This window comes from Scyliorhinus canicula, chromosome 25 (genome assembly GCF_902713615.1).
Source record: "Scyliorhinus canicula chromosome 25, sScyCan1.1, whole genome shotgun sequence".
Lineage (NCBI taxonomy): Eukaryota > Metazoa > Chordata > Chondrichthyes > Carcharhiniformes > Scyliorhinidae > Scyliorhinus > Scyliorhinus canicula.
The window spans coordinates 13,430,142-13,574,320 of NC_052170.1; the positions used below are offsets into that span (position 1 = coordinate 13,430,142).

A 144,179-nucleotide genomic window follows, 5' to 3' on the forward strand; every position below is an offset into this window, starting at 1 on the left:
TTGAGAGAAGAATTAAGTCAGCACTGCAGAATGCAAAAGCCTCTGGTTTAAAATCCAGGAATAAAATACCAAAACAACATTTGATTTATTCTGTCACTGTATACCACCTGTCCTGCCAAGAATAGCCCTTTAAGTAAAAATAAAAATAACAAGGCTTCTGGGGCTGACATTCTTCAGGTAGATTTTCTACAACCAATTAAATACAAGACTATAAAGGAATATGTCACCTGCTATCATGCAGTTTAAAAAAAAAAGAGAAAGACTTGTGAAAGATAATTAAGTATGTTGGTGATATAGTTTAACAACATTAACAGAAATTAAACTAATAACTCATGTTTTGTTTTTCTAAAATTGCTTGTGGGCAGTAATAAAATTGGGTGTGTTTATTATTGGATTGAAAGCGGCTCAAAAAATTAGCTTTTCGAGTTGTTTTCCTGAAGGGTCCTTTTAAGAAAAGGCAGACCAATAAAATTTGATGCAAAACTATATTTATATGAGCCACCTTAACTCTGCCAGACCTAACATAACAAATTCATCTTCATAGAATTAGTCATGTATTTACTGCTTCAGAATTTTGTGCTTGATTGACCAAGCTGACAATCGCAGCACTGTACGATCTAGAAGCGTAAATGAATCACTGTGAATGATTTCAGAATTAGCAGATGTGTTGCTTCTACTGCAAGACCACTGCTGAAGTTCCGACTCAAATCAGGCATGGGTATTTAGCACAGTATCAACTGGGTCATTTCACAAAGCTTTGGCTCAGATTAATAACAATCCTGCAGAACTGGCAAGAACTAATTGCAGGGGCTTCCAATTTCAAAGCTGCACATATTTTAGATTTAACTGAAAATTTCCAATGCTGTTTTGTATTACGGGGCTGGAAATAACACAGTACTTCATAATTATGAGCAGGGTCAATAAGATTGATTTTGAAGAGAGACTTTGAGCATAATGTTAACTTTTGGCACTATTCGATGGAAGAGTGTGTAATGGATGGACAATTTACATTTTTATTAAAGCCAATGAAAACTATATCAGGTGGGGTGTCTAACCGGGTGGCCAATCCAATTGTGCTATGTTCACCATTGCTGAAAGTTAGAGGTAGCCCCTTCATTTCAAGGTTGAGTTATCCTGCGAAACTACCACTCCTGTTGGCAGGTTCCAGCCATCTACTGCAAACTGTGCGAAGATAAATTCAATATATAGTGTTATTTTGTTATGAATGACTCCACTGCAACACAAGTTATTAACTTTGAGTACAGAAAATAGATGACAGCAGAGTATAATGATAGTCGCATTAATTAGATGTGGGGATAAAAGCGTGGCCCAGGGAAATAGATCTTATGGTACAGGTAGCAAGCTTACAGGTTGGAACGTCATAGTTCTTATCCTGTTAAATCGCTAAGCTCAAAGGGGAACCCGCCTTATAAGGGGCATTTTGCTCAAAGTACTCTTTCTTTTAATAGGCGAAAATGATCAACACCTCAAATTTGATTTCTTTCAACATTTTTTTCTCCCTAGTGTAGAGTTCCACGTCAATGACAGAGAATTACTCCAAGCATCCAGTAATGTTTACATTAGATACAGCATGGGAAGGCCAGCCCAGCACAGCCCTGCTAAAGCAGTGACTCACACTGGACTTAAATAGTGCCTCTGATGTCTTTAATGGAGTCCCTCAGGTATCCATGGGTGGATCCCTTCTACTGACATCACTAGACAGTAGCACAGCATTAAGGGAGATTGTGTATACCTGGAGGTGAATGGATGTCTAAGTGGAATCAAGTACGTTTGAGATAGGTTTGTTTCCTTCTATAGAAAGTGGAGATCCTTTGGATAAAAGGTAACGCTCTTGAGAACACGAGCCACTTTTTTGCAAATGCTCTAATTATTTAATCTTAACTATGAAAAGGTGAAAAGACAAGAAAATAGTCAGGTCACTTAATGCTTGCCCTCCACAACTATTAGTAACGATAACTGCCAGAGGATTAGGAAAAAAAGAAAGCATTGATGCCAGTGGTTGGACCTCCTCGGGCCAGACATATTGCAGGGACTAATTCATCGGAATACAATTAAAGCACAGCATTGCATCTTACCTCAGAAAACAAAAACGGCTTAGTTTAGAGAGTCAACTGCCCACACCATTAGTTGGTAAATACTTTAACGTCCTCGATCATTTTGTGTAGATTTTGGTTAAAAATAAATCCTCAACACAACTTGTAATAAACCGTGCTGGTCACAGCTGATCAAGGCACATGTCACAGCCTCCTTGATTCTCTTGACATTTCCTGTTGGTTGAAGCATCACTATTATGGATAATAATTTGCACCTCAATGGACTGATCTAGACACACTGGACAATGAGGGCATCGGAACTACTGGGAAACAACTGCACAATTGAACCTGGGACCAAGGTCATACTGTGCGCGAGTGGCTTAGTGTTATCTTCTCCCCTAATCGGCCTATTTTGTTGTATGGCCTATTCTGCATCCTTACCTTGCCCTGCAAACATATCACATCACTTCCTTTCTTTCCTGACTTGCAGCCAACTTTGATTTACTGTTGTTTCAGAATTAATCTTCACAGTTCTACTTCGGACCAGGTGAAAAACCAACTTTGGTGAGATAAAAAGCAAGCAACTTCGTTTAATGGTTGGAAAAGCTACTAAGACTTCTGAAACAAATTATTGGATAGCTCTTTGGGAACCATTGCACTCTTTTTGCATCCAAATATAAAAAAATATAAAGTGATTCAAAGAACTGCAGATTATTCTATTCAGCAGTTTTTGCTCCTTACAGATTACACGACGAGTTGGATAGAGCTTGGTCTTAGCTAAGGGATACCAATCTTTCTCAAAGACGAGGGGTGGGATTTTCCGATCCCGCTGAAAGTCAATGGACTTTTGACTGGGCCGCCGAATTTCCCACGGTGGGTCCCACCATGATGGGTTCAAAAATGAACGCATGGAAGCCAGAACAATAAGAAACTCAAATACAGTTTCTCTTGTTAACAGCGTTTCCTAGACCACTGGGGTGTTCGTAATTTTGGTAATTACAGGAGGCTGCGATACCTGATGAATCAGCATATCGCGCTTTTACAATTCATCCACAACAAGAAAACTGATACTGGCCTGGCACAGATGAACTGTGAAAAATCAACGCAAGCTTTGATTTGTGGTGCGGAATTATGGTTCTCCCTTGTTTTATGATTTTGTTTTGTTAAGATGGAGCTAAAAAATTCAGCAGGTAGATTGAAAAGCTTAAAGTTTTGCTTAATAAATGAAGAGAGTACTGCTGGCCTGATCCAGCGATCTTTAACAATTTAAATGCAATATGTAGCCTGAGGAAATAAGTGTTGGATCGGGCTTTCACAATGATTGTCTACAATCTCATAATTCATTAACTTGCAAAACTTGGCAGGTCCAGTAGAGCAAAGATTATCAGGACTGTGGCAGAGAAGGTTATAGGATATCCAAAGTTCTGTCCCTTTTACTGTAACATTTTAGTGGGACATCCGTGTAGAACAGAACAAGGGTAATTAATCCAAACTTCAATCAGAAGCAGAAACTCAAAAATTCCATTAAATATTGCATAACACCATCAATAATTAGATGTAACAGTTGCTGAATCTTGCGTCAACAGACCGGCAAAATAGAATTAGTTGAATTATCCTTTTCACCAACCAAATCATATCACTGATGAAGGTACAATAGGTTTGCATCCTAATATGATTGTTCCTGTTGTCTAGCAATCCTGTTTTCATTCCTATCAGGTTTTATAGTGGATAAAAAATTCCTATAAAAGCTTACTTTGCAATCTGCATAACTAACACGCTCAGTGAGCTCACCCACTATTTTCTAACTCTATCAGAGATTCCAGGTTCATCTCCTAGAGATTGCAAATTTACTATACAATAAGGAAAAGCTTTTGATTTTCTGAACTCATAATTCTCGCATATTCTTGACCTGCAATAATCTCTGCCAGTCCTGATAATGCACGTCGTACTGTATTTAATAACACCCCTGCTTTTATAGTTTGGTAAAAAGAGAGCAGTTGCTTACTAGTTGAGGTATTTCAGGAAAGTAACCGCTCGAGTGATTTGGCATGAAAGACTAAGAATAGAAAATGAGTGTACATCTTTCAATCAGAATTTCCTATATTGCAAGATAGTGCCTTATTATGCTCTGTTTAACCGGCCAATTCTTCAAGCCCATGGACAGTTACTAGGGTAACCCTAAGAGGAACATAGAGTCAAAGGAGAAAGCAGTAACATGAAAAAAATCATATTTGTTGGCTTTGACTTGAAATAAAAGTTCCTTCCATGAGCAGTAGAGGTATATCCACCATCCAAATGGTTAGTAATTTAGCTCAGCTGAAAATCAAATAGAAATAACCCACAATGGGAGGTCCGTCGTTCTTTTACACACACCACAAAATACTGCATGACTTTTCAAAATGCATCTAATAAATATGCTTAACTTTTAAAAACAAACTACCATATTAAAAACAAAAGCCCATACAATAAACACAGAAACTCCTCCAAGATCGGCTTACAAGAGGTTTATTAGTGTGAAAGTACTGTCATATTTGTTAATCTAGGATGAGTTACCTTTGATTCAATTCATCTCTACATCCCAAGTTCAACCTGTACGTTCCTGGCAGTAGGTTAACTGCTGCTGAAGCTGTTTGTGTGATCAGTCAGCTGTATTTCTTTAAAATTGGAATATTTAAAATAACATGTCTAATCTGACCCCATAGTCTAATAGGTCCACAGTTTAGTTTGCCTAAAGTGTGCATCGGAGGTGCAGTTACCAAACACACTTGTTCCTATACCTATATAGTATTTAGTAGTGCACCTATAAACTGACCTCATTTAATTTGAAAGGATTCCAGTATTTTGTCAGAAATCCTATTGGGAATTTTAATTTCTCCTTTCATTTTATTCCAGTGGCAGAAAACAATACTCACTGACATATTGTTCTTGTTCGTGAAAATAAAAGTAAATGTAGCTCAATGAAATGAGATGGTGGTGTTTGGGCAAAAGGTTACAGTTCTATTTGGCTCGACGGTTTTCAAAGAAAGAACGTAAGCAGCAAGTTGCAAAAGATGCAGCATGATACTAAACTGGGTACAGCTTCAGTTTCTATATATTCTGTGAGCGGAGTGCCTTTAAACTTTGTAGCTGTGGAAAGAGATTCGTTTGCCAATGTGCTCTCCTCTTATGCCCAATTTTATGAAATAAATTTCTTCTTTTATTTCTTAATACAACTCATATAAATAAATGTTGAACTAAAATAATTTTGGTAGATGTTTTGAGATTCGTGATAACTATAGACAGTGTCTTTTCGATGCAATGGCATTAAATGCCGTGGGTGGTGAGTGAGCTGTGTTAAATTCAAGTGAAAGCTTTTCTTTTTTTGTCCTACATTTTCTTCTCAGTTGGTTGGTGGTGCTTGTACGAACACTCCCCTCGAATCAGTCCGTGGCAGTTTGGCTGGTGGCTCCATGGGATCTGTCACTAATGTGGGCTCATTGTCCATTGGAATTTCTTGTTGACTGTCATCATCACTTTCTTCCTCCTCCTCCTCCTCATCTGATTTAAACGTGGTTTAAAAGGAAAAATAATGCAAATTCAGGCTCACCACACTCAAATAAATAATTTGACCCTTCCTCCATTAAATTGATTTCCTTCATTCAAGACATTTGACTGCCAATCTTCCTGATCGCTTGGCTCACACATTGATAACCTGACCAGAATAATGCTGACCAGAAAAGCTTCATTGGAATCATCTATTACAACCTACTATTTGGAAACCTCAAGAGGCCTCAGGGCAAAGTGGACAGGCATTAGATTCTCTATTTGCTTATGCAAAGTGAAGAGAATTGGTACAAGGAATATTAAAAAAATGTTGCATTGGATTACAAAGAGGAGAATGAAACAACATGATTAACAAGGCTAAGCAAGCCTCAAATTAAATACTATTTAAGGAATATTTACTTTGCATACAGTTGTTAGCTTAAGAGATGGGCCCAATGGTATAAACATAAACTTGGTTGAAGAAATTTAAATATTATATTCAAGAATGAATAACAAGTATTTCTGGAGGAGGAATCTTGTAAGGGGCCTAGTTTGAGGGCTATGGTGACGGCAGCATTGCCAATGGCTCCGAGTAGGTATTCCGGGAGCCCAGTAGTGCAGTCCACGGTGAAGATCTGGAATCAGCTGAGGAGGCATTTTAGGGTGGAAGGGATGTCGGTGCTAACGCCGCTGTGCGAGAATCATGGGTTTGAGCCCGGGAGGGGGGGATGGATAGTGTGTACAGGAGGTGGAGGGAAATGGGGCTGGTCAAGGTGAGGGATTTGTATTTGGAGGAAGGGTTCGCCAGTCTGGAGGAGCTAAGGGAGAGGGTAGAGCTGCCGAGGGGTAGTGAGTTCAGGTATCTACAGGTTAGGGACTTTGCACGAAAGGTCTGGAAGGGGTTCCCTAGGTTGCTGGGATACCATGCTGGAGCGACTGCTGCTTCCGGATGTGGAAGGGGAGGGAAGAATTGGGGATATATACAAGTGCTGGGGGAGCAGCGAGGCGAGCGGGTGGTGAAGATCAAGGAGAAATAGGAAGCGGAGTTGGGAATGGAGATCAATTGGGGAGTATGGAGTGAGGCACTGCGAAGGGTAAACAGGACCTCCTCTTGTGCAAGGATGAGCCTGATACAGTTTAAGGTGGTGCACAGGGTGCATATGATTCGGGTTCTTTCAGGGGGTAGCAGATGAGTGTGAGAGGTGTGGGCGGGGGCCAGCGAATCATGCGCACATGTTTTGGGGTTGAGAAAAATTGGGAAGATTCTGGGCGGGTGTGTTCGCGGTCTTAGCCAGGCTAGTGGAGGAAGGAGTGGACCCAGACGTTTTGGTGGAAATATTTGGGGTTTCAGAGCCAAAGCTCATGGAGAGGAGGAAGGCCGATGTCTTGGCCTTCGCCTCTCTGATTGCACGGCGACGAATGTTGCTGGAGTGGCGTCGGCATCGCCACTGGGGTAGCAGCTTGGTTGGGCGACCTATATGACTTCCTGCGGTTAGAGAAGATAAAATATGAGTTAAGGGGCTCAGCAGGGGAGTTTGAGAAAAGGTGGGGGATGTTTGTGACCGTGTTTGAGGAGCTGTTCGTCACAGGGCGTTGGGTGATTGGGGGGGGGGGGGTGAAAAAGGAGAAAAATCTTTACAAACTGTATAGTTGATTGTTGGGAAGAATGTTTCCCGGGGTGTTTATTTGCTGTAACCTACTTTGATACAAGTTTGAATAAAATGCGTTTAAAAAAAAAAAGAATAACAAGTATTTCATGATCGAGTGCTTTTACCATTGAAAATGTCCCAAGCAAAAGAGGAAAAATCAGGAAAGGTGACAAGAAGCAAGGCTCAGCAAAACAGGCGGGATTTGAAGAGGAAAAGAGATGAGGTAATTTACAAAAGCAATTTTTGGATTTAATAATACTCTTTATTATTGTCACAAGTAGGCTTACATTAACACTGCAATGAAGTTACTGTGAAAATCCCCTAGTCACTACATTCCGGCGCCTGTTCAGGTACACAGAGGGAGAATTCAGAATGTCCAAATTACCTAACAGCACGGAACTTGTGGGAGGAAACCGGAGCGCCCGGAAGAAACCCACGCAGACACGGGGAGAACGTGCAGACTCCGCACAGACAGTGACCCAAGCAGGAATCGAACCTGGGACCCTAGTGCTGTGACAACATGTTGAAGGTCTTTAGACAGTAAAGGGTGGTTGGAAATTAGGACAATATACTTAAAAATGCAGGTTCAGAGTTAATTACATCTGAATAGAAATGACCAAACAGAAATAGGTAATTTAGTCCAACCAGTCTGTGTTGGCATTTATTCTTCACATGACCAATATTTCAATCCCATAGCCAATATTGGGATGACAATTATCTGACCTGGTCCCATACACTGCCAAACAACAGGGTTAATACAATGTGAATCTGTGGAACTCGTTGCCGCAGAAGGCTGTGGAGGCCAAATCATTGAGTGTCTTTATGACAGAGATAGATAGGTTTTTGATCAATCAGGGGTTATGGGGAGAAGGCAGGAGAACGAGGATGAAAAATATCAGCCATGATTAAATGGCGGAGCAGTCTCGATGGGCTGAGTGGCCTAATTCTGCTCCTATGTCGTATGGTCTAATGTGGGGACAGGCCCTCATTCCTCCCGACTCATGTTTTGGGGTATTTTCATAATTATCTTCCATATGGACCCATGTGGTTCCAAAAAACGTACTTGCATAAATTACTATAAGTAGCTTGAAGGATGTGGTGGACATTATGGATAAATGACTGGCACTGAGCAGCAATGACCAGTAATACCATGCAGTACCAATACATGTGGGAAAAGGGCAATCCACCATTCCCAGTCAGGTGGCTGCGGTTGTTGAGCCAACATAAATGTCCAAGAGTAAGCAGGCAATATAGTCTGTGGATGAAGATATGAGGCCTGCAGTCCAAATGAGGAAATTTTATGTATTTCTGGTGCGCAATACTTATCATCCTTCAGATTTGCATAAATAAATAATCTGAACCAAAGTATTGGTTTAGAAACCTTCCAATGCTACAAAGTCAGTTATAAAACAAACAGGTGTGTTAATTATTTAGTGTTGAAGTACAGTACACCTACCTTTGTCAGGGTCCAGAGGATTTAAAGCCCGTCCAAGATCAGCAAACTACAATATAAAGAAGAAAAATGATTTATTTTGCCTTTAATTCATTGCATTACAAAACTGGAAGAGAATGGGAGAGCAGCTCAAGAAGTTGTGTTTGACTAACAGGCTGATGTTTAAGACTGTCCTCTTGCAATTAACTATTTAATGCCATAATGAATACATTTATTACATGTTTCATAAAAATCAAGATTTGAATAAAAACACTCTGTTGAATGCACTTGTCATTCCTTATGGCTGGCTACATGCACTGATATTTTTTCACAAATTTACAAATGCATTTACTCAGTTTTAAAATGTTATTCTTCAGTATTTTTATGTTTTAAGAAACAAGTTTAGAGTAACCAATTCTTTTTTTTCCCAATTAAGGGGCAATTTAATGTGGCCAATCCACCTACGCTGCACATCTTTGGGTTGTGGGAGTGAGACCCACGCAGACACAGGGAGACTGTGCAAACTCCACACGGACAGTGACCCGGGGCCAGAATCGAACCCGGGTCCTCGCCACCGTGAAGCAGTACTGCTGACCACTGCACCACCATGCTGCCCTATTCTTCATTATTTTTACACAAACTAATAATAGTTTATTATTTTTTACATTTGAAAAAGTGAGCAATATTTCAACGATGGCAGCTACAAAGGATTTAACACACAACATTTACATTAGCCAGTGTTGAGCAGCACATAGATAAAAATGAACAAGTTCCCAATTAACAAATTAAAACATATACAGTAATGAGAACCTGACGGGAGACAAGATGCGACTTACCTCACCCATGACAGCAATGGGTGTTTCTCCCTTTGCCTGAGCCACACGGTGCTCTATCAAATAGTACATGTATTCATCATATAGAAGGCGAATGAGATGAAAGGACCCAAAACTTGCCGCGCTCCTCAAAGTTAAATCCCGAATCACCATTGAACTGAAATACAAAGGACAATTCGTTCTGAAGTGCCTTTAAATGTGTTATCAAGAAGACTTTCTCGCTGTACACTTTCTAGCGGTATATGTTCATCCTTGAAATCTCCAAGTAGCCCACATCACTTTTTGATTTGGAAAGACAATAGGCTATAAAAGTGCTTTTGGGCAGCACGGTGGCCTAGTGGTTAGCACAACCGCCTAACGGCGCTGAGGTCCCAGGTTCGATCCCGGCTCTGGGTCACTGTCCGTGTGGAGTTTCCACATTCTCCCCGTGTCTGCGTGGGTTTCACCCCCACAACCCAAAAATGTGCAGAGTAGGTGGATTGGCCACGCTAAATTGCCCCTTAATTGGAAAAATAATTGGGTAATCTAAATTTATTTTAAAAAATAAAAATAAAAGTGTTTTTATCGCCGATTTCGACTTGCCAACTACTCCTTAATTATCTGACCATGATAGAAAATTTTCGAGGTAGAGATTGTGATAGAATCCTAGAATTCGTATAGCACAAGAGGGGGCCATTCAGCCTGTCATGTCTGTCCGTCCCCATGAGCAACTTGACTAGTCCCACACGCTTTTCCCAAAGCCCTGTAATTTTTTATTCTGTTTAGATCAGGGGTGGGCAAACTTTTCCGTGCAAGGGCCACATTCAGAAATTCACAATTTTAAAGGGCCGCATAGTATATTAAGTAAAATAATTAATATTTAAAATAGCCAAAATAAAAGGTTTTTAAAGAAAAAAGAGCAATTAATTTTTATTAATTAATATTTTAAAGTAGAAACTTTACAGGAAACACATTTATTTGAAAAACAAAGTAACTCAGTTTAAAGAAAAAAAAGCAATTAATTTTTATTAATTAATATTTTAAAGTAGAAACTTCACATGAAACACATGTTGTGCTGAGCAATGATCACCCTACTCAAGTCAACGTATCCACCCTATACCAGTAACCCAACAGCCCCCCCCATTAACCTTATTAAAAAAATAAAAATAAAAAAAATAAAAAAATGTTTTTAATTTAAAAAAAAAAATTTTTTTATGACTTGATCTTGGTGGGCCGCATAAAGACCTTTGGCGGGCCGCATGCGGCCCGCGGGCCGTAGTTTGCCCACCCCTGGTTTAGATGCTTATCCAAGTCACTTTTCAAAGCCACGATTAAATCAGCGGCCACCACACTCTCAGGCTGTGCATTCCAAATGTAACCACTCACTCCGTTTAAAAAAAAATCTTCCTTCTCATCTTGTATTTTTGCCATTTACCTTAAATTGGTTTCCTCTGGTTCTCAAATGCTGGTCTGCCAATGGGAGTAGTTTCTCTCTACCCATCCTATCCCGGTCCCTATCAAATCTGTTCTCTGAAGAGAACAACCGTAGCATCTCCAATTTATCCTCGTTACAGAAGCTCCTTATCCCTAGAAGCATGTCCAAAGTATTTTCTGAACATCCACTAAAGGCTTCACTTCTTTCTTAAAATGTAGTTCAGAACTGGACAAAATTCATCAGTGGAGGCCAAATCTGCAGTTTATAAAAATTCAGTATAACTTCCTTGCTTTTGAAAAAAATGAAAATCGCTTATTCTCACAATTTGGCTTCAAATGAAGTTACTGTGAAAAGCTCCTAGTCGCCACATTCCGGCACCTGTTCGGGGAGGATGGTACGGAAATTGAACCTGCACTGCTGGCTTTGTTCTGCTTTACAAGTCAGCTGTTTAGCCCACTGTGCTAAACCAGCCCCTTGTAGTCTATGCCTATTTATGAAGCCCAGGATCCCGTAAGCCTTCTTTAAAAATAAATATTTTTATCAAAGTTTGCATTTTTACACTGTACAAAAGGTGGATGAAACGGTTTACAATTTACACACTGTTCCTTTTCAGCAACTCCTCTTCACCCTCCCATTGTTCCTCACCCCCCCCCCCCCACTCTTCCCCCCCCCCCCCCCCCCCTTTCTATTGTCCGGGTCATATCCACGACCCTTCCCTTCCCCGTACATGGTTTGTTCCATTTGCCTATTTAAACACTTTCTCAACTTAATGAATAACTAAATAATTGCTTATTGTCACAAGTAGGCTTCAGTGAAGTTACTGTGAAAAGCCCTAGTCGCCACATTCCGGTGCCTGTTCGGGGAGGCAGGTACGGGAATTGAACCCGCGCTGCTGCCTTGTTCTGCATTACAAGCCGCTGCCCTACCACCTGCAGCAATTTGTGCACATAGACCCCCAGGTCCTGCCTCCTTTTTAGAATTTTATTTTATAATACTTCTCTTTGTTGTTCTTACCAAAATATATCATTTCAGAGTTTGCAGTCATGTGTCTGCCCATTCCACCAGCCTGCCTATGTCCTCTTGAAGACTCCACTATAATAGTTCACGATACTTCTAACTTTGCAACATCTGCAAATTTTGAAATTGTGTCCTAAACACCTAAGTCTCGGACATTAATATAGATCAAGCAATCACATACTGTGCCCAAATATCATGGCAGATACATCTGTGGAAGAAACTGAGTTCAAAGTGAAGTAACATATTTACTGCTCTGTAAGATACGAATAGAGAGGTAGTCCCCTCATAAACAACTCAAGAGCATGCTAATGGAACAAACAATGATGCTACAGCACAAACCTTTCACTCCAACAGACATGTATAAATATAAAGGATAGATCCTGGTTAATATTGTGCAAAATCTTTGACATTTACTCAGCAATATTTCCCATATGGAGATGAGGCTGAATTGAATGTCTAAATATAAGAAATAAAATTCCACAGTATAAATGAACAGTTTTCTTCAAGTGAGAGAAATACATTGATACCATACCTTAATTCAAATATCATTGAATCTCCTTTGCATCAATTAGTAACACACTTCCAGCTCTGGAGGACAATACTATAAGACCTACCTATAGAAGGACCACTTGAGCAGGAACTGTTTGGCAGCCTTGGGGAAACTGGGACTCCCATGATATGGCTTGAGGACCTGGGTTACCACACTGTCTAACCACGATGCCCATTGCTCCAGAGAGTTCTGCTGCTGTAAAGTCATCTTAAAATCCTGCTCCAGCCTTTGCACTACACCATCTTCACAACGACACACCCATGAGGCTTGCTCCTGAGAAAAATCAATGAGCCATTGTTACATGTAAACCCGCACATCAAATGTTAACAGATTGTCAAAAGGCTAGATATGTAGCCAGGGGCCCCTCTCATGGCCATAATGCCTCCAGAGGCTGATTTAGCTCTGCTGATTAGTTTCAACCACATAAACTCATAATCAGTATAATAGCAACTCCTGACCGAACCTATGAATGTTAATTTGACAGAAGTCACAAGTGATTGTTTGGTTTGATTGATAATATCCTCTCTTTGGCTCAGAAGTTTGTACGTTCAAGCTGTGCTCCAGGACTGTGAGTAAATTTGACACTTCAGTACAGTATTAAGTGAAAGCTGTATTGGCCAGATAGGACATTACAACTAGCCATGATCTTATCGAATGGCAGAGCAGGCTTGAAGGGTGTGATCCAAACTGGGACACTGGGCGGGATTTTCTGTCCTGCCGCACCAGATTCAGCACGCCGGCGGGATTCTCCATTTCACCAGCTGTCAATGGGGTTTGCCATTGTGGGGCAGCCCCATGCCCTCGGGAAACCCCCAGGCTGCCGGCAAAACGGAGAATCCCGACGGCGGAAAATCCAGCCCACTAAGTCCACACAATGGACTGCTTTTTCAGTCAGCTGTGAAGTAAAGGTGGTCAATGCTGATACTGAAGAAAACTTCTCATAAAATCCAGTGATCGCTGTAGTGCCGAGTTATTTTATTAATAGTAGTTTGTTTCTGGCACTAAGACAAGAGGATCCTCAAGCATACAGCAGCAGTGGTGACATCAAGCAAGATAATAAGCCAGTTACATGGAAGTATTCTCACAGACAGAAAACTGGGAAGTAAAACTTTTCATTGCTTTTCATTTTTTTTTTTACAGTGGGCAAAATAAATGCTTGGGATGGACACAGGGGATTAAGGTAGAAGGTACTTTGGGGGGAAAATTTTTATTTTAAAAGCAAGTGAAATTTCCTTTTACAATAGAGAAATTTTACAATTAAACAAATATAAATTTACTCTTTCAATGCCAGTGAGGCTGTTCAGACTCATGAACTTAGTCCATCCAGCCATTCATTAATTTAGCATGCTGTTAAAAACCCAGTTAAACCGCATTCAACAAATTTTCCAAGGGTTTTGACCAAGAGATTTCAGAGTGGAAAGTTCTTGCCATTTCATAGAATTCCAATTGACTGCGGCTATGCGGACATCCAGCCTGCACCATCCTCCAGCTCTCTGCACTTAACTGCGCGTATGTGGGCTCCAGAGGTTGCTGTGAGTTTCAGAGGAGTAATAACGACAACCAGGCCAATAATGCCTTAACACTGCTTGCTTGAGATCAGCTAACTCAAATGGCCATGGTCGGATCCAGAACTTTCCTCTGGTGTAGTGCTAGTTACCTGAACATTTGCAAAATCTACTCGGTTTAAATCACTCAGCATCTGGTTAATCTGTGCAGTATTCTGAAGTACAGCACGGGCTGCCTGAGCAAGATGGTTTAAGGATGTGTAACGTCTCAAAGTCTGCGCAAAGGCACTTGCTGCTGCCACCTGCAAGAGTTAGAAATGAACAGCAATGAATACTTAAGGCACGTTTTAGAAATTATTAACAATGGGCCAATGGTTTGTGAAAAAAAAACGATCAAGACAAATTTGTTTTCTGGTTTAGAGGTTTAAAATAAGTTACAGTTGCCTCATTTAAAGAAAAGTAATGAATAAAATGAATTTAAGTGTTACAATTCTAAGAGAACCACACTTTGAATAATACATTCCCTGCAGACCGTGAAGCAATGTACGATACAGCAAAATGGAAGTGAAGTTCAGGATCAGTATCAAATTTGACACAAATAAACTGACCTCTAGGTCAAAAGGGACCATTTGAGATGATGGAGTGAATGCATGCTAATCTCTGAAATATAAACACGTAAAATTGTGTTAAAGCTGTATTTGTAATAACATATTTTTCTGGATTATAACCACATCCTTCAACTGGTCTGGTTTTGTAGGTCAATTACAAAGCTTTTCCATAATGTCCTGATGGAATTTTAAATGTTCCTGGTACTATTCCAGCTTTCCTTTTAGTTACAGGGGCCAGATGAAGAAACTTTATGGTGAATTTGATTCTCTCCGCCCACCCGACAGAGTTTTGAGTTTCGAAATTTAACCAATCTGACTGACTCCTCAGGCTTTCCATAATCAAGTGACCATGCCTCTGAAGGCGACATCTTAAGGTCAATTCAATAAAAGCCGCTCACAGAAACACACCACAGAAGTACCGCCGTGCTAATAGTTGTAACATGGTGCCGAAGAATGGCAAAAAAATTGATTTTTGTGCCCTGCAAAAGGAGCACAGAAAACAATGAGAACACAAGAACACTGAAAGATTCAAAATCTGAAATAAAGCTGCTGAAAAGGACAAAGGAAAACTGCAAGGTTGCAAGTGGGACAGCTCAGAAATGCATGCATTAAAGTGCAAATTTTCAAAATACTGCTCGAAAACAAGGGTAAAAGAAAAGCACACAGAGGCTGCAAGTTAATACGAGCTGATAGAAAAAGATCAAAAGAAAGGCACACCACAGGTGTAGTTACTGTCCACAGAGAAAAAGGAAACATAAATAAAGACTGCAAGTAAATTACCGAGTGAATAAAATGGCTGGAGTATATTTTCCAATCCCATCTCCATTCTGGATGCTGATGCGCGGCAAACCTGGCAGTTTTTCCATTTACAATGGCAAAACTATGAGACTGTAACAGACGTAATTAATAAGGCTGAGCCAATAAGAGTCATCACTCTGTTGATGCTACCGGGCATTATAGCCGAGCTAGTGCCAGAAGAATTGCTGGTGGACTGACGCCTCCAGACCTGCCTGAGTTTTGATGAAATGAAGCAGGGCCTCCAGAAGAGGTACCATGATCACCAAAGGTGTGACAAAGATTTTAAACCAGGGGATGCTGTTCATGTTTGAAATTTCGGGGATGGCGCCCAATGGTCCCAGGGACTATAGTGGAGAAAACGGGGCCAGTTTCCTACATTATTAGGGTTAGAGAGCTGACTGTGTGAAAGCACATGGACTACCTCATGGACAGGGAACCTGCCCCAGAGGAAGCTAAGCTGAATGAATCAGTGCTTCGACCATCCTGTCTGCCATCCTTTAGTCAGGAAGCAATTCCCACCAGGGACCAATGTCCTGGCCAGCCCAGGACCTATGCCTGAGCCTGAGACCTATGACTTGGCCTCGGATATGGACACAGAATCCTCAGTACTCTCAGAGGACGTTGTAATCAGAGATTACCCCCAACAGTGCCCCTTTGGCGTTCCACACGAAAAAGGCACCCCCCAACCCAGCCCCACAGATTGTGGAAACACAGTCATGGGCAAAACGGCGAAGGAGACCCCCTCAACAATCCATAGCTTGGCACCCTTCAGACATGAGGCGTTGGGATTAGGGAGAGGGATATGACAACCTTCATGAGACCCACGGAGACACCTCAATTTATCTCCATTTGGGACTTGTGAAATTTGTACTCCCCTGCTAGTAGGCGGAGGCTCGCCCAGCTGGGGCTAATAAATTTGCCCTATAAAAGCCGGCCTGGACTGGGACCGGCACTTACAGTAGTCCCAACTGGGACCTTTGAGCTGTAAGCCACGGTGTGCCTATACTTTATGTTGACTTATCAGACGCTGTTTAATCTACCTTCTCTGGCTTCCTGAGCTTTCATACTTCCCTAACATTTTTGTTTTAAGACCCTCCTGAAAACACACCTCTTTGACAAAGCTTCTCGTTACTCCTCCTAATATTTCCTATTTTGACTTAACACCCATCTTTGCCTGAAGACACCTTTGTAAAGTGCCCTGGGATGCTTTTCTCGGATAAAAACACGATATAAATGCCAGCTATTGGTGTAGTTTAAATATTCATATTCTCAGACAGAGTAATATTTGCCTCATGTCAACCTTTCTTCCCCTGACATTTCAGGCTGTGCTTCTGATTTCAAGTTTGCCAGTTAGGTGCAAGTGATGTGACTCCATCCTGCATGACAGTATTGATTTGATAAGGCCAACCAAATGACTTTGGTTATCCTTCTATTTGTCTCCCTTCAGGTTACCCTTAGAACTTAGAAACCCATCTTACCTTCACACGAACCATTTCTTCAGGAACGTTCATCATAGCATTGGTTAGCCAGCTTTCCAAACTTTTTGCAAAATTCCGAATTGCTTGAGTCAAGGCACCTGGAAGGGGATTAACTGCAGTCAATAGCTGTGGATAATAATCATTAACAGTGCACTCAGGCTAGCAAACATACATGTACAAAGTTGTTCTCATCATAATTCGAAATAACCGATTAACTATTTAACTTTCCTGGGAATACTCACTTGGGATAGGCCGCAAGACATCTGGGATAAGGATCTCCACCAGGCCTTGGTAAAGCATGTTATCACAGTATTTCGTCCACTTCAGAGAAGGCTCATACTTACAGAGAAGAACCAGGCATGACTTAGGGAGGCGTTTCTCAGCTTCATCATGACTGCAAAAAATAAACAACATTGAGTTTGACAACACTTTGGGACAGTGTCAGTAATTACACATTTTTTTAGTTTTCCTATTCATTCCTGGAGAAGGTCCTGACAAAATACCAAACAGGTTTCCAAAACTCTAACCTCAGGTGCCGTTCCGTTGGAATTAGAGCTCTGGTTCATCTTATTCCTCGAGGCCAATGCAACGCCCACACCCCACCTTATCTGCATCTCACTTCAGTCTCTTTCCTACACTCACTTTTGGAATTCCTTTCTTCCTAAAAGATGTTTTGTTAGTCACTCACACTGATAATCCTGAGCCATCACTGGACTGGGAAGTGTTGTATCGCCAAAATGTCTTCCACAATGTTTCGACCAGAGTAAACTGAAGATTCACCATCACATCCAGGATTGCCTTTCAAGACAGAATGAAGACATTTGAAGAGGTTATTGCTATTTTAATGGTAATTCAGGTTACAATGCCATTAATAAATATAAAAGAAATACGAATTAAAAATGAATTAATTCCAGGAAATCCACTGATCAATTTCAATATAAATGAAACTTTATCAGTTCCGCAGAAAGTAAGACTTGAAAAGGAAGAATGTGCAGAGTTATAGGGAGAAAGCAGGATTATGGTGAATTGTTTATTTGGAGAGCTGGTGCAGACATGATGGGTCAAATGGCCTCCTGCTATGGTGTAACAATCCTGTGATTCCTTGAATGCTTAATTTGGCATACATTATGGGCGGCACGGTAGCACAGTGGTTAGCACCGTTGCTTCACAGCTCCGGGGTCCCAGGTTCGATTCCTGGCTTGGGTCACTGTCTGTGCAGAGTCTGCACATCCTCCCAGTGTCTGCACGTTCTCCCCGGATGCCCCGGTTTCCTCCCACCGTCCAAATGATGCGCAGGTTAGGTGGATTGGCCATGCTAAATTACCCTTAGAGTCCAAAAAAGGATAGGTGGGGTTACTGGGATAGGGTGGAGGTGTGGGCTTGGGTGGCGCACTCTTTCCAAGGGCCGGAGCAGATTCGATGGGCTGAACGGCCTCCTTCTGCACTGTGGATTCTATGATGCTCATCACACAGACTGCATTTTCCTGAATGGTATTGGGATTTTCATGTATTGTTGAAACTGCACTTATCCAGGCAAGTGGAAAATGTTGCGTCACACTTGGGAGGTTTACTTGGCAGTGGAAAGTTTCTGGGATGTCAGGAGGTGAGCCACACCACAGAATATCAAACCGGCTCTCACAGCAGTCTTTATGTGGCTGGTTTAGAATCTCTACTGAAAGATGAAATAGAAAATCATTTCATAGAGTATAATTGTTTCAAAAAGGAAGGTCATCCTTGACCAATCTTATTGAATTATTTGAAGTAGCAGAAAGGAGAGATAAAGTTTTTTCCAGTCAATGGTGACCCCATGATATTGATGGTGGGGGCAATCAATGATGGTAATACCATTGAATTCTGACTCTCTCTTATTGGAAACAGTCATTTTCTGGCACTTAGGTTGTTAGGAACATTTTTCCCCCATATCAGTCAGAGCCTGAATGTTGTCTCGCCTTGCTGCTGGCAGCCACAAACTAATTCATTATCTGCAGTGGACAGGGTGGGCAGCCCTGTCTAGTGCCTCATTTCAAGGGAAAGTAACCGGGGTACAGAGCGATCGTAAGAACACTGGGCGTAGGGGAATTGTATAACAAATAAATCTGAGAAGCAAATTTATGGCCAAATCCAAATCTCCCGAGATATTCCCATTCCACTCTATCAAATGTCTTTTCAGCATCAAGAGATACTATCACCTAAGGTTCAGATACTGGGAAGTGGAAATGGGTGACATTTAGGAACTGTTCCATTTTCTGTCCGTTCAATTATGATACTCTACATAATAAAAGGTTACTTGTGTTTTAAAGTTACAAACCTGGTGACTGTAGTTTATCGGGCTCGACAAAGGACTTTGGGTATTTCTAAATAAAATCCAATTTCACCTGTGTCGCGACCTCGGGTCAAGTGGGGCTGGAATTGACCGTGCACTAGCCCAGGGTGTCATGACATATTGAAAAAAACCTCGCCATAAGTATAGAAAGGCAGATTAGAGAGACCAATGGTTTACCCCTGTCCAAAATACAATGTTATTAAATGAAAGTTTAACTTTTATGCATGGTTTTTAAAACGTGAGATTTTATTTTGATGTGTCAGGAATTATAATACCTCACAGTGCTCCCGATAGAGTAGTTGGAAAGCCTTGACGTGTTCCATAGTCATACCATCTGGCAACGTTTTTCCCTGTAAGTCTATTTCAACAAATTCTGGTAGAGCCCGAGAGGCATCTGTAATATATTGTACAATATAGAATGCAATCACAAGTTAGTATTCTTAAGGTCATTCTTTTTTTTTATAAATGTTTTTTATTCAGTTTTCATGTTTTATATTGAACAAATTACAAATTGTTAGAGAGAAAAAAAAAAAGAACACACAAAAATTAACATATATATTTACAGGTGAGCATTCTTAATAAAGGTATCAAGCACTGAAAAGTGAATCTGCCGCAGTCTTGGTCAATGGTCAGGTCGTTTGTGTTGGTGAGGGCACTTGAGATATCAGGTTTGAGTTTGAAAGTTACTCAACGATGGAATCCGTAAACTTAAAATGAACAAACTTTGCAGTTGTTCTCAGACCATCATTATCAAATAACTAGACAACACCAACACCAGACCCATTTGCATACTGCCCTCTGTAATTGTTTCTCCGGCACCCAAATGTATATCTACCTCTCCAGTCTACCCCCACACACACACACAAACAGATGCCTACTTATGTGTTGTAAATAATATTGCCAATTGTACAGAGTTGCTGTTGCAACTCTAGTGCATAATACCGTACCAAATATTTTATTTTATTTTTTATTTCTTTTTTATTATTATTATTCTCTTTTTTGTAGTATGTTTGTGTGTGCCCTTCTCTATATACACACCTCTTATTCTGTGTACATAACGGTAAATATACTTTGTTCAAAAACCCAATAAAAACATTTATATTAAAAAATTATCAAATAACTAGGAGACAGGGAGAATTGCTACTAATTGTCAATCTGCTATGTTTGTTTGGTCAGTTAGAGAAAGCCCATGGTGATGGGCCTGGAAGTGAAAACCACTACATTCCTGACAGGCAGTCTTTTAGGCTGGACAAGGTGTAAGATTGGCATATTTTTAAAAAACGATTAAAGTTCCATCAAAAACACAAATTTGTGCTTTGTAATAGTGTCCATAATATTTACACCTGGATAATTGATACTTTGCTTACCAGATGGGCAAAGCTGTTAAGAAAACACAAGATTTCATTCAGAATAAAAATAACAATCAAGGCATCTTAAAGTAATCACTCAGTCGATTATCCTTGATGTTTCAACACAAAATATGGCAGTCTGCATTTTCTCCAGATCATTAGCCCAGCAACACAGTTTTCTGTATTGCTTGCTCATCTAGATTTTTGACCTCAAACTGTTTCTCCCACTGGGAGTACAAATGATGCCCATCATTAATTCATAGGCAATAAGAGATGATTTTCAATGATGTATGTATTTTACAAAAGTTTAGCATGGTCATAACAGCCACTCCACCCAGATTTTCCTCAGTAATTTATTCATGTACAGGGTCATTAGGATGAAATGTATGTTTAATAATGAAATAAATGATCGGCTGCAACAGTGGCAAAATATCTGGAGGAGCCAGTGAAAGTAAAATAATGTTTGTTTTGTTCATTTTACTAACGAAATGAAGAGGGATTCAATAGTCAATATATGTTATCTGCATTTGCTACGGAGGAATTATCAGGTTAGTGAAACCGTTTTGGTAACTTACCCAAGAATTGCTGGTACTGCTGGACCTGCGCGCTGATATCTGACAGGCCACCACCCTGCTGTTGCCCAACTCCCATACCATTTGTCATCCCCTCCACCTTCTGGATTGGCTTGAGTCTGTAGCATGAAGGAGAAAACGGACTGAAATACAGTCCATTCCTTAATGGTCAAAGTAGCATTTTCCAAAAGCAAAAAGGAAATAAAGAATAAAACTTACTTTTTCATTGTTGCCATTTGATTCGAGAATTGCTATACGAGAATAATTAATGCTCTGAAAGGGACATTCCATCATACGTGCTCTCCTGAACACTGGCATTGATGCAACAGTAATTTGGAAGACAGTTGACAAACATAACCTCATAGTACCACCTGGGAAATTTACAACAAAACTCTCTGCTTATATTAGCAGGTTCACAGTTTTTGACTACAATAACAGTGGGAAGCAAATTGCAGGATACCATGATGCTCAACATGCTACTGACATGGCAAGTTAATCAAGAAATTAGAATTCTCGGTTCAGGATCGACAAAATGTGACCAGAGATGTTCCCCAAGGAACCTCATCTTTCCACCATAATTAGATTTGATTGACTTGGATGAAGGAATAAAGAGTTGTATATCCAAGTTAGGAGGCATAGTAATTTGTATGAGGGGGAGTAGGAAGTTACAAAAGGGACTCAGACGAAGTGAGTGAGTGCATGAAACTATAACAGTTGGTGTGCAATGTGGTCAAATATGAGGACATCCACTTTTGATTTTAGAAAGGCAAATCAGAATATTTTCTTAATGGTGAGAAACTACTAGCTGCGAAAGTCTAGCGGGAGTCCATGTACAGAAAATCGGCAACCATTGCAGATTGGTAAAACAAAGTAATCAAAAAGGAAAGCCAAATGGAATGTTAGCCTTGAACTCAAGCTGGCTATAATTCACAGCTATACAGAGCTTGGGTCAGATCCCGGTTCACATTGCCTTTGGAAGAGGTATAGCAAAGACGCACCAGAATCTATCAAATCATACGACGAATTATGAGGATAAGTTGTATAAACTTAGCTTGCATTCCTTTGCTTTTAGAGGGTTGAGGTGTGATCCAAACAAGATTTTTTGAATGATAAAGGGGTTTGTTGTGGAAGGCAAAAAAATAAGCTTTTTCTCTGCTTGCAGAATCCAGAAAATGGGAGCATAATATTAAATTCAGAGCTGGTGGGAAACCAGAAAGCAACTCTTCACACCAAAGATAGTAGAAACCTGGAATTCATTCTCTAAAAAGGCTGTGAAAGCTCGAACCTGATTGACAGAGTTTTGTTAGTTAAACATATCAAGACACACCAAGCACAGGTAGGTAAATGGAGTGAGGTATCAGTCAGTTAGCATCTGTTTAAACAGATTCAAGGTTCTGAATGGTTCCTACGCAGGATTCGTCAAATAGCCTGGTGAGTAGGAAATATCATGCAGCATTTATCAAGAAAAACGGTTCCTTGAGGAGGAAAATTGAGGTTAAGCAATTTGCTTTTAACTGAGTAACTTCCAGTCTTGCTTAATGTCCTTTTTGCTGTATTTAAAAACAATCGCCTGAAGCAAATACAAAGTGCAGCTAGTGGAAGCTGATGGGTTAGTTGACTCTGGAATAAGGCATTTGGACAGTCCCATGAGTGTTTCCTTTCAATGACAGAGAGTTACTAAAAATCATTTTAGCGAATCAGGGGCTGGATTCTCCGTTCCTGCATCTAAGTGCTGACGCCAAAGGCGGATCCGCACTGTGAAAAACCTGCAGAACCTGCGAAAAACAGTGGGGGAAATCGCCGGGTCCCTGACGGACGCACACAAAGCTGACAAGCTGCAGCCGCCCGTATGCCTACACCTCCCCACACACGCACCGATCGGGCCCGAAAAGATGGCGCTGATTGTGCTGGACCGGGTACCTGTCGACCCCGACCCCACATCCCACCTCCTGGCTACCCCCCACTACTCCCCCCAGCCCTGGCAAAAGCCCTCCGGCCAGCGCATTGCTCTCAGTGGAGTATGGCGGTACTGGACACTGTGTGCACACCCTCTCTCTCTCTCTGCAGCCACTAAGCCAGGCTCACGACCGTTGAGACCACGCGTGACCTGCGCCATCGGGAACTCGGCCCATCGGAAGCGGAGCATCGCGGGCTGGCCCGATGATGATATTCAAACGGGGTTGCAACTGCAGGTGCCGCGCATCTCGATGATGCCGATTTGGAGGGGGCGGAGCATCAAGACCTGGTGTCAAACCGGCACCTGCCGCGGTTTTGGCGTCGGGAGCCATTCTCCGCCCGATTGCCGTTCCCGATTTCAGATAACGGAGAATCCTACCCCAGGTGTTTGTAAAGTTTGGACGCTCTAATGGATATCACCATGAAAGTAGAAGACACAGCTTTGATTTGGAAATGAAAGCATTATCTCAAAGGTATATACTTCCCTAATCTGAATCTGTTACTGATTCAGAATCATCTGCGTCAGCATAAATGGAACCCCTCTCTCGTTCACTCACCTCTGTTTCTGTGTGAATGGCTGTTGCCTTATGGCCAGATGCTGCTGATCCTCTATCAGTCGGATTAGTGGTGAGTTTGCTTTAATGCGAAGCCCATAATAGTGGTACTTTGAGTTTCCCCTATAAATGAAGGAAAATGGTTTCTGAAGAGTAAGCTTGGGGTAACCTCTTAGAAAATGCATTTCTGGTATCTGAACTTGCATTCAGGGTACACTCACATTCTGGTTATGTTATTGGACCAGTGTTCCAGAGGTTTGGATTAATAATCTGGAGACATGAATTAAAATCCTACCATGGCAGGTGGTGAATTTAAATGTAATTAATTAAATAACTCTGGAATAAAGAGCTAGTATCAGTATTGGTGACATGTAACTACCAGATTGTTAGAAAAACCCACCTGATCACTAATGCCCGTTAGTGAAGGAAACCTGCCACCAATACCCAATTTAGTCTATTTATGATGTGTTGACTTAAGTACCATCTGAAATGCCCTAGAATGCTAAGCAGTTGCATTTTGAAGGAATGGACAATAAATGCTGGTCTTGTAGTGACGCCAACATCCCCTGAACGAATAAAAAAACATTCTTTGAAGTAATAAACAAATCCTTCCTATTGATGTTAACTTTAAACACTCCGAGCCATAAACTGACTAATCCCAGTGGTTAACATTCGTATTGGCAGCATCAGGAGTTGCTTAAAATCAGCATAAAAGGTGCTGCTGGTCTGCAGCTCTGAGGTGAACTCCGTATATCGCTCAGAAGTCAATCCAGAAGGGCGGCGGGGAGACGCAGTGGTTAGCACAGCTGCCTCACAGCGCCGAGGACCCAGGTTCAATCCTGGCCTCGGGTCACTGTCCGTGTGGAGTTTACACATTCTCCCCGTGTCTGCGTGGGTCTCACCCCCACAAACCAAAAAGATGTGCAGGGTAGGTGGATTGGCCACGTTAAATTGCCCCTTAATTGGAAAAAAAGTAATTGGGTACTCCAATAATTAAAATAAAAGTCAATTCAGAACCCATCTGCCAATTCCAAATGAAAACAAGAAATAAAAGGAAAAATGGCTGCAAATAATTCATAATTATATTCAACACCTCCTAGTTCCAGTTGTGCAGTCTTTTAATTTTCTCTTACATGCATTTCTTTTGTAACTTTTAATAAATAGCCTTTTATATACATTTGCTCTTGCAATAAAATAGCTCTATTCCTACTTACTTATTGCAAAGACTATGCTTAATGCGGCAACCAGTTTAATACCGTACATTTGTTCAAACCTAACAGAAAAGAAGCAACTGATTATGCTAAGATTTCATCTCATCCTTTTTTGGTTTCTTTAGAATTTCTTTTCCACTTATTCTAGACTTTTTTGTGGACATTCCAATCTGTACACGCAGTACCTATTCTGGCCACACAGTGGTGCTAACATACAATGCCAACTTAAAGGGAAGAGTGAATACTGTACTGAATCGTTTGTTTCAGCTCTATTATCATGTGTTCTATTATCCTTAGAGTAAAAAGTTATTTTCTACATGCCAGTTCAATAAGTCCTTTAGCTGTTGGTTCCAGGCCTCCTTCTCTCAACAGCTAGCTCACTGTGAAAATTTTCTAGGTGATAATGCACTTCCAGTTTACTGCATAAAGAAATATAAATATTGCTGGGGTCATCTGGTAAAAATTGCCAACTTGGCAGGCCAAACAACTGCGTCAGAGAGCTGCTAGCAGCGGGGGCTGCTTTAATTCTCTACCCTACTCCCATCTCTTTTTTTTTCACTGCCTCCTATACTGTTCCAATGCAGCTCAATATAAATTCAAGGAACATCTCCTGCGGGATTCTCCGTCAGCGGGATCGTCCACTCCGCTGGCAGCTCACCCGCACCCGGGGGGGTTTCCCGACGGCGTAGGGTGGCCTCCATTGGCTGGCTGCGGGAATGGAGAATCCCACTGCCAGCAGGGTTGCGCGGCGCCGGAAAACATGGCTGGCAGACCGGAGAATCCTGCCCATGATCTTTCGATAAGGCACTTTATAGCCATCCAGACTCAAAGCTGAGTTTAACCATGTCTGATCATAGCTTCCACTCCCACTTTTTTTTGGTTGGCAGCTGTTAGTGAAGATTTATTTAGATGTCTATCCGTATTTTGCACCCTCTTCGAGATCCATTTTTTGTTTCTTTACTTGTCCAACAACTATCTCCCTTTACCTTGCCCTAGTGTTCCTTTTGTCGTTTAATCTGTCCTGCTTTCCACCCTATCACATAGCTACTCCTCCCATCCTCTCAGTCTCTCTGCACTTGCACCTGCTTTAAATCTGTTAAATCACAGTATTTTCCAGTAGGTAATCAAACTGAAATACTAACTGTTTCTCTCATTCATGGCTGCTGGATTTCCAACATTTGCTGTTTTTATTCCAGATTTTCAGCATCTGTCGAATGATGCGCCACCCGTGTTGCAAAGTTAGAAATCGCAAATTTATGTTAAATCATTACAAATGTCACGTCATGAAAATGTGTTTTTGCTGAAAGTTGCATGGTCAAGTTCTCAAAATGTTGAATGTGGAACAGGAGCAGAGATGAAGATAACTTACATTTGAGCACTGGAATGTTTTCAATGTTAGTCCATACACTTCAATTTTAATGAATGATTTCTGAAATGCCCTTTGACTGTGGAGTCTGAATTACACTGAAGGCCCTGCAAGAAGGATAGAGAAAGCTAACCGTGTGCCAAGTCTCCGGGTCCGGAGTCCCATGAATACCGATCGTATTAGTTTGCCAAATGAAGCAGCATTTACAGGCTCCAGTTTCTGCTCCTGACAGTGTAGCAGGTAGTGACAGTATAGAGTGCTTCGAGGCAAACTCACTCCTTCTGCTGTTTCATAGTTATCTAATAACCACTGAACCTGTGTGAGAACAAGAAGAATGATTTATTCGTCAGCTTCATCCATCATTTTCCGTGCAACACTATTTTATTGGGAATTTCAAGTTAAGAAAATGTTCAGTTTGTCAGACTTTACGTTTGTTTAATGCAACTGAAAAAGAACTACATCAACAGTAAAGTAACTTTACAATGTAAGAGACTGAAAATCCACAGGAGCGAAACTAAAGACAATTGTTCATGCCTGAGAATATTTCTTGGAGATTCACTCAGAGAGCGTGTGGCATTTCACAGGTAAATTAAATAACTAATTGGTCTGCCGATGCATCACTCACAGAAAATAATAAAATAAAGTCAGGTAGATTTTCAACTAGCTGCCTGGGCATAAAGTGGTGTCGGAGGTCAGCTGCTATTACAGAAACCGGTCCTTTTTAATTGTCTTGGTGGGAATGAAATTGGGTAGTTTCTATATTTGGGAAGCCAAATCGCAACATCTTTCTTATGTGCAAGAGGGTAAAATTGAAAATCTGATCCTGGTGTTCATGCTTCACAATTCTGTCTCCTTCTGTTTGATTTTCAATCATTCCCTCTGCACCCCTCTACTTTTCTCACTCATTTTGTCTCTTCTCTCTCCCTCTTTCCGTAAATCTTTCCACTCATTGCCTTTCTTCTGTATATGTCCCTCTGACTGCTCTTTCTGAAGGCATAAGATGCACACACACACACACACTAACGACCTGTCACTGTCTCTGATGACATTAGCTTCACAGGCACAGAGGTGATTCCTTTGCGTTTCATGAGAATAAAACAAAAGTAAAACAATTGTTACAAAGCTTTCTGTTTCTTCCAATAACTAAAATAGTCTGGTAGGTATACAAGGCACTCCAGTTGATTTTGAATCAAATGCAAGGCTTTGCACAGAAAAATATCAGTGCCTTGCGCACTGTATTTTGTGTTACACAGTTCGATGAAGTATTTCCTAAGAATGTCCAATTCAGTACCTGTTACAAAACCTTGCACAAGGTAATATTCTATTATTTAAGGGTGGCTCGGTGGTTAGCACTGCTGTCTCATGGCGCTGAGAACCAGGGTTCGCTCTCAGCCCCGGGTCACAATCCGTGTGGAGTTTGTACATTCTCCCCGTGTTGTGTGGGTCTCACCCCCACAACCCAAAGACGAGCAGGGTGGGTGGATTGGCCACGTTAAATTGCCCCTTAATTGGAAACAAAAATTATAATATTCTATTATTTCTACAAGGTGGTCCAATTCAATAAATGGGTCCTAGATGACACGGTGTTAATTTAATACAGTCACAATTAATTAACATTAGTACAATATACCCACTGTGCCTGTGAATAAATGCTTTTACATTTTTCAGAGCGTCTTGTAACACTCCGAAAGAACTTCCTCTGGCCCCTCCACTCACATTTTCCTGAGAAGATTCACCAAAATTCATCTACATTTTATCAGGATATTTGATTTGATGGTCAATATGAAAGATAGACAGCAAACCATTAATCAACAATATATTTTTTGCTTTTATCTATATTGAATGGAAGTATCTTTGTGGCTATAGCACTGAGTGTTCAAATGATTACATAAAACATTGAGGTGTCAACTCTTGCAAGTCATAATATCATGAGAACTCTCAATCAGGATACAGCCACATAATGTTCAAAGCGGTTATTATCTTACATATTAAATGCACAACAAACACGAATAACAAAACGCTTACTGGAAAATATATCTATGTTGTTTACATTATATTTATTCCCAATTTTATCCAAGGTGCTGCTCGCCCACAGATAGCATCCTTCAGCCTGGAGACTAGGATGGTCTGGTGTGCAGTTTTTCTCTACCACAGCTGTCAATGCTGTTCCATGAAATAACAGCCAGAAAATACACTTGCAGTGCTGCAAGTTCATTGTCTCAGCATTTTTTTCCAAAAGAGCATCGCAAATTGGAAATACATCACATCTAGCAGAAAACTGATTAAATTTGGTCTCAAAAGTGGCATGCAATTTAGAGCGACAGGCAATCCTGTGACCCAGACCTTTGACCATCTGGTTGGGAGGCAGGTGTTTCTAACGTTTGTGCTACAGGACCACCCTTATCGAACAATACAAAACAGAAAACCCAGGGGAGTCAGCACTTGGAAGAGGTTGACCAGTGACTCACTGTGGCTGGAGAGGCACGCATGGTGTGACTGTAAGACTGACTGGAGCTCCCCAGCATGTAACCTCCCTGGATGACATAGGTCCCTCCTCCTGGGTTGGCCACAATCTGCCCTCCCGTGACATACATTGGCACCGTTCCACTACTGACCACGTTCTGCGAAGTCACCGGCGTGGCAACCTGGTTTGGTGTCCCCTGAGATTCATAGTAACTCCCGCTTGTGTTCTGGCTGTACAGTTGAGTATCTGAATAAGGGTAGGTGTTTGAACGTCTGAAATGAGAAAGTATGGCAGCGGTTCCACAAAGATGACTTTAGTGACAGTTTGCCTACTTATATTTAGGTGCGTAGCATTACAAAACTATTGTGAAATAAAGATAAACAAATCATATTAGAGGCTCTACGTTAAATGTCTTATTCTGGTTGCCCAGGAGAGGCATACAGTTCTTCAAACTAATTTGTTCTACAGATCTTCACTTTCCTCTAAAACATAGTAAGCACTTTTAGGGCAAAAATATAAAATGCACGTACCAAGCACATGAAATTAATTTGGAGTTTCAAAATATGCTTGCTCCGACAATTTATTATAACATTGCATATAATTTATGAATATGAAGTTTTGAATGCCCTGAGTGACATGATAATGTACTACATAAATGCAAGTTCTTTCATAAACAAGGTTTAAAAAATGGGGGGGAAAAGGAAAGTATCTTTTTAAAACAATTACAAATTGAGAGCATCACAGGTTTAAGTACGGTACAGCCCAGTAACAGTTCCTCTACACGTCCTATAATAATTTGAAATAAATTGTTAAAATAAAGCCTTTTTTGGTGACTACAATCAGAAGGAGGTTTGTCAGCAGGAGTTATAATGCAAATCTATTGTATCGCACTTGCACAGATGTTCGTGCAGCAAATATTAACATTACACTAGGAGCCTGCAACAGCAAAAATCGGTCTTCCAAACAGGGATTTGGATTAAATATTTAGAAGTGCATCAGCAGCTCACAACAACCTTCATCCAAATAGGACCCTTAAGTACAAAACATCCTGAAGTGCCTTACAAAAGCATACAAATAAAGGTATTTTTGACATCAAGCCAGGAGGAGATAGTAGGCCAGATGATCCAAGCTTGGTCAAAAAGGTAAATTGTAAGGAGCATCTTACAGGAGGAGGGGAAGGTAGAGAGGAGGACAGGTTTGAGGAGAGAATTTTAGAGTTTATGCCTAAGCAGCTGAAAGCCCAGTGGCCAATGGCGGAGCAACTAAAATTGGGAATGTGCAAGAGGTCAGGAATAGATCATCGCAAAGTGGCCAACATTAAATTTGTCTGGTTTGTCAGTGGTGGGTGATCTCCAACTGAAAGTTACCCATTCTGTTTTCTTTACAATGCAACCATAGTTACTGAAATCAACATTCAGCATCTCAATTGTGGTTTTGCTTGTTGTCCTCGCTCATAATTATGCACTGTATGACCGCAGAAACCAGATTATTTGTTGACTTTGTTCAAATCCTGAAACTTTCACCTTTATTATGTAGAGACCAGTTTACTGTGCGATTATTGGTTTTTAAAAGTTGTTATCTTGGGTGGCATTTTTTTTTAACATCACTTCTACTGTGATGTTTCCTTCCCTTCAAGAAATTTGACCACTTCGTGATGATGCCACTGCTCTCTTGGTGCAGTTCATGTGCTATGATAGGATAATGACCCACATTAAATTCATTCACATGGATCAACAGTTACCTATTAGTGGTCCTCAGGGTTTAGGATGTTCCTTTTAATTCCATCACATAGTTTACACAAATTATACCCTTAAAAATAACACAAATTTCATGAACATGCACATTCCTTGGCCAGTTCTTGAAGTATTCTGACAGGCATTCTTTCTACTCACATTGTGCTTCCTGTATAGCTGGCATCACCCCCTTCTACATACTGCACTTGGTTCGAATAGACATGCTGAACTGGCTGCACTGGGACCTGTTGTAACTGCTGAACCTAAATACGGAGGTCATCAGGAATAAAAAGCTATTAGGGTGTACCATTTTGCTAATTAATAAACCAAAACATCAAAACATTTGCGTTGAAGCAAATTGCTAGATCACTGTTTTTAATAATGGCCTTCCCATTTAAAGGAGATAACTTAGCCTCTATGTATAATGGTGCTGGTGGGAGGAACCACTTTGTACCATTTCTGGTACAAATATTTGAAGACTGCAAGGCATCCAATATCATATGGCAACAGTGTTTTTTTTTAAATTCATTCATGGGATGTGGACGTCGCTCCATCCCCAACTGGCCTTGAGAAAATAGCGGTGAACTGCCTTCTTGAACTGCTAAAGTTCACCTGGTGCACGTACGCCCACAGTAACATGAGGGAGGAGGGTTTTGATGTAGCAGTAGCAAAGAAAAGGCAATATATTTCCAAGCCAGGATAGTGAGTGGCTTGGAGGGGAACTTACAGGTGGTGGTGTTCCCATGTGTCCGCTGCACTTGTCCTTCCAGATGTTAGCAGTCGTGGGTTTGGATAGTGGAAGGCTAAGGAGCCTTGGTGAGTTCCTGCAGTGCATCTTGTAGATGGTTCACACTACTGCCACTGTGCGACGGTGGTGGGAGTGAATGTTTGTGGATGGAGTGCCAATCAAGCAGGATGCTTTGTCCTGAATGGTCTTGAGTTTCTTGAGTGTTGTTGGAGCTACATTCATCCAGGCAAATGGAGAGTATTTCACCACTCCTGATTTGTGCCTTGTAGATGGTGGACAGGTTTTAGAGTGTCAGGAGGCAAGTCACTCCTTGCAGAATTCTCAGCCTCTGATCTATCTTGTAGCCACAGTCTTCAGTTGGCTAGTCCTGTTCAGTTTCGAATCAATGGTAACCCCCAGGATGTTGATAGTGGGGGATTCAGTGATGGTAATGCCACTGAATGTCAAGGGACGATGGTCAGATTCTCTGATGTTTTAGCTGGTCATTGCCCGGCACTTGTGTGGAGCAAATGTTACTTGCCACTTGTCAGCCCAAGCCTGGATATTGTCCCGGTCTTGCAGCATTTGGGCTTAGAATAAATAGTTGCTATCTTAAATATATAAAAAATTAGGATAATGCTACTACTATGCTGAGTTGTCAGTCATGAGCCTCATCCAATGACAATGTACGTGAGAAATTGAGCCACAATTTTCCAACCTTTTAACATATTAGCACTTCCAATATGAGATGCTTTCCTTAGTTCAGATGAGACAAATGCAATAAATTGATCCAGATGAAGTGTCATCAGGTTTTACTACTTTAATCCATATTTTCAGCGGGAGGCATGGTGGCGCAGTGGTAAGCACTGCTGCTCACGGAGCCAAGGACCCGGGCTCGATCCCAGCCCCGGGTCACTGTCTGTGTGGAGTTTGCATATCCTCCCAGTGTCTGCGTGGGTCTCACCCCCACACAACCCAAAAGATGTGCCGGGTCGGCAGTTTGGCCACGCGAAATTTCTCCCCAATTGCAAACAATTAAAAATACTTTTTAAATTTCAAAATATGCCGCAAATTTTCAGGAACTCACTTTATGAATGAACACCCTTGAAGAGTGAATATTGATAAATTGAGTACCAGATCATTTCAAATGGGAGCCAATGAATCCTAAGGTTTCCAGCATGTCATTAGACTTTCTTCTGTTTCTGGTCAGACATAAAGTGCAACTTAGCACATAGTTAGGAATTTGTTGATCTATATTATTCTACTTTTTGTTGGTTAACACTCCTGTTTCTATTTCCTGAAGAAAATGCTTAGGGCAACAGGGGATGTTTTTCTTTGGGTTGGCGACACAGTTTTGAAAAATCTGTGGGCAGGGGTCCCAGACAATGCGAGAGCATTTTCAGGGAGCCTCATAATAGAGTCAAATTTGAATATTGCTGTTCCTAAAATATACATAATGTAGTTTAGGAAAATTAGTTATTCCCTTAACAGAAATAAATTGTGCTCATTACTAAAATACAATACTTGAAAGACAAAGAAAATCAGCACAACTTTCAAACAGTAAATATCTTTAAGGAACTTGAATAACACAGGCTTTTGCTTATCCTTATGATCATTTCTTACTTGACCTACTTTAAGAGCAGTTGGTCCTGTTCCAAAAACTAGTGCCTGAGGTACTCGCTGGACCTTGACTCGTTGCTCAGGGCTGGCTGGTAACATGGAGAAAAATGGAACCTGCTCAATAATCACTTTCTGCTCTGTGCTGGGAAGATGCTGGGGAGTAAATCGAATCACTTCGACCCTTGGTGCTGAGGTAGAAGGCATCATGTGCAAGACGTGCACTTTATGTTCTGGACTCAGTGCTTGGGAGTTTCCTAACTGATGTTCTTCATGAATACTGTTCTTTGAGCTGGGAGAATCGGCAACTACCTGCAGCTTCTGATTTTTCTCTATCAAACTGGAAATCTCATTCTCCGTGCTCTAGTGTACAATATAAGCAAATTATTTTTTTTACTAAATCAATTTACTCTACCAGAATACAGTCACAAGAGCAGAAGATGGATGAACATGCCAGCATTGAATGAAACTGGACCAATGAAGACCAATATAGGATGACCTTTCTAATGGATCCTAAAGGCCCCAAGTATTAACTTTGAAATATCTCAAACCGACTCCTAAGGTACTCAGGTATAAGGTATAAAATTACTCATAATTTAAACTGTAAAATCTAATTCAGTAGTGTAGCTAATTTGGAAAATAGAAAATACACAGGTTGGTGTAGGGAGGCTGATAGGCAAAAGAGTCACAGTGTTTAATCTTGCTATATGTAAACTGATAATATTAGATACAAAAATAATTCTATTTCCCAGCATGGTCATCCCTCATCTTTGACATAAAATTCACTATATACTTTAACAGAATTTTTGAAACTACTGATATACACTTTATAATACTATCATATCTACATAGGTTATAGGGAGAATTATCTGTATAGTTGGCACAAAGTGAAACATTAAAAAAAAATTGAACAGTTGCCCAATATAGGCACTCAACTCTACAAATATCCTGCTTCTCTCAAATTAAGTTATTTCATTCCTATGGGAATAATTCAATGATCTTGGGTGTCAAGACACACCAAAAATACTGAACTACTACAGAACAAAAGTTAAGGAGCTATTATTTAAATAATTGTCAATACGGTTTTACAGGTTCCGGTGGAAAGGAAAATGACTACGAAGAGTCGAGTGTATGCCAAATAGTACGTTAATTTATAGATATTTTTGTCTACATGCACAGTTTAAGTATAGTAGCTGTTTGCGTTTAGTTTTGAGAGATTCCAGTGCAGACCACTCTGTATGTCATTTTAAACTCCGAAAGTCTGTTCATTTCAAACCAAGACAATCCGGAGACCATCAAACCAAGAGCTAGAATTGGCCTATTAGAATAAATGTCAGAAAGCTACTCAAGTGAAAACACGTCCTAGCTCCAATAGGTTTGGCTTCTTTTTGTTCATTTCAGACTCAACTATCATACAAAACCTATGCTTGCAATGAAATGATGAATTTTCCAATTTTGCAGGAAATGTAGTCCCGTCTGGATGAATTCAGATAAACTTGGATTTGAGTCCTGGATTAACGCTGAGGTGTTGAGTTACCTACCATGGCCTAACTCATCGTCTGGAAGTAATTGATTGAAATTAATAGATAATCGTTCAACAAGTAAAACTACTGAACACATTGTCTCTTTAAAAGGCCATTAATTACTGCAATGTGGCATTTTCTTCCAAGAAGTGGATATTAGTTTATTCCTGAACTATATCTAATTTTATTTGAAAGAATAGTACCAAATCATAGTCATAGATGTTTGTAGCATGGAAACAGGCCCTTCGGCCCAGCTTGTTTATGTCGCCCAGTTTCTATCACTAAGCTAGTCCCACTTGCCTGCATTTGGCCCATATCCCTCTATACCCACCCTGCCCTTGTAACTGTCTAATTGCTTTTTAAAGGAAAAAATTGTACCCACCTCTACCACTGCCTCTGGCAGCCCGTTCCAGATGCTCACCACCCTGTGTGAAGGAATTTCCCCATTGCTCTCTTTTGTATCTCTCCCCTCTCAGCTTAAACCTATGTCCTCTCATTCTAGATTCCTCTACCTTTGGGAAAAGAGATTGACTATTTACCTTATCTATGCTCCTCATTATTTTATAGATCTCTATAAGATCACCATTAAGCTTTCTACGCTCAAGGGGAAAAGGTCCCAGCCTGTCCCGCCTCTCCTTATAACTCAGACCATCAAGTCAGGGTGCAGGCTTCTTTAACATGACATGTTATTTAGTCAATATACATATTAAGTCACAAAACAATATTAAAGCCAACTCAAAGTATTAAAAAATGTGCCAAGTGGGCAGCGTGTGACGCAGTGGGTAGCACTGGGTCTGCGGCACTGAGGACCCGGGTTCGAATCCCGGCCCTGGGTCGCTGTCCGTGTGGAGTTTGCACATTCTCCCTGCGTATGCGTGGGTTTCACCCCCACAACCCAAAGATGTGCTGTTTAGGTGCATTGGCCATGCTAAATTGCCCCTGAATTGGAAAAGAAAAATAATTGGCTACTCTAAATTTATAGAAAAAAAAATGTACCAAAGGCTCAATAGCAACTTGCATTTACATGGGCCCTTTAACATAATTGAATGTCCCACGGCACTTCACAGCAACAGTATCAATCAAAATTTTACACCAAACCACATGAGGAAATATTAGGATATGCGACTGAAAGATTGGTCAATGGAATAGGATTAAAATGGTGCGATGGAAACCTTTAGGCAGAGAAACTCCAGCAAATGAAGGAACGGCCACTAAAGGTGAGGTAAGGAAAATTGGGGGAAGCTCAAAAGGCCAAATTTGTGCAAGGCTGTTGTTAAATGTAAAAGTTGTGTGGTACTGCACTATATCCTCAGTGTACCCGAACAGACGCCGGAGTATGGCGACTAGGGGATTTTCATAGTAACTCCATTGCCGTGTTAATGTAAGCCTACTTGTGACACTAATAAAGATTATTATTATATTAATAAACAGTTGCATATTTGCTTCCTGGTGTGTATTGAGTTAACTAAATCATCGGAGGACAAAGCCAGGAGAACAGCAATGGGTGGTTTCCAAGCTAGAACCGGAGAAGAAAATCTGAAGTTTTTTCCCTTGATGCAGAAACTTCAGCTCATGCCTGATGCTTAAAGCTCAATTGTGATGTCGCCAGCTCTTAATCCCTCTGTTTGAACAGTAACTTGGCAATGCAAAAACAATGGCATTTTTGTTTATGATAAAGAGAACGGTACTTTGGCATTAGTTACTGCCTTTTCAGCAGAGGGGAAGAAAAATGGGATGAAGTTTATAAAGTGAGAGAAATGAGTGAAGTCTTGTCCCTATCGGATCAGGATGAAACTCTTTGCTTGCCTTATGATGAAGAAAATATTCAATATGTATAATCTCACTGAAATGTTCTGTTCTAGGTTAGTCATCTATTAGCTAAAATAGGATGTAAGTGAATTGCCACATCATTCAGCAACCACAGAATTATTTTGCCAAATGGGTAAGATTTTGTGTATCACGTGAGACTGTGCCTGTTCTTCACCTCATAATTTATGGTAGCCAGAATTCTGTCATCCAGATGTAATACTCCACATTCCATATTTCTTGAAATGGAATCATAACAGTGAACAAAATTAGTAGTGTCCATAATTTGTTCTATGAATTAATTTGAGCAGAGAAATTGTGAAAATGGAGATGAGAAATTAAATAATACCACATACCTCCTGAGTAACATGAACTTGCTGCAGCGCTTGTACTGATAGCTGTTGAACTTGGCTGGTTTTAGCAGCCTGCGGTGTTGTTTGGACAACAGATCTCTGCAAAAGCAAGAGAAAAATTGTTAACTCTGCATTGAGCGAGACCGTCAGCTATCAAAGGATCACCTCACTTTCTTAGTTTATTTTCCGCAATGTCAAATATTTAATATTTCGAGAGCTGCTTTGCCATGTGGTGAGCCAAATAATTGCTGAACAAAGTGTTTTCAAAACTGCTGCATTTAGTTCCTCCTCCCTTAGCACAGCAGAGATAAAACTGAGAACATGATAAACCTAGATCTTCTGGTGTGAACTCTAGGAGCATCAGTAATTGTTCCTTCGGGATTTCAGAGATTGTCACCTCAATTATGCCTGAGCTGGGAGAAGCCAGGATCAGCTGAAAAGCTGAATTTCAGAAATTCTTCTGGTGCCATTCTCCAATGCTCCTCTGACTGACATCAGGGAGCAGTTCTCTGCAGAGAGGAGATATGGAATGGTAGGTCCAAGCGGAACTGAAAAACAGAATTTGGAGGAAGCACATCCTAAGCAGATGATTTGCAAAGTGTTTTTTGAGAGGGGATGGAAGATTTCCTCCCTTACACTTTGCTTTTCTTTTAACTTTATCAAACACATTCAAACTATCAAGATAACAAATAGTAATACAAGAACAGACTAAATGGTCTATGGATAGGTATGCTGATTCTTCTCATTTTCTTTGCTGTTTGCAACTTTTGTTTTGGCAACTTTGTTCGTCAAAGGCCTGGTCACAAATACTGTTGTACCAGGGATTCAAGAACAATGATTAGGAGTGTGGTGAGGGGTAAATCTTTCCCCAAGATTATTATTATGTACTGCATCACATTAGGTAAACAAAAATATTTCCAATATTCTGCATTATGTAGCTTTAGCAAAACACTTTTCAAACAGATGGCATGTCTGTTTATGAAACTGAACTAGAAGTGTTTTAATAAAAATTATGGACAAGAATCATCCAAATCCAAATCAGAAGGCTCAAAATAAATCTAAGCAGTTAGCAAGTACATGTGATAAGCTCTATAAGGATCTATAGCAAGATCCATAGATTTTCAGATTTCCCATTCGTTGAAAAAAAACCTTTAAACTTCTTGATAACAAACATACAAAATTCAACATTACTAGGGTTGTTAACTAATCATGGCAATTAGTTGTTAACAATAGTCTAGGACAGACTCAAATGCAAGGTGAGAAAAGCACCAGTGGTGGAAGCTTTCTGAAACTTGGGTCAGGGTTGTATAGCCCTGCTGTGGCGTGTCTCCTCATGGTTGATGTAGCAAGCCATTTGAAACTCCATTAAATTCGGGAGCGCCGCAATATCCCTCCGGTGGGAAGGGCTGTAAAATCCTGGCCTTGGTCTTTAAATCCGGACTCTAAATGGCTTACTCAGCCCCCAATATTTTAGGAAGCAAACAGGTGTTCATATTTCTAAGACAAAAAATTGCAATGAAGTGCCAACACCTGAAACACCTTTGCAAATGTAAATAAGAGGCCTACAGATGTCTGAGAACCCCAATGCAAGATTGGTTTGCCCAGTTTCACTCAGGAGAACCAGACTGTGAGACCACCAGAAACCTACAAGCAAAGTTTTTGGAACAGACCTATCCTAAATGTAGAGCTGGGAGGAGCAGGAAGATATCAAACAAAATATATCCCAAACAGACTACTCTGGGACCCGATTGATAACACGAATGACAATCCTTGTTCCAACCTATTACAGTCAACCTATTACATATTCACTGCAAAATGTATCCACTGATTCCAGCTTTCTTTATTTTCAGTACCAACCGTTCCAATCGAAGAGACTTAAATTGTATCAGCGACCTTATTCAAATCTAAGTGCACCACATCTATTGCCTTAACCTTTGCCACATCCTCAAAGAAAACCAATAAATTAGGTTGGCAAGACCTCTCTTTCCTGAATACATATCGGTTATCTTTTTTGATTTTATTTCTATCAAAATATTTCATGACATCTTTCGTATGAGTTTTTAATGATACTTGCAATGAACATCAAACTCATTCATCTGTTGTTTCCGAAGTCATTTTTTCTGCCTGTTTGAAAAACAGGATAACATCTGCGGTTCTCAACTTCAAGTGCCTCTCCAATATTCAGCGGCTTTTGAAAGATTTGTGCCATTTTCGTTCACGCATTCTTTCTTTATGTGTTGCTTAGTAGTTTCTTTCAACCAGGGAGAAGTGCCTTTAAGCTTGGTGATTTCACTTTACATAGGCATGCATTGATCCACTACATTCAGAATCATCTCCATGAAGGAACTGGGTAGCCCTTATACTTTCAGTCGTATTCCATCATCCCCTGCACCATGATTTCAAATTGCTTAATTTACAGTGCACAAGTTTTAAATTAAAATAAACTATGAATTAATGTACGTGGACTATGACAGCAAGAAGACGGGCATCATAAATGGCAAACAAAATGTAAAGCAGAGGGGTGAAACAATACATTCTGAGATGAAGAATGAGAAATTACAATATAACAATCTTGAAGTGAGTGCAGAGAAAGGGAGATACAAGGGTTCAAATGAACATATTATTGTAGGTGGGAGGGCAAGTTAAAAATTGTTTAAAAGTTTATGGGAGCACTTTGTAATAGAGGCTTAGAGGGCATGATTCAGATCCTGGGAGAGGCCTCACCCAGGGTTCCCGACGGTCTTTGCGCCTCGCAAGATCTAACGAGATCTTGTGAGACATCGTGACCTGGGCCACATAGCTAAAAGAGCTGAAAAGCTCACTCAGGGCGGCACTGGTTAGCACAGTTGCTTCACAGCTGCGGGGTCACAGGTTCGATTCCCAGCTTGGGTCACTGTGCGGAGTCTGCACGTTCTCCCTGTGTCTGCATGGGTTTCCTCCGGGTGCTCTGGTTTCCTGGCACAGTCCAAAGATGTGCAGGTTAGGTGGATTGGCAATGCTAAATTGCCCTTAGTGACCAAAAAGGTTAGGTGGGTTATTGGGTTGCAGGGATAGGGTGGAGGTGTGGGCTTGGGTAGGGTGCTCTTTCCAAGGGCCGGTGCAGACTTGATGGGTCGAATGGCCTCCTGTACTGTAAATTCTATGATTAGCTATGCTGATGCCAGATCGACCGACCACCTGGCATCTATTGGCCTCGCCAAGACCCGCCACTCACCCCCAAGCAAGCGGTGTTTGGCACTTATCCCTGTTCGGGCAAAATGTGGGGAGTGGGTGGTCTCCCAAATGATCAGAGGCCCCAGGCTGGCATCCTGTCACTGCTGGGTGCCCAGGTGGCACTGTCAGGGTGCAGGCTGGCAGTGCCAAAGTGCCAAGCTGGCTTTTTGCTCATGCCAGGGATCGAGCCTGGGAGTGCCCTGCTGGCATGTGGTGGTGGTGGTGGGGGATGGGTTAAAGCAGCATCCCCCAGCAGTGAGTTGGAGAGTTAGACGGGGAAGTCCGTAGGTCGCGCTTGGGAGAATCTCCTCAACGCAGGATATGCGGCTCAGTGAGCCCTAGGCGGGATGTTCCACCGCGGCCATAAAACACCCAGAATGCCATTAGATAGAGGGCATTTCCGGTGTATTTTCTTTTGTTAAATCACGCCCAGGAGTTCAAAAGCAAAGAGATTTTGTGAATGCATTTATAAATGACTAATTATACCTAAGCTGCAGTATATATCCATTCTATCACCATACTTTAAAGGGATGGCAAGTCCTTGGAGACAGCGCAGGGAAGAATTGCCAGAAATACACCAGGATTACAGATCTCAATTACCTTGTACATGCTAATTGTATGCTAATATTAATACCGTTAGATATAATTTTAGGTATGCACTTAAATAATTCAACAAGTGAGGCATAAAATATTATGCACAGAAAATTTAATCTACTGAATTAATGTTTGGCAGATAAAAAACATAAAAGTTTGACATTGATCCAATGAGTTTAGTTACATTTTAAGAAGGAATCAAATCTGAAAATCCTCGCGAGTTCAAAGCTGGGCCCATAAATTACTTCTAATCAATTCACTAGTTTCCCGATGAAGTCACTTATTTTCTGGGAAAACAGGGAAAAAATAACTGTTTTCCATGCAAAATTACACATGTTTCACCAACAGGTCAAGAAAAAAATGTAATGAATAGTTAATTACTTGTTTTGTAAATCCTGCAATGTTGTTCTGGCACTACACTCAACGGACTCCTTATGGAGCTCATAAATTACACTAATCAAAGGGGGAATTTTAATATGAACTTACCAGTTATCATGAGATACAAAATATGCAGAGTATCTGTACTAGTGACTATTTCTCAATTCTTCTTCTCAACAGCAACCACAAAGATTAGCATGCTAATAACGCATAGTTGTTCTTTCATAAACACATCAATGTGATGATAGAAAAAATATTCCCAACAAAACTCTGGGAATTCCCAAGAAAACTCTGGGAAATCCAGTGCCCAAAAACCAGGAAAAAAAACATTAAAAAAATTATATTTGTTCCCCCTCGTGTAATAATTATCAAAATAAATATCACCAAACAATACAGGGGATTGGAAGGTAAACTTTTACATTAAATATGTCTGTAGTATAAAAGTTAAGCAAATCCACAATTAAAATAGAACAGTCAAGAATTCAAGACGTAGCATAAAATGTAACAAATGTTGCAAGGAAGTATAATTTATTCTGAAGATCATCTCTCAAAGACTGACATGGAATCACATTAAATGTCTTGTTCTGCTGTAGTGTACAAATTCCAGAATGTGAAGAATACAGTTTCCTTGATAACAATCAAAACAAGAAAGCATCCCAAGAGGACATTGGCATAATGTTTCTCACTGGCTACTTTGAACTAAAATGTGAACAGAACTGTTAGAAATCACGCTCAACACAATTTTTATAAAATTCTTCCACTGAATGAACATAGGAAATGTAGCGGCCAATTCCGCACAGCAGGTTCATAGAATCATTACAGTGCAGGAGGAAGCCATTCGCCCAGCGAGTCTACACTGACCCTTTGAAAGAGTCCCCATGCCCCCACCCTATCCCCATAGCCCAATTACCCCACTTAACCGTTTAGACATTAGAGGCAATTTAGGCATAGCCAATAACCTAACCTGTGCTTCTTTGGGCTGTGGGAGGAAACTGGAGCAGCTGGAGGAAACCCATGCAGACACGGGGAGAATGTGCAAACTCCACCCAGACAGTCCACCGAGGTCAGAATTGAACCCAGGTCACTGACGCTGTGATGTGGCAGAGCTAACTGTGCCAACAGTGCCACCCCCTATTAAAAGGGGAAGATATTTCATAATTTGACTATACTGCATTACATTCCGTTTTACTCAAAACCGATTGATATTCATGAATCCACATCCATAAATAGATTTACCTTAAACTGGCAATGTTCAAGGCTTTAATTAAGTAAAGTAAAACAAAGAAGTGAGCTATTTACAATATTGCAGATTGTCAAATTTTAAATCTACAAAATGGGATCAATAGGATACCTTAATTCCCCACTCTAGGAATAACATCAAGTACAAAGAGGGGTGGTTAAAGAACCTCGCTAAAATTATACCAGGAATGACAGGTTTAGTTAGGAGAGGTGAATCTTATCAAAACAAAAAGGTTTAGAGGAAAGTTGATGTGTTTTTGTCAAAATTATGAAGGGCTTTGATAACTAAATGAGAAAATTAATTTGCATTGCTCAAAAAACCAGCGATTAGTGAAATAAATTTAAGATTATCACCAAAGAAATAAAGGGGAGATTAGACATTTAAAAAATAAGCATTCTTCCACATGGAATGCCTGACCAGAAACAGCGATAGAAACGGAATTCATAGCAATAGCTTACAAACCGGAAGGGGTTTTTCAGATTTGAAAAATATAGGGAAAGGGCAGGACAATGGGACGGAATGGGTAAATCTTTCAGAGAGTTAGCACGGGCACAATAAGCTGAATGGACTCTTCCTGTGCTGTGAAATTATATGATCTATTAGGTGACCATAAGTAAATAATTAGAATTTCAAATGGGGAACGTAATTTTCCAGAGATTAAAGAATATTTGGAACAAACACCAAGCAAAATGAAAACATGTTAATGAAATGAAAACAAAGTATTTTCAACAGGAATTAAACTCATAAACCTATTAATGGCATAGGAAACTTAGTTAGTCACACACCTATAAACGACAAACAATAGTTTTGAAAATCCCTAACCTGAACAGTACTGAAACAAGATAGCATGCAAAATTGTGCAAAATCAGTACCTGTTGATCCAAGCTAATGGTTACACCATTTTTCCACTGCATTTTGTTTGTATAGAGCAAATTACATTGGCTAAACATAGAGGGACACCAACATTCGTTGAAAGTTAATCACATCACTACAATCCAACAAGAAAGTCATTACGCAACCTTAGGCAGTGCAGCGCTGGAGAAATCTAGGGTATTCAGTATAAACTGGCCTCACAAGTTTAATTTATCTTATGAAACAGATAAAGCAGACTTAGCACTATTCAGTATTCATGATAATATTGTGCAATGGAAGTATATTGAGTCTGCAAAATTCCTGCTGGAAATTAACATGAGTGCTTTAACAGATGGCCTACACAGTTTATACTGTTGCGTTTATCATTGTGGTATGTAGATTTAGCACTATAAATTGAGCCTGACGTCTTCACTGTCTATTGTCTTTTGCTTCTCATTGTACGCATTATCCATAACTTTCAAATTCCTCACAGCGCCTAGCTATTAGTAAAAACACCACAATGTTGCTCACTACTCCGTTAAAGCTATTGTTCTAAAATATTTAACTATTGTTTAAACACCTCTTCTCGTGTTAATCTAATATTAATTTATTGTTCTATGTTTTTTTCCAATGGTGTGGAATGCCACTTGCCATCCTAACCCAATAAATCGTTTGCCTTTTTACTGGAAATTAGATGCAAGATTTTCTTGATGTTAAATTTGCCCTACAGGTGAAAAAGTTTCTACTTGCCTGATAATTAAATCAAAGCCAGTGAGCCTTTTTTTCCGTTAAAATTATGTAAGGCATATATTTCAGTGGTGACATCACAAAGCCACCACCAAGTTAACAACGACTGTGAGTTCAAACATTTTCTGTGATTTGACTTCTATACTGGGGCAGGCATCTATATACTTCTGAGATAATTCCTGAGGATAGCATGCTCATGTAATAGCTTGGCAAACTAAAAGGTTGGGCAAGTATATGTCACTGAAATTTCACTTAAGTGGACACTCATCCTCTGAGAAAATAAATAATCGAGTGATTCCAGGACGTGAAAATGCAAATACTCTGGTATACTTAAAACTGAGCAGAATTCCATTGCATTGGTCCAACATGGAGCAGGCCACCAATCAACGAGGTGAAGGCGAGGATATCACCCTTGACCCCCATTTTCAGCCCCAGAGAGTCTGACACCACAAAAATGGCCACCAGAGAATAAGGCTCCAGATCAATATTCAGCATCACTGACATGGTGCCAAAAAAAAAGAGACCCAAAAGCTTACCAATTTGGGACAAGTCCAGAACGTGTGTGTAGTTGGCCAGCCCCCCGGAACACTGCTCGCACCTGCCCTCTACCTCCGGAAAGAAGCCACTCGTCTTAGCTTTGGTCAGGTACGCCCTGTGTACCACCTTAAGCTGGATCAGGCCAAGCCGTGTGCATGAAGATGTGGAGTTCACCCTACGAAAGGCCTCACCATCCACTATCGATCCTAACTCCCTCTCCCACTTTGCCTTGTGGGTCTGAATCCTCCTACAGAATCTGCCCATAAATGCTGGACATGCTACCTTCCTCCTACCCAGTTAGCGAAAGGACCCTCTCCATCAGAGACGTCAGTGATCACGTCCACCTTTTCAAGACCATTCAGGAACTTGTATTCTTCAATCTAATCACCTTTCAGCCTTCTAACCTCCAATGGAAAAAAGCCCAGCCTGTCCAACCTATCCTCATAAGACAACAAATACGAAAGTCAATGGGTGGGATCCCCGGTCCATCAGCCGCGTTTTCCGGCACGGCATGCCCCGCCGGCAGTGGGATTTTCCATTCCTGCAGCCGGCCAAAAGGGTTTCCCCTTTCGGGAAACCCGCGGGCGTGGCTCCTCTGCCAGTGGGCAGGAGGATCCTGCCGACAGAGAATTCTGCAGAATAGATATTTTCTTCCTCCATTTTCTGACAATTTTCCCCCCTCTTTTTATCCTCTCTATAATTTCCCGCCTGAGTGCGATTCTATAAGCTCCAGGCACCTCAGTGCGTCATTCAAATGGCCATTGGTCACATGTAAACCTATAAAGTGAATGTCTGCAAATGGAAAGGTGACCTATGACAATTCACCAATGGTTTCACATTATGAAGTAATGTGTCAGAGAACTATTAAATATGGCTTTACAAGACAAATAATTCTCAGGTAACAAATTTAATCACTTGTGGAAAACGCACGATATTCAACAGCTCCCCATGTTCTCCAAAAGGCTAGATTCGCATTACCATAATATAGAAAGGTATCCAATTTGGATTGATATTATTACTGAAACTGCACAAAAACCATACCAATTATTTTGCTCCTTTCATTGTAATGATAATAAGGTCAGGATAATTGAAACAGTAACCATGATAGATATGGCGCAAAATATTCTGAAATCTAATCACTAATACTATGATATTTCACTGTATTAGTGAAATTGTATTAGTCATAGATCAAGAACATTTTCAGTAAATTACTTCCAGAATTTGTGGCATCCCTATTTACGGACTAAATAACATCACTAAAACTATTACCTGATGCATTACTGCTACCTGCTGGACTCCCGGCAGCTGGAGCTGCGGGAACTGATCCACTTTCGACTGCACAGCATTCTGTACTAGAAGCCTCTGCTCAGGAGAAAAGTAATACATTATAGAGAATCCAACTTGAAATGCACTCTGTAAAAACTGCAATGTGGATAAGGAAATTCAGTCAAAATACATACCCAACCCAAGTCTAAACTTCCCATTCAACACAAACAATTGCTTTCTGTCATTTGAAAATTGTTAGTAAGCAAATTGTTAGTAACCAAATTAATCACTACTGGGTGATAAATGACAATTTATGTTTGCAAAATACTCTTAAAAATTGGGTAAAGTGATGCAGTTTCATGTACAAAACACAACTTAATTTGGCAGATTGACAGTAGGATTGCAATTTAGATATTTTATCATTACACATTTTATTCAGGAACATTACTCCTTTAAAGTAAATTAGTGCCAGATTTAATAGGTCAGTTTTGTCCTGTCTGCTGACTTTCAAACAGGTGGTCAAATGCTCCTTCCCAATATCCCACTTATATTCCAGTCACAGAAACACATCACCAACCATTCTCTTTTGACAAGAGGAGCAAAGTAAACTACAAAATCTTAATTAGCGTGTGCTTTGTGCAGTCACCAAGAGGAGGTGCATACCTTGGGCAGAAATGTTACTGCAGTCCTCAGAGCTGATTTTCCATTGAATAATCAGCCATGAACTAAAATTGTTTGCAGATTAAAATTTTAGAAAATCATCCAAATTTCCAGTGGCTGGCCATAGAAACCAAATTTTGGATGGCCAGTAAATAACAGCTTTATTTGATTGTAATTTTTTCAAAGAATTTATACATTTGGAGTGACAGCTTGGAGCTCCTACAAGAATCATATTGTATAGGACTCTTCACCATGTTAACAGAGACGGAGAGGATGAGCAAGAACACACTAAGAAGCCAGAAGTGGGTGCGTGCGGAGGAGGCCTCCTGCATGGGGACCTCCCTCCTGGCCCTCGCCACGGCAGCACTCCCATCCCCACCCAAAAAACACTCCAGCAGCCCAGTGGTGACAGCCACCCTCCAATCCTGGAACCAACTGCGGCAGCAATTTGGCCTTATCAAAATGTCGGACAAGGCTCCCATCTGCAACAACCATAGGTTCACACCAGCACTGACTGACGCCACCTTTAAAAGGTGGAGGCAGGACAGGGGGACACTGACAGTCAGGGACCTATACACGGACGACAGGATCGCAACACTGGACGAACTGACAGAGAAATTTCGACTAGCTGGGGGGAACAAGCTACGGTATCTGCAACTCAAAAACTTCCTACGAAAGGAGACAAGGACGTACCCACAACTGCCACGACAGACACTACTGGAAGACCTACTGGACGCAAGTATCCTAGAGAAAGGGAACTGTAGCGACATGTATGACCGACTGGTAGAAAGGGACGACACCGTACTGGACGCAACAAGAATGAAATGGGAGGACGACCTGGGGATGGAGATAGGGTGGGAACTCTGGAGCGAAGCACTGCATAGGGTCAACTCCACCTCCATGTGCGCAAGGCTCGGCCTGACGCAACTAAAAGTGGTACATAGAGCCCACTTAACAAGAAACCGTATGAGTAGGTTCTTCCCGGAGGTGGAGGACAGATGTGAACGGTGCCAAAGAGGCCCGGCCAACCACGCCCACATGTTCTGGTCTTGCCCCAGACTTGTGGAGTACTGGACAGCCTTCTTCGAGGTTATGTCCAAAGTGGTGGGGGTGAGGGTGGAGCCATGCCCGATAGTGGCGGTCTTCGGGGTTTCAGACCAGCCAGATCTATTCCTGGGGAGGAGGGCGGACGCCCTTGCCTTTGCCTCCCTGATCGCCCGCTGTAGAATCCTGTTTGGCTGGCGGTCAGCAGCACCGCCCAGAGCTGCAGACTGGCTGTCCGACCTCTCGGAATCTCTCCAAATGGAGAAAATCAAATTCGCCATCAGAGGATCAGACGACGGCTTCCACAGAACGTGGGAGCCATTCATGCAATTGTTCCGGGACCTGTTTGTGGCCAACGAACAAGAGGAAGAATAGTCGGGTGGCCAAGGGGAAAATGGACGGGAATCGGGGGAAGGTGGCCGGGGGGGGGGGGGGGGGGGGGGGGGGTTCGTTATGGGGGTTTGACGGCAAGCTAAGGCCCAAAACCAAACTATAAATAAATGCCTATAAACATGTGCCTCGGCCATATTGGGGAATGTAAAATATGTATGCCGGCCAAAGGGGGCGATCACAATTGTTATTATGAAGATGCTTACCTGTAAATATACATGTTAATTTTTGCGTGTTTTTTTTTCTTCTCTAATGATTTGTAATATGTTGTATATAAAATATGAAAACTCAATAAAAAAAACATTTTAAAAAAAGAACGCACTAAACTTCTCTTTCATTTTTACTCTAGTTCAGCTCAATTCGGGTGCCGGAATGGGTTAATGGAAATGGTCACCATAAAAACTTTGTTTCCCAAGGATAGTTAGGGCCGTGTTAAAAGCTAATTCATGTGGAATCCTTCAAAATTGCATTGCTTGAGCCATCAATTACAGTAAGCGATGTACTCATATTCAGACCTAAGAGTTAATTATGTGATGAAATTAAATCACTTGCTGGATGCAAGTGCGATTGCACAGTGGGGTAGTGGGTGAGGTAGACGCAGTCACCTTACTTATTAGCCCAACATTAGTCTAATCTGAGTTCCACTGTTCACACAGAATCAATTTAGCCTTTGAACCTGGCTGTACATGCAGCAGTAAATCACACACTCAAAACTGAATTGTCAGTCATTGCTGATGTGGAATATGTGACCAAATCGTTAAACGCTTATAATGAAGCTCAAAGCACTAGTTTTGTAAAACTATGGTCGGACTAAAAATAAAGTTACAGACTCTGGTGATCTACTTACAATTAAAGTTGACTTGTCAGTTGTTGAAAATAATGGCGTCTGTGTTTCCAGAGGGTCATGTTGCATCTAACTTTTGCTCAAGATATATTTTCAATTTCAGTTCAGTTACTTGCTCTGATATATCATAGGCCTAAGTTCAGGACAATTTTCCACAGCCAACCATTGCTAGTTGACTAGTTAAAGATTTTTGGAAGCGTTAAAAATAATCACTACAGGTAGGTTTTCACTGGCGGTTATAAATTTTTAATGCTAACTATATCAAAGTACACTGAAGCTTTGGAAACTAAATGGCCAAACACCTTGATTTTGAGTCAATGACATTGCAAGATCGGTGACAGCAAATTGACAAGTGCTTTACCTTCCGCCCAATTTTGATCCCACTGACTTCAAAGCTATCATCTACTGGTACGGGGAGAATGGAGTTTTCAAGTATGCATATAAATTCCATCCAAATGACAGGGAAAGTAGTTCTCAACAAAGTTCAACGAATGCTCCTTCCCCAGATGAAAACTTTGCGTAACCCATGGTAAACAAGGGCTAAACAAAACAGCAAAGATATATTACTTTTTCCTGAGAGCATGATCCCAAACCACCTGGAAAATAAATCTTTTGTCTTCAATGATATACCTTTACCTTACGTTACATTCAGTTTCTGTTCAGTTACATGTTCCGATATGTCACAAGCTCCTACACAGGGCAATTTTGAGAATTGCCAATTGTCCACTGAAAGATGCTTGGAAGCATGAAAACATTTTATTACAGGAAGCTCTTAATGCTGACAGTGTCAAATTGCACAGACCTGCAGTTATCATCTTGGTGGGGCAACAAGATGGCACAGTAGTTAGCACTGCTGCTTCACAGCACTTAGGACCTGGGTTCGATCCCAGTCCTGGGTCACTGTTTGTGTGGAGTTTGCGCATTCTCCTCGTGTCTGCGTGGGTCTCACCCTCACAACCCAAAAAGATGCGCAGGGTAGGTGAATTGGCCAAACTAAGTTGCCAATTAATTGGGGGGAAAATGAATTGGGTACTCTATATTTATGAAAATAAAATAAGTCATAAAATTGGTTTTAATTCGCTGAATTCTATAAAAGTAAGGCATTATCTCTTTATTAATGGAGAGTAGAAATAACACAGCCCTTAATGGGCAATACTTTAAAAATGTGGCTCAATACTGAGTTAAACAACCAGGAGAAATGGCTGAAAACATTAATAGATTATGGTTCACATTAGAAAAACTTTATAATGTAATTTCTTTTTGGTGGGAATGAAAATTAAAACATCCAATCTATATATTGTGATGATATTACAGTTGCATGTCGTGATTCAAACATAAAGCCTATGGGATTCTCTGTCCCACCAGCCCAGTTTTCCAGCCGTGCGCACGCCCCCGGCAGCGGGATTCTCCATTCACGCAGTTGTTCAATGGGTGACCCGCCCCCGCCATTGTGACCCACCCCCAGGCCGTCGGGAAACCCGCGGGCGTGAATGCGCTGCCGGTGATGAAGATCCACCAACGGAGAATCCAGCTCACTATATACTCATTTGAACTCAGGCAGAGATACGTCTCAAGTTAAAAGTGGAAAAGGGGAGTCTGCAGGGTGTTTAATTTGTCTCTTCCCACCTTTCTTGGTCAAATTCATTAAAAAGCAGGTTCCAAACCATATTGATAATTGGTGGCAAGTTATGCAGTTATGTCTCATCAGTAACATTGTTTATCAAACAGCACAGAAAACAATTTAATGCATTGCAAGAATCATTGGCAATCTAAGTTTTTGAGATTTTACTGCTAGCTGTACTCTAACTCTAGTGATATTATAACGGTGCCAGAAAATCCATGGGCAGCAATCTAGGCAGGATAACAGGATCATGCATGCTCTTGCTATACAACATTGACCCTGCCACAGCTAACTGGGTCAGTAGAAGGGAATCTCACTTGCGAGGCAGTTGGAGAGTGACAAACATCATTATCAGTACATACCAAGAACTTGACTACCTGAGTTTATTGGAAATTTTAGTGTCTGGGTAAGATCCAAATGTTGATAAACTTTCACTAGTTTGACCAACTTCTCTACTCCTACTATTTTTCTACAATGGTATTGTAAATAAATATCTTCCATTATTTCATAAACCTCAAAAAGATCACCTCTTAAGATGCATCTTCTCCAGGCTGAAAATACCAATCGCTTAGTCTTGTGATATAATTCAGATCTCCGACACTATTGATCATGAGTCTCTCCATGCCTTCAATCAACTAGTCAATTGCAGTATTGTCCTGGTCTTCCCTTTCTGCCTTTCTAATCTCTCTCCTCCTTTAAGAAGCTCCTTAAAACCTATCTCTACGGCCAAGCTTTTTGGTCATTTGTCCTAATATTTCTTTGTGTGACTTGGTTTCAAATTGCAATGCTGCTGCTTAGGACATTGTTGTCTCCAGTGTGACTACCTTCTTTGTTTCTCTGTTACATCTTCTTTGTTTCTCTGCTACCAGAACTGAACACTGCATTTTAGGTATAGACTCAGCATCCTGAGTTTGGCTATGTAGTTCAGTTTGCGATCAGCTTTATTGATTGCTACTCTTGAATAAGAGCACTTCAGTTCACTATAGTGCCAACATTTCTTTCAACCACATCCGTAGTTATTTCAACACCATTCAGAGAGTACTTGTGCTGCTCACTTTTCTTCCTGTGTGCAATATTTTACAGTCTGCAATAAATTTCACCTGCCAATTGCTTGCCTCACTCAAATATTTTGTTTCCCTCATTCTGTAATCGCTGGACTGCATCATTCAAAACCAGTGCCCGTCCAAGTTGTATCATCTGCACACTTGTCCAATTAGCATTGATCTTCTGAATGCAAGTTATTGATGTAAATTAAAAACAGTGGTGATCGTTAAGAACAACACTCAGTATATCCCTTCCATCATCCCTCAAACCAGTACCCATTTGTTTATACTGTTATCCAGTTTATTAATCAGTCATGCCCTGGATCTTACAATTTAATTCATTACCTTAGGTCTGGAACTTGATCAAATGTCTCTTTTAAATTTAAATAGATTTACCACTTTGGCTGTGATTTCCTCAAGGAAATTAAAGAGGTTAGTTGACCAGGATCATGCCCATAAAAAGCTGGTTACTTGGTTGCTTTTGAACCGTTTATCCTAACACAGTTAACAAATTCCATTATTTTATAAGGAATTGAACTAAGACAAATGGATCTCAGTTGATTGTCTGTTCAGTCCTCTTTGAATATGGCAATAAATTAGTTTGGTTCCAAACTACTGGTACCACTCAAGTAATTACTCATCTTGATTGCCAGTGCCTCACAAATCTCTTTGCTAGGCTTTCTCAACACTGTGGGATAAATATCATCTATCCTAATGCACCAAGTCACTTTTGTCCTGGTTTTCACCTATCTGCACTGACATTCTGCCCGATAATGCTTCAATTGTATCATCCTCATCCAAGTTTTTAAACAGTCCACCCCATGGCCTCCCCATCCCACCTCTGTAACCTTGCCCAGCCCTAAAAATCTCATATATTTGCTTTGTTTGGCCCCTTGTACCACACTGTAACCAATCACTGTTTGTCAATGTACCATTTGTCAACGTACTCTGTTGATTATTCTTTTGTCTACTATGTACATACTGTGTATGTTCCCTCGGCCGCAGAAAAATACTTCTCACTGTACTTCGGTACATGCGGCAATAAATCAAATCAAATCAAATCTGTGACATCTGCACGCTCCTCCAAATTTAGCATCTCATGCAATCCTGATTTTCATCACTTCACCCTCATCTGCTGTTCTTCTGCTGCCAAGGCTCAAAACTCTAGAAATTACCTCTCTAAAACCTCGCCAGCTCTCTATTCTTTTAAGAAGCTCCTTATAACTTATCCCTTGACCCAAGTTTTTGAATATCTGTCCTAATACCTCCTAATATCTCTTGCTTGGCTCAGATGTGTTTGATAATATTGCTGTGAAGTACTTTGGGGCATTTTAGTACCTTAAAGGTGATTCATAAAAATGTAAGTAGTTATTGGAGCATTTATATTACAGTTTTTGATAAAGCACCTGTGAATCATCTTCAGATTTCTCACATTTGAAAGGTGCAATATAAATGCACAATGTTGTTGCATCTAGGGATTTCTGTGTGTTAAGCCCTTTCAGTTTGCCTGGAGCTTCCATCCTTTTAATTAGTGATGAATTGGGAGGAGTGGGCATATCGTTCGCGTCTCCTCGGGAGTACTTGGAGGGACTAATTGTTCAGATTATTTACTACCGTTTGCCGATCCTCATTTCAAAGCCATTTCCATATTTTAATATCCTCATTTTTTTTCTAGGCTTCTCTTTTTTATTTGTTTTCATGTGCTCATTTAGTCATCCCAGTGATCCCTTCTTTCTCCATTCAGGAAATATATATGTACTTTTTCTTCATTCATTTTTAACTTTGTTAGTTACGCAGTTAGAATCATGCATATTTAGCCTGAGCTCATTGATCTTACATATGGACTTGCCTTGCATGTCCAATATTATTCTTTTAAAGGTATTCTGTTTGCCTTCCACTGAATACTGTTAAATGCCCTCCTCCAACCCATTAGTTTTAAAACTTCCCTTATCTCTTTAGTCTTTTTAAAGTTATCAACCTTGGTCATGGATTTAGGTTAACTGGGTCACTGATCATTCTGTCGTTACTGCCCCCAAAGATGCTAATACTTCCATTTTATATGCAATAGATGCCTCTATTCAGCTCCACTATTGTTGATAATAATAATAATAATAATCTTTATTGTCACAAGTAGGCTTACATTAACACTGCAATGACGTTACTGTGAAAAGCCCCTAGTCGTCACATTCCGGCGCCTGTTCGGGTACACAGAGAGAGAGAATTCAGAATGTCTAATTCACCTAACAGCACGTCTTTTAGGACTTGAGGGAGTATACCGGAGCACCCAGAGGAAACCCACGAAGACATGGGGAGAACGTGCAGACTCCACACAGACAGTGACCCAAGCCAGGAATCGAATCTGGGACCCTGGCGCTGTGAAGCAACAGTGCTACCCACTGTGCTACCGTTTGGATTGTTCACACATTAACAAACCTTTTCCCCGTAGCTAGAACACTAGAATCCCAAAGGAAAATTATATTGAGGGGTCACTTTGAAAGCCATAATTTTGGTAGAATACTACCTTTTTTATAGATGCACCATAGAAGCATTGTTTCTAGCTGCATCACAGCCTAGCATGGTAACTGTTCGGCCGTAAGAAACTACAGAGAGTGGTGAACACAGCCCAGTCCATCACGCAAACCCACCTCCCATCCAGTGACTCTGTCTACACCTCCTGCTGCCTTGGGAAAGTGGGCAGCATAATCAAACACCTCTCCCACCTGGATAATTCTCTCTTCGATCGGACAGAAGGTACAAAAGTCTGAGAACACGCACCAACAGATTCAAAAACAGTTTCTTCTCCGCTGTTACCAGACCCCTGAATGGCCCTCCCATAGACTGAACTGATCTCTCTACGCATCTTCTCTACAGTTGGACCACTATATCCCGTATGCTTCAACTGATGTTTAGGTCTATGTATACTATTGTTTATTTATCATATGTCCTTTGTTTTTCATGTATGGTACGATCTGCCTCGACTGCATGCAGAACCAAACTTTTCACTGTACCTCGGTACACACAACAATAAACCTAAATCTGTGCTGTGGCTCACACTCAGAGCCACATTTTTGTTGTCTTTTTAAAAAATAAATTTAGAGTATCCAATTCTTTTTTTCCCAATTAAGGGGCAATTTAATGTGGCCACTCCACCTACACTGGACACCTTTTTGGATTGTGGGGGTGAGACGTGGAGAATGTGCAAACTCCACACGGACAGTGACACAGGGCCGGGATCGAACCTGGGACCTCAGCGCAGTGAAGCAGCAATGCTTTTTCTTTTATAAATTTAGAGTGCCCAATTCATTTTTTCCAATTAAAGAGCAATTTAGCGTGGCCAATTCACCTACCCTGCACATCTTTGGGTTGTGGGGGCGAAACCCACGCAAACACGGGGAGAATGTGCAAACTCCACACGGACAGTGACCCAGGGCCGGGATCGAACCTGGGACCTCGGCGCCATGAGACTGCAGTGCTACCACTGTGCCACCGTGCTGCCCAGTAAAGCAGCAATGCTACCCACTGCACCAACGTGCCACGCCTCAGAGCCACATATTCCAAGTGTAGGCCAGCACCTAGCTTGCAGTTACTGATGCAAGCAAATAGAAACAGCAGTTCATTCAGCCTCTCATGCCTGCTCTTCCATTCAATTAGACCATGGCTGATCTGTATCTCATCTCTATCTTTTGTTCCATATTCCTTTGATATACTTATGGTGAACCACTGTGCACCTGTATTAGGGGATGTACGGTAGGACCTGCACTACAGGTTCGCCGGTAGCTCCTGCCGGCTAGCTCCGCCCACAAGGAGCCGTATAAATATGCGTGACCTCCTTCTGATCAGCCATTTCGCCAGCTGCAGTAGGAGGCCACGCTTCTGACTGCAATAAAGCCACAGTTGTACCAATCTGAGTCTTTCGTGCAATTGATCGTGCATCAATTTATTACAGTCAGATTTTTCTACAATATGGACATCAGCATCAAACCAAATCGCCTGCAGCTGGATCCACACTCGCCAGACGCCAGAAAGGACTTTAATCACTGGCTGGCTTGTTTTGAGGCCTACATCAACCCTGCGACCCCCACGCCGACGGAAGCTCAGAAGATCCAAGTTCTATACTCCAGGTTGAGCTCCAGCATGTTCCCGTTGATCCAGGACGCCCCAAGTTACGCGGAAGCAATGACACTCCTAAAAGAGAACTACGCTCAGAAGACAAACGCACTCTTCGCAAGGCATGTACTCGCCATTCGCGTACAACTATCTGGTGAGTCAATCAAAGACTTCTGGCGGGTTCTTATCCCACTCGTACGGGACTGTGACTGTCAGGCCGTCACGGCCACTGAACATTCCAATCTCCTCATGCGTGACGCACTCGTAACGGGGACAGCATCCGACAACGACTGCTGAAAGGGGCCACGCTCGACCTAACGGAGACGAAAACTTTAGCGCTCTCCATGACGGTCGCATCTCGAAACGTCCAAGCCTACCCCGCTTGCCACGCGGCCCACCCCTCCTGGACCCCGCAAACGACCCCCCTGGCTGGGGCCCCTCCTAATCAATACGCCTGCGCCGTCCGCCACGCCACGCACCCTGAGGGTCCCCGCTGCTACTTCTGCGGCCAGCAGAAGCACCCCCGCCAACACTGCCCAGTCCGCACCGCCACTTGCAAATCCTGCGGTAAAAAGGGCCACTTCGCAGCTGTATGCCAGGCCCGCGCAGTCGCTGCTATCGCGCCCACAATCGCCCCTCCCCCCAGCCGAACGCACAATGGGCGCCGCCATCTTCTCCTCCCGGGGCCACGTGCGACCAGTGGCCGCCGCCATCTTTTTCCCCCCAGGTCCACGTGCGGCCCATGGACGCCGCCATCTTGCCCCACCCCCACAACGTGCGCTCCATGGACGCCGCCATCTTGTTCCCAACAGGTCCTCCGGACGCCGCCATTTTGTCTCCCCCACGGGACTGGAACGCTGGATTGGGTCGCCGACACTCCCCATCTGAATCCTCGGACGACCACCTGCAGCTCACCTCGATGACACTGGACCAGTCCCGTCCTCACAACCTGGCCACCGCTTCGACGACAGTGAAAATCAACGGCTACACGACCTCTTGCCTGCTGGACTTCGGGAGCACCGAAAGCTTCATTCACCCAGACACGGTAAGGCGCTGCTCCCTCAAGGTCCACCCCACCAACCAACGGATCTCCCTGGCCTCCGGATCCCACTCTGTCTCGATCCAAGGGTTCTGTTTGGTCAATCTCACTGTCCAGGGCGTAGAATTCAGCGGTTTCCGCCTCTATGTCCTCCCCAACCTCTGCGCTGCACTATTGATGGGTCTAGTTTTCCAGTGCAATCTCCAGAGCCTCACCCTCAAATTTGGCGGGCCCCTACCTCCACTCACCGTTTGCGGCCTCACGACCCCCAAAGTTGACCCCCCCTCCCTCTTTGCCAATCTAACTGCAGATTGCAAGCCCGTCGCCACCAGGAACAGACGGTACAGCGCCCAGGACTAGGCCTTCATCAGGTCCGAGGTCCAGTGGCTGCTTCGGGAGGGTATTATCGAGGCCAGCAATAGCCCCTGGAGAGCCCAAGTGGTAGTGGTTAAAACTGGGGAGAAACACAGAATGGTCGTGGACTACAGCCAGACCATCAATCGGTACACGCAGCTCGACGCGTACCCCCTCCCACGCATATCTGATATGGTCAATCAGATTGCACAGTACCGGGTCTTCTCAACAATTGACCTGAAATCCGCCTACCACCAGCTCCCCATCCGTAAATTGGACCGTCCATACACTGCCTTCGAGGCGGACGGTCGGCTCTATCAATTTCTTAGGGTTCCCTTCGGCCTCACTAACGGGGTCTCGGTCTTCCAAAGGGAGATGGACCGAATGGTCGACCGGTACGGTCTGCGGGCCACGTTTCCGTACCTGGACAAAGTCACTATCTGCGGCCATGACCAGCAGGACCACGACGCCAACCTCTCTAAATATCTCCGCATTGCCACTCTCCTCAATCTTACATACAACAAGGAGAAGTGTGTGTTCCGCACGACCAGTCTAGCCATCCTCGGCTATGTAGTCCAAAACGGACTCCTGGGACCCGATCCCGACCGCATGCACCCCCTCATGGAGCTCCTCCTCCCCCACTGCTCCAAGGCCCTCAAACGCTGCCTTGGGTTCTTCTCCTACTACGCTCAGTGGGTCCCAAACTATGCGGACAAGGCCCACCCAATCATACAGTCCACCCAATTTCCCCTCACGGACGAGGCACAACATGCATTCGCTCGTATTAGAGCAGACATAGCCAAGGCCGGGATGCACGCAGTAGATGAGACACTGCCCTTTCAAGTAGAAAGCGACGCTTCAAATGTCACCCTCGCCGCCACTCTAAACCAGGCAGGCAGACCCGTGGCATTCTTTTCCCGCACCCTTCATGCCTCTGAAATTCGGCACTCATCCGTTGAAAAAGAGGCTCAAGCTATCGTTGAAGCTGTGCGGATTTGGAGGCATTACCTGGCCGGCAGGAGATTCACTCTCCTCACTGACCAACGGTCGGTAGCTTTCATGTTCAACAACACGCAGCGGGGCAAGATCAAAAATGATAAAATCTTGCGGTGGAGAATCGAGCTCTCCACCTATAATTATGAGATTTTGTATCGCCCCGGCAAGCTCAACGAGCCCCCAGACGCCCTCTCCCGAGGTACATGTGCCAGCGCACAAGTAGACCAACTCCAGGCCCTGCACGACAGCCTTTGTCACCCGGGGGTCACTCGATTGTACCACCTCGTCAAAACCCGCAATCTGCCCTACTCCGTCGAGGACGTACGGACAATCACCAGAGAGTGCCAGGTCTGTGCGGAGTGCAAGCCGCACTTTTACCGGCCGGACCGCGCGCGCGCGCCTGGTGAAAGCGTCCCGCCCCTTTGAACGCCTCAGCGTGGATTTCAAAGGGCCCCTCCCTTCCACCGACCGCAACACATATATCCTCAGTGTGGTCGATGAATTCTCCAGGTTCCCCTTCGCCATCCCATGCCCCGATATGACGTCTGCCACTGTCATCAAGGCCCTCAACACCACCTTCGCTCTGTTCGGTTTCCCCGACTACATCCACAGTGACAGGGGATCCTCATTCATGAGCGATGAGCTGCGTCAGTTCCTGCTCAGCAGGGGTATCGCCTCCAGCAGAACGACCAGCTACAACCCCCTGGGAAACGGGCAGGTAGAGAGGGAGAACGGGACGGTTTGGAGGGCCGTCCAGCTGGCCCTACGGTCCAGAAACCTCCCAGCCTCTCGCTGGCAGCAGGTCCTCCCTGATGCACTACACTCCATACGGTTTCTACTGTGCACCGCCACAAATAACACACCCCATGAACGTGTTTTTACCTTCCCCAGGAAGTCCACATCCGAGGTGTCGCTCCCAACTTGGCTCGCAGCTCCAGGACCAGTCCTTCTGCGTAGGCATGTCCGACTCCACAAGGCGGACCCCTCGGTGGACAGGGTACACTTGCTCCACGCCAACCCCCAGTATGCCTATGTGGAGTTCCCCGATGGCCGCCAGGATACGGTCTCACTCAGGGACCTGGCTCCCTCAGGTTCCATTCCCACACACTTCCCCACCCACGCACCACCCTCCCCCGGCGCTCCCAACATTAGCCCCACCAGGTCCATTCCTCCTTCCCCTGCCCACGCTAGAGGACGAGGAAGATTTCAGCACGCTCCCGGAGTCGTCCGACTACTGGACAGCACCAACACCGCCAGCACCGACGTCGGCAACGCCAGCACCGCCTTCACCGCCACCGTTACGTCGCTCCCAGTGAACCGTCAAACCACCGGACCGACTTAACCTCTGACGGGCACTGGACTACCAAAATGGACATACTTTTTCAGCTCCCCACTGTACATTATTTGTAAATCTGTATATAGTTCCACGCCACCCCCGCCAGACTCATTTGTAACAGGGGGGTAAATGTGGTGAACCACTGTGCACCTGTATTAGGGGATGTACAGTAGGACCTGCACTACAGGTTCGCCGGTAGCCCCTGCCGGCTAGCTCCGCCCACAAGGAGTCGTATAAATATGCGTGACCTCCTCCTGATCAGCCATTTCGCCAGCTACAGTAGGAGGCCACGTATCTGACTGTAATAAAGCCACAGTTGTACCAATCTGAGTCTTTCGTGCAATTGATCGTGCCTTACTTACCAAACAAAAATCTACTGATCTCAGTCTTAAAAATATCAGACAAATGTATAAAGCATCATTTTTCCCAATGTTGAATTTAAACATCTATATTCTGAATATTGTATTCCATACTTTTATCAGTTTGCTAACTGAATAATATTTATAAGTATTATTTTTGTTTAATTATAAAAAATACTTTTTCACAATTAGAGCCAGTGCATTACTTTGGAATGCAAAGCAAACAAATGAAAAACAAGAACAAAATGCTGAAAGAAAGCAGGTCAATCTGCATTTCTGGCAGGAAAACAAATGTTAATGTTTCCAGCATCATATTGGAAGTTATAATAATGGGGTGGGAGAGCGGAGTTTTGAGATTCTTGGAGGTTTGTCAGGGTTATTGGGGCTTGATTTAATGAAAAGCAGAGCTTCATTTTGAGTGTGTTTCCCGGCACTTAGAGCGCCAAGAACGACCCTGCTATTAAACAGGATGATGTACCATCAATTGGACTCGAGACACGATGAAGATCCAAACTGTGGCTTTAATCAGCTAGTTGTTAGCCCGGTGGTCGACTACAGAGAAAGGCCGACCGCCGGGAACTCTGGGTACTTATACCCCGCCTCGGAGGTATAACTTGTCTCTCGACCAATTGGTGAGCAGTCACATGACTAGTCCCAGGCAATCGGACGAGAGGCACATGACCAGCCAGAGACAATGGGAAACCCATGCTCTGCACCGATGGCAGTGCTCACATTCATACCACCACACAGGACTGCTTCTCTTTTGCGCCCAATGAGGAATGTCCTGCCAAGACCGCACTTAGGCTCTATTCCTAGAAAGAGGTCAGGGTGCCAATTTTAATTGCTGCCCGATCTCTCGACCACACATTACGGCATCCGAACTCGCTCAACGTAACAATTATGACGGTCCTAGAGTGCCCCTGCACCCCACATCATAGGGCAGGGTACCCCCAGGCCTCTTCGAGCATGTGCAACCTGGCTCCCGGGCACTGCTAGCCTAGTGCACCACCGAGCGACCAGAGAATCGAGCCCAGTTTTGCTGCCGTGTTTTAATATATTTTGGAATACTGCAGAAAAGTTTTATTTCAAAAAAAGAAACTTAATCCAACATTGGGAATAAAAGTGTTAAAATCAAATATTATTTTTGGCTTCAGCATTCATAAATGTTGAATGGATTTCATTACTCATTTTGTGTGGTCAGACACACCTTATCTAGAAATAAGGCTGAGTCATTAAAGATTATCAACAAAGTTCAAACAACCTTTTTGTAGTCCAACTACCAAACCCCACACACTGCAGGGAATAATATTCTTTATATATCAGTGTATCACTGTATTTTTGTATTCCTATTGTGCATGCCAGAGACAGGCTGAGTCCCTTGTAATTAGCCTGCATGAGGTTTTGTTGTTAATACAAGTCTCTGCACAGCTGTATGCTTTATCTTCAGACTACAATAGTCTGGATCTTTGCTACCATATATGATATATTTCTAATATCAGATATAGAAATGATTAATTATAACCAGAATTAAGAATGCAAGTAGAAATTAGTTCAGATTCTTCAAACTGACTCCTCTAACTTATGCAGTTTGGATTTATCAGTATATATTTGTCAATTTTTTTTATAGACTAAGGAGGATCAAGTCCTTGAAATGGAACAATTTTCCAGCAGTATCAATTTCCAGGCCAGGCATGAGTTAGATCGTTAACAATTTTTAACCTCAACCACAGTAAAGCTTCCAGATCACACCAGATAAAAGTTCTCACATATTCTCTCAATGTGCATATTTACAGAGATTTCAAAATGAATGTCAAGTTTAAATCCACCATTTCCTAAGAATACTTTATAATTCCCAGCTGCCAAGAATAACCATACTACTGCTCCTTGCTGGAGCATGCAGTATATGCTGCAGTGATACCATGATCATCATACATACAGATTTTTGGACTCAACAGTCTTCATAAAAGGCTGTACAATTTGCTGGCGGCTATTCAAACACCTTCTTTATGAGTGACTGTAAAATTTTAATTTTAGTTTAAATGTGGAGGGGAGGACACTGAAAGAAGAATCTGTACGTGAATTAATATTCTCTAAAGATGTATTCTACTTATTCCCGAATGGTCCAAGTTTAACTTGCCATGCCAAAGCGAGAAAAAATGTTTTGTTTTATTCATAAAAGTTGCTATATGCACGGAGGAAAAAGCCTCGACACATATAATGTACTTAATGTCATATTCACACATAGATTGATCCAGAAGCCAACTCATCCATTCAACACTTCTCTCAAAATGCTAATTCGATGTATGCTCGGCAATGACTACTATACCACAGGGGCTGAGGCAGGAAGAATTTAGTTGTGATGTGTTTATTCACATTAAGCATTAACATTTTAACTGTCAAGCTAAGGGAGTGCGAATAGAATGCATGCTACTTTCAGTGAGATGGGAAGTAGGAAATATAGTCTTGCTGCTCACATCCCTAGTTGCTGATTCGGGTTCAGCTGATGCGTAGAAAATATTTGCTGCAACCTTGGCTATATTCAAATTTCCACGCGAGCAAAGTTTGTCTATTGAGCCCATAAGAATGAATTGCGCAAATAATTGGAGATTACCATTTATCTTAACTGTGGCTTAAAGAAGTGGCTTGAGAAATAATGAATGCATTGGTGGTCATCTTCCAAGATTCTATGGACTATTGAACAGTTCTTACAGATTGGAGGGTAGCTAATGTAATCCCACTATTTAAAAAGGGAGGTAGCGAGAAAACAGGGAATTATAGCCTGATAGCAGTAGTGGGTAAAATTCTAGAATCCAGTGGAGTTTGCACATTCTCCCTGTGTCTGCATAGGGTTCACCCCCACAACCCAAATATGTGCAGGATGGGTGGATTGGTCAGGCTAAATTGCCCTTAATTGGAATTTTTAAAAAATTCTAGAAACCATTATCAAAGATTTTATAGCAGAGCACTTAGAAGATAGAAGATTTTTTTAAAAATCAGCATGGATTTATGAAGGGGAATCATGCTTGTCAAATCTACTGAGTGTGTAACTAGTAGAGTTGATGAGGGGGAGTCAGTGGATGTGGTTTATTTGGACTTTCAGAAGGCTTCTGACAAAGTCCCACATAAGAGATTAACGTGTAAAATTAAAGTATATGGAATTAGGGGTAATGTATTGAGATGGATAGAAGTACTTTGGGATGTAGATTATCAGGCCCTGGGGATTAATCAGCTTTCAATCCCATCAATTTCCCCCACACTATTTCTTTACTAATACTGATCTCCTCTCACTAAATCCTACATTCTCTAATGTTTCTGGTATCTTATTTGTGCCCTCATTTGTGTGTATTTGGCAGACAGGAAACAAAGAGTAGGAATTAACTGGTCTTTTTCCAAACAGCAGTCAGTGACTAGTGGGGTACTGCAGGGATTAGTGCTGCAACCCTGGCTATTCACAATGTGTATTAATGATTTGGATTAGGGAACGAATTATAATATCTCCAAATTTGCAGATGATACAAAGTTGGTGGGAGCATGAGCTGTGAGGAGGATGCAGAGATCCTTCAGTGTGATTTGGACAAGTTGAGTGAGTAGGCAAATGAATGGCAGATGAGTTGGTTGGGATTGTATTCGCTAGAGTTCAGAAGAATGAGGGGGAATCTCATAGAAACCTATAACATTCTAATAGATCTAGACAGGGTGTATGCAAGAAGTAGCAAAAACTCTTTGAGGAAAGGCGGGAGACAGAAAGTAGGCAACTACAGGATGTTTCACCTTATAAGAGAGACTAGACCGAGGGGACAGTTTAAAATTAGGGGTCTCCATTTTTTTCCAATTAAGGGGCAATTTTAGCATTGCCAATTTAGCATACCCTGCACTTCTTGGGGTTGTGGGGGTGAGACCCATGCAGACACGGGGAGAATGTGCTAACTCCACACGTACGGTGACCTGGGGTCGGGTCCTCGGTGCCGTGAGGTAGCAACGCTAACCACTGTGCCACCGTGCCGCCCTAGGGGTCTCCCATTTAAGAGCAAGGTGAGAAGTGTTTTTCTCTCGGAGGGTCATTAAACCATGAAATTCTCTTCCCCAGAGCAATGGAGGCCAGGCTTATTTAATATTTTTAAGGCTTCGTTAGATAGATTCTTGATTGACAAGTGAGTCAAAGGGTATAGGGTAGATAGGAAAATGTAGTTGAGGCCTCAATCTGATCAGCTGTCATCTTGTCACATGACAGAGCAGGCTTAAGATCCGTAATAGCCTACTCCTGCTTAGAATTCACATGATTGCATACCAAAATCTTGATCAGTCATCTATTATTATTTGAATTTTATTTTTTATTAAATATTACATGCTGTAAAGACTAATCTATAAAATAAACTGTAACTGCATAACCCCTCATCAGATGGGCTTTGCAGATCCACATAAATGTCCCATATAATACAGTTTGAGTATTCATTCAGTAGAACTATAATGATTATGGACTATGGAAATAAAAATCTTCTTCAAAGTTTTCTTGTAGCGAGTATTTTTTAAATTTTTGTGAATATTGGAGTGCAAAACGGTGGGAGAATTGTCCTATTTCATGTTAATGGGCTTTGCCATTTTTAATTCCACTGAGATTTAATATAACCCTGAAACCTAATTTGTATAAAATTGCAGCAGTTCCCTGTTGGTTGGAACCATAGTTCCACCCAAACTTTCCTAATTCTCCTTTCGTACACACCAACATCCTTGGGAAAATGCTATTGTATTTAAATGAATAATTCTAATGAAGGACTATTCATTCAATTTCATTTCGGACTTTTCCGTTCGATTCAGCAGGAACGTGCCTTGAAGCAGGTCTCAGTTAAAGGTTATGAATAGGTCAATGAGATTGTGGTTAAAATAATTCTGATTTGCAACTTACAATTCAAGTACAAGCCCATAGGAAGTGGAAACTTTCACAGCTTAAAAGGCAACAGAAAAGTCAACCTATTCTCACTTGTATAAAATATTTATTCTATTTTAAGCAATGTGTAGAAGTAACTTAATTTCAGTACCAGAGAACCTGGCTTAAAACAAAGGCACAATTTTGGAGTCGGGCATTTCTTGATGTGCCTCATTTGTTAAGAATTTTTTTCCTCATCAATAAACTTGAAAAGAATTTGCCCTAAAAAATGTGAAAAGTGCAAACGACAAAGACACAGCAAATTCAATGGGGCATCTGAGATCTGGTGAACAACAGGACAAACATTCTTCTCCTTCACCAATAAATTAAAGATTATAAAAGCGGAGAACTATGGAGAAGGAAATATGGTGGTTAGAATCAAATTAAATGCAGAAAGAAAATACAGATAAAGTCAGAATGATTAGATTAAGTGAGTCGGAAAGTAAAGATACAAAAAGGAGAAGTAAGAAAAAAAAAATTGAAACTTCGAGACAATTTATTTACCACCTGAAGGGATTCTGATGTGATCATTATCAGCCTCTGGACTTCCTGCAACAAGTTTATTTCACTTTAACGCCACAAATGTAGCAATTTCTTGAAACATGGATGAATTGAATGTAAACACCCTTTTTTAAGAGGCTTTTGGCACGCAAATTATTCAGCAATATCTGTTAATTTGAAACTCGCAGCAAATGACTTCCTCATGTGCGATTTCCGCAAACTCAAAAGTCTCCAGGTAAGGATTTCCCAGCAATTGCCCAGACGTTCAACCTTCCACTGGGCAACTGCCATGTAATCAGAACCATCCGAGGGTACGACTTAAATGGCAAAGTTCAGACGGTCTTGCAGTAATTGCCATCCAGGGAAAGTTTGAAGAATTAAAACCGTTTAAAACTGGGTATTGACGTCCACAACACTCCCCTACTCCAATTGACCACCCCACCCACAGTCCCCGATCACATGACCACCAGCTGACCACCTCCTCCCACTGACCACCTGACCCCCCTCCCCTAACTACCATTATCACCCAACACCCACCAACCCCCTCCCTGAATCCTATCCATTTATTTTACAAAGCTACTTTCCCCCTGGCTTGAAAGTGGCTGGACCTTTAAACTTACCTGCTTTACTGCAGCTTGTGGCATTGTAAAAGGGGGGAGCGGCTTCCTTAAGTCGGACTGTGCAGCCCTAGACTGAAGATCTCAGGGCCACGCTATCCTACAAGTTCTCGCCCAGCCTGAGTCGGAAGGCTGGTCAAGAAAGTATTGCCTGGATCTCCAGGAAGGAAACTAAGAGTGGAGTGGCAATCTGATTGCCACTCATCGCAGGTTCAGGACCCATATTGCCAGCATCTCCCCCCTCCCCCCCCCCCCCCCCCAATCCCCAAGGGCAGCACGGTGGCACAGTGGGTTAGCCCTGCTGCCTCACGGCGCTGAGGTCCCAGGTTCGATCCCGCTCTGGGCCACTGTCCACGTGGAGTTTGCATATTCTCCCTGTGTTTGCGTGTGTTTCGCCCCCACAACCAAAAGAAGTGCAGGCTAGGTGAATTGGCCATGCTAAATTTCCCCTTAATTGGAAAAAATAAATTGGGTACTCTAAATTTAAAAATAAAAGAAAACAAATGATTGCTGGAGATTCCCTGAAGTATAGATAATTTGAGGCATTGCGTTTAGGACAGGTTGAGGACTCTGGGTCTGTATCATTGGTGTTTAAAAGGATGAGGAGGGATCTTATTGAAACTTACAGTATACTGCGAAGCCTGGATAGAGTGGACGTGGAGAGGATGTTTCCACTAGTAGGAGAAATTAGAACGAGTGGACACCATCTCAGACTACAGGGACGATCCTTTAAAATGTCTCCAGCCAGAGGGTGGTAAATCTGTGGAACTATTTGCCACAGAAGGCTGTGGAGGCCAAATCACTGAGTGTCTTTAAGACAGAGATAGATAGGTTCTTGATTAATAAGGGGATCAGGGGTTATGGGGAGAAGGCTGGAGAATGGGGATGAGAAAATATCAGCCATGATTGAATGGCGGAGCAGACTTGATGGGCCGAGTGGCCTAATTCTGCTCCTATGTCTTATGGTCTTATGATATAGAATGTGCAAACTCCACACAGACAATGATCCAGGGCAGGGTTTCGAACCCGGGTCCTCAGTGCCGTAGCCTGCAGTGCTAATCACTACGCTATGTGCCACCCATTAATCTCCAGTAATCATAACAAAGTTCCATTGGCCATCTCTCTCTGACAAGTACATAGAAGGAAGACATTTGGCCCATTGAGTCTGCATCAACCCTCTGAAAGAGCATCCTATCTAGGCCCACTCAGTCGCCCTATCCTCCTAACCTCACCTACCCTGCACATCTTTGGACACTAAGAGACAATTTAGCATAGCCAATCCACCCAATCTGCACTTCTTGGACTGTGGGAGGAAACCGGAGCACCCGGAGGAAAGCATGGTTGGAATGAATGTTTGTCTCACTTTCATGACATCTTAATTTCATCTTTTGCAGACACACCACCTGCCTGTATATTAAACCAAGATTTTTAAAACTATAACTACACCAGATATACATATTATATATACACCTTAACATAGGCTTTTAATAACATTGCCACAACAGATAAAAATATATAATACAGCCTATATAAAAATTTCCGACATTCTTCACACCGAAAACTGCCTCTACATTCCAATTAAGCTAACCCATATATTTCAAATACCACTTACGTATAAAATTAACAACCAGGTTTTACTTGGTCATCTTGGTCAGAGCTCTTGGAGATAGAAACCTGGAAATAAAAACGTTCTGTCCAGCTTCGACTCTTGCAGGCAACTAATTTTTCAGATAGACCTGGCCCCTCCCATTAGCTATTTTGTTGTACTCAAAGCACACAGCATTCTTTGGAGCCTGCTATAGGTTGTGCCTTTACTTGCTTAGCCAGGGCCAAATACAATATCTCACTTTTAATCACAGTTCTACCAGTCATACTGCGTTTTTACCCCAGGTTTTAATAACATTACTGCAAAACTACAAACTAAAATATGACAATTTCTTATATTCATAACACCCCTGTGGAGTTTGGAAGTTCTGGGCCAAGATGACTTGGGAAAAAATCCTTTCAAAAGATTTCCTTCTTCAGAAAAACTCCATTCTGATTTTAAAGGAGTTTCAGATTGGATAACCTAAAATATCATAAAATATAGTTCAGGTTTAATTACTTTTCATGTTAAAGTCAAAGTGAATTCACACATAGGTTGCTTTCAAAAATGAAACAATACCCCATCTGTTCAAGTGATTGGGCTCTGACTTGTAATCAAATGTAAATCCCAATACCACCTTGCATTTCGTTCCATTGCTACAGCAGTTCTCAGTTTGAGGATAAGAACCAAAAGTAATGTAAAGAGTCAGATTTTTATTCAACATTTTGATTAGTGATTCAATTGGCTCTATTATTCGCATAATATAGTCATGGAAGTGAATAGTTGAATGGTCAGGGGAACATTTCAAGCCAGAATGCGCCATGAATTTCCTAGATGTGTCTGTGTCTGTCATCAAGCACTTATCGATTCCAGTCCCATTTCCCAGCGCTTCGTCCGTAGCCTTGTATCCTAAAGTGTTTCAAGTGCTTATGTAAGTGCTTATTAAATGCTGTGAGGGTTCCCGCCTCTGCCACCCTTTCAGACGGTGAGTTCCAGATTCCACCACTCTCTGGGTGAAGACATTTTTCCTCAAATCTCCTCTAAATCTTCTGCCCATTACCTTAAATCTATGCCCCCTGATTATTCGCCCCTCAACTAAGGGAAAATGTTCCTTCCAATCTACCTTATCAATGTCTCTCTCAATTTTGTATATCTCAATTAGGTGCCCCTGATTCTTCTCTGCTCTGAGGAGAATAACCCCAGACTAACCTGCCTCTCTTCAAAGCTGAAAAGCTACAGCGCAGGCAACATCCTGGTGAATCTCTTCTGCACTTTTTCTAATCCAATCACATCCTTAATGTATTGTGGCCACCTGTACTACACACACTACTCTCACTGTGGCCCAACGGGCATGTTATACAGCTCCACCATAACCTCCGTGCCCTTGTGTTCAATGCCTCGGCTAATGAATGCAAGTATCCCATGTGCCTTTGTAACCACTTTATCTGCATTTCCTGCTGCCATCAGGGACCTATGGACATGGACCCTATCGTCCCTCTATCCTCTGTACTTCCTAGCGTCCTACCGTTCATTATTTATTTAACAGGTTTATGAAAAAGATAAATAGGAGCCTCTGGGCATCTGTGCCATCGAGATTATTTATCAAAAAATATACTTTCTTCGTAAAATATCTGAAAGAACATTACAAACATTTCAAAATGGACATTACACAAAGTGCAATAATATTCAACTTCTCTATATACATCATGTTGCACTCTGAGATGCTTCAATACAATCAAAGAAATATTACGGATATTTGAAAAAGATTGTTACAAATAGTGCAAAGGTATTTAAGTTGTCTACATTGATCAAGGTGCACTCTGAGGTGATTCATAGAAATTTTTTTCATAGAATTTACAGTACAGAAGGAGGCCATTCGGCCCATCGAGTCTGCACCAGCTCCTGGAAAGAGCACCCTACCCAAGGTTAAGGGCAATTTTGGACACTAAGGGCAATTTATCATGGCCAATCCACCTAACCTGCACATCTTTGGACTGTGGGAGGAAACCGGAGCACCCGGAGGAAACCCACGCACACACGGGGAGGATGTGCAGACTCCACACAGACAGTGACCCAAGCCGGAATCGAACCTGGGACCCTGGAGCTGTGAAGCGATTGTGCTATCCACAATGCTACCGTGCTGCCCGTAAATTCAATACAATTGTGCTATATGTAATATTTAGTGTACATATTTCATGTAAGTCATACAACCCGAAGGGGTTCTTATACAATTACAAGCTCCTAAGTTCACTATGGCTGAAAGGTCTTAGACCGGGATCTTCCCCCATTGCATCTCTGCCCCAAGCTTTAGCGCATCTCTCAGCATGTAGTCCTTGGCTTTGCAGTGTGCCAATCTGCAACGCTTGGTTAGATACAGTTATTTGCGCTGGAAGATCAACAAATTTTGAGAAGACCAAAGAACATATTTCACTGGGTTGATGACTGACTCGCAACAGCTGATGCCTGACTCGGTGTGCTTCCCAGGGAACAGCCCGTAGAGCAGAGTCCTGCGTCATGGAGCTGCTTGGGATGAACCTCGACAAAAACCATCTCATCTCTCTCCAGACCTTCTTTGCAAAGGGACGTTTCACACGGAGGTGGACAACGGTCTCTTCCCCACCACAGTTATCTCGAGGACAATGTGCGGATGGGGTGAGACTCTGGGCACATAGGAAGGATATGATGGGAAGTGTCTTTCTCACCACCAGCTAAGCTAGGTCTTGGTGCTTGTTTGACAGTTCTGGTGATGAGGCATTCTGCCAAATGACCTTGACAGTCTGACTATCCGACAGGATCCGCCATCTTCTTTTATAGAAGGGCCCCTGGGATATTATGTGCAGACCACTGTCGAAGGTGTTTCTCTCCATAAATTTTTCCATGAGGGACAGCTGGTATGGCATGCTCCAACTTCTTGGAACGTTCTGCTACCTCACCCATCCTTCTCAATACTGGGAACAGGTAGAACCTCAGCACATAGTGACACTTGGTGTGTGCACATTGAGGATCTATGCATAGCTTGAAGCAACACATACGAAGAAGGCCATCAAGATTAGGATGAAGTTGAGCATGTTTTTTGGCGCTTTATCTAGAGGTTTGTACATTGCATCCCTATGAACGCAATCCATTTTGACCCGCAGATGATGTGAAAAGTGGCTCAGATAATGCCATAGTGCAGGAGTGAGGAATGGGCCAGACCTGCACCACTTACAGCAACTTCCTTTAGAATTTTTTCTAATTATAATTTACAGTGCCGAGGGAGGCCATTTGGCCCATCTAGTCTACACCAGCCCTAGGAAATAGCACCCCACTTAATCCCACACCTCCCCCTATCCCTGTAACCGAGTAACACAGCAACACCGAGAGTGCCACGCACCTGATGACCAGGTTCTCACCCGCAATGGAGAAGGAGTGTCGCTCCCACATACCCAGTTTTTGGTTCATTATACCTCGTTTCTTCCACTTTTCCGCTGGTCCTTCCGAACCATATCTCCAACATCTTCAGGCCGTCTGACCTGAAGGGGACAGGCGATTGGTCAGCCCAGTTCCCAAAGAACATGGCCTCGCTCTTGCCACAATTTACCTTGGCATCCGGGGCCTGTTCGAACTAGTCGCAGATGTGGATCAGTCTGTGCACTGACAGCGGATCCAAGCAGACAACAATGATGTCATCCATGTACAGAGAGGCTATGATTTGATTGCCTCCACTGCCTGGGATCCTCCTTCTCTTATTTCCAAATCCTGCCTGATGGACTGAGCAAAGGGTTCTTCTATACAACACACAAACAGGACGGGAGACAGAGAGGGCAGCCCTGCCTGACTTCAGATTTAATTGGAAAGATTTCCGATTCCCACGCGTTGATTGAAACTGCGTTACTGATGTTTGTGTCGAGCGGTTGGATGCAATTGCGGATCTCCCCCCCCCCCCCCCCCCCCCCAACCACAACCACATTTTAGAAAGCACATCCATCATGTAGGTGTGCAATATTCTGTCAAAGGCCTTCTCCTGGTCCAGGCTGATGAGGCAGGTATGCATATCCCTGTCCTGCAAATAGGCAATTGTGTCCCTGAGTAGCACGAGACTATCAGAGATCTTCCTGCCAGGTACAGCGCAGGTCTGGTCAGAGCGGATCACCCACTCCAGAGCAGACCTAACCTGACTGGCGATGACCTAGGATAGAATTTTATAGTTCACATTTAACAGTGAAATGGGTCGGCAGTTGCTAATGTCTTCCCTTACTCTCATCTACAAGCGGAAGAGGGAAATGAGGCCTTTCCTTATGGATTCTGACATGCTCCTGGTCAGAAGAACACTCTTTCTGAACCTAGCTAAGGAGATTCAACAAGAGAATACCATTCAAGGGATGACTCTCTGCAGGCACTATGGATGGAATACATCGGCTGGCGAGTGCAACTCATTTGAAGTATCACTTGCCGGTTAATGCACGTTTAATTTGTGTTGCTTCTGATAATGATGAAGTAAAAGTTCCAAAAAAACGAAATATCATTCCAGTAGTTGTTTAGGTCAATTAGGTTCTTTTGGTATATGGTATTCCCAACAGAGATCACAACAAAAGCAATTCCATACTAATAGCATAAAACAATGTCAACGGCATAAGATAATTTTAAGAAGGAAGAGTACATAAAAGTACTTTCTGATTATGCTGCAGGCTGAGTAGAAAGTTATGCAATATATTTAACGTGTATTAATTAAATTTGTGTGAAGATTCATTGGACTATGCTCTTCACTCACCTGCTGTGATGCCTGAACCTGCTGTACCACTTGTGTTGGCACTCCAGTCGGTGCACCAGCTGAAGAGGAGCTGGAATCTGAGCCTGTATCGGTTGGCCTCATGTTTGCTTCTAAACAAAAACAGTAACAACTTTTAAAACACCCTCATAACTTCTGTTTTCATTTGTGAAAATCTTGGCATTTACTTTTTAAAAATCCAAAGTAACAAAATGATCTGAGGTGTTTGTAAAATTACAGGACCATTTTCAGCTCCACTACTCTTTATATTTTATTTATTTCTTGACAACTTGTTGTTCCAATGTTTCATTCTGAACCTTGACCATGTTTTTTTGCTTTTTCTTTTCAAACGAGGATATCGTTCGTTACCGTACGTTCCATCGAGCCTGCTCCGCCATATAATATGATCATGGCTGATCTTCAGCTTCACCTCCACTTTCTATCCATATCCTTTGATTCCCTAAGAGGCCAAACATCTGTCCATCTCAGTCTTAAGTATATTCAATAATGGAGCATCCACAAACCTCTAGAGTTCCAACACAATTAATTTCCCCAAACGGTGGCAGTGCGAATATTATTGATAGTAAGCAGAGGAAGGCGTTATCCCACCACAGCATGGCAAACTGGGGGAATTGAAATTCAATTAATTAATACATCTGTTTTAAAAATGCTAGTCTCATTCACAATAATGGCAAAATCACTGAATTGTTGTAAAAATCCATCTCGGTCACTAGTATCCTATGTGGGAGGAAATCTGCCTTTCTTACCCTGTCTGGCCCACATTGACTCCAGACTCACCGCAACGTGGTTGACTCTTAAAGGTCCTCTGATATTTCCCAGCAAGCCACTCATTTCAACGGCAATTAGGAATTGGCAATAAATGCTGGGCTTGCCAACCATACTACTTTCCAAGAATTAATGAAAGAAATTTGAAGACAGCAGTTGCATGACTTAAACTATGACATCTGGGATACAAATTTGAGACCTTAAATATACAAGTTACACTCAGTTCTGATGGGATAATTTATTCCAATAGACAAGTAAGTTGCTTTAAATTGTCACTATGATGTGACTTGTGCATGAGTAATTTTCATTTGTAATTTCATCGGCTCATCAAACATATATTGAGCTGTTTAAAAATAACTTTTTGAAAGCAAAAAAAAAAACAAGGTGGCTGCCACAAGTCACCTGATTTCTGGTTTTGTAAGTTGATCTGCTTTGGTCAGTTCCAATGTGAATTACAATTCAGATATGCCACAGCATCCTTCCATAGAATTTCATGCCTGCTAATGTCAAGAACTACTTCAAAATGATTTGCTAATAACCGTGCTGAACCTCATATTTGCATTTCTATAAGGCTATCTCTCAAGCAGAGACTGAAAGTCTGAGACAATAGTTACATGGAAAGATGTTCTTCCCATTTTATGAATATGGACAATAGATATTCAGGAGTTTAAAGATAGGAAATTAAAGAATCTAATACCCACAGCCATAAAACAGAAGCCATGGTGTGTTCAGACATCAGCTATGCAAATTCCATCTGAAATAATTCTGGGGAGAGAAGTCATGTGACTTGAGTAAGAATTTTGAAATCTCTTTTAACATACCATGCAAGCTGCTGAAATGGTAGTCGGGAGAAGCTGCCAATTGAGCAGTAGCAAGTTCCCTTCTCTTTTCCCCCAAGATTCAGTGACCACGTTGTGCCCAGCGTGGATTGGGGCACGCTGGGTGAATAACGGGAATGGGGCAAAATTGACAATCACACTGTGTGCGAACCATTTTGCCATTCATCCGGCCCGCTCCCCGATGGAGAGGTCCAGATCAAGCCCATTGATCTGCTTCCTTTCCCCGCCCGGCAGTCCCTCTTCTCATGCTGTCCGCACTGACCGTCGCCACCAGGCGGCATTGCTGACCCTGCTGCTGGTCCTCCAAACCCCTGAGGGGAACAGTGTGCCCTAACACTCATCCACAGCATCAAGAAGCCTCGAGAGGACAGCATCCCCAAACGGGAAGCACGACTGTGTGCTGCCATGCTTGTGTGTTGACTGGGAGTGAGGTAGCGCTTAAAAGCAGTTCCCTTTTGTTAGCGGCGAGCTGCTGAGGTGTGATTTGGATGACTCAAATGGCGAGGGAGCCTATAATGCCACAAGACTCTTGGGGCCGCGATTTCACCAATGCAGCCATTGCAGAACACCCAGCCAAACGCACCCAAACCAGATTTTGACATTTTCTGTTGAATCCTGCCCCCTATCTCTATTCCAGTTTAAAATCCAGCACATGAATTTTTAATTGAAAGGAACCACAGAAGTAAAACTTATCGGATTGTTTGAAAAGACTGATTATATCTCCAGAAATTGCAGTGTACGTGGGCTTCAACTCCGTTGAATTTTCTACTTTAAAAAAATAATAATTTTTATTCAAATTTTCACAAAATATCAACAGCAAAAAGAAAAAAATTACAAACAGAAAGAACAACACCCCCCCCCCCCCCCCCCCCCTCCATGCATATACAAACAAAGAGATAAATAAACACCCGTCATTCCTGAAGAAGAATCCTCCGCTGGGCTACTAGGGACGCAAAGGCCAGAATGCCGGCCTCTTCCGCCTCCTGCACTCCCGGCTCCACCACCACCCCAAATATTGCGAGCCCACAGCCCGGATCGACCCTGGATCCTACCACCCTTGACAGCGTCCTTGCTACGCCCTTCCAAAATTCCCCCAGATCTGGGCATGCCCAGAACATATGTGCATGATTTTCTGGGCTCCCTGAGCACCTAATACACCTGTCCTCTCTCCCAAAGAACCGGCTCATCCTTGTCCCGGTCATGTGAGCCCTATGCAGCACCTTAAATTGTATGAGGCCAAGCCTCGCACAAGAAGAGGAGTTCACCCTCCTCAGGGCATCCGCCCACGTCCCCTCCTCTATCTCCTCACCCAGCTCCTCCTCCCATTTACCCTTCAACTCCTCGACCGAGGCCTCGTCCATCTCCTGCATCACGGTACGCTGCCGAGATCCTCCCCTCTCCAACCCACACCCCCGAGAGCACCCTGTCCTGGATCCCACGCGGCGGCAGCAGAGGGAACTCCACCACCTGTCGCCGGACAAGCGCCCTTACCTGCATGTACCTAAAGGTGTTCCCCAGGGGGAGCCCGAACGTCCCTTCCAGCTCACCCAGGCTTGCAAACTTCCCGTCTATGAACAGGTCCCCCAATCTCCTGACACCTGCCCTGTGCCAACTCAGGAATCCGCCATCAATTCTTCCCGGAACAAACCGGTGGTTCCCCCGTATCGGGGACCCCATCTAGGCCCCCACCTCCCCCCTGTGCCGCCTCCACTGCCCCCAAATTTTGAGGGTAGCCGCCACCACCGGGCTCGTGGTATACCTCGTTGGAGGGAGCGGCAGTGGCGCCATTACCAGCGCCTCCAGGCTCGTGCCCACACAGGACGCCTTCTCCATCCTCTTCCATGCTGCCCCCTCCCCCTCCATCACCCACTTACGCACCATTGCTGCGTTGGCAGCCCAATAGTACCCACAGAGACTGGGCAGCACCAGCCCCCCCCTATCCCTGCCCCGTTCCAAGTACACCCTTCTCACCCTCGGGGTCCCGCGTGCCCACACAAACCCCGTAATGCTCCTGTTAACCCGCCTGAAAAAGGCCTTCGGGATAAGGATGTGGAGGCACTGGAACAGGAAACAAAATCTCGGGAGCACCGTCACCTTGACTGACTGCACCCTACCCGCCAGAGACAGCGGCAGCATGTCCCATCTCTTAAACCCCTCCTCCATTTGCTCCACCAGCCTTGTGAGGTTAAGCTTATGCAAGGCCCCCCAGCTCCTGGCCACCTGAACCCCCAAGTACCTGAAGCTCCTCTCCACCCTTTTCAGTGGGAGCCTACCAATCCCCCCCTCCTGGTCCCCCGGGTGTACCACAAATAGCTCGCTCTTTACTCCATTGAATTTTCAAGATCAAGAGAAGTGTTTTGTTTCAGCCAGGGATACCAGCAAAGGACTCAAACGGGGAACTGTATTATTTTTTCCTTTTTAAAAAAATTTGGCTAAAAAAGAGACTTTCTACAGTATTTCTTGCAATTATGCACGTGTGTATGTTTGTGTGAGAGAGTGAAAGAGAGAGAGGATTGTAATTGTGTCGGTTAGATGTGGGCTTACGTTTCGAAATATTTTGATATCTTTGTCGAGGTGGAATTTTGGCTGAATGAAAACTAACCCCTTTTTTTATTTTAAACTCAAGAAAGCCTGCCAAGCAAGTTTCTTTACAACCGGCAAGTAAATGGCCAAGCACAGACATTGAGCAAATACCTTCATCCTTATGAATTTACAGACTGTTAGGGTCAGACTTGGAGTTGTATGATACGGGGGGGGGGGGGGGGGGGGAGTGGGGGGGTTTACTCCCCATGTGGCCATAACAAGATCCACAAGTTTTATCCAGTGCGGTCTAACTTTTTAAAACCAAGCGACATGGCATCAATTTAAGAAAGTTGGCTACTACCATGATGTCATTAAATGTCAAGGATATTACATAACTGAAATCATGAAGTCAATATATTATGTAAAAAGAGTCATCAATCACATCAGCCGAAATCATCCCACAATGCTATTCGTGACACTTTCAAACCATCTCAGTTGCTGCTATTAAGTACACGATCAACCTGATTATTTAATGTTTCATTGACTGGGCTCTGGACCACAATCTAGCAAAGCTTCCCATCAACAGGTCCAGGCAGCAGGCCATTGAGGAGGTTGTCCGCCCCGACGGTCTGCTCCTCTTCTGCGGCTACTTTCAGGGTCGAGTGTCCCTGGAAAGGGAGTATGCGGTCTCGACGGGTGCCCTTAAGACCTTCCATTCCCATTGGGAACCACAGGGGCTGGGGTACCTCACTGACCCTGTTAATCACATTTTGGTTTAATGTTTTAAGTTTCATTTATGATTCGCTTTTTGTTCATGGCAGTTTCCCTTAAGGGGCTGTCCCTTTAATTTGCCCTTCAGTTCATTTGGTTTCATTTACTTAGTTCTTTGTGTTAAACAAAACAGTTGTACAGATTTACTGGGGGAAATAAGGATTTATGAAGTTTCAGATTATAGATATAAGAAATAGAAGCAGGAGTAGAGAGTTTGGCCCTTTGTGCCTGCTCCGCCATTCAATATGATCATGGCTGATTTTCTACCTCAGTTCCACCATTTTAAAAAATAAATTTAGAGTACAGCGGGTGGAGGCGGCTTCATGCAGGGGCTCCTCTACCACTGCCGCCGGCCAAGTACACCACCAGCCCGGTAGTGGTGGCGACCCTGCGGATATGGGGCCAGTGGAGGAGGCATGGAGGGGAGATGGGGGCGTCTGTCTGGGCGCCAATCTGCGACAACCATCGGTTTGCCCCCGGGAGTATGGATGGGGGGTTCCGAGTATGGCGGCGGGCGGGGGTGGGAAGGGTGGGTGATATGTTCCTGGAAGGGAGCTTTGCGAGTCTGAGGAGCTTGGAGGAGAAATTTGGGTTGGTAAGGGAAAATGATTTTAGGTACCTACAGTTGTGGGACTTTGTTCGTAGACAGGTCCCATCTTTCCCACGCCTCCCGCCAATGGGGATCCTAGACAGAATAGTCTCTAGGGGGGGGAAGAAGGGGAGAGTACAGTCTCGGGTATTTATAAGGTGCTCATGAGGGAGGAAGGGTCCCAGACAGAGGAACTGAAACTTAAATGGGAGGAGGAGCTAGGCGGGGAAATGGAGGACGGGCTGTGGGCAGAGGCCCCGAGTAGGGTAAATTCGACCGCGACATGTGCTAGGCTTGGGCTGATTCAATTTAAGGTCGTTCACCGGGCCCATATGACGGTGGCTCGGATTAGCAAGTTCTTTGGGATAGAGGACAAATACGCTAGGTGCGCGGGAGGACCAGCGAACCACGTTCACATGTTTTGGGCATGCCCTAAGCTGAGGGGGTACTGGGAGGGATTTGCGGGGATCATGTCCCGGGTGCTAAAAAACAAGGGTGGTGATGAGTCCAGGGGTGGCAATTTTTGGGGTTTCGGAGGACCCAGGAGTCCAGGGGGAGAAAGAGGCCGATGTTTTGGCCTTTGCTTCCCTGATAGCCCGGCGACGAATACTATTGGCGTGGAGGGACTCAAAGCCCCCGAAGACTGAGTTGTGGCTTGCGGACATGTCGAGTTTCCTGGGTATGGAAAAAATTAAGTTCGCCTTGAGGGGATCTGTACAGGTGTTCGCCCAGAGGTGGCAACCATTTATTGACTTCTTTGCAGGAGAGTGAGCATCAGCAGGGGGTGGGGGGGGGGGGGGGGGGGGGGGGGGGGAGTAGAGTAGAATAGAGTAGGAGGGGAAAAATGGCGGGTAGTACCGGTGGGAGAGGAGCGGGCTTGTGCAGTATGTTACGATTGAAGTATTGAAAGTACATGGATGTTTGCACATTTTTGCTTTCTTTCTGTTGATGTTTGTAACTGTTTACAAAGCCAAAAACTACCTCAATAAAATTGTTTATTAAAAAATGTTTTTAAAAATTTTTTAGGGTACAGCACAGGCCCTTCAGCCCACGATGTTGTGCCGACCATTTATCCTATTCTAAAATAAACCTAATCTACACCCCTTCAATTTACTGCTGTCCATGTGCCTGTCTAAGAGTCACTTAAATGTCCCTAATGACTCTGACTCCACCACCTCTGCTGGCAGCCCATTCCACATACCCACTAATCTCTGTGTAAAGAACCGACCTCCGACATTTCCCCTATACCTTTCTCCAATCACCTTAAAATTATGTCCTCTCGTGACAGCCATTTCCGCCCTGGGGAAAAGTCTCTGGCTATCCACTCTATCCATGCCTCTCATCACCTTGTACACCTCTATCAAGTCACCTCTCTGCCTTCTTCGCTCCAGTGAGAAAAGCCCTAGCTCCCTCAACCTTTCTTCATAAGACATTCCCTCCAGTCCAGGCAGCATCCTGGTAAATCTCCGTAGCCTCTCCAAAACATCCACATCCTTCCTATAATGAGGCGACCAGAACTGAACACAATATTCCAAGTGTAATCTAACCAGGGTTTTATAAAGCTGCAGCAAAACCTCACAGCTCTTAAACTCAATCCCCCTGTTAATGAAAGCCAACACACCATACGCTTTCTTAACAACCCTATCAACCTGAGTGGCAACTTTGAGGGATCTATGTATGTGGACCCCAAGATCCCTCTGTTCCTCCATACTTCCAAGAATCCTGCCTTTAACCCTGTATTCAGCATTCAATTTCGACCTTCCAAAATGAATCACTTCACATTCATCAAGGTTGAATTTCATCTGCCACTTCTCAGCCCAGCTCTGCATCCTGTCAATGTCTTGTTGAAACCTGCACTCCCTAAATAACAGTGCAACTCCCCCTCCTCTTTTCCCTCCCTCCCTATTCTTCTGAAAACATCTAAAACCTGGAGCATCTAACAACCATTCCTGCCCCCGTGAAATCCGTAATGACCACAACATCATAGTTCCAAGTATTGATCCATGATTTCAGTTCATCTCCCGTATTCCTGACACTCCTTGCATTGAAACAGACACACTTTTCATAGAATTTACAGTGTAGAAGGAGGCCATTTGGCCCATCCAGTCTGCACCGGCTCTTGGAAAGCGCACCCTACCCAAGACCACACCCCCACCCTATCCCCATAACCCAGTAACCCCACCCAACACTAAGGGCAATTTTGGACACTAAGGGCAATTTAGCATGGCCAATCCACCTAACCTGCACATCTTTGGACTGTGGGAGGAAACCGGAGCACCCGGAGGAAACCCACGCACACACGGGGAGGATGTGCAGACTCCGCACAGACAATGACCCAAGCCGGAATCGAACCTGGGACCCTGGAGCTGTGAAGCAATTGTGCTAACCACTATGCTACCATGCTGTCCCAAAGGGCAAAGTTAACCCATTCCAATTAATATTTTCCAATTAAGGGGCATTTTAGCATGGCCAATCCTCCTACCCTGCACATCTTTGGGTTGTGGGGCAAAACCCACGCAAACACGGGGAGAATGTGCAAACTCCAAACGGCCAGTGGACAAAAGCCGGGATCAAATCTGGAACCTTGGCACCATGAGGCAGCAATGCTAACCACTGCACCACTGTGCTGCCCAATCCTGAGTTCCACCTTGATGCACTTATTTATTTTTTTAAATAAGAGGCAATTTAGCGTGGCCAGTTCACCTACTCTGCACATCTTTGGGTTATGGGGGGGGGGTCCTCGGCGCCATGAGACAGCAGTGCTAACCACTGTGCCACCATGCCGCCCTCCTTGACGCACTTATAACAGCAGCAGCATTACAGATTCCAGCACCATGATAAAGGCACTTGAAGACACCAATCATGGGCACCAATTATGGGCAGCAGGGTAGCCCAGTGGTTAGCACTGTTGCTTCACAGCACCAGGGTCGCAGGATCGATTCCCAGCTTGGTCACTGACTGTGCGGATTCTGCACATTCTTCCCGTGTCTGCATGGCTTTCCTCAGGGTCCTCTGGTATCCTCCCACAAGTCCAGAAAGATGCACTGTTAGGTAATTTGGACATCTGAATTCTCCCTCTGTGTACCCGAACAGGCGCCGGAGTCTGTCGGCTGGGGGATTTTCACAGTAACTCAATTGCATTGTTAATGTAAGGCTACTTGTGGCATTAATAACGATTAGTATTCGATAGTCTGCGTCATCAGCGATACATTTATCATACATAGTTAGTAGAATGTTCAATGAAAGGCAAAGCTTACCAATTGCCCTGCCTCCAGCAATCTGTATCAATCTTGGCCAAGGACAACCTCTGTTAAGACCCACAACGATGATAACAGATGGAACACAATGAAAGATACCCTAACACTTAAATAACAAACTACCTTACAATTAGCTAAATCCTATTGTCATTCGTTTGTTATTTTGAATAAAAGCTCTTTTTGTTTGTTAAATCCTCACCTTTAATTTTAATTTACATCCAATGTCCTACCTCTATTCCAAGATGAAGAGAATGAAACGACAAAAGACAACTTGCTCTCAACAATTTATTCTTGACATAGCTCTTAGGACGACATGCAGAAGAACAGCCTGCGGCAAATCATCCTACAATTTTCACTCCCTTCCTGTAAGGAAAAATCTAATTGCCACCTGACAAGATGATTTTTCTAAAAATAAATTTAGAGTACCCAATTATTTTTTTCCAATTAAGAGGCAATTTAGTGTGGCCAATCCACCTAACCTACACATCGTTGGGTTGTGGGGGTGAGACCCACGCAGACACAGGGAGAATGTCCACACAGATACGGGGAAAATGTACCTGACAAGATAACTGATGTCTTCAAACCACCACATGGAAAAATAATTACAGCACCGTACATCCTAACCCCCAATGTCCACTAGAACAGTCATACAACACGTTTTCAATTAAAATTTGTGGATGTAATTGATTGATTCTAATACAATAAAACAAGGATGACTTGCATTTAATTTTGGCATCTGGCTCCCTTAGTACTTTACTGGCCTTTTGATAACCAAGGTAGGAAGGTTATGCTTCAGTTGTACTGGGCATTGGTGAGGCCACACCTGGAGTACTGTGTAGTATAAATCTCCTTATTTAAGGAAAGATGTAAATGCATCAGAAACAATTCAGAGAGCTTTTACTAAACTAAAACCAGGAATTGGTGGGTTATTTTATGCAGATAGGTTGGAGAGATTAGGTTTGCATCCACTAAAGTTTAGAAGGCGACTTGATTGAAACCTTTAAGATCCTGAGGGATACTGACAGGGTTGATGTGGAGAGGATGTTTCCTCTTGTCAGAGAATCTAGAACTAAGGGTCACTGTTTAAAAATAAGGGGGCCACTAATTTAAGACGGAGATGAGAAGAATTATTTTCTCTGAGAATCGTGGGACTCTGGACCTCTCTTCCTCAAAAGACCGCAGCGGAAGCAGTGTTCGAATATTTTTAAGGCAGAGCTGGTTAGATTCTTGATTAACGAGGGGGTGAAAGTTATCAGGGGTCGGCAGGAATGTGGGTTTGAGGTCACAATCATATCAGCCATAATCTTATTGAATAGCGGACAGGCTCGAGGGGCCAAGTGGCCTGCTCCTGCTCCTAATTTGTTAGTCACCCTGGATTATTTACTTCCGACTCAGAGCTGAGAGTGCTCTTAATAAATCTTTCAACTCATTATACCGAATTCACAGAATAATTCAGCAAGTATAATTTTAAACATTATGATTTGCACGCAGATAAACATTTTAAAATGCAGAAGTTACAATTACTAGACTAGATGGTAAATGGTAAAACTAAAATTCCAAGTTAGGTTATTATACAATATTCCAAAAGATATTGCCAGATTTATTTTTTAAATCCTCTTGTTACAGTCACTAATTTAAATTTATGCTGGGATTGCTGCAGTGCCAATATTTGAGCTCTCCTGATTGTTGAGCAAGATTGTTCAGCAAACAGCTAAGCTGGACAAAATTAGCAAAGACCAGGTTTGATTCACTATCCATGATGACATAGCCTAACTCACTAAGGACAGGCATAGAGGGATTTCAATTGGTTAGCAAACCTAGGTTAGGGTAGCAAAAAATTATCCAGTAATCTTTGTCTTGATTGCTATTCGGCAACCATTGCTCGAAGGAATAATTGAAATTCACAATGTCAGAATGTCTCCAAATATTTCTTTGCATTTGAAGGTACTATCTGTTAACTGGGGTTCTTAAAGCCACATGTCCTTTCATACTTCACCCAAGTAGTCATTATTCACTTGCAAGCTTTGGTAGATTATTTATCTAAACTATTCACACCCAATTGTCTCATTGTATGTCGCACAGCTTTTTTTGCAGACCTTTGCTACATGCCAATTGATACGTTTTGAAGTGTAGTCACTGTTATAACTTTAAGAAATGTGACAACTAATTTGCAAGGTCCACAAAAAACAACGAGACAAACGCTAAAATAGCTTTAGGTGTGACAAACAGGCAAGAAAAGAATAGGCCTCAGTTGTGAATAATGTACGAAGCTCACAATTTATTGTCACAAGTAGGCTTCAATTAAGTTACTGCGAAAAGTCCCTAGTCGCCACATTCCAGTGTCTGGTCAGGAAGGCTGGTTTGTTAAATGTATCGCTGATGATGCAGAGTATCTAATACTAGTCTTTATTAGTGTCACAAGTAGCCTTACATGAACAATGCTTACTGTGAAAATCCCCTAGTCGTCAGACTCCGGCACCTGTTCAGGTACACTGAGGGAGAATTCAGAATGTCCAATTCACCTAACAGCACGTCTTTTGGGACTTGTGGGAGGAAACCGGAGCACCCTGAGGAAACCCACGCAGACACGGAGAGAAAGTGCAGACTCCGCATAGAAAGAGAACATAGAGAGAGAACACCGAACATACAGTGCAGAAGGAGGCCATTCGGCCCATCGAGTCTGCACCGACCAACTTAAGCCCTCCCTTCCACCCTGTCCCTGTAACAAAATAACCCTTCCTAAATGCGGGTAACCCCTCCTAAAAGAGGACGAACATCTCCTTACAATTTTTCTATGGGGAATAGCAGCACTTTCTACATTCAGGATGGTTTAAAACAGAGGGGACAATAATTCTTGGAGCAATCAGTATTTGAGAGAGGTCAGTGTATTATGAAAAGTGACCCAAGCCGGGAATCGAACCCGGGACTCTAGTGCTGTGACAATACGTGATTATTATTATTAATGACTACTTATGTGAGGTATGAAAGGACAGGTAATGTACTGTTTGTTCATATTTACATTTGTTTTGTATACCAAAAACTCAATAAAAACATTTAAAAAAAAAAGACAGTTTACAGACAGTACCTTATGATACAAAAACAAAGGCACAAAATACACAGGAAAATGAAGTAGTAATAGTCATCTACTAATCGTACTCTGTGTGACGCACACAGTTATACCAATAATTTATAAGTATAAACTGAATTTAATAAGCATAATATTCTAGACATAATGGTAATGGATAATGGACACAGGGAGAACGTACAGACTCCACACAGTGACCCAAGCGGGAATTGAACCAAGAATCCTGGCGCTGTGAAGCAACAGTGCTAACCACTGTGCTACAGTGCCGCCCAGTCAAGGCAGGATTCTGGGTATAGTACTTATTTTTCGGGTTAATAACCTAAAGTTATGGTAGCCACAAGATAATCCAGATAGTTAATACTTAATTTTGCGTGCATTTTTGATTTTTCCTTTCCGCGGATGTCTGTTTTCCATCTGTGTTTGTCTTTCGGTGATTTATGCAACAAGTCATGCATCCCACGTGGCAGTCAGGATTTCTGTCTTTATCCTCCTAATGGTCTCTTCTCTTTCAAGGCCTCCAGTTACATTTCTGCCTGGAGCCAGTGACCTCTTTTCACTTGTTGTCGGCTCAAGAATGACTCCAGAGACAAAACACAGGTTGATACTTCAGTGAGAGAGTTATACACTATTCAAAATGCTGTCTTTCAGTTGAAAAGTTAAACTGAGGCTCAGTTTGCCCTCTCAGGTGGACATAAAAGATTAATTGCACTATTCGAGGCAGGGAGTTCGCCTGGATGTCCAGGCCAGAATCTACTTCTCAACCAACATCATGAAGAACAGATTATTCAGTCATTATCTCATTGATGTTCAAGGAACATTGCCCTGTGGAAACTGGTCACTATGACCACATTTCAAAAGTACTTCATTGGAGTCAAAAGCACTTTAGGATGTCCTGAGGTTGTGAAAGGCACTATATAAATGCACATTCTTTCTAAGCTTTAATACCTCCTTTCATGGCAAATCTATACCAACCTGTGCAATACCAACATGATGATAAAGTTGCCGTTACTAGTTTTGAATAACCAATCAGAATCTTGTTGAGGTATTGGGGGACTCGTCCGCTGGCTGTGGAGATAAGTGAGAGACCCGCACTGTTTCTTTTCAGGAAGGCCCACCAAACCACAAACCAATCCGGCAGTGGCAAGGCCACCAGCAGGCCTTCTCCTAGAATCAGGCCTTCTTCCTGCCCAGAACGTAATCCTGTTGGAGGCAGGAGGTTGGCCAGGTTGCAGTCTGCCACTGATTGACGAGGGTGGGATTTCCAAGGGAAATGCAGTTGTCACATGTGCCTATTCAGCACTTAATTTGGTTGGCCTTCCCTAAAGAGACAATGCAAAGCTTCTGCCAGCTAGAGAGCTGGTAGGCGAAAACACTTCCGCCTCAGTTAAATACTGCCAATAACAACAGGTGGCATACTTTGCCAAGTTAGGAATCCAAAACTAATAAAATTAACCTGGCTGATCGTCTTTCTCACTTTCCACCAACAAGTTTCAAGGATCATTGAAAGGAACCTGGAAATTAGTCACTTACCCATATTTGGTGGCAGAGAACAAATAAAATGGTGGAAAATGCTAAAATAGGGTTTGGAAATAAACAAGAAATGCAAGATGACTTGAAATTCAATTTTGTTTAATGAAATGGAACTCCACTAAATTTACATCTTCTGGGGCGGCACGGTGGCGCAGTGGTTAGCACTGCTGCCTCATTGTGTCGAGGACCCGGGTTCGATCCCAGTCCGGGGTCACTGTCCGTGTGGAGTTTGCACATTCTACCACTGTCAGCGTGGGTCACACCCCCACAACCCAAAGATGTGCAGGGTAGGTGGATTGTCCACACCAAATTGCCCCTTATTGGAAAAATCTATTCAAAATGTTACACCTTCTAGCTGTCTAGCACATATACATTGTGGTTAGCAGGGAGAGGACAGTGTGTGTTACTGACTGCAAAAAAAGCAACCCATAAAGATTTAGGCGCGATCGAATGGCCTCATCGTGCCTGACTCGGTGACACGATGAGGCTGTTAAATTGCATGTGATTTCCGACACTCGGAGCACTTTGCGAGAACTCGTGAGACGTCATGATCTAGATCTCGCCCTCGCCGGGCCCCCAGGTGGTCTGGCTCTGGGCAGGGTGGTACCCGGACTCTCCCAATGCCAGTGTGTTGATCGGGGCAGTGCCAGGGTGGCAGTGCCAAGGTAGCAGGTTGCTCATGCCAGGGATCGGGCCTGGGGATGCCCTGTCATTAAGAAGTGGAGTGAGGGGAGGGCCTGAGGCCACCCCCCCACCCCCCAAGATGTAAATTAGGGAGGTGTCTCAAGCCACGGTGGGGTGTCTGGGGCGGGTCGAGAGATCGGATTGGAATTTTAAAATGGTGCCACGATCTCTTTGTGCAGGAAGTGAGGTAAGTGCGGCCTCGGCAGGGCGCTCCTGACTGAGGCCCAAAAAAATGACAGAGTCCCATTTGATAGTGAGATCGTTCTCAGCACTGCAGGCGCCGAGAAAGATCCCGCTACACCTGCCCAAAATGGGATTCTGTTTTTTGTGTGTTAAATTGCGTCCATAGGCATTATAACATAGAATTCCACTATTCTAATGCCACTTTAAATCTGGAACCATCTTTTGGGGATCTGTTACATTCAGCAACAGGGCAGACAGGCTGATTAGCCAATCCGGTTAAGAATTCTCAGATGACAAAACGGAGTAAAAAGCAGGGGGGGAAAAATTACAATTAAATCATGTGAAGAAAGTGAAATAAATATTGGACATGAGATTAAGGGAAAAACTTAACTGTCTTAAAACAATTTTTTTATTTTTCCAATTAAGGGGCAATTCAGCGTGGCCAATCTGCCTACCCTGCACATCATTGGGTTGTGGATGTGAGAACCATGCAGACACGGGGAGAATGTGCCAGCCCTACACAGACAGTGACCCAGGGCCGTGATCGAATCCGGGTCCCCGGCCCCGTGAGGCAGCAGTGCTAACCACGGCGCCACCATGCTGCCCTTAAAACAATTTTTAAAAATAATTTTATTTTTAAATTCTACAATGTTTAACAATCTTCTGAGTTAATGCAATTTCATACTTGTTTTGCAGGTCCAGAGAGTTTGCTTTTCTGTCATTGGTTAAACATGTGCCACCAAATGCACAAAGAATTCCTGGCACATAGGCTACAGTGAAAACTTCCTCTTCTTGCAGGAGCAGGGCAGAGTGTTGGGGGAAACAAGGAGTCCTTTCAATGTGATATCAAGAGCTGAAAATATGCCCCTTGATGTCAGTCTTCAGCTTAATGAGAGGTGAGATTCTAATTATGTTTTTAAGTGTTTTAAAAGTTATGACACTTTTCAAAAGTGGTTTAAACTCTTAAAGACCTTTAACACTTCTTTAACAATTGTTAAAAGTCATTTGAGGTCTTATTATCATCCCAGACCAGGTCCCAATGGCGGTTAGGATACTGGACAGAAAACTCAATATTTTATTTTTATTTTGTAAGACTGTTAGAAAAGGACAGCTGACCCCAGGAGCGATGACTCTGACCAATAGGTATATTTTATGTTAAAACAAACTTTAACTTAAACATAGAATTAACCACATTAACATCAAATAAATGGCTTTAGGAAAGGCTTTAAATCACTAACTACACCTGCCACTAATTCCAATTAAGCAATCCAATACAGTTCAAATGCCACTTAGAAATAAAGTTAACAAAGGGCAGCATGGTGGGGCAGTGGTTAACACTGCTGCCTCACGGCACCGAGGACCTGGGTTCAATCCCGGCCCCGGGTCACTGTGGGGTTTCCACATTCTCCCCGTGTCTGCGTGTGTTGCACTTCCATAACCCAAAAAGATGTGCAGCATAGGTGAATTGGTCATGTTAACTTGTCCCTTAATTGGAAAAAATTAAAGTTAACAAAACAGGTTACTTGCATACATGTGCAGACCTTTGCAGAGAGAGACCCTTTTCAAAACAAGCTGAAAATCCTTCTCTCTTGTCAGTCTCTTCTGCTCAACCTAACAATATTTAGCAAAACTGCAAGCTTCAGACAGACCGGCTCCTCCCAATAATTAAATCATGTGGATACAACTAAGATGTTCCATCACCTGCTTAGCTAGGACTAAATACAACCCCTCAAATTATCCAAACCCCAAGGAATCTCCTGCAACTAAAACAATGATCCATTAGCCATCTCTCTGTAAACAAATTAATGGTTAAAATCAATAATTATCTCACCTTTTATGATACCTTAATTAAAGCTTTAGTGAACACACTGCCACATGTATTTTAAAACCGGGTGTTTAATAATATTACCGCCACAAAGATGATACAGAACAATTTCTACATTCATCATAATCTGTAATTATGAGCCCCAACTCTTTGCTCATATGATATAGTCAGGATATTGAGACATGGCTGCAACGTGACCAGGGATGGGAACTGAACATCCAGGGGCATTCAGCATTTAGGAAGGAAAAGGCTGTGGGGTTATATTGCTGGCTAAAGAGGAAATTAACTCAGTAGTGAGGAAGGATATTAACTCCCACAATGTGAAGTCCATATCAGTAGAGCTGAGAATAAACAAAGGGGCAAAAAGTGTTAGTAGAGATTGTATATGTAATGAACTCCAATTGGCTTTATTGGTTGGCCAATTGGAGTATGAGCTCCCTCAATGATAGCTCATTGAGGGGGCCCATACAATCACCTGTGTCGGCTTTGTGAGCAGTCTTAAGTTGACTGGACTGCTAGCAGCACTGTTTGTAGCTGCTCTTGTAAAGAAATATTGGTGTGGTGACAGAACTCCTGCCTCCCGTGGATTACTACAGTATATAGGCCCCACACTGTAGTGGTGATGTTGGGAATGACATTAAACAGGAAACTAGGGCAGCACGGTGGCGCAATGGGTTAGCACTGTGGCCTCACGGCACCAAGGTCCCAGGTTCGATCCTGGCCCTGGGTCACTGTCCGTGTGGAGTTTGCACATTCTCCCTGTGTGTGCGTGGGTTTCACCCCCACAACTCAAAGATGTGCAGGCTAGGTGGATTGGCCAAGCTAAATTGCCCATTAATTGGAAAAAATGAATTGGGTACTCTAAATTTAGAAAAAAAACAGGAAACTAGAGAAGCATGCAATAAAGGAACATCCATTATTAAGTGTGATTTTAATCTGCATACAGATTGGGCAAGATTAAATCACATTTGTCATAATTAGAGGAGGAATTCCTGGAGTGTTTAATAATAATCATTATTGCTGTCACAAGTAGGTTTACATTAACACTGAAATTTACTGTGAAAATCCCCTATTCGCCACTCTGGCGCCTGTTCGGGTACACTGTGTGGAGTCTGCACGTCCTCCCCGTGTGTGCGTGGGTTTCCTCCGGGTGCTCCGGTTTCCTCCCACAGTCCAAAGATGTGCGGGTTAGGTGGATTGGCCATGCTAAATTGCCCGTAGTGTCCTAATAGTAAGGTTTAGGGGGGGGAGGAGTTGTTGGGTTACGGGTATAGGGTGGATACATGGGTTTGAGTGGGGTGATCATTGCTCGGCACAACATCGAGGGCCGAAGGGCCTGTTCTGTGCTGTACTGTTCTATGTTCTATGTTCTATGGAGGGAGAATTCAGAATTTCCAATTCACCTAACAAGTATGTCTTTCAGGAACTTGGGGAGGAAACCGGAGCACCCGGGGGAAATCCACGCAGACACGGAGAGAACATGCAGACTCCACACAGTCAGTGATCCAGCAGAAAACGAACCTGGGGCCCTCGAGCTGTGAAGCAACAGTGCTAACCACTGTGTTCCTGGATGGTTTTCTGGATCAATACATTGAAGAACCAACTAGAGAACAGACCATCCTAGGGTGGGTACTGTATAATCAGAAAGGAATCATTGGCAACCTCGTTGTGCGAGATCTCCTGGGGATTAGCGACTATAACATGATAGAATTTCTCATCAAGATGGACGTAGTTGATTCTGAGACTAGGGTCCTGAATCTTAATAAAGGAAACTAAGCTAGTCGTTTTTTTGGGCCTTGGGGAGTTTCTCCCTGATTTAGCCCACACTTGGAAATGTTTTCATCAGTGGGGAGCTGAACCTGCCAGCCAGATCGGCTCCTCAGAGATCTGGGTGCCACTTCGAAATTTTGCCCCGATCTCTAAGTGAGCTTGAGGGTCCCCACACCCATGACCAATGCCCCCCCCCCCCCCGCAGACATGGGTCTGCAGGCATGGGTATTAACACGTCCCCTCCACCCCCAAGTGAGCACACCCTGCTATGGGGTTGCTGAGGGATCCCCCCTCTTTCAGCCCCCATTCCTCCTATCAGGACCCCCCTCCACCCACCCAACCTGGCACAGCCAGCCTGGCACCCAGGTAGTGCCCCTGGCAGCACCAGGTTGGCACTGTGAGTGTGCCTAGTTGCCAGGGGGTGCCAGGGAACTGTTTTGCCCTGTTCCCGATCAGCTGGGAGCTCAAATAACCTCTGAGATCCCCAAAGTGGCTATCATGACTGGTCTCCGCTTGTGGCACCCAGTTAAGGCCTCACCAGTGGGTCTGGTGACTCCAGGGCACCAGGAGAATGCAGTCTCAAATGGGCCTAGGCTAATTCAAATATAATTATCAGGTCAGATTGCGGCATGTGACACGAGTTGGGTGTGGGTTTGCACCCTGTGTGAAGCCCGATTTGTGCTTCTCCCGCAATGCTCCTCACATACCCAGATCGGGCCGGTTCGACGTGGTGAGAAAATCGTGCTTTCAAGAAGCAGATTTGCATTTTGGGCAAAGAGAATCAAAGAATAGAGGGGGGGAGAAGGCAGGATTAGGCTTTCGAGTTGGATAATCAGCCATGATCATAGTGAATGGCGGAGCAGGCTCGAAGGGTCAAATGGCCTCTTCCTGCTCCCATTTGCCATGTTTCTATCGGCAAATTGGCAAAACTCTCAAACTAGTGCTCGTCACTATCGAGAAAGGAAAATTTGGACCATTGTTATTTTACTAAATCTAGCTTCCTTTTATACTGATTTAGATTAAGCACATGTAGTGTAGAAGACATCTATCACATTAATGAAAGTAAGATGCCTACTGACAGAACTGATGAACAACTTTCAACAGCAGAAATCAAACAACCACTATTTGTCTTTTACTTGAGACTAAGTGTGTCTGGTATTGCTTTGTACTGGACAGTTATTTAATCTCACCATTCAGATCATGTTCTCTATATATCAGTGCTTCAAAATAATGCATTACCTTAAAAAGAACTATAAACGCACTGACAGATATATTGATTACTTGATGTACTCCTAAATATTCCAGCTATACTCCAGAAAGACAAGAGTTATAAATATAAAGGCTTTACTTACTGGGAGACATGGCCATGATACACAAATTATCACGATTGGACACTGATTTCTTCATTGACAAGAACTCCATTACTTCACAGGTTATTGCTGTGCTTCACCCAACTGTTCACAAAGCACCTTATGTATCCAAGACAGACCTTGGAAACCCAATCTCACAGTATGACTCAGAAAGCTGTTTTGTGTCTTATCACAAACATCACATTTTCAAATTCTACGGAATAATCATTTTTTTTAGTTAGAAATGTGTACAAAAACCAGGTCAAAGAGGCAGGTTTTAAAGGGGGAGAGAGAGAGGGAGAGAGAGAGAGAGACAGAAGGGTTTAGAGAGGGAATTCCAGAGGCTATGGACTTGGCAGCTGAAAGCACAGCCGTCAACAGTGCAGTGTTTAAAATCAATGATACCCAAGAAGCCAGAATTGTTGCTGAAAATTTGGGGAGAAACCATTTCTACTGGTAAGAGGGTCAGTACCCAGAGGTTTAAAATAATTGGCAAAAGAATCAGGCTGGATGAGAATAATTTTAATAAACCGAACAGGTTATTATGCACTGCAGTGCATTGATTGAAAATATGGTAGAAGCAGATTCATTTGAAAATGAAATGAAAAATGAAAATCGCTTATTGTCACGAGTAGGCTTCAATGAAGTAAAGCCCCTAGTCGCCACATTCCGGCGCCTGTCCGGGGAGGCTGGTACGGGAATCGAACCGTGCTGCTGGCCTGCTTGGTCTGCTTTAAAAGCCAGCGATTTAGCTCAGTGAGCTAAACCAGCCCCTACATTTGCTGTTTGTCAATAGGGAATTGGACATCCGCTTGAAATGAAAAATAAATTCTCAGGCCACCTGAAAAGAACAGGAAAGTGAGACTTGTTAGGAAAATCAATGACAGTTTTACGGGATTTATATTTGTATAAGTTAACATTAGAAATAAAGTACAGCTTTAAGTGAGTTTAATTTAATGTTTCTGTGCTTAGAAGGGTAAAACCTATAGTTCGATTCATGCTGGTCAACGGACCTCAGAGTTTGTATAAAAGGCTTTAAGCAAAAAAACCTGAAGGGAGAGGTGTAAAACCTGAAAGTGAAAGCTTTATGGAAGCATTGGAGGGAAAGCATAATTTAAAAGAAGATTTGGAAGTGTGACTTTTGAAATCAGAATATGAAATCACTAACGTGGAAGCCGGAATTCAGTGAGACAATCACAGTATAACAATCATCTGGGGGGATTTTGAGGAGATATCCCACTTCTGAAAAATCCACTTTCTGGGCGGCAGGGCGGCACAGTGGTTAGCACTGTTGCTTCACAGCACCAGGGACCTGGGTTCAATCCTCGGCTTGGGTCACTGTCTGTGCAGAGTCTGCACGTTCTCCCCCGTGTCTGCGTGGGTTTCCTCCAGGTGCTCCAGTTTCCCCCCACAAGTCCTGAAAGACTTGCTTGTTACGTGAATTGGACATTCTGAATTTTCCTCTGTGTACCCGAACAGGCGCCGTAGTGTGACGACTAGGGGATTTTCACAGTACCTTCATTGCAGTGTTAATGTAAGCCTACTTGTAACACTAATGAAAATTATTATTATTAGAAATCCACAGATATTCACTTGGGTTCAGAGTTGAATGTGTCTTACCAGTCATCTTGTTTGCTTAAAAGGGACTTTGTGTGTTAACAAGACCATTGTAGTTTAAGATATACTTTCTAAACCGTATTAATCTTAAAATCTGTGTGTAATTAAGATAAGGGGGGTATTGTATAATAATCCAATTTTTCGTTTTTAATAAAGGTTTTTCCTTGTTAAAACAAATTAGCGGTCCTATGACTCTGTTCCTCCATTCGATACAAGAAGAAAAGTAAAAGTTACAGTCTTTTGAGCCGGGATTCCATTCTGGGTCTTCCGGTCCAGTTCTAACATCAACTGGGATTGTAACAGACTAAATGGATGGCACAGGCATAATAGGCTGAGTGGCTGTCTTCTGCACTGTACGATTCCATGATTTTTCTTCCGGCTGCCAGCAATACAACAACACAAGAACAGCAGTAGGCCATCCAATACAATCGTGGCTAATCTTGGGCTTCAACTCCATTTTACCACCTACTCCTCATAACCCTTGATTCCTGAGAGACCAAAAAATGTCTATCCCAAAGTATTCGACAATGTAGCATCCACAACCTCTCTGGGGCAGAGAATTACAAAGACTCACAACCATTTCAATGAAGTAATTTCTCTTCATCTCAGTCCCCTATCCTGAGATTGTGCCCCGTGCTTAGACCAGCACGGTCCACTCTATCAAGCCCCTTTAGAATTTTGTAGGTTTCAATGAGATCCACTCTCGTTCTTCTAAACTCCAGAGAAATTTGCCCAATTTACTCAGCCTATCATCCCAGGAACCAATTTGGTGAACGTTTTATGTACTGCCTCCAATGCAAATATATACTTTGTTAAGTGTGGAGACCAAAATTGCACAGACTACTCCAGATGCAGTCTCACCAAATTCCTGTACAACTGTAGCAAAGTTTCTTACTATTTGTTCTCCAATCCCCTTTTAATCAAGGCCATTTGCCTTCCTAATTGCTTGCTACACCTGCATGCTAACTTTCTGAGTTCCTTGTACAGGTATATCCAAGTCTCTTTGAACATCAACCTTTTAAAAAACACTATTTTTTTTATTCTTACAAACAAAGTAGATTGAGGGATTAGCTCAAATCATAGAGTGCTGGCTTCGCATGTGAGAGGTAGTGAAATCAATCCCCACGTTGTCCACTTTCACTTTGGGGCAGTGGTTAGCACTGTTGCCTCACAGTTCCAGTGACCCGAGTTCAATCCGGCTTTGGGTGACTGTCAGTGCGGAGTTTGCACGATTTCCCCGTCTCTGTGTGGGTTTCCTCTGGGTGGATTGGCCATACTAAATTGCCCCTTAGTGTCCAATAGGTTAGGTGGGGTTACTGGGTTACAGGGCTAGGGGGGAGGCATGGGCTAACTAGGGTGCTCTTTCCAAGGAATGTGGTGCAGACTAGATTGGCTCTCTTCTACACTGTAAATTCTATGATTCTATACCTAACCTTCATCCCCCCTGACTTTTCAGATCCCCTTCAACCCTCCTTTCATGGGCATGGCCCCACTCAGGCCCTGAATCTTGGCAGTGCCACCCTGGCAGTGCTACCAGGCTGGCTGTGCCACCTGGGTATCTTGGCAGTGCCGGGGGGTAGTGCCATGGTACCAGCCTGGCAATGCCATTGTGCCCGGGTACCAGAGGGAGTCCCTGAGTTCTACCCTGTCCTGTTCCTGCCCGCCAAGGGGTCTCCAAGGCCTAGGAGACCCCAGGTGCTGTGACAGCTGATCCAGTACTAATCGTCGCCCGTGTGACCTCTCACTGTGGAGCCAGTTAGATCACGGAAGGCCATTAGGTCAGGCTTCCATCTCGCTAATGAGATGGAGATTGCCGTTAACTGGCCTAAATTAGCTTCACGCCTCGTCTAAATGGGATCTGGATCTCGCGAACGGGAAGGGGCTGGTTAGATCGCAAACTTCTATTATATTCCCCAGCTCAAACGCCATCCGCTTATTTACCAGCACCGCCACCCATCGCGTCTTCATGTCTAATCTCGAATGGAAGACTAGTCCTACCTGCCCTTTCCTTACTGATCCCCGATCTTCAAGTGTGTTTCTTGTAAAAAGGCCACATCCACCTTCAAGTTCCTCAGGTGCGCAAAAACATGTAACTGTTTAACTGGCACATTCAGCCCCCTCACATTCCATGTGGCCAACCTGGTCAGAGGGCACTCCACCCCTCTCCCTTGCCAGTCAACCATACCCCTTCTTAGGCCAGCCCCCAGCCCATGCCACGTGACCCTTCAGGCCCACCCTTAGATGTCCACCATCACCACTCCCTCCCATGCTACGCCACAGCAAAAACACTCTGCTACACTAACCACCTGATCACCCCCAACTGCGCTCCCATTAACTAGCCTACCCAGTTAGCCTGACAGCTACCCAAACTACCCTTCCCCACCACACACACCCACCCAAACTAACACAATCCGCAAAGAACAAACCCCTCTTTCCGAAGCCCCATCTCCCAATCTCCCAGCAAGACTCAGAACAATCTCAACATCGACCATAGTAAAAAAAAGAACACACGCAATTATAACACCTCCAAACATTTAAATTACAAAATCATCAAAACTGTACATTCTCAACATTAGTCCTCCCTCAAACCATTCTTCCTAACAAAGTCATTCAGCTCCTCCAGCGCATTAATGTTCTTTATTCTTGAATGTGACCACAGTTTGCCTGGGTACAGCATCCTGAATCAAACCATGCTCCTAAAGAGTGCTTGGCCTTGTTGAAGTCCACTCAACGTTTGGTCAGGTTGGTCCCAATGTCCTGATATATGCGTATCAGATTACCCTCCCCTACAGTTTTGTGTAGATTTTGCCAACCTAAAATCTGCTCCTTCTCCTAGTACTTACGCAACTGGACGATCATGGTCCACGGCAGTTCTGCAGCTCTCGGTCTCTGACACAGCGACTGGTGGGCACGATGCACCTCTGTGAGTTTCTCAAAAAAACCCTCCCCGACTAGCTTCACAAACATCCTTGCCACGTAATTCGTGGCGTTCATGCCTTCGACCCCCTCCGGTAGTCCAACGATTCTGAAATTATGACGCTTGGATCGATTCTCCTGGTCGTCCACTATGACCTTCGACACTCTGTGGGCCTCCACCAGCACTGTTACCTCTGTCTCCAGAGACACAATTCGGCCGCTGTGAACCAAAACCGTCTTCTCCACCTCCCGAATCGTAGCACCCTGCAACTCCATTTGCTGCTCCACCCTTTCTGCGAATAGGAGCTACTGCTACCTCAATTGCCTTGGACAATTCCTCCCGCATCTCCTGCCGGTGCTTCTTAAATCCCCCAGAAATTAACTCGATTAACTGCTCCAATAGGCATTGGAGAGAGCGACGGAAAGTTCCGCCATAATTTCCTTCACTGCGCGACAAGGTGGCTCAGTGGTTAGCACTGCTGCCTTTCGCCGCTGAGGACCCGGGTTCGATCCCGGCCCCGGGTCACTGTCCGTGTGGAGTTTGCACATTCTCCCCGTGTCTGCGTGGGTCTTATCCCCACAACCCAAAGATGTGCAGGGTAGGTGGATTGACCACGCTAAATTGCCCCTTAATTGGAAAAGAATAATTGGGTACCATAAATTTATTTTTAAAAATTAAAAAAATAAAAAATAACCCGCGAGCATCCCACAGAAACCAATAAGATTCAATTGCTTTGTTCGGTTTCCCACCCAAACGCCTGTTAACTGGTGAGATAATCTACCTTTTTAGTATAGAATCTACCTTTTTAGTATATAACAAATTAAAGGAATAAATTATCCCAAGATTTAAAATTACTTCTTGAAATGGTTTGTTAAAATACCCACATTCCAAACAAGACAGTAAAAAATGCTGTTTCCCCATGAGAAACATCAAGATAAGGAAGCTAGACAGACCAAGGACACATTTGGCCAAGTCAAAGTTTTTGGGCAATATTCCCAGAAACTGTTTTCATGACAACGGAGAAGGTTAAGAAATACGCATTTCAATCACCTCATATTAAAATTTGATGGACAGATATTTTAATCAAATTGAATTAACTGTGTAATAACTTTAATCCAATCACAGCCAGAAAGGAGAGTACCATTAGTGACAGCAATAATCTTTAAAAAGTACATGCCGGATTGAACAATTCAATCCGGAATCACCTGCCTTAACTTCTGAAGCTCTATCGCTTTGAACAGCCAATTTGTTTCATCTTCATCTTTTCTGTATCTTGTATTCAATTAGAAGAAATATCAAGAACTGTAATTTATATTGAATTCAACTCCTGAATTCAACTTGCTTGGACAAAACGAACTTTAAAAAACTCTGTATCGGCAAGAAAACTGACCTTTGGTAAGAAGACATCTGCAAACTAAATGAATAAAGATAATTTACTTCACGCATGTAGCTCAGTTTCATAATCTGTCGAGTAGTATATAAAGTGCGGTGACACATAAGATATACTAACCAAAGCACCGATCCAGTAATTGGGTAAAAAGGATCAAATCCTGAGCCTCCAAGCGGGAGCTCATGACCGCCAGAGAAACACATTTTTTTAAAAAATTAATAGATCTTACACTCCAGCACTTCTTTCACTGAGAAATTACTTGGTTTGGAGATATTTCTTCATTTACACAGTTGACCACTTTCTCACTTGGCAACTATTATATGAGAACATCATAAACCCCATCCTGAATACATTCTATTTTATTTTATAAATTTTGAGTACCCAATTCATTTTTTCCAATTAAGGGGCAATTTAGCGTGGCCAATCCACCTACCCTAGGTTGTGGGGGCGAAACACATGCAAACACAGGGAGAATGTGCAAACTCCGCATGGACAGTGACCCAGAGCCGGAATCGAACCTGGGACCTCGGCTCCATGAGGCAGCAGTGCTAACCACTGCGCCCCTGTGCTGCCCGGAGACAGAGTTAAAAGTTACACAATGTCTTGATATTACAATCCCTAATGATATCTTTGTGAATTAGTTAAAAAGTGACCGAACGAGGGCAGCACGCGGCGCAGTGGTTAGCACTGCTGCCTCACGGCACCGTGGTCCCAGGTTTGATCCCGGCTCTGGGCCACTGTCCGTGTGGAGTTTGAACATTCTCTCCTTGTTTGCGTGGGTTTTGCCCCCACAACCCAAACTATGTGCAAGTTAGGTGGATTGGCCACGCTAAATTGTCCCTTAATTGGAAAAAATGAATTGGGTACTCGAAATTTATTTTAAAAAGTGCACAACTTTCCACTAAAAATAGTGACTGAACGGTCTGGAACATGGGGAAATATTAAGAAAATTGCAGGTCAACAATCAAAATCAGGGGTAGCATGGTTAGCACTACTGTCTACGGTGCTGAGGACCTGGGTTAGATTCCAGTTCCGGGTCACTGTCCGTGTGGAGTTTGCACATTCTCACTGTGTCTGCGTGGGTTTCACCTCCACAACCAAAAGATGTGCAGGGTAGGTGGATTGGCCACGCTAAATTGCCCCTTAATTGAACAAAAAAAATGATTGGGCACTTTAAATTTATTTTTACAACAATCAAAATCAGTCTCCCACTTCAAATTTAAATCATTTCCACATTCGCCAATCTGTGGCACTCCATAGTTTCCGGCTATAAATCTTGCCTTTTCAATCCAGTTCGACATCACCATGTTGCCACATCCTGTTTTATCTCTTTTCATTTAATTTCTAAATAATAAAACAAGACTTTCTCTGGGCGAAATAAAGAAGTGTCCTATTCCTATCTGTTCCTAAAATTCCAGTGACTAAAACCATCAGGAATTATGTGCCATCAGTCAATAGCGTTTATTGTTGTATTCTATAATTACTTCAATTTGCGAATCTATCAGGCCCCAGTAATGACAAATAGGTAACATGCACTCAAACCACGAATTTCTTCATCATTCTACCATGTTGAATTACTTTGCTTTTTACTGTTAGTTAATGACAATATTACATTCATAGTGTATGAAGAGGAGAAGATAACAGGTCTGTTTATTTTAAACTGCCAGAGCTCTGAGCAGCACATTAGAAGTTATAACATCTGGTGCAGTCACCAACCACTACCATTCGTACAATAAGCTGGCAGTAATTTTCATCAGTTAAAATGAATCGCAGGTCAATACGACCTAAAAGATTTTGATCTAAATGGGATATGTGAAACTAAACACCAAAGTGGATTAAGTGGATTTTAAATGTTCCCCATACATCCAAAACAAGCTCCTAGGTCACAGTCAGAAACACAAAAGTTATTTTTTGCACATTTCTTACTACTTTAATTGAAGTCCCCAAAATTCACATACAGATAGAGTGCATGAATAAACCTCCGAGTGAAAGACTGGTCTTTCTGAAGGTTTTTCTAGCTGATGTAAACTGGTGCAACCGCACCTGATTCAGTTTTTTCAACTCGGTCAAAAAACTCACGCTTTCCTAAAATATATTACTTCTGGAGTATAATATTTGTGCACCAATTCAATTATATTTTCTTTGGCACCAATTAATTGGTGCTTTTGAATCAGCAACATACTTCTTCAATCTAAAATGATCCGCAGCATGAATTAAGTACCATTGGGAAGGCAGACGTCATGGCTGGGATTCTAAATGAATACTTCAATCTGTCCTCATCACAGAAGAGGCTGCTGCCAATATAAAGGAGCAGGTAGGGGATAAACTGGAAAGGATAAGAATGGATAAATAATTATTTTGAAGGTCAACAGTGCTCAAAGTAGTAAAGTCATCCAGTCCAGACGGGATGTATCTTAGTTTGTTGAGGGATCTAAGAGTGGAGATGGGCGATGCACAATTTTCTGACAAGGGTGTACTGGAATATAGGAAGATTACAAATGTTACACCCCATTCAAAAAAAGGATAAATCCAGCAGCTATATGATAGCTGGTGGCATATTTTAGAGACAATATCCAAGACAAAAAGTAAGGAGGTTATACTAAATCTTAATAAACACTTAATAGGCTCCAGCAGCAGTTTCTAGTAATACGAAAGTAGAGGACACAGATTTAAGCTAAGTGGCAAAACAACAAGAAATGAGGAGAAATATATTCAGTCAGAGATGCCGTGATATGGAATGCACTGCCTGAAAGGGTAGAAGATGATTCAATAATAACTTTCAATGGGGAATTGGATAAATACTTAAAGGTGAGAAAACCCCCGGGCTAAGGGGAAAGAGCTGAGGAATGTGCTTAGTTGGACAGCTCCTGCAAAGAGCCAGCATAGGTATGACAAGCAGAGTAATTTCCTTCTGTGCTAGAACATTGGTTCTATGATACGGTTGAACTTATTCCAGGCCCTTCTCGACCTGCAGTAAAGCTTCCTATGCCATTGCTAGTCACTCCTGTCCTGTTGGTAAACTAACATCACAACCTCTTCCCTTTAAGTTTGGGGGCAGCCCGGTGGCACAGTGGTTTGCATTGTTGCCTCACTGCGCTGAGGTCCCAGGTTCGATCCCGGCCCCGGAGTCAGTGTGCAGTTTGCACATTCTCCCCGTGTCTGCATAGGTCTCACCTCCACAACCCAAAGATGTGCAGGGTAGGTGGATTGGCCACGCTAAATTGTCCTTTAATTAGAAAAAATGAATTGTGCACTTTATTTTTTTTAAAACATTTTTTAAGTTTGCACTGGCTGTCATACAAGTGCACAAAAAATTCTTGTTTCAGGGTCAATAACAAGACAATATATAAACACCCGTACTTTGCTTGTTCAAGTTGCAACTCAAATAAATGACATACACCAGTAGATGCATATTGAACAATGCAATTTGTCATTTGCATTATGGTCCTTAGAAACAATATTTTGCAAGTAGAACATAGAACGTACAGTGCAGAAGGAGGCCATTCGGCCCATCGAGTCTGCACCGACCCACTTAAGCCCTCAACTCCACCCTATCCCCGTAACCCAATAACCTCATCTAACCGTCTCACTAAGGGCAATTTATCATGGCCAATCCACCTAACCTGCATGTCTTTGGACTGTGGGAGGAAACCGGAGCACCCGGAGGAAACCCTCGCAGACACGGGGAGAACATGCAGACTCCACACAGACAGGGAAATTCCCAGTGGGGAATCAGACCTGGGACCCTGGTGCTGTGAAGCCACAGTGCTATCCACTTGTGCCACCATGCTGCCTGTACCTGGAACACTGATTAAACTAAGCCGCCATTTTCTGGCCCAACCCTATTCAATTTCAGAACTGTCCAGGAATGTTAATTTGCAGCACAACAGCCCAGCAGCTCCAAATTAGCTCTCAGACCATTCCAAAGCTACAGCCTCCAATCAAGGAAGCCACTTAAGGACACACAATGTTGCTCCCGTCAGTGAAGTCTCTTCCCTGGCAAAAGGGAAGGCCCGATCCAGCAGCTCTCCGTGGAAGTCAGAAAATTAACCTTTTTAAAAATAATCTACATTATATGTGTGACCCTTTTCAACAGACTTTGACCAAAAAGTATTCCAGCCACATTTTCCTTCCTCTTTTAAGCAACAAGTACATGTTAGTTTTACTAAATATATGAGAACTTGTTCATGAGCTGATATGAACCAATGATTTAATGTGTGCATCTAACCAAAGATGTGCTAACAAAGAACTTTTTCCACCTGATAACTTAGCCTGAACAAATAAAATCATCCTAACCAACCTCATGGACATTTTTTAAAAACCTCATTGGCATGTGCTTTTCCTTTAATAAAAGTTTTCAATTCTTTCAGATGCAACTCAAGAAATTCAAGATCCCCACACAAATAACATGACAAAAATGCAGAGGCAATTTTAAAAGACATTTGTCTGAAGTTCTTTGCTCCATTTCCAGCTGTAAAATATCATGACTCAGTGCTCCAAAGCCAAATAAAAGGATTCAGCAAAACTATTTATGATGTATTACCACACAATAGGAGAACAAGTGAATGAGGAACAAAAATAAAGAAAAACAAGAAGTATGCAGAACTGAAGTATTTTAGTGACAATATGCTCAAGTACAGTTGCTGATGTAATTTTTTATGGTACTTTTGACAGTTCTGAGGTAAAATTGCTAATGGGTATACATTAAAGTTGAATTGCCCTCAATAATTACAATTACACATTTAGTGTAATTCCATAGTATCTAAAGGACATGTAAACTTCCTGAACTTGGGAAATTGGGCAATCAAAGCTTCTATTGATATCCCTGGAGTTAAAGGAATAACATTGGAGATAAGCTCCAAATGCTTGTACAGCCAACAATAAATTAATGTAGCTGTCACTTGGCTGTGAATCTCAAGTATCAGTCAAACATAGCAGAATAGGCTTCCCCAAGCAGGTGAATGCTGCTACTACAGTTAAGCTACTTAGTTGCAGCTATCTTCTGGGACTACTGCTAGCTGCCAGATCGCTTCACAATCTAATTATAGGAGCTGCATCCTTTTTTAAAATAAATTTAGTGTACCCAATTATTTTTTTTCCAATTAAGAGGCAAGTTAGCGTGGCCAATCCACCTAACCGGCACATCTTTGGGTTGTGGGTGTGAGACCTATGCAGACATGGGGAGAATGTGCAAACTACACACAGAGACCCACGGCCGGGATCGAACCCGGGTCCTTTCTTCAATTTTGAACACTTTTTTTTTTAAGTTTACAGAAGCAATGAAGGCATACTATTTTCTCAGTTATTGCTCACCAATCCCTGAATAATGTAGGGCAATGTACAAAATCTCGTTTTTTTTTGTTTGACTGGCCACACTTGACAATGTTAAATCATTCAGGCACAGGATCATTTTCCCAGTGAGACTGCTGGCATGATGTTGATATAAACTCCTACCCCTGAAAATCCTGTGTGAGCAATAGGAATAATGAAATTCTCCATTGGTTTAAAAAAAAATTCTGAATCACTTTGGTTCAATGATCCCTTTAATTTTTGTTTTGCGTTGTGCGGTTTTTGCACTGCACTGTCCCTGTAAGATTGCTGCACAGCCATGCACGTCTTAAAGGGAATGGTACTTGTGTGTAGCCTGCTTGTTCTAGATTGCTGAGCAGGTGAAGATACTGTTAGGATTTACAGATGGTCCCACAAGTCTGATTTAAAGTTTTATTGCAAACCCTAACCTTGTGAAAAACAAGTCCAAGGTTCAAAATTAGTCTTTTACCCTTCCAGCTGTATATCAGAGAATACAATTATTAGCTTTAAAACAGACAGCCAGAGATAGCAATAACAAGGACACACAGTATGAAATTTCTCTTGGATAACTGCAGTTAGGTACCAACAGGCAACAGATATGTATTGTATGCTGTGCTCACCTGACACTGTAACCACAATGTACTGCTGTGGTGCTGTTACTGGTGACAGCTGAGCAGGAGGCTGCTGTTGTTGCTGTTGTGATACCTGTAGCTCACTAACATACTGTTTTTGGGATGGTGGTGGTTGCTGCTGCTGCTGTTGTTGTTGCTGCTGTGACGGTTGTGCAGCGGTCTGCAGGTCAGTAACATACTGTTGTTGAGTTGGTTGTTGCTGCTGTTGTGACTGTGGCTGTTGCTGCTGCTGTTGAGGCGGTTGTTGAGCTGGTGGGAGTTCTGTAACGTAGGCCTGTGTTGCCATACCAACCTCTGCAGGTGGTACTGTTAAATGGCACTCTCCACTTTGCCCACTAAGAAAACAAAATAAGAAAATCAGTGGACAATTTACCAAACCCCAGCTCTCTGATTGGCAGCCATGAGCTGTATCTTGCTACCATCCTGCATTATGTTTAACAACAGCAATAACTATTCGGGCAAACCCTACCATATTCAAAACTTAAGCAGGCACGTATATGTTAACAATGCATATGGTTCATGGTCGAGTAATTCAGGCTAAAAAAGGAAGCACCAAGTTAATTAACACCAATCCGTAATTGCCGCATGCTGTGATCAGAAAGCATTGATATGATCCATGGTTGGTCATAGGAAAATTGATTAAACTAGTCTAGCTCTGCAAAATTCAAGCTCTATCTGCTGAATAAGGAAACTGAGAAACTTCTCCTGCTCTCATCGGAATGAAGAGTTGTAAGCGAGTGCCTGTAGTTGGGATCTAAAGGAACAAAAATTGGAAAAGAGATGGAATGAATCATTTTTAAAGCAAGCTTATCCTCTGATTTTTAAAATTCCTTCTTTGCTCTCTCCTAAATGGGCAAGTGGATACCTTGCTTTAATGACATATCAACCATGCATATGGAGGGAACAAAGAGCAGCCAAGGGATTGTTAATTTCCCTCCATAGTTGTAAAGAATATTTTCTATACTCAGCCCCTCCCACAGCAGTGAAATTGAAAATGATTGAACCTTGTGCGCATCAATTGGAGGTGCCCCACATTAGTGTTTCAGCATACACCACTATAGTGAATCAATAACGTTTTAAAAGGACATGTTAATTCTTGGATGAGATAAAGAGCAAAGGACATGATATAGAAATACTCTATAATTAAACACAGTAGCTCCAATCACACTTATCTAGCCTTGCTGCTAGCTCAAACAAGAACATAGGAAGTACAGTTGATCTCTGCATACCTTATCCATAGGGTCACATTTGTATGAGTTCTACTAATGTTGTACCCAAACCACGACCTTCAAGTTACAATAACACCACTCAAAATAATACTCTTAAAACACACCACCTGTTCAATGATTTATGTGGATACACCACATGTAGACAACACGTGTATTCATACTGGCAAGTGTCAAGAAGATTTTTTTTAACTAAACGAAATTAAAAGCAGCAAAATATTTATTGTGGCCCAACATCTAACCAGCAAATCACATGGTTTTTATCTTGCATAGAAACTTTAGCTTTCAGTATTCCCCTCACCCTTGGAGTGGCACAGTGGTGCAGTGGTTAGCACTGCTGCCTCACAGCATCAGGGACCCGGGTTCAATTCCGATCTCGGGGGACTGTCTATGTGGAGTTTGCACCTTCTCCGTGTGTCTACGTGGGCTTCCTCCGGGTGTTCTAGTTTCCTGCCACAGTCCAAAGATGTGCTGGTTAGGCAAATTGACCATGCTAAATTGCCCCTTAGTGTCCAAAAGGGTAAGTGGGGTTACGGGGATCGAGCGGGAGACTGGGGATTAGGTAGGGTGGCCTTTCGGAGGGTCAGTGCAGACCCGATGGGCCGAATGACCTCTTTCTGTACTGCAAGGATTCTACATTTCAATTTTATTCAACACCATGGCCCCACTCTTCACTAGTTCTGTAACCTCCTTCAATCCTATAACCCTAACCTGATCTGTATGCTCCTCAAATTCTGGCCTTTTAAGAATCTCTATTTTAAATGTTCCATCATTGGTGGCCTCGCCTCCAGTTGCTCAGGCTGCCTTTGATCAATTTTTTGTCATATACCCTAATATTTCCTTATGTTGCTTGGTATTATATTATGTTGTATATTGTGGGAACTGGGAATATTTTTTTAAAAAATTTAAAAAATTTAGAGTCCCCAATTCATTTTTCCAATTAAGGGGCAATTTAGTATGGCCAGTCCACCTACCCTGCACAGCTTTAGGTTTGGGGGCAAAACCCACGGAGAATGTGCAAACTCCCACATGGACAGTGACCCAGAGCTGGGATCGAACCTGGGACCTCGGATTCGATTCCCGGCTTGGGTCACTGTCTGTGTGGAGTCTGCACGTTCTCCCCATCTGTGTGGTATCCTCTGGGTTCCTTCCACAAGTCCCAAAAGACTTGCTTGTTAATTGAACTGGACATTCTGAATTCTCCCTCAGTGTACCCGAACAGGTGCCGTAGTGTGGCAACTAGGGGATTTTCACAGTAGCTTCATTGCAGTGTTAATGTAAGCCTACTTGTGACACTAATAAAGATTATTATTATAAACTGCGTACAAGCTTCTTCAAGCACTAACCAGCTAATCTTATAGGTTTAACTAGTGTTCTGCTTGATAGTTTAACTCCAACTCTCAGAGCTGGTGAGCTACTGCTGAATCATAATCAGCTGTTCCAGTAACCAGCTGGGAACTTCCTTCAATTTTAAGTGAATCGAGCAAGAAATTCACATCACTTTGCACCATGCTACCAATTAAAATGAAAAGCAGTTGAGGGAAAAATGCTAACAGGAACTGCAAAAAGACAAATCACCCACAACTGCTCAAGGTTTTAAGCATTTTGCCACACCAAATTACTTACCAATAACAAAATAATCAATAGTTCAAGACAAAGTCATTATGACTTTTAGAAATTCTTCGTTAAATTAAGAATTTCCTGCCCTTTATTTCTATTCATTTCATAGTAACATATCTTGTGCCAAAACATTTTATTGGCTGAATAGAGTAAGCTAAGTCATTACGGAGCACTTCTCATGGTCAGGAGCATCAGAAAACACAAAATACAACTGTTGGTATGGTGAAGAAGTGATCCTTTAAGACTGCCAAGTTCTAATTTCTGTTAACTAAGGTCAAAGTAGGGCAGCACGGTGGCACAGTGGTTAGCATTGCTGCCTACGGCGCTGAGGACCCGGGTTCGAATCCCGGCCCTGGGTCACTGTCCGTGTGGAGTTTGCACATTCTCCCCGTGCCTGCGTGGGTTTCACCCCCACAACCCAAAGATGTGCAGGTTAGGTGGATTGGCCATGCTAAATTGCCCCTTAATTGGAAAAAAAATTGGGTACTCTAAATTTATAAAAAGAAAAAAAAACTAAGGTCAAAGTTGGTTGTAAATTAGAAGAGAGTGGTTAATTTTAGGCTACAAGTCAATGGTTACCTTTCTATTTTTCATATAAGATTGTTTCTTAATGTTCTTATTGGATAGTCTGATTTATATTACAAGAACACTTGTAGCTAAAGAACATAGAACAATACAGCACAGGAACAGGCCCTTCGGCCCTCCAAGACTGTACCGGGCATGATACCAACCTTGGCCAAAACCATAAAGAACAAAGAACTAAAGCCATAAATGATTTATTAACATTAACTGTGGGTCAAATATATACAAAACAATAGATGAATAACAGTATGAACATGCACAAGCAAACTCTCCCAGCTCCTTAGTCGGTCTGAGGTAACCTGACTCTAACATTCAGTTCTATACTGATAAGACTCCTAGTGGTCAGTCAGTGAATTACAACACAGTTTCCCATCTTTAATATTGACATGCAAGAAAATAGCATTTATCAATAGATCAGAGAATAGGTCCACTATTTTTTAATTATAGGGATGAAATGACATATAACATAAGAGTCATCAGACTCGAAACGTTAGCTCCCTTCTCTCTCCACAGATGCTGTCAGACCTTCTGCGATTGTCCAGTATTTTCTGTTTTTGTATTCGCAGGGCTGAATGGACTGAACAAATCAAATTCTATTTTATTGCCTGGCATTCGGAACTTTTACTGGTGCTTTGGACTTTGGTCTGTCCATTATTATGCAGAAGCCACCATAAACTGGCTTTTAACTATGTTTGATTTGGATCCATACCTTACAGCAAGAATGTGTGAAAGAGATAAAAAGTAGGCATCGATATTTAGCAACACTCTGGTCAAGGGGTGGAAGTTAGCCGGACTGACGGTGTTTCTGCAATCTGGTAACATCATGGTAAACGGTCCACGAGTTTGGCAGAACTAGGATGGTCTGCTGGAATTCAGTAATACTGCATGTTGGTGCCAGGAGTTTGGCAACACAGGGAAAGGCCCTATGCCTGACAGTACGATGGAAGTGAAACTATTAAGGACTTCATAATGCGAGTAGCTGAGGCTTTTTCTCCCACATTTTCCAATGGTCAGGACATCTCACTCTCACAAGTTGAAAGCTAGTTTTCACTCACACTTTGCAAATTCCAGAGTTCCATCACTGAAGAAACACATGTACGTCTAACAATATTTACAAATTTGCAAAGTTTCCGTTTTTAAATTTTTTATAATACAGAACAACGGCCTTGATATTATCTGAGTGCCAGTTTATTTCTCTAGAATTCTCTACTCCAGGCCAAGGGTCTCTACTGGCCTCAATATCTTTTTGGAGAAACACATTCCGGATTCCAACTACCCTTTGTGAAGGTGCGCTTTCATCCCTGAATGGCTTAGTTCTAATTTTAAGGTCATGCTCCCTTGTTTTGGCCTGCTTTGCATGCGGAGATGGTTTATCTCTACCTACTCTATCAACTCATCTTAGCTAAACATTAAACTAAATCACACCTTCTCTTCTATACTCAAAGGAATACAAGCCTATTTGTCCACATAAATTTAGACCTATATCATTCTGGTGAATCTATATTGTACTCCAGGCAATAATATATCCATCCTGAGGTACAGTGCCCAGAATGGAAATAAGTACTGTTGATAGGAGTTAACTAGACCACTGTACAGCTGTAACATTGCTCCCACCCCATTACAGTCCAGCCCTCAAGATAAATCCAAATATGCCGTTAATGTTTTAAATTATTTTTGGATCCCTAAATCTCTCTGCTTATCCACAGTTCCGAGCTACCTGCCACTTTGAAAATATTCTGAACTATCTTTCTTAGGTCCAAAAGACAAACACTTTCAGACATTGAATTGCAGCAGCCAGTTTTGCCCACTAATTTATCAACGTCCCTTTATAACACTCAGCTTCCCTGTACACTTACTGTGTCATCTAATTAGTGTTGTCAGCAATATCAGATACATATCCCTCCGTTCCTTCATTCAAGACACTTACAAATGTAGTGAAAAGCTGCAAACTCAGCATGGATCCCTGAGGGATACCACTAGACAAGCCCTGCCAATTACAGTACCTAGCCATTATCCAGACGGTCTCCTACATCCTATGCCCTTGCAAGCCAATAAATTCAGTGCTCTCATTAAGTTTTTTCCAACATCGCCTTATGTCACTCCATGTCAAATGGAGTTTGATAATGCTCCTGTGAAGAGCTTTTGGATATTTTACTATGTTAAAGATGATATGTAAATGCAAGTTAACATTTCTGTAACCTTGCTGAATGCTTTTTGGAGGTCTATAAAAACATCATCCATTTAAAACATCTTTATATACCACTTTTATTAGCTCACTGAAAAATTCAATGTTAGACACAGGCAGGAAATGTTGGTCCACAGCTTCCAGGGAGTGACAATCACAGTTATAGATTGCCATTCTTCTCCTTTTTAATTTACCTAGGTTTGGGAGGTGCACATTTCTCGTCCGCTCTTCCAATTTGGGGGTGAAAAACGTGCAGCATACCTGCTATAGGATTAAGATAGTTTGGAGGGAAGGTGGCGGGGTGGAGGGGGTTTAGGATGGCTCGGGGGAGGGGGGGGAGGCTTTAGGATGGGGCGGCTCGGGAGCAGGATGTAGAATGGTTATCAGGAGGAAGCCTGGGTGTAGGATGGTGGCTGTGGAGAATAATAGGGAGTTAAGGGTTAGGGAGGGGTTGAGATGCTGTCAGGGTGAAGGGCAATGGTTGGGGTGGTTGGATATAGTCGCGGTGGGTGGTCAGAAGTTTGAGTGCGGGTCGGGCTTAGTCAGGGTATTGGAGAGTTCTCAGTGGTTGCGGGTGGGGGTAATCAGCGAGTCCAGTGGATTTCAATTATATAGTTACATTGGGTTAGTAATGGTTTAAATCTTTCTAACTCTTCCTAGATAACCAGTCTGCTAAGAGAGTCGGAACCATCCATCACTCCTCCTACCCTCCCCCATTTAAATCAGAGTTCCAAACGGTTCACAGTATAGGGTAATTGCCCATTTAGCATTCACAGGCAATTCTCACATAGAGCTTGCAAGGCCCCCCTCCCCAGCATCTTCAGGATACGACCCGCTGGGAAACAAAAATTCTGTGCCAACATATATAAGGTGAGATCATCTGGTAGGTTTGTGACATTCAATTTGAAATAAACAGTTCTCTTGTTTAAATAGGAAAGAAAACTGGATCTTGTAAAATGCCCTCAAAACAATACATTTTAATCAGACCACCTGTATCTCAGGAATGGCCCAGCAGTGAAAGTTGTCCCATCGTCCTTCATGGTATTGAGAGGCACAACTCACAAACATGCAAATAGGAATTATTTACAGGATTACAGAGGCTATGAAACTGGAATCCAGCCCCTCTAATCTGACCACCACATAACAATAAGTACCAGTCTACAAAATTTGGAGATATAATCCGTTTCCATCAGGCTTTATTAACAACTAATCTACAAAAAAGACCTTCTGAAGGTTCAAAATCAAATATTGGTAGTCCATTAAGTCAACATGGTGGCGCAGTGGTTAGCACTGCTGCCTCACGGCACTGAGGACCCAGGTTCGATCCCGGCCCCGGGTCACTGGCTGTGCGGAGTTTGCACATTCTCCCCGTATCCGCTTAGGTTTTGCCCCACAACTTAAAGATGTGCAGGTGGATTGGCCACACATTAATTGTCCCTTAATTGGAAAATAAATAAATGGTTACTCTAAATTTATATTTAAAATGTTTTTTAAAAGTCACCACTTTCCTGGAAGTATGAATTTTGTTCAAGTAAAAACACATCATTATAACTACCACACATACTTTTCCTGGTGAAACATAATGAATGGCCACTAGAATCAGCAGTCAGGTAAAAAAAAAAGCAGACACACAACAGTTACTGGTAGTTTCGCTATCCACCAGACTGGAAATCATTCTGGTGAAGGTTACTTTTTGCTACTTACTCCACCAATGTCATCATTAAAACAAGGTGCTACTGTGGTAATCAAAAATAAAGTCATTTGCATTTCAGTAACAATTAGGAATTATAATATGCTTTGCTCATCTGTAAAAGGTAAGGCACCTTATTATGCTCTCTCACTCAATAGCACATCGCATTCCATTCGGTATATTTCATATTCTCCTCGGAGCCACATGCCAATAGAATGTTCACAATTCCTTCTCTCTGATAATATGTTCCAGATATTCTTTATCTTAATGCTCAATAGTAATGTTCCTTTCAAACTAGAGGTACAGACTTGCTTCCCATAGGACAATACAGATGAGATCAACAGCAAGGATTCGCCTTTGCATTAAGGATATGGGTGAACTTTTGTATCTTACCAGCAAAATCAACTGTCAAGAGAAGGACTAAGCTTTGGTGTTAAACCTTTATTCCCCACTCTCTTCAATTCTATTTTATGTGTTCATCTTTGCCCAGACCCTTTGCTCACCTGTGCCCTTAAAACAAATAAACCCAATTTAGTATATGCTGTCTCGAAGAATTATACTCTTGCATTGCCAAACAGCAGTACAGTATTATGAATCTGGTGTCACGCACTAATGCGTTTGATCTGTTGATCTCATCTGTATTGTCCTATGGGCAGCAAGTCTGTGGAACTTACAGGTTTTGGAATTCTGCTCACAGCACAGTAATTCAGCAATTGAAATAACTATTTATGTGGTAGCACAGTCACAATTCACATGGGACTCACATGTATTATTTTTTGGTACCTTTTTCTGGCACAAGATTACTATCACTCCGCTTTGTAACAAACCATCAGAAACAGAATCTAATGTGTGAGACATCAGTTCAATTACCATTTTACAAAAGTTTAGCTTTGCCTCGGCAGCTTGGTAATATTCCACTTATTTTACGATAAAATAAACAGCAACATATCCGTCACTATCCAAAATGAGAACAAGTGCAGTAGGGTGTGTGGGAATGCAAACTCGAGTCCTTAGCAAAAACACAAACGTATATACTTTCACTTGTCACAGATGCTGACTGATCCAAACTTTTTTTTTGTTTATAGCCAGATTGTTTTTTTCATATCTCTCAGCTGCAATGATATTCTAGAAAATTTCTGTCCCTCTATTAGCCTCCAGAACAACTGTTTTTGGATTGCTTCACTGCGGACTTTATTTCCTTGTGGATTTTGATTAATGTACTGGCAAATCTTCGTCACAAATCAGATACCGTACATTTGTAACAGTAGAAATAGGTCATAGTTCTTACTTCCAAGAATAAAATAATTGAATTTTGAAAGGGGGGGGGGGGGGGAAAGCACAATTATTTTTTTCATTTTTATTTTAATGTTGCCCTCCCCTGCACAGGTTTTCAGTTTGGTAAGAGGATTAGTGCAATGTGAGCTGGAGCAAACCCTTCAGAATAACTCTGCTTTCAGGGCAGCACGGTGGCACAGTGGGTTAGCACTGCGGCCTCACGACGCCGATGTCCCAGGTTCGATCCCGGCTCTGGGTCACTGTCTGTGTGGAGTTTGCACATTCTCCACATGCTTGCGTGGTCCCCCCCCCCCCCCCCCCCCCCCCCCCCCCCCCCCCCAACCCAAAAAAGGATGTGCAGGGTAGGTGGACTGGCCACGCTAAATTGCCCCTTAATTGGAAAAAATGAATTGGGTACTCTAAATTTATGTTAAAAAAAAGAATAACTCTGCTTTCTCTCCTCACAGATGCTGCCTGAATTTTCCAGCATCCTCCGTTCTTGTTTCAGATTCCGGCATTCGCAGGATTTTGCTTATTTTAGTGCAATATATCCTTGATATAGGATTCCTGGACAACTTCAAAACTTTTGTGTCTAGCCCTGAAAAACCTTGGTGTGGAAAATCCTGGCCTATACTCCCCTTTATTCGACCCAACTAGTTCTGGAATGCGTCTTTGTACATTGTAAGACTCTTTCCTGTCTATTTCATTTGTTCCCTTTCAGGTAGTTCAGCATCCTGTTGCTGATATGACATTGGTGTTGTGGGTTTCACCAATATTTTCACGGTCTCCCCGTATATGTACCAACATGGCCGTTGTGTTCCTCAGGTTCAAAGACTGAACTCCTCCTCAAAGTTATGTTAAACCTTTGTTTGCTCACAATCGTGGCCGATGCCCCGATGTCAACCTCCATCATTAGTGGTCTTCCATTTATTGTGAGGATTATCTCAATTGGCACAGGTTTGCTCACTTTCACCATGTTTAATCTATATCTTTCAGGTTCTTCATCTCAATTCCTCTCCACATGGTTCACTGGAGTCATGACTTGGGCGGTACAGTGGTTAGCACTGCTATCTCACAGCGCCTGTGAACCGGATCCGAGTCCGGCCTAGGTGACTGTGTGGAGTTTGCATGTTCTCCCTGTGTTTGCATGGGTTTCCTCTGTGTGCTCCAGTTTCCTCACACAGTCCAAAGATGTGCAGGTGAAGTGTATTGGCCATGCTAAATTGCCCCTTAGTGTCCAACAGTTAGGTGGGGTTATGGGGTAATGGTGATAGGGGGGATTGGGCCTCGGTAGGAAGGTCTTTTGGAGGGTTGGTGAGGACTCGATGGGCCAAATGGCACTTCTGCACTGTAGGGATTCTGTGATTCTTGTTTTTTTAAATAAATCAGCACATTCTGCCTGGCGCAGCGACGTACCTGGATGTGGCCTAGTGTACCGAAAACAAATAAACTCATGCTTCTTGGGGGTGGTCTCCCCCACGTCAGTAGAAATCCTCTTGACTTCTGGGTTGACGACCCATTCTCCTTCCCAGCCACTGACTACAATCCTGTTACTGGGGTCATGGCTTACTTCCTCTGAGCCTGCCAACCTAGCTGCATGCCTTTCAGTAATACTGCCCCACAACTGGTTCACCTCGCTCACTTCTAAGCTTTGAAGCTCTGACGCTCTCCTCTCGGTGCTCTCGGTTGCCTGTGCAATTTTGATTGCCTTGTATAGGGTCATCTTCGTTTCAGCCAGAAGTTTCTTTTGTACATTTATTTATGTTGTTAATACTGCGCAATAAATGGTCCGAACGCTGTGCCGAACTCACAATGCTTGGCCATTTAGCAGAGTATGGCAATAAAGGAGGAGATCATCTCTCCTGTGTCCCCGACAGCCAAATTGAACTTGTATTTCTGTAGTATGATCGACCGTCTTGGGTTGAAATGCTCCCTGACCAGTGTCACCAACTGGTTGAATGACTTTATATTGGGAGACTCAGGGACATCAAATTTCTTATAAACTTGTAGGTTGGGGTGGGGTGGGGTCACAAACTGTTAATAAGATAACCTGCTGTTTATCCCCCCCCCCCCCCACCCCACCCCCCAGTTATTTTGTTTACTGAAAGGAAGTAATGGAGCCTCTCAATATACTGGCTACAGTCTTCGGCCCCAGGTTGAATGGGTCAAGCTTCCCTATCATGGGCATATTTCACTCACTGTTTTATGATGCCGTCGACACTTTTCGACTTCTCTGTTTGTTTTAGCACCTTCTCCCTTCCCCCCGCAAATCCTGAACTACTTGTGATTGATCTGGTTTGCACTTGTCGCCAATATGGTGGCTCAAAGCCATACTCGGGAGGCTTCCAGTAGAAGGGAACAAAGGTTTATTTGTAACAAGCAAAGGGAAACTATACACAGGCAGAGTCACTAAACATGTCTTCATTCTCTGGCTCCAGTGACCATCTGACTGGGTCCCCTTTCCCAGGACCCCGGGCTTTTTCCCCGATGGTCAGGGTGTGTATGCTCTCACATGATAGGTCCTAAGCCAGTCACGTGGACCCGCGAGGGTTCACCCCTTCCTTAAAAGGGCCGCATGTGCTACCACAGTATTACTGCAGAATTCACTGTCTACTTTGGAGAGTACTAGTTAAAAATGCAATGTAGCAGATGACAGAAGAAGGTAGTAAGGTTTAGGCCACAGTGAAACATTGTGCAGTTCAATCACAGTCTTAATCTGGTCAAACATTTTAGCAAATTAGTGCCACTAAGTTGCACATACTCCTCTACTAACAAGAGATTTTGAATCCACTTTTGGAAACTGGAAAGCAGTTCAGGAGAGAGTTAAAACAAATAGCCTTATGCACCAGTACTGCGTTTGAATGGCAGCTGATTGAAATTTAATTCAATTAATAAAAACTGGAACATAAAGCTCATCTCAGTAATAGTGAATATGAGACTATCTTCGATTGTTGTAAAAACCCATCGGGTTCACTAATGCCCAGGAACTCTGCGATCGTTATCTGGTCTGGCTTACGTGTGACTCCAGACTCACAGCAATGCGGTGGACTCTTAGCTGCCCGTCTGAAATGGCCCAACAAGCCACTCAGTTCAAGGGCAATTAGCGATGGGCAACAAATGCTGGCCTTGCCAGCGAGGCCCACATCTCATGAAATAATAAATGTTTCACAGGCATCAAACAATATTTAAACATTCATAAATTGATACTTTATGCTCTATCTTTCTTTATTTTTCTAGATTAAAAATGTCTAAAGTTAGCAGCAGAAGGAAATGAACAAACAAGAAAGAAACAAGATTCGGCAGATGTGGGAATAAATCAACAATAGCTTGTAATGAACCATGAAATGTTGTGTTATGATCATTGCTGCAAACTTCCAAAACTTTACCCTGTGGGAGGAAGTTAGTGAGAGCCAAGTCATGCTGAAAATTAGACCTTTTCAGTTGATCACTGTGTCGATCTGTGTTTTTCTCACTTGATGTGTTTTGTTGTTGCCTCCACAACTTTCTATTGATCCTCCACTTTTACTCATACTGCATAGCCATCACACTTACTCTTCTTTCTGTACATTTGTTTCTCCCATCCTTTCTTCCTACCACCCTTTTTCTTGTGCATTTTTCACCATGTCCTTCCACATTTAAATATGTGCATTTACTGGTTCATCGCATTTGGATGTTTTAACTTTTGAAGGCGAGAACATACAGAAAAAATAACAGCCAAAACAAGCTGGGTAGGAGTTGGGATTGAGGCCAGCATGGGGAGGCTGCCAGGCGAAACCACAACAGACATATATGTGAAGGAAGCTGGACATGGTTGGGTGGTATGAAGTTGACGGTTAGGAGAGTGCTGATGGCAGGTCAATCAGTTGCACCACTGGGTGTTCCTGTGAATAAGCAGCACCAATTTAATAGTGGGATCAGTAGATTAGCTAACTTTTGTGCTTTAATTTTTAGCCAAAGTAGGCAGCATTTGCCAGTTAGCTCAGTTGACTAGCGTGTGGTGCTTAATAACATCGACAGCGTAATTCAGTCCCGAGTGTGTGCAGACGTTCATCGAGATCGAGCTACATATTACTCAAATGCTGTGCCAGATGAGTGTAGGGAGAGGTCACAGATTCATTAAGGCACACAGAAGGAGACCATTTGCCCCATCAACTGTAGCATTAGCTAATTGCAACAGATTTTTTGTCTACCTTATCTAAATCGGTGATAATCTTGTGTACCTTGATCAAATCTCTCCTCCATCTCCTTTGCTCCAAGGAGAATATTTTCCAACCTAACCATATAGTTAAAATTCTACATTCCTGAATCATTCTATTAAATCTCCTCTGCAGTTTCTTGGCATCCTCGTGAAATGTGGTGACCAGTCATGATGGAATATTCTACCATGACCAGACATAGAACATAGATCATAGAACATAGAACAAGCGTATGGGCCGCATAGAACGTGGGGCGGGGGAGAAGGAGACAGTCGGGTGTCAGTAGGGCAAGAAGGAACCGCCGGGTGTGGGTAGGGTAAGGGGGGAACCAGCGGGCGTGGGTAGGACAGACTGCGGATCGGTGGCTGTGGGTAGGGCGGGCTGAGACCAATGGGCGTGGGCAAGAGGGGGGCAGAATGACTGACTCGCAAGGGAAGGACGGGGCAGACCAATGGGTGTGGGCAGGATGGGGGGCAGACTTAATGGGCGTGGGCAGGACTGGGGCAAACTGATGGGCATGGGCAGGATGGGGGAAGACCGACAGACATGGGCAGGACTGGGGCAGACCAACGGGTGTGGGCAGGACTTGGGCAGATAAACAGGCATGGACAGGATAGGAGCAGACCGACAGGCGTGGGCAGGACGGGGGCAGACCGACCAGCAAGAGCAGGACGGGGGCCAGACCAACCAATGTGGGGCAGACTGACCGGCATAGGCCAGATGGTGGCAGACCGACGGGCGTGGGTAGGACGGGGGGGGCAGATCAATCGGCGTGAGCAGGGCAGGGGTAGACCGACCAGCGTGGGCAGGGCAGGGGGCAGACTGACCGATGTGGGCAGGACAGGGTCAGACCTACAGGCGTGGGTACGACCGGGGTGGACCGGCAATGTGAGTAGGATGGGGGTGGACAGATGGGCATGGTTAGAATGTGGAGGTTATCTAGCCATTGATAGGACGGTGACAGATGAGTATCAAATAGATTATTAGAATTTTGGGGTAAGGAGCGGTTTCCAGATATGGTTCAGTAGGACGAAAAGGGATGTGGATGTGGGACCACACACAAATGTCTAAGTATTTGGGTCTTTTTTGTTTCCCATGCTCTATGTGCTGACTGACATGGCTACTGGGGCTTGCCTCTTCGTCCTGTCTCATTGTGATAGCATGGCATAAAAACGTGTGGAGAGCTCTCAGACAATGAGAATGCAATATGAAGAGAGGCGTGGTACAGCTGAATTTATACATCTAATCAATAGCAGAATCCTGCTGTGATCCCAGCAAATGGGACTTCGAGCCACAGAGAATAAAAATGAGCAGACCAATTCCCAAAACTTTAGCAAATGCAGGTGTGCAGCAGTGTAGCAGCACGGACCTGGGAGATACGAAACCAGAACTGAAACACTTTGGGGAGGTATCAGCATAAAGCAGATATGAGACAAAGTGAGTACAATGCTCAGAGTGGAGGATTAAAACAAGGGGAATACTGTTCCATTTCTTTCCCAATTACCTGTTTGGCCCATAGTGTCATTTCGTTAAAATGTATCATTGCTAGATTTGATTAGTCGCTTATGCCATTGACCGATCAGTAGCACTACCAATTCACTGCAGTATTAGACATAGAATATTATAGCTCAACATTCCTAATTCGCCATGATGTATCTATTTTGATATAATTTCCATACCAGATGTGTGGTGTAAATATAGAATGACTGCTTAGAGAAGGCAGTGATATATCATGCTCGGAACGGATTTGCACAGTCTTTCCACACTGGTACACCAAAGTACATTCAAATACACTGAAGTTACATCAGAGTAGGATCTCTTAATAAAAATTACAAAGCTGGTTTACAGGCGATGACAATATATAGTTTTTTCTGAAAACTTTCCTGAGCCTAAGTCCTTAACATTACTGTGCATTGACCTGGGTAATAACTTGCAGTTTGGTGCTTTTACACATACCACTCAAAACTTTGGCACAGCATGTCTGGGACTCAACCACACACCACCCTTGCTGAGAACACAGTATTGTGCATCTTCCCATTCATCAGCTCAGCATAAAGAAAATGACAACGAGGGCTTTGAATTCCTTACCAACAATATTACGGCCAAACTGTACATTTGTAGGTATTTGTATACATAGTGCATGTAGGTCTTAATCCCCCATGGCAGTCAGCTCCATCATATGTGAATTCACGAAACTTGGTTATTCTAGTCTGATCATAAAATATTCTAACTTCAACTAACCCTTTGAGAGAGCATAAAAAGGTTCACAAAGCTGATTCTGGGTTACGGGAATAATCCGGTGGACAGATTGAAAGAACTGGACCTCTTCCTACATTTAGAAGAATGAGAGGTGATCTCATTGAAACATATAACATTCTTAAAGGGTTTACCAGAGCAGATGGTGGAAACATGCTTTCCCTGGCTGGAGAGTGTGAAACTAGGGGTCAGAGTCTCAGAATAAGGGGTTGGTCTGAGCTGAGAAGGGTTGTGGATCTTTGAGAGTTATCGTCCCCAAAGATCTGTTATGTTCATGATAGAGAGTGTTAGATTTTTGGGGTACTGGTGGAATTAAGGGATATGGGCAATTGTGTGAGACGGTGGAGTGGAGCTAGGCCTTGACATTCTTATGTGGTGCCCAGAATTGGACGCAGCACTCGAGTCTAAAGGTTCAGCGTGACTTCCTTTCTTAATTCAAAGTGGAAATGTGATATTTTTGAAGAAACCGTCCCCTGCATCTGAGTCACCCTGATCAGGCCCTCCAACAGTTCTCTCACCAGTCACCAGAGCTCTGGCTCATACATACTCCACCTTATCTAAAATACTGCTGACCCGTAAACTCGCCCAAAACCTGTGAACCTATAACTGACTCAATTGTGTGCTTTCAAAATCCTAAGATACAAATTCTTACTTGGTATCACTGGGGTGAGGTCTCAGTTTGCTGTAATGTGTTGAATTGGAATGATGAGAAAGTTTGGGGTTAGGTTAGAATATCTGTCATGGTCTTATTGAATGGTGGTACAGGCGGGAGGGGCTGAATAGCCTACTTCTGCTCCTATTAAGTAAATTTGACCATGATGGTGCACTAGCTACTCCACCAAAATAAATACTTGCATTTATACAGAGCTTTTCATGATCACCAGATATGTCAAAGCGCTTTAAAGGCAACCAAATACTTTTTGATGTGTAATCGTTGTATTAAAGTATGAATCACAGCAGCCAACATGCACACAGAATGGTCCCAGAAATAGCAATGTGATAATGAGCAAATAATCTGCTTTTCCTAAGTTGATTGAGGGATAAATATTGGCCAGGGCACAGGAGATAACTCCTCTGCTGTTCTTCCAAGTAGTTCCACAGGATCGTTTATATTCATCAAACAAGCAGAGGGTACCTCATTTTAAAAAACAACACTTTCAACCATAGTGTCAGCTTTGATTTTTTTTATACTCAAGCCCTAGTGCCTTGTGATTCAGAGGTGAGTGATACCGACTGAGCTACGGGAGACAGGGTTGTTTCGGGATAGGTCAGGCATCATCTTATTTGTTTCATTGATTCTTTTTTGGGCCAAGGCCAGAATTTGCTGCCCATCGCCAACTGCCCTTGAACAGAGTGGTTTGCTGCAGCGATCACAAAGGACAGTGAAGAGTCAACCACATTTCTGTTGGCTAGGAGTCACATGTAAACCAGACATAGAAAGGGCAGCGGATTCCCTTCCCGAAAGGGCATCAGTGAACCAGCTGGGGCTGTTCGATAATTGCCGATAGTTCCGTGGTCAGCATTATAGAAAAGGTACAGCACAGGAGGAGGATTTTTGGCCCATCTTGTCCATGCCAGCCCGAGGACACCCAGGTGTCCTTTCCACTGAGACTAGCTTTCAATTACAAATTTATTAATTCAATTTAAGTTGGGGCAGCATGGTGGCACAGTGGTTAGCACTGCTGCCTCGCAGAACCAACGGGTTCGGGCCCGGGTCACTGTCCATGTGTAATTTGCACATTCTCCCAGTGTCTGCATGGGTCCCACCCCCACAACCCCAAGATGAGCAGGGTGGGTGGATTGGCCACCCTAAATTGCCCATTAATTGGGAAGAAAAAACTGAATTGGGTACTCTAAATTTATTTTTAAATAAGGAACCTTGGGCCTCTTATTAATCATGAACCTAGCTCAGTCTCAAAGACACTCTGTGATTTGGCCTCCACAGCCTTCGGCAGCAAAGAGTTGCACACATTCACCACCCTCTGGCTGAAGGCCATTCAACCCATCGTGTCCATGCCAGACCGGGGGCACTCTTTCTACTGGGGCTAGTTTTCAATTTAGATTTATTTTATTTTTTTAAATTTACTACTTTTTTTGCCCAACATTCAGATTTTTTTTAAAAAAAGAGTACCCAATTAATTTTTTCCAATTAAGGGGCAATATAGAATGGCCAATCCATCTACCCTGCACATCTTTGGGTTGTGGGGACGAAAACCACGCAAACACAGGAAGAATGTGCAAACTCCACACGGACAGCGACCCAGGGCCGGGATCAAACCTGGGACCTTGGTGCCATGAGACTGCAGTGCGAGCCACTGCGCCACCGTGCTGCCTGATTTACAGATTTATGAATTGAATTGAAGGTCCAGCATCTACCATGCTGGGATTTGAACCCATGCCGCACTTCCCCCAAGGGCATTATTATGTTAAGGGCGGTGCGGACCAAATTGCTTCCACCTCTCTCTTGTCTTCTGACGTCAAGTCGATCACAATGCTACGCAACCGGAAGCAGCGCTAGGCCACGCCACGCCTCTCCAAGTGACGTCAAGTCATTTGAAGCCCTGCCTCGTGCCCAACCGCTTCCCGCGCAGACCGGCCCTGCCCGCCATGCGCCGCCCACCCGGCCCCCATTGGCCCAGCCCTCCTCGGGATCCGCCTCCCTATTGGTCGATCCGCCCGTCAGTCATACACCCAATCCCCGCCCACCCTCATCCAGTGCGGCTGCGCGGCGCGAAAAAAAAAAGCGGACCTCACCTCCCTCTCCCGATCGCTCCGCTCCATCCAACTGCACTCACTTTACAACAACCCGATTCTTCTCCACCCCCCCCCACCCCCCCAACCCAACCCTCATACGGGCGAAATTCGCGGCAAAACCGTAATTCTTAAGTCAAGAACATCCTAGCAATCGCGGAATGCCCCCAGAGTTGTTTTGGTCACGGCCTACGCTGCCTCTGGCAATAATCAATCACCACAAAAATGATCGCAATTTTTTATAAAAAGTTCCATTTACTTCATAACTATCACAAAGAGCGGCGAGAGCCTCCATAGTTTCCCGCAATTGAATAGTTAGCGTGATCTTTGGACTCTCACAACCGCCATTTTGTGCCCGAGAAATCTTTTTGGCATCGTCATATTAATTTTTTTTATCTTTTAATCTCTGTGGCTGAGAATTTTGGCCCGTATTTTGTAGCCTCCTGTCAGGAAAAAGTGTTTTTGTTTATCGTACGAAGTTTTTGGATGAGCAGAGAAGAGAGAAAAAAAAGAATCACCTTTGTGGCGTAAGTTGTTGTTTGACGGGGTAACAGTCGCCAGGACTACGGTGGCTATGGCGCTCGTCCTCAAGGCAACAGTTGCTAGCCTCCGGAATCAACCCAGGCAACGCAGCACCGGAAGTCCTGCCCACCCCCACGATGCTGACTGGCTCGCCTCCGGCAGGCCGGCCCGTCAGCCCCTCGTCCATTGGTCGGCCGCCTATCACTCGCCCTTTCCGCCATTTCGATTGGCCGAGCCCCGTGTCAGTAAATACGGCCCGCTTCCGAGGGCCTTGGTGACGTTGAAGTGGCTCACAGAGACGGGCAGCGCTCGCATTACGCATGCGCCCGAAGCCACATCGGGTGAAGTACCATGGGAGATGTAGTCCAGTGAATGGACCACAGTGAAGTGCCCTTCAGTAAACTTAACAATGGAGCAGCTTGTGAATGATTGCTTGCTGGGGGGCTGGAATAGCTTCTTCTATTCTTCTATTCACCATGTCCTCTGAGGTTAATGTTGCTTTCTTACCAAATAAAGACAAAATAAGATTAGTGAAAGCATTACAATTGCTGTTATTAAGTTCACCACACCATACAGATGTTTCTGCTTCAGTGATGTCTGTATCACAGACAGATATCTAAACGCCATCAACATTTATCTGGGTAATAGACACGATGTGTTGAGATAGCTGTCCTTATTCTGAAAACTTTTAAAGGAAATAATCTAAAGATGGATCTTGAAGGTTTCAAGTGCTGGGTGTGTAACTATTTCTTTTGGCAACTTGTTCCATTGCGAAATCGACCTTGGAGAGTGGTGGGGGGGGGGTGAGGTGGATAGATTGCTTATACAATGGCTTGGAAACAAATAGTCATAGATCATAGAATCCCTACAGTGCAGAAGGAAGCCATTAAGCCTATTGAGCCAGCACCGACCGTCTGAAAGAGCATCCTACCCAGGCCCACACCCACACCATCCTCTTAACCCTTGGACACTTTCGCAACTTAACATGGTCAATCCATCTTGTTCTGGAAAATACAGAATGTGTCATTTGAAACATAGAAGTCTGCCAATATCTGGTCTGGGAGAGTGCAGGGAAAGATCCCACAAGAGGTTGGTGGCAGCTGAAAAGAGCAGAAACTGTGGCCAGCTCTTCTGTCAAAAATGCAGTCAATTTCAGTCTGTCAGAATTGTTATTACAACCTGCAGCAGGAGAAAGGGAAAAAGAAAAAGAGAGTTTGCATAGATTTCTTTGTGCTGTGTTGAAGCACTGTGATGTACTGAATAGAGGGGGACCCATTGGCCTGGTTGTGTCCCACCATGCCCCTTTAAGCCCCGTAGCCCATCCCCTATCGGAGGTCCCGATCTCTCCCGCCAAAAAGCACTAAGCGCGGGCTCCCCTCGCTCCTCCCCCCACGTGCGAGGCAGGAGCAGAGGGCAGCAGAACGCGAAGCAGCAACAGCTGGCGGCCGGGGCACGGCCCGGGGGAGCTCCGCTCCCCTCAAGGAGGTGGAAGGCTCGAAGATCAACGCCAGCAAGAATGAGGAGGAGAACTAAAAGAGAGAGAGAAAGAAACAGCAACAGGAGAGAAGGGGAGGAGAACTAAAAGAGAGAGAGAGAGAGTCTGAAGGTCCCTACAACAAACCAGCAGCAATGGGGAGGACAGAGGACAGAACACAGAGAACAGAGAAAACAGAGAAACAGCAACAGGAGAGAAGGGGAGGAGAACTACAAGAGAGAGAGAGTCTGAAGGTCCCTACAACAAACCAGCAGCATCCAGAATCACTAATCGTTTTTCCTTTCTGTAAAGAAAGTGTTTGCAACTTATAAAAAAAAGTATAATAATAATAAAATAACTTAACCTGAAAAAGTGGTTATTAGCTTACTTCACTTCCTTAATAACGCAGGACCCAGGACATCGATGCTATTAAGGGGTAAGTAGGTAAAATTCTTCGGTGAAGGTATGGGTTATACCGGGGAATAACTTGGAAATATAGTTTGACCTGAATAGCACCCACCGAAGCCTGCATCGGAGTCAGGGAGTGAGAATCCCTGTTCACCATTTGGAATATCGGCCCTTTTTGGTATAGGGGGAATTCTAAGACAGAGTGGTGAATTTACAAAAACAATTTAGCCTCACATCTTTGGACTGCGGGAGGAAACCGGAGCACACGGAGGAAACTCATGCAGACACAGGGAGAAAGTACAATCACCCGAGGCCAGAATTGAACCCGGGTCCCAGCCGCTGTGAGGCAGCAGCGCTAATCAATGTACCGCCATGCCGCCTTTCTCTTTGTAGTTGGTCTTTGTACCTTGTGTGGATGGTTACCGGGTGTTTTGCCACTGCGGAGGGGCGGCAGGTACTTGTTTCTGTCAATTCCCACCAGTCCATTCCATACCTTACAAGAACATGGTATGCTAATTTTTCTTCTTCCTTTGCTGTTGTGATTCCTATTCCAAATCTTTGATCAAGGATTTGACATTTGTGCATTACCCACACACAATTTGTACAGGATTATGGATTACCCACACAGAAAACTAAAGAGCTGGTCATCGACTTCAGGAAGCAAAGTACTGTACACACATCTGTCAGCATCAACGGGCCCAAGATGGAGATGGTTAGCAGTTTCAAATTCCTAGGGGTGCATGTGGTGAATATAACATGGTAATTCACACTGTATATTTGTAAGCGCAGTAGCGTTACCCGACCACGAGGGGGAATAGCTCTGGGAATGCTCAGGAGCTTGTACAGGGCTCCACCCTTGGCTCCGCCCACGACTCCTCCCCCTTGTGCTGCTGTATAAATACCCTTGTCCAGAATCAGCCTGCAGTTCACCTGGCTCTGAAGTAAGTTGATTAAAGCCTATATTCATATCGGAAAACACGTGTCTGGTGAATTGATGGTTCCATCAGTGCACATCACCAAAAATCTGTCCTGGTCCACTCACGTTGACACTATCACCAAGAAAGCACAACAGCGCCTATACTTCCTCAGGAAACTAAGGAAATTCGGCCTGTCCATATTAACCCTTACCAACTTTTATAGATGCACTATAGAAAGCATCCTATCTGGCTGCATCACAGCCTGGTATGGCAACTGCTCGGCCCAGGACCGCAAAGAACTTCAGAGAGTCATGAATACCGCCCAGTCCATCACACGAACCTGCCTCCCATCCATGGACTCCATCTACAGCTCCCGCTGCCGGGGGAAAGCGGGCAGCATAATCAAGGATCCCTCCCACCCGGCTTACTCACTTTTCCAACTTCTTCCATCGGGCAGGAGATACAGAAGTCTGAGAACACACACAAACAGACTCAAAAACAGCTTCTTCCCCACTGTCACCAGACTCCTAAATGACCCTCTTATTGACTGACCTCATTAACACTACACCCTGTATGCACCCCGATGCCAATGCTAATGTAGTTACATTGTATATCTTGTGTTGTCCTATTATGTATTTTCTTGTATTTTCTTGAATTTTGTTTAATTCCCTTTTCTTCCATGTACTGAATGATCTGTTGAGCTGCTTGCAGAAAAATACTTTTCACTGTACCTCGGTACACGTGACAATAAACAAATCCAATCCAATCCAATCCAATTTGTACAGGGTTATGCAGCACAGCTTTGGTTTGCTCCATTTTAACCTTATTTGTGTCTCTCGAATTGGGATCCCAAACACAACTTGCAAACTCCAGGATTGGATAAACAAATGTTTGGTAAGCTCAGGTTTTCCAGAGAGACTAAACAAAGGTGGACAATTTATCTGGATTTGCAAAAGACTTTCAATAAGGTTCCCCATAAAATATACTAATGAATAAGTCACAGAACATGGCCAGGAGTGAACTGGCACAATGTATTGCTAGCTGACCTCAAGGCAGAAAACAGAGTTGGAGTAAACGTTGGCTAGCTATACGGTATGAGAATGTGGAAAATGATGTTTCACGAGGTTCAGTGCTCGGACCACTACTGTTCACAATTTACATCAACAATTTGGACTTTGGAAGCAAAAACACAATTTCTAAAGTTGTGGATGGCACCAATGTTCTTGGGACATGGTGAATACCATTAGCAAGGCCAGCATTTGTCGCCATCCTTCATCGCCCTTGAACTGAGTGTCTTACATACATAGATACATAGAAGATAGGAGCAGGAGGAGGCCTTAAGGCTCTTCGAGCCTGCTCCACCATTTATCACGATCATGGCTGATCATCCAACTCAATAGCCTAATCCTGCTTTCTGCCCATAACCTTTCATCCCATTTGCCCCAAGTGCTACATCTAGCCACCTCTTGAATATATTCAATGTCTTGCTGGGCCATTTCAGAGGGATAGTTAAGAGTCTACCACATTGCTGTGGGTCTGGAGTCACATGTAGGCCAGACTGGGTAAGGACTGCAGATTTCCTTCCCTCAAGGATACTAGTGAACCAGATGGGCTTTTACAACAATCGACAATGGTATCATGGTCACCATTACTAACTTCCAGTTCCAGATGTTTTAATTAATTGGATCAGCTGCCATGGTGGGATTTGAACCCATGAGTTTAGAGCATTAGCCTGGGCCTCTGGATTACAAGCCCAATAAATCTACTCTTATATCTTGGGTTTGCCGCAAAGAGAAAAAGTATGGAGGTGACCACATTCTGGATATTAGGGATGTTTCTCATACAATCTAACATGAAGAACTGAAGCCTGCGTAAACACTCACTGCTGACATCACTATAGACCACTTGACAATTACCACTATAGCACCATCTCTCCAGTAGACAATAATGCACAGCACCAATTACAGGAGGGCGTTAATAAACTTTCCGACTGGCTAGGTAATTGGTAAATGAAGTTCAACACAGATAAGTGTGGGTAGAACATTTAAAAAAAAAATTTAGAGTACCCAATTCATTTTTTCTTTCCAATTAAGGGGCAATTTAGCATGGCCAATCCTACCCTGCACATATTTGGGTTGTGGGGGTGAAACCCATGCAAACACGGGGAGAATGTGCAAACTCCACACGGTCAGTGACCCAGAACCGGATCGAACCTGGGACCTCGGCGCCGTGAGGCAGCACTGTGCCACTGTGCTGACCTGTGGGTAGTACATTTTGGTAGGAAGAATATGGAGGCCACTTATTTGGAAGGTGTAACGATATAAGCCATTCTGTATGTTAATATGTTATACCTCCAACCAGCAGGTGACAGTAGAACTACACCACGTGACACTGCAACCTCAGGGAGTCTGGGTGAGGAGTCATCGTGGATAGTCATGTTTTGTATTAGCTCTCGTATTCTAGTTGTTAACAGTTTTCAGCTCGTTAGTAGTATTAGTATTGTTTTCTACCCACTCTATTCTAATTTAATAAATCTTAACTGGTAACAAAGTTACTTTGGCGCACTGACTCAATCATTGCAACACACTAGAACGTAACAGAAGGTACATGTCTAGGTGGGGTAGAGAAACAGGAATTTTGGCGTGCAAATACATCAATCACTAAAAGTTGTGTCACAGGTCAGCAAGGCCATAAAAGAAGAAAAAAGAGAACCTGGCTTCATTTCTAAAGGGATAGAGTTAAAAAGTAGGCCAGTTATATAAACTTGTATCAAATCTTATTTGGGTCACACTTAGAGTACCGCATGTATTCCTGCTCACCAATTATAAAAAGGATATAGAAGCACTGGCTAGGGTGCAGAGAAAGTTTACAAGGGGATAGTACCAGAAATGCATGGGTGTCCATACAAAGGATTGACATGGGGGCTGTCTTTTATCTTGAAAATCAAGGCTGAGAAATGACATGGAGGTGTTTTAAATTTTGGAAGGTTTTGATAGGGTCGATACAGAGAGAATGTTGTCTCTTGAGGGCAAGATGACAACTGGAAGCCATCAGTACAAGATCGTTACCGAGAAATCCAATAAGCAATTCAGGAGAAGCTTCTGTACCCAACTGCTGGCGAAAATGTGGAACTTTACTTCCACAGAGAGTGGTTGAGGTGAATAGATGCATTTAAGGCAAAGTTAATAATAATGATTGTTATTATTGTCACAAGTAGGCTTACATTAACACCGCATTAAGTTACTGTGAAAATCCCCTAGACTCCACACTCTGGAGCCTGTTCGATTATACAGAGGGAGGATTCATCCAACAGCACGTCTTTCGGGACTTGTGGGAGGAAACAGGAGCACCCAGAGGAAACCCAAGTTAGACAAGCACATGAGGGAGAAGGGGGGAATAGCAGGTTATGATGGTAGATTCAGATGAAGGCAGGGGGAGGCTCAAGTGGAGCATGAACACCGACATGGACTGTTTGGACTGAATGACTGGTTTCTGTGCCCTTTGCCTAAGCATTCTTCAAAGAATTACAGAATAGTTGCAGCACAAAAGGAAGCCATTTGGCCTCAAATATCCATGCAATTCTCTACTAGCTCTTCTCCCCGCCACTTTCCCCATATTCCCAAAACTATTTTCTTTTCAGGCGCCTGCAAATTTCCTTTTGAATGATATTTTTGAATCTGCCCCCCACCACACTCTGAGCCAGTGCATTCCAGATCCTAACCAGCCACTGTTGCCATTGCTTCTTTTGTCAAACACCGTGAATTGGTGTTCTCTGCTTCTCGATCCTTCTGCCAATGCGAACAGTTTCTGTCTCTCTACACTCTCCATGTTATTAATGGTTATTAAGCACTCCTGCCAAATCTTCTCTCAACCTTCTCTTCTCTAAGGAGGACAGCCCTAGCTCCTCCAATCTGTCCGAGTAGCTCAAGTCCCTCAACCCTGCAAACCTTCTCGTGAATCTTTTCTGCACCATCTCTAAAGTCTTCACATCCTTCCACAAATGTGGTGCCCACAACTGGACGCAATGATTCAGTTAGGGCTGAGCCACAGTTTTATGAAGGTTCACGACAGTTTTCTTACACATGTTCTCTATGCCTTTATTTTATAAAACTAGGATCTGTATGCTCTTTTATCCACACCACCTTAAACGATTTATGAATGTGTACCCACTGGAGTCTCTGTTCCCACACCCCTGGTCAAAATGTACCACTTCACACATATAATAATAACCTTTATTATTGTCACAAGTAAGGCTTACATTAACACTGCAATGAAATTACTGTGAAAATCCCCTAGTCGCCACACTCCGGCGCCTGTTCGGGTACACAGAGGGGGAATTCAGAATGCCCAATTCACCTAACAAGCACGTCTTTCGGGACTTTTGGGAGGAAACCGGAGCACCCGGAGGAAACCCACGCAGACACGGGGAGAACGTGCAGACTCCGCACAGACAGTGACCGAAGCGGGAATTGACCCCAGGACTCTGGCGCTGTGAAGCAACAGTGCTAACCACTGTACTGCCGTACCTTTCTGACTAATTTTCTATGGTGTGGAGTTACTGAAAGCTATTGTAACAAGGGCTTGCCTTAGTTTAAAATACTGGTATACATGACATTTCAGCAATTATATAGGAAAACAATTGCAGCAAAAATAGAAGGGATCTTATTCTAGCTGTACTTAGAACATACAGTGCAGAGGGAGGCTATTTGGCCCATCGAGTCCGCACCAACCCGCTTAAGCCCTCACTTCCACCCTATCCCCGTAACCCAATAACTCCTTCTAACCTTTTTTTTGGTCACTAACGGAAATTTATCATGGCCAATTCATCTAACCTGCACGTCTTTAGACTGTGGGAGGAAACCAGAGCACCTGGAGGAAACCCACGCAGACACAGGGAGTACGTGCAGACTCCGCACCACCAGTGACCCAGCGGGGAATCGAACCTGGGACCCTGGCGCTGTGAAGTCATAGTGCTAGCCACTTGCGCTACCGTGCTTCCCTGTAAAGTGACAGGATATTGTGGTTACCAATTGGTCCTGTTGCTACATCTGATTGCCACAGGGATTTTGAGACTCTTTTCCTTCTATTTTCCCCCTTCCGTTCAGACATGTTGACATTTATTCTTCTCGTTGCCAGCTATGTAAGCCACATTCCTGTGCCCTGCTCACGCACACATTTGAACCACTTCCCTCCACCACTTCCTCCTTTGAGTTCACTTCCACGGTCTTTGTCTCCCTCCCATATTCATTCTGGCCATCCTATAATTTTCTTCCTCTCCCATTTTTCATGGGTGCACTCTTCCCCCCCCCATTCTTCCCCTGCAATCTTTAATCCTCCCACTATCAGGAATCCCAGCCCTTGGCATGCTCTGAACTCCCTGAGGAGCACCTTCAAGTTGGAATCACGGAAGAATCTGGGAGCCGTGCTAATCTTCATTTACAATCAAAGACTTAAATCCCAATGCAGATTTTCTTGTTCCATTTTCTTTTATCACTTTAACACAGACATCAGTTGTAATAACCAGAGAATAAGATGCTTGTCTTTAAGGAGCTCACACTATATAATTTGACATGAGTACTCGATCAAATAGCACAACATGATTCTATTTATATGATTCTTTATTATTGAGTTTAAAAACGACTACAGTACTCAGGTACCAAGCTTCATAATTTCAGTCTGACTACGACATAGTGGTTTTCAATAAATTCCTGTACCAGCTTTTAATTTTTGATTCCTATATTCCATACATATTAAAACAGGAAACACATAAGCAGAGTTTGGATAACTTGAAGTCAAGGAGACGCTCATGTTCATTATTATTGTTACTATGGTTACCGATCCACCCAAGCACTTTATTGTCACACTCACATTTCTGTCCTTGGCCTGCTCCATAATTCTAGTGAGGCCCAACACAAACCGGAGGAACATCACCTCATCTTCCGAATAGGCACTTTGTTACCATCTGGATTTAATATTGAGTTCAACAACTTCAGACCGTGAACTCTGTGCTCCATTTTGTATTCTTCCCCCTGCCAGCGTTTCTTGTTTTCATTTTTTGTTTTCAGATGGTGCTGTCTTTTACTTTGCTATTAACAGTTAATCTGGACCAATACTTTGTTCCTTTACTTCTACCACCTTTGTCTTTTTTTCCTTGACATTTTTGGCATTTAATCTAGCCTATCCCTGACCTCCCCTTTTTGCTTCCCCTCAGCCTTTGCTTCCCCCTTTTCAACAGCATAAAACCCATCACCTCTCTACCTCGCTTCATTTCTGAAGAAGCTTGATTTTGAACTTGAAACAGAAGGGTTACAAAGGTTGGAGCACCGTGCAACCCCTCTTTGAGTCCCTGACACACTGATTGGAGGCAGCAATGGAAATCATCAAGAGGTTTTTCATCCTCAAAGACGTTGAGAAGGCGACAGACAGACACGGGGGGAAGTCTCCCGACTCCGGAAAGGCACACGGAATCTGCTCCGGCTGCAGACGATGGGAGTTGATGTCAAGGAGGATTTCCAGGAGGTGGAGGGCCAGTAACCCTCACTCTTTCCAATGGTGGCTTCAAAGATCATCTTCTAGAGACCGCTCCCTGGAGCAGGATGAGACTTGCTCCCGTTTCTTCTTTCAAAAAGCTCACAGAGAGCTCTGTGATCAGCAGCCTGAAGGAAGAAGATGGTTCAGTAAAGTCATTACAGCCTGACATTGTGAGTATCAGTAAATCCTTTTATGCTGGACTGTATGACGTGAAACCCGATTCTTCCTGTCCTCTATCACAGAGGTCATAAAGGACAGTGAGCAAGAGAGCGTTTACACACCGCTAACTCTAGATGAGTTGGCTAAGGCCCCCGAGAAGCATAAAACTCCCGGAAACAATGGCTTATCGGCTGTTATATTGAGCATCTGGCCGGGAAAATGTCCGAATCCGTGAGGAATGGCACCATTACCCTCATCTACAAGCTGAAGGAGGAAAAGGAAGAAATTAGCAATTGCCGACTCATTTCACTCTCGAATGTGAAGTATAAAATTCTGTCCAATGCCATAGCCAGTCAGGTCAGGTCTGCGCTGGAGTGGGTGATCCACCCTATACCTGGCAGGAAGATCTCTGATAGTCTCGTGCTACCCAGGGATACGATTACCTTGCTGCCTCATCAGCCTGAGCCAGGAGAAGGCCTTTGACATAATATAGAATATAGAACATATAACATTACAGCACAGTACAGGCCCTTCGGCCCTCGATATTGCGCCGACCTGTGAAACCTCTCTAAAGCCCATCTACACTATTCCCTTATCGTCTATATGTCTATCCAATGACCATTTGAATGCCCTTAGTGTTGGCGCATCCTCTATTGTTGCAGGCAGGGCATTCCACGCCCTTACTACTCTCTGAGTAAAGAACCTACCTCTGACATCGGTCCTATATCTATCTCCCCTCAATTTAAAGCTATGCCCCCTCATGCTAGACATCACCATCTGAGGAAAAAGGTTCTCACAGTCCACCCTATCTAATCCCCTGATCATCTTGTATGCCTCAATTAAGTCACCTCTTAACCTTCTTCTCTCTAACGAAGACAGCCTTAAGTCCCTCAGCCTTTCCTCATAAGATCTTCCCTCCATACCAGGCAACATCCTGGTAAATCTCCTCTGCACCCTTTCCAATGCTTCCACATCCTTCCTATAATGCGGCGACCAGAACTGCACGCAATACTCCAAATGCAACCGCACCAGTGTTTTGTACAACTGCAACATGACCTCATGGCTCCGAAACTCAATTCCTCTACCAATAAAAGCTAACACACCGTTAACCCTCTCAACCTGGGTGGCAACTTTCAGGGATCTATATACATGGACACCGAGATCTCTCTGTTCATCTACACTACCAAGAATCTTACCATTAGCCCAGTACTCTGTCTTACTGTTATTCCTTCCAAAATGAATCACCTCACACTTTTCTGCATTAAACTCCATTTGCCACCTATCAGCCCAGCTCTGTAGCTTATCTATGTCCCTCTGTAACTTGTAACATCCTTCTGCACTGTCCACAACTCCACCAACTTTAGTGTCATCTGCAAATTTACTCACCCATCCTTCTACGCCCTCCTCCAGGTCATTTATTAAAATGACAAACAGCAGTGGCTCCAAAACAGATCCTTGTGGTACACCACTAGTAACTGGACTCCAGTCTGAACATTTCTAATCAACCACCACCCTTTGTCTTCTTCCAGCCAGCCAATTTCTGATCCAAACTGCTAAATCACCTTAGAATCCCATGCCTCCATATTTTCTGCAATAGCCTACCGTGGGGAACCTTATCAAATGCTTTATTGAAATCCATATACACCACATCAACTGCTTTACCCTCATCCACCTGATTGGTCACCTTCTCAAAGAACTCAATAAGGTTTGTGAGGCACGACCTACCCTTCACAAAACCATGTTGACTATCTCTAATCAAATTATTCCTTTCCAGATGATTATACATTCTATCTCTTATAAATCTTTCCAATACTTTGCCCACAACAGAAGTAAGGCTCACAGGTCTATAGTTACCAGGATTGTCTCTACTCCCCTTCTTGAACTATCTTCCAGTCTTCTGGCACTATTCCTGTAGACAAAGATGACTTGAAGATCAAAGCCAAAGGCTCAGCAATCTCCTCCCTAGCTTCCCAGAGAATCCTAGGATAAATCCCATCCGGCCCAGGGGACTTATCTATTTTAACACTTTCCAGAATTGCCTACACCTCCTCCTTATGAACCTCAAGACCTTCTAGTCTAGTAGCCTGTATCTCAGTATTCTCCTCGACAACATTGTCTTTTTCCTGTGTGAATACTGCCGAAAAATATTCATTTAGCACCTCTCCTATCTCCTCGGACTCCAGGCACAACTTCCCAAATATCGCACATGATGGATGTGTTCTCCAAAATGGGGTTTGGGAAGGGAATCCATACAATGAGATAGACATCAGCTGTTGCTGGAGGGTCATCAATTCTGTAAAAGATGCTTTTTGTCTGCCCAAAACTTGTCGATCTTCCAGCACAAAGAGTTGTCCCTGACCGAGTGTTGCAAACTGGCACATTCCAAAACCCAGGACTACGTGCTGAGGGAGACACTAAAGCTTGGGGCAACCACCACAGAGGCACAGTGGGGGAAGGTCACTGTCTAACAGAGTGAACTGTGGGGAGGGGATTTGTATAGAACCCCCTCGGGCTGTATGACTCACATTGAATGTGTACGGTGTACATTACATATAGCACAATTGTATTGAATCACCTCAGAGTGTAACTTGATCAATGTAGACAACTTCAATAACTTTCCACCATTTGTAACAACCATCTTGAGACGTCTGTAATGTTTCTTCGACTGTATCGAAGCTCAAGAGAGAAAAATGGTCGATGTAGAAGAGAACCTGAATATTATTGCACTTTGTGTGTTGGCCATTTTGAAATGTTTGCAATGTTCTTTCAGATAAGTCACAAATAAAATATACTTTTGCAAAAAAAACAAGTTAACTCGGGCCGCGATCTACGGGCCTCGCTGTGCCCGACCCCAGATGCAGCAAGGCCGGTAAATCTCACAAGAGGCCTCTCGCGAGATTTTCTTTTTAAAATTTAGAGTGCCCAATTCATGTTTTCCAATTAAGGGGCAATTTAGTGTGGCCAATCCACCTAGCCTGCACATCGTTGGGCTGTGGGTGTGAAACCCACACAAACACGGGAAGAATGTGCAAATTCCACACGGACAGTGACCCAGACCCGGGATCGAACCTGGGACCTCGGCGCCATGAGGCAGCAATGTTAACCACTGTGCCACCGTGCTGACCCTCTCTCGTGAGATTTAATGGCCTCGTCACATCTCACGAGATCTGGCGAGGCATCGCTTTCTGGATCCCGCCGATGATGGACAGGGCGTAAATTTAAATATTCAGTGTGCAATCAGGCTCAGTTTAATAAGCTCTCGCTAGTACTACGCAAGGTGCAGGATCTAACCCCTGCACCTCGGAGACTGCAAGTGAACGGCATTTAGCACTGATCTCCACCAATGTGGACCAGGCCTATCAAAACTTGGGGGGGGGGGGTCACCCAGGCGATCGGGAGCCCCTGGGTAGTTGGTCTCTAGGCACCCTTGATGCCACCAGGGCACTGTGGCACTGCCAGCCTGGTAGGGATACTGCCAAGGTGCTATTTTGCCTGGGGGTGCGCTGCCTTATGATTTGGGGTGCTGGGGGCTGTCTGACCCATTTATGGGTGAGTTGGGGCGTTGCGGAGCTCATTAGTAGAGGAAATAGGACTAAGTGTGGTTCAGCCTCACCGAGGCCCCAAAATGAAGCAGAGTCCCGTTTCCCAGCGGGATTGTTCTGAGCGCTGCCAGTGCCAGGAAACACCCGGCTAAACGCGCTCCACATGGGACTCTTCTTCATTTCCGTGAAATCGCTCCCTCTGTTTCTCTCACTCCACATGCTGCAGTACTTCTCTTCCAGCACTTCCTGTTTTTAATTCTGGTATCCGGCATCTGCAGTATTTTGCTTTTATCACCCCAAGTACCTTATTACTTTATTTCTATAAACAGTGAGCAACAAATGCCCCAAAGTCTGAAAGACTTGGATGAGTGACTTTCCCACTTTTTCAGCATCTCATCCATTAGCATGGAGATTCATCCCGAGCAGCTCGTGAAGCAGGACTCAGTGATGTCCAAGCTGTTACCAACGACGTGATAAACCTCCACTGGAGGACAGCCAATTCAGTGAAAGGTGTTCTTTGGTCTTCTCGAAACATGCTGCTCTTCTACGGATCGGAGCAACTTCCTGAGATTGCCATTGTCAAGAAACAGCACTGGACTAGCCATATAAATACTGCTAGGAATCCTGTAGCAAGTAACTCACCTCCTGACTCCCCAAATCCTGTCCACCAGCTACAAGGCACAAGTCACTTGCATGGATGAGTGCAGCTCCAACAATACTCAAGGAGCTCAACACCATCCAGGACAAAGCAACCCCACTTGATTGGCACCCCATCCTCAAACATTCACTCCCTCCATCGCCAACACACAGTGGCAGCCGTGTGAACCATTTACAAGATGCACTGCAGAAACTCACCAAGGTTTCTGAGGCAACATTTTCCTAACCCACGACCACTACCGCCTAGAAGGATAAGGGCAGCAGATACCTGGGAACCCCACCACCTGGAGGTTCCCCTCAAAGTCACTCACCGCCCCGACTTGGAAATGAATCGCCGTTTGGTCAAAATCCTGGAACTCCCTCCCTAACAGCACTGTGGGTGTACCTACATCTCAGGGACTGCAGTGGTTCAAGAAGGCAGCTCAACGCCACCTTTTCAAGGGCAATTAGGGATGGGCGACAAATGCTGGCCGAGCTAGTGAAACCCACATCTTGCAAGAATGAACTTTTTAGAAAATGATCACATGTTGCTGACTGGCACATTCCGAAGTTCAGGACTACCTGCTCAGGAATGCACTAAAGCTTGAGGCACAAAGGTTCAGTGGGGAAAGGGCACAGTCTAAGTTTCTCACGCCATAGTACACCAAGGGGTGGAAAACCATGTAAAAACTCTCAGGCTGTGAGCACCAGAGAATGTTTGTAATTGTACCTTGTAATTATAACCTGTAACGGCAAGTGTAGTGAGGCACGCTCATATATATCGTGAAAGAAACCGATCTGTAATTAACTTTATGTATTGTCACATTGTACAGCTAGAAACGTTATGATTGAGGTATATTTTTCAAAGAAAAATTTGTGTTCAATGAATCTGAAAGCTGTTGCAACTCATTATATGCTGACCCCATAAACAGTGAGGTACATGTAAATGCAGGCTGCATTAATTCACATTCTCACAAGTCCTATGTCCAAATATTTGTCTATATAAAGCGTGAACAGTTAACCTGTACTACAGCTATTACTCCTGACCAGCATATTATTATTTTGGCTCTGTAGCTCAGTAATGTTGTTGACCTTTTGATTGCTCTTTCATTGTGGATGGAATCGAATAAGCACCTGGATCCTGTAATGAGCAAGATATTTTATAGTACAGCCAACTTAATATTTTATAGTACAAGCAACTTAAATTTCAATGCATTATTTCTTTTTTTTTTTTTTTCTTTTTTTTTATAAATTTAGATTACCCAATTATTTTTTCCAATTAAGGGGCAATTTAGCGTGGCCAATCTACCTACCCTGCACATTTTTGGGTTGTGGGGGTGAAACCCACGCAGACACGGGGAGAATGTGCAAACTCCACACGGACAGTGACCCAGAGCCGGGATCGAACCTGGGACCTCAGCGCCGTGAGGCAGCTGTGCTAACCACTAGGCCACCGTGCTGCCCTTGCATTATTTATTTAACAAGGTGAACTCAATTCAAGTATTTAGGTGTCTAATGTAACCATGCGCACAATAAGGTAGGCGAGACATTGAAGACAATTTATTATGGGCGGAATGGTAGCATGGTGGTCAGCACTGTTGCTTCACAGAGCAAGGGTCCCAGTTCGATTCCCACTTGGATCACTGTCTTCGCAGAGTCTGCACGTTCTCTCCGTGTCTGCGTGGGTTTCCTCCTGGGTGCTCCGGTTTGCTCCCACTAGACCCGAAAGACGTGCTTGTTGGGTGAATTGGCTATTCTGAATTCTTCCTCCGTGTACCCGAACAGGCGCCGGAGTGTGGCGACTAGGGTCTTTTCACAGTAACTTCATTGCAGTGTTCATGTAAGCTTACTTGTGACACTAATAAAGATTATTATTATCATTGTTTATTTCAGTGGACTGCATCCTTAGCCTCGAGGTTGTGGGGCAGCACGGTAGCATGGTGGTTAGCATAAATGCTTCACAGCTCCAGGGACTCAGGTTCGATTCCCGGCTGGGTCACTGTCTGTGCGGAGTCTGCACGTCCTCCCCGTGTGTGCGTGGGTTTCCTCCGGGTGCTCCGGTTTCCTCCCACAGTCCAAAGATGTGCGGGTTAGGTGGATTGGCCATGATAAATTGCCCGTAGTGTCCTAAAAAGTAAGGTTAAGGGGGGAGTTGTTGGGTTGCGGGTATAGGGTGGATACGTGGGTTTGAGTAGGGTGATCATTGCTCGGCACAACATCGAGGGCCGAAGGGCCTGTTCTGTGCTGTACTGTTCTATGTTCTATATGTTCACGCCTATCCATGATTTTCAGAGAGCTTCTATCTTTGCATGGATTTAATAGGACATTGAATATTTAAGCCCTACATCTGCATGCAATATAACGCATCAGCTCGAAACAAATGTTGCCATAGCAACCACACTCCCATCAGCAGGGCACATCCGCCCACTAATTAATTAACAACTGACTGCTGTAGCCATTGCAAGCATGGCGTTAGTGCTTGCTCTCTGAGTTGATGTTGGGTCTTTACGAAACCTTTATGTGCTACATCGCTTTTTTCCATCTCACTTGTATTCTCTTCTATCTACACTTGCCAAACCATTGTTTTTTATTCCTCTGCAAAGCATCGATACTGGTCGGAATTTTGCCGCTGGTAGCCGCAACCCCACCGACAGGTTTCCTGGCGGCCTGGGGTGGCTTCAATGGCCACCACCAGCGAACAGCGCTCCGCCAAGAAACACACGGGTACTGGAGAATCCCGCCCACTGAGTTCCTGGACCTAAAGTTGTGGCTTATTTGCTCAAGCAGTCTTCACTGACTCTACTTGCTGAATAATATCGTATTGGGTGGGTGTGTAACAGCTTTCCTTATCGTAAGGCATGTTGGCACACTGCAGCTCAACTGGCAACGCGCTGAAATTCTCACCTGATTGCGTGGGTGTGCCTATTTAATTTCTTCAATTCGAGCCCTAGAGCAATTGATTAGATTGCTAATTGTTCTTCTGTTTATATTCTAACCAGTGTGAATTGGCCATCTTCTGGAGAATGCTCGTTGTGCTCTGCAGCTGCAGTACCATTGCTATTAATGGTAAATTCAATTAATTTTAAGAAAAGAAGGAAGAAGCGGCTTGCATTCTCATAGCTCTTCATACAATCCTCAGGATGTCCCTAGGCATTGCTAGCTAATTAATTTACTATTGAATTTACAATTGAAGAGAGATTTGGTCCTTTACATTAGGAACCGGGGAATGTATAATAGGAGACAAAGAAATAGCTGAGGAACGAAATACATACTTTGGTTCTGTCTTCACAAATGAGAATACAAATCAGGGCCGGGATTCTCCCCTACCCGGCGGGGCGGGGGGTCCCGGCGTAGCGGAGTGGCGCCAACCACTCCGGCGTCAGGCCTCCCCAAAGGTGCAAAATTCTCTTTGGGGGCTAGGCCCGTGCCATAGTCATTGGCGCCATGCCGACTGGCATCAAAACCTGAGCCAACGGCCTTTGACGCCCACCGGCCGGTGTCGGGGCTGGCCGAAAGGCCTTCGCCGGTTCGCGCATGCGCCGGTGCGTCAGCTGCTGCTGAAGTCACCACCGGCACATGCGCGGTGGGGGGGTTCTCTTCCGCCTCCGCCATGGTGGAGGCCGTGGCGGCGGCGGAAGAAAAAGAGTTCCCCCACGGCACTGGCCCGCCGGCCGATCGGTGAGCCCCGATCGCGGGCCTGGCCACCGTGGGGGCACCCCCTGGGGTCCAATGGCCCTGCACCCCCCCCCCAGGACCCCGGGGGCCCGCTCCTGCTGCCAATCCCGCCGCCACCAGAGGTGGTTGAAACCACGGCGGCGGGATTGGCCTCTCAGCGGCAAGACTTCGGCCCATTGCGGGTCGAAGAATCGCCGCAGGGGGCTTGCCGATCGGTGCGGAGGGCACGCCGACCGGCGTGGCGCGATTCCCGCTCCCGCGAATTCCCGGGTGGCGGAGAATTCCGGCTATGGCGGGGGCGGGATTTGTGCCAGCCCCGGGCGATTCTCCGACCCTGCGGGGGGTCGGAGAATTTCTCCCCAGGTACCAGAAATGTCGGGGAACGCAGGGTTTAGCGGGAGGGAGGAACTGAAGGTGATCAATATCAGTAGAGAAATGGTGTTGGGGAAATTGATGGGATTGAAGGCTGATAACTCCCCAGGGCCTGATAATCTACATCCCAGAGTGCTTAAGGAAGTGGCTCTAGAAATGGTGAATGCATTGGTGGTTATCGTCCAGGATTCTATAGACTCTGGAACAGATTGCAGATTGGAGGGTAGCTAATGTAACTCCTGATGAGCCATCAATTGCACATGAGACGAGTTGCTGCACAAAAGTTAGGCTTTAATAAGCTAGAACTTAGCCCTGCGGTCGACTACAATAAATGGATGACCGCCGGGCGTTCTGACTATTTATACCTCGGTATGGAGGCGTGGTTAACTCAGCCTCTCGACCAATCGGAGAACCGTCACATGACTGGTCTCAACCAATCGGTCGAGAGGCACATGACCGACCAGGGCCAATGGTAAGCCGGTGTTCTGCACCAATGGCAGACAGCTATGCAAATCATACCACCAGAACTCCACTATTTAAAAAGGGAGGTAGAGAGAAAACAGGGAGGGGCTGATTTAGCACAGTGGGTTAAATAGCTGGCTTGTAATGTAGAACAATGCCGGCAGCACAGGATCAATTCCTGTACCGGCCTCCCCGAACAGGCGCTGGAATGTGGAGACTAGGGGCTTTTCACAGTAACTTCATTGAAGCCTACTTGTGACAATAAGCAATTATTATTATAGACCAGTAAACCTGATGTTGGCAGTGGGGAACATTGTAGAACCCATTATCAAAGATTTTATAGCAGAGCACTTTGAAAACAGTGGCAAGATTGGACATGGATTTATGAAGGGGAAATCATGCTTGACAAATCTACTGGAATTCTTCTCGGATGTAACCAGTAGAGTTGACGTGGAGAGCCAGTGGTATATTTGGACTTTCAAAAGGCTTTTGCCAAAGTCCCACATAGGAGATTAGTGTGTAAAACTAAAGCGTATGTGATTAGGGGTAGTGCATTGAGATGGATAGAAAACTGGTTGAACAGGAAAGAAAGAATAGGAATTAACAGGTCTTTTTCAAATTGGCAGGCAGTGGCTAGTGGGGTACCGCAGGGATCTGTGCTAGGAACCCAGCTATTCATAATATATATTAATCATAGAATTTACAGTGCAGAAGGAGGCCATTCAGCCCATCAAGTCTGCACTGGCTCTTGGAAAGAGCCCCCTACCCAAGGTCAATACCTCCACCCTATCCCCATAACCCAGCAACCACACCCAACACTAAGGGCAATTTTGGACACTAAGGGCAATTTATCATGGCCAATCCACCTAACCTGCACATCTTTGGACTGTGGGAGGAAACCGGAGCACCCGGAGGAAACCCACGCACACACGGGGAGGATGTGCAGACTCCGCACAGATAGTGACCCAAGCCGGAATCGAACCTGGGACCCTGGAGCTGTGAAGCAATTGTGCTATCCATAATGCTACCGTGCTGATTGACATGGTGTTCCCGATGGTGGAGATGTCCAGAACCAGGCTTCACAGTCTGAGGATATGGAGTAGACCATTTAGGGATTAGGAGAAATTTCTTCACCCAGAGAGCGGTCGGCCTGTGGAATTCGTTACCACAGGAAGTAGTTGAGGTCAAAGCATTGCATGTTTTCAAGAAGCAGTTAGATATAGCACGTAGGGCAAAGGGGATCAATTGATATGAGGAGAAAGCGGGATTAAGGTATTGAGTTGGATGATCAACCATAATCATATAAATGGCGGAGCAAGTTCGAATGGCCGAATCGCCTCCTCCTGCTCCTATTTTCTATGTTTCCATGTTTTCATTTTTACAAAGCAGTGTAGGAAATATGAAGCCAATTAGTGCAGAACAGAGTCCCAGAGACAAAAACGAGACAATCATCAGTTAATCTGTTTTAACAAAGTTGGTTGGCCAGCATCTGTGAAGAGGGACCATGCTCTTGTTCAAAGTAATGCCCTGGGTCCTTTTCTATCCACTTGAAGAGGCAGACAGGGCAACAGTTTGTTTTAACTGGAAGACAATGGACTCAGCGTGGTTCACTAGGAGGGGCACCTGCAAGCGATTCAGTCTCCCCAGCCATGCAAATCTGTGCCCGGTGGGGATCGCAAGTGATTCCGCCGTGAATCCCAGTATCAGGCCGCCATTTTAAGCAGGCAGCCCAATAGTGAGGCCTGGTGGCTGCCCCCTCTCTTCCCACCGCAATGCAAATCCTGCACCCTAACCCCATCGCTGACAGGAATTTCTGGGTCACATCCTTCCACAGTACTCATGCATGAGGGTAACGACCCCCTCATGATTCCCCGTCAGAGACAGCCCACCATAGACCCCTATCAGAGACCTCCCCCATATTAGAGACCTTCCACCAGAGAACCCCACCACAGACCTCCCCCATATTAGAAAAGCCCCATATTAGAGAAGACCCCATAACAGAGACCCCCATAACAGAACCCCTCCCACATCAGTCACCCCTGCCTGGAAGCTAAAGTGCAGTTCTGTCCCTTACACCTACTTCCTCAGACAGATGTCTAGAAAGAAGCAACAATTACTTCACAGAACGTCACAATCACATTACAAGGTTTAAACCCACTAAGATCCTTTAATCTGCAAGACTTCTAATCACATTAAAGAGAAATAGCTTTTAGTAGGCTGTAAGTGACAGCTTCCAGTCAGCCAGATGTCTGAATTGTTTATTTTGATTTTCTTTCATGCTTGAATGCATCTCAAGTAGCCTGCTGTGAAACTAACTGCAATGTTTATTTTTTTTAAATAAATTTAGAGTACCCAATTATATTTTTTCCCCAATTATGGGACAATCCATCTATCCTGCACATCTTTTTGGGTTGTGGGGGGTGCTACCCACACAGACACGGGGAGAATGTGAAAACTCCACACGGACAGTGACCCAGGGCCGGGATCGAACCAGTGTCCTCAGCGTCGTGAGGAAACAGTGTTAACCATTGTGCCACCATGCTGCCCTAACTGCAATGTTTATAACTTCTAGCTATGACTGACAGCTGCAGACCACACCAAAAGTAGTTAAGTGCTTTCTGCTGAGAAAAAGAGGAAATGGGGATCTCGACGCATCTGGTGGGTGGGTCTAATGATGGAGACTGGGGGTGTGGTGGGCAGGATTTGCATTGTTGGGGGGAGGGGGCCCTCTGATTGACTTACCTCATATACTTAGTCTACCGCGAGGTGCTCTGTGTCATTTTAACCCATTTGTATCATTTTAACCGATTTGCCGCCATTTGTGCAAACGGCGACGCCGCTGCCAGCGGAGGACCGGAACATGCCAAACGGATTGGCAACACGGGGTTCTCCACTGCGTCGGGAACTCCGCTAGCGGTGGTGGGCGGTGGAGAATCGCCCCCAGCATCTCTGGCAGTGTAGCACCTTCTCAGTACTACAGTGGAGTGTTTGCCTACATTTTGTGCTCAGGTCTCTGGAGTGGGAATTGAACCCAAACCTTCTGAGTCAGAGGCAGGCGAGCTACGAACGACGCCAGTAATCCCAGCTCAACACTGCATTGCAGTTCTTCTCCAGAAGGTGTCAAACCCAATCGGTGCAAGACTTTTCCATGGATTCCAATTGGACATTGGAATTATAAAGCTACCTCACAGCTATGCTCAATTATCAATATAACTACACACTAAGTGTCAACATTTCACTGCATTAACAGTGTTTGCTTGGGTGTCTGTAAACACTGTTATGAGAGACCTACATTACAGCCAGCAAGAATGATCGCCCTATCTGTGGGTGACCATGAGGGATCATTTGGCCTCAGTTGCGGTTACAAACATAACTAGTGAGTTATCCATTCAGATAAAAAAAACATTCTTTCATGGAGCATGGGCATCAGAGGCTGGCCCAGTTCATTGCCCATGCCTAATTGCCCTTGAGGGGCAGTTAAGAGTTGACCTCATTGCTGTGGACCTGGAATCATAGGTAAGAATGTCAGATTTCTTTCCCCAAAGGGCTTTACTGAATCTAATGGGTTTTAAATAACAATGATGTCATCATTAGACTTAGAATTCCAGATTTTTATTGAATTCAATTTTCACCACCAGCAGGATTTGAACCCAGGTCCCCAGAGCATTGTCCTCTTGATTACTAGTCCAGCGACAGTACCACTATTATACCACCTCCCCTGTGCTAGGGTCCCAGGTTCGATTCCTGGCTTGGGTCACCGTCTGTGCGGAGTCTGCACGTTCCCCCTGTATCTGTGTGGGTTTCCTCCGGGTACTCCTGTTTCCTCCCATAAGACCCTGTTAGGTAATTTGGACATTCTGAATTCTCCCTCTGTGTACCCGAACAGGCGCCGGAATATGGCGATGAGGGGATTTTCACAGTAAAATCATTGCAGTGTCAATGTAAGCCTACTTGTGACAATAAGGATTATTTTTTATAAAAAGATAAAGACCAAAAGGGTTAATTCCATCGGTACAGAGGTCCTAACATGGTTCTACCAAAGATGCCTATTTTGGGGAATGCTAATACTTTCTGTACAAACATCCCTTCTCAAAAACAATCTCCAATTAAGGGGCAATTTAGCATGGCCAATCCACCTAACCTGCACATCTTTTGGGTTTGTGGAGGTGGGACCCACGCAGATAGGGGGAGAATGTGTAAACTCCATATGGGGGTGGGCCTGTAAACATTCCTGACATGCTTGGCGAGTGGGAGGAACATTTTTGCAAAACTAAATATTTATTCCCTTCATTTAAAAAATACAAAATTGTAACTTGTTTGCAAAACAAAACGTTGGACAAATATTCAAAAACATCTGAAGGAACTTAAATGCGACAATTTTCAAAAGACGTTGATTGTCAAACTTAAATTGTTTGTTGGACAGATAACACCAGAAGTATTTTACAGCGCAATGCTGTATGATTTTTCCATTATAGATGGAGCAGAGATTTTTGACATGACAGGGGCAGCAGGGTAGCATGGTGGTTAGCATAAATGCTTCACAGCTCCAGGGTCCCAGGTTCGATTCCCGGCTGGGTCACTGTCTGTGTGGAGTCTGCACGTCCTCCCCCTGTGTGCGTGGGTTTCCTCCGGGTGCTCCGGTTTCCTCCCACAGTCCAAAGATGTGCGGGTTAGGTGGATTGGCCATGCTAAATTGCCCGTAGTGTCCTAATAAAAGTAAGGTTAAGGGGGGGGTTGTTGGGTTACGGGTATAGGGTGGATACGTGGGTTTGAGTAGGGTGATCATGGCTCAGCACAACATTGAGGGCCGAAGGGCCTGTTCTGTGCTGTACTGTTCTATGTTCTATGTTCTAATTGGGCATGCAGTTTATGGACATCTTCGATTTATGCTCCACTGTGGTGAAATTCAGTTACAGGTAACGTTGACCCTGCATCTAGACACGGCACAGCATGGTACATCAATAATGCATTAAATAGCTGCCAAGCGGGGCAGCACAGTGGCGCAATGGTTAGCACTGCTGCTTTGCGGTGCTGAGGACCCAGGTTCGATCCCGGCCCCGGGTCACTGTCCCTGTGGAGTTTGCACATTCTCCCCGTGTCTGCGTAGATCTCACGCCCACATCCCCAAGATGTGCAGGGTAGGTGAATTGGCCACGTTAAATTGCCCTTTAATTGGAAAAAAAGGAATTGGGTACTCTAAAGAGTTTTTAAAATAGCTGGTAATAATTCCTGGTA

The 144,179-nt window shown here is 43.5% G+C and overlaps 1 protein-coding gene across 12 annotated transcripts; it reads right to left on the bottom strand.

Moving 5' to 3' along the window:
• Positions 1–1,460: 1,460 nt before the first annotated feature.
• Positions 1,461–120,863, bottom strand: rfx1a (regulatory factor X, 1a (influences HLA class II expression)). 12 transcript variants are annotated; one of them, XM_038784642.1, is made up of 21 exons: positions 120,765–120,863; positions 102,454–102,800; positions 96,524–96,547; positions 71,412–71,521; positions 45,245–45,337; positions 36,418–36,513; positions 32,748–33,095; positions 30,548–30,651; positions 28,660–28,927; positions 26,325–26,506; positions 23,618–23,737; positions 21,108–21,223; positions 19,459–19,577; positions 17,549–17,658; positions 17,103–17,254; positions 16,861–16,958; positions 14,129–14,278; positions 12,536–12,744; positions 9,494–9,647; positions 8,682–8,727; positions 1,461–5,591 (listed from the first exon to the last, which is right to left on the bottom strand). In XM_038784642.1, exons 2-21 carry the CDS (start codon positions 102,749–102,751, stop codon positions 5,434–5,436), a joined length of 2,955 nt encoding a protein of 984 aa, XP_038640570.1. In that variant the 5' UTR covers positions 102,752–102,800; positions 120,765–120,863; the 3' UTR covers positions 1,461–5,433. The 12 variants fall into 12 exon arrangements, with proteins under 12 accessions (XP_038640570.1, XP_038640568.1, XP_038640569.1 ...); XM_038784640.1 differs by having other exon boundaries at positions 21,108–21,247; XM_038784641.1 differs by lacking the exon at positions 96,524–96,547 and having other exon boundaries at positions 21,108–21,247.
• Between the last annotated feature and the right edge of the window lie 23,316 nt (positions 120,864–144,179).

What these genes read in the sequence shown, in the direction of transcription:
- rfx1a (XM_038784640.1), bottom strand. Translation starts at nt 102,751, where the DNA reads ATGGCAACACAGGCCTACGTTACAGAACTCCCACCAGCTCAACAACCG. An exon ending in CATTGTGGTTACAGTGTCAG is followed by an intron (nt 96,548 to 102,453) that starts GTGAGCACAGCA and finishes TTATTCATTTAG; the next exon opens with TTTGCAGATGTCTTCTTACC. An exon ending in CCATTGCTGTCATGGGTGAG is followed by an intron (nt 8,728 to 9,493) that starts GTAAGTCGCATC and finishes TTTATATTGTAG; the next exon opens with TTTGCTGATCTTGGACGGGC.